The sequence below is a fragment of the Sapajus apella genome, unplaced genomic scaffold, assembly GCF_009761245.1.
Source record: "Sapajus apella isolate SASKATOON/1434 unplaced genomic scaffold, GSC_monkey_1.0 scaffold46, whole genome shotgun sequence".
NCBI lineage: Eukaryota > Metazoa > Chordata > Mammalia > Primates > Cebidae > Sapajus > Sapajus apella.
This window is the reverse complement of record NW_022436986.1, coordinates 11,731,463-11,871,478: the sequence shown is the minus strand read 5'-3', so window position 1 is coordinate 11,871,478 and position 140,016 is coordinate 11,731,463. Positions and strand designations below refer to the sequence as shown.

At 38.5% G+C, this 140,016-nt stretch overlaps 3 protein-coding genes and 1 long non-coding RNA gene across 24 annotated transcripts in view; 1 reads left to right on the top strand and 3 right to left on the bottom strand.

Moving 5' to 3' along the window:
- Positions 1-26,039: 26,039 nt before the first annotated feature.
- TAL2 (TAL bHLH transcription factor 2) lies at positions 26,040-33,617 on the bottom strand. The gene is made up of 2 exons (XM_032240273.1): positions 33,391-33,617; positions 26,040-26,882 (listed from the first exon to the last, which is right to left on the bottom strand). Exon 2 carries the CDS (start codon positions 26,870-26,872, stop codon positions 26,546-26,548), a length of 327 nt encoding a protein of 108 aa, XP_032096164.1. The 5' UTR covers positions 26,873-26,882; positions 33,391-33,617; the 3' UTR covers positions 26,040-26,545.
- Positions 26,802-121,481, bottom strand: FKTN (fukutin). 12 transcript variants are annotated; one of them, XR_004257492.1, is made up of 12 exons: positions 121,149-121,394; positions 116,886-117,078; positions 97,002-97,061; positions 91,706-91,909; positions 88,858-89,135; positions 86,177-86,309; positions 78,679-78,808; positions 75,959-76,092; positions 74,267-74,394; positions 54,499-54,596; positions 44,128-44,204; positions 34,010-34,081 (listed from the first exon to the last, which is right to left on the bottom strand). XR_004257492.1 is itself a non-coding variant. In XM_032240267.1 (11 exons), the coding sequence occupies exons 2-11, from the start codon at positions 116,988-116,990 to the stop codon at positions 26,869-26,871; spliced, it is 1,284 nt and encodes a 427-aa protein (XP_032096158.1). In that variant the 5' UTR covers positions 116,991-117,078; positions 121,149-121,394; the 3' UTR covers positions 26,802-26,868. The 12 variants fall into 12 exon arrangements, 11 of the variants coding, with proteins under 11 accessions (XP_032096158.1, XP_032096156.1, XP_032096159.1 ...); XM_032240267.1 differs by lacking the exons at positions 34,010-34,081; positions 44,128-44,204 and adding an exon at positions 26,802-26,882; XM_032240265.1 differs by lacking the exon at positions 44,128-44,204 and having other exon boundaries at positions 33,729-34,081.
- Positions 34,080-35,051, top strand: LOC116524808. Its single transcript, XR_004257493.1, has 2 exons — positions 34,080-34,174; positions 34,491-35,051. It is a non-coding gene; the product is annotated as an uncharacterized LOC116524808 (long non-coding RNA).
- Positions 121,482-128,199: 6,718 nt separating the features above from the next.
- The window catches only part of FSD1L (fibronectin type III and SPRY domain containing 1 like), an 84,486-nt gene continuing 72,669 nt past the window's right edge, over positions 128,200-140,016 (bottom strand). For all 10 annotated transcript variants that reach the window (XM_032240253.1, XM_032240254.1, XM_032240258.1 and 7 more), the window contains 2 exons: positions 139,186-139,274; positions 128,200-133,613 (listed from right to left, as the gene is read on the bottom strand). In XM_032240253.1, the coding sequence (XP_032096144.1) occupies positions 133,488-133,613; positions 139,186-139,274 (215 nt within the window). In that variant the 3' untranslated portion in view covers positions 128,200-133,487. The remainder of the gene's footprint in view (positions 133,614-139,185; positions 139,275-140,016) is intronic.

The following is a 140,016-nucleotide window of genomic DNA, read 5'->3' as shown; positions in this document are numbered from 1 at the left end:
ATATTCTATATAGCAATTAGAGTGAATAAAATAATGCTACCTGCATCAAAATCAATAAATCTGACATACATGGTGTTAAAAGAAGCCAGGCCCTAAAAAATACATTCTGCATGATTCCATTTATATAGAGTTCAAAAATGGCAAAACTAATTTATGAAATTAGAAGTCCAGATCATGTTTGCTGTTGGAGGCTGGAGTGGGGTTCTGGAGTTTGTGTTCCGTTTTATGACCTTGGGGTATTCACTTTGTGAAAATTCATAGAGCTGCAATTTTATGCTTTGTGTACTTTTCTGTATGTCTTTCATACTTCAGAAATTTTCAATAGGCCTGGTGCGGTAGCTCATGCCTGTAATCCAAGCACTCTGAGAGGCAGATGCAGGCAGATCACATGAGGCCAGGAGTTTGAGACCAGCCTTGGCCATATAGCAAAGCCCTGTTTCTACTAAAAATATAAAAAATTAGCTGGGTGTGGTAGCACACGCCTATAATCCCAGCTACTACTCGGGAGGCTGAGGTGAGACAATCATCTGAGCCCAGAAGGTTGATGCTGCAGTGAGCCAAAATCGTGCCAATGCACTCCAGCTTGGGTGACAGAGTGAAACCATCTAAAAAAATATATAATTCAATAAAGTGGGTAAAAGGACATCTTCTAACAAACTTACAAGACAAGACTTAGTAAGCAGTCTGGCTCTGCTTAGGCTTTCTGTCTCTGCAGACAGGCCTGGGAGTAGCATGGGGAACTAAGGGATAACAGCCTATCCTATCTTATCCTAACTCGATTAAGTGTTTGTAATGCAGTCAGAGGCATTGCTGTGTTATCAGCTCAGTCAGAGGTTCCATCTGGAACCCTGAGACCTAACAGCTAAATTGTATATAATTTCTTTAATTCCATGCTGCCCTCAAGTCTGTTTCTCAAATAATTACTTCCATAGCAGATGAAGTTAGTAACTCCAGGTTAATCACGCAAGATCATCTTTAGGTGCCAGTAATCTAAGGCCTTAAAAATGATCTGCTTTTCATGTCATTTACATCTTTATTTTTTTTAATTTCTTATTTTATTTTACTTTTTTTACATTCAGGGGCAGAGCTGCTTAAAAAGCAGATGGGGTAGCAGATTCCAAGTCTATGGGGCTCAGTTACAGGCCTCTGCTTACTACAAGGGCCCTCCTCTCGTTCCTGAAGGGGAAGTAATTTCACCTAAGTAGGGCAAAGATTCTTGGCTTGTGTTATTGCTTGAACAAACATGTAATTTGGGCTCCAGACACATGCAAACTTTATGAGGCTCTTGGAGGTGCCTGGCCAGGAGCTAATATTATATAATATGTGTCATCCCCCCAGAATTCAGAGCTCAGTGACGAGGGCACCTGAAATCAGGCTCGAAATTCATTCAGTGGCTATTTTCTACTGGCTGGTAGATCATGAGAGTCAGTGAGGATAGAGATGAGAACACATCAATTCCCCTAAAGACTGCCATTCAGAGAAAGCGGAATGGTGAATGGTTCAATAGTTATTTGAAAAACTGACTACCACTATCACCACCTACATTGGACTCTTAGGAGATATTTATAATGAAATTCCCAAAGGCCAGTCATGCATCTAATCAACTTTAGGTCCAGATAAAGAACATCTCCAGGCTTTCAGGAAGGTTTGCTTTAATAGCACAGAAACAAATGAACAAAGATTGTACGGCATAATAAGTGCTATAACAGCAGGAAACTTGAGGTATTGAGACAGCTCTTGGAGGTTGAGCTTCTAACTCAAACTAGAGAGGTTAGGAAAGTCTGGGAACTAGCTGACTGTCAAATGTTCTAGAATCATAACCCCATTTTGTATACCACAGTGTTTTGTCTGCCATCCCTGAATTTAAAGCAAGGAATTTCTTTCAGAAGGGTCCTAGCCTATCACATGGAAGCAAATTAGGCCACTAAATAGCAGAAATTCTCCCAGACTGGGAGTCACAGTGTGCCCAGTTCAGAAGTTGACTAGGACTTTGGTCTTCAAGTTTGGGGTCCAAGGAAACCCCTGAAGCTTTGCTGAAAATCACTGACATGAGGCAGATTAATCAGAGAAAAATGTGTGCAAATGTATTTAACATGTATACACAATACCTTCAAAATGAATACCCAAAGATGAATGGGAAATTGTCTATTTTTACGCTTAGGTTAATAAAGTACGGCCAGCCATGTAGAAATATGATTGAACAAAAGGTGTAAAATCTAATGCTAACAATGTGAGTGGGGAAAGGCGTGTGTCTGTAAATTTCTCTTGGCCTCTCTGAGAATCTATTTCTTCCTTCTGGGAATGGGTCAGGACCCTCTTTGGAATGGGATTTTAGGATCTACAGTCAAACAAGGTAGGTCAGATAATTGCTTTATGACCAATTTTTACACAGTAAGGCAGAAGGCAAGTTAGAGTAATATTTTTAGGTTTTATGGCTAACTTTGGGGAAAAACGGTTCTGGTTACTACTAATTTAATCCATCTTGGGTAAGAGGGAGTCTATTTGGTCGGTGCAAAAGTAATTGTCGTTTTTGTCATTACTTCTTTTTTTTGTTTGAGACAAGAGTTTCACTCTTGTTACCCAGGCTGGAGTACAATGGCATGATCTCAGCTCACTGCAACCTCTGCCTCCCGGGTTCAAGTGATTCTCCTGCCTCAGCCTGCCGAGTAGCTGGGATTACAGGCATGCGCCACCATTCCCAACTAATTTTGTATTTTTAGTAGAGACGGGGTTTCTCCATGTTGGTCAGGCTGGTCTCGAACTCCTGACCTCAGGTGATCCACCCCCCTCGGCCTCCCAGAGTGCTGGGATTACAGGCATGAGCCACTGCATCTGGCACCATTACTTTTAACAGCTTCTATGGCTAGCCTCAGGGGAGAATGGGATGAAGAGACATGAAAGCAGGAAAAGGTCAAAGAAAAACTTTTGCTCTTAAGGCTGATTCTGAGGCCTTCATTTTGGGGTATTGTTTTCTGAGCCCCAACATCCACAATAGCTGTCTCCTAGAAGCCCAAGTCCAAGTCCATGAACCAATGCAAAAATTTTTGCATTAAGTGGAAGAACAGGTGTCAGGCAGGCAAGGTGGCCACCACATGATGGACTATTCCACAGAGCAATCTCCTTCTCTTGTTTCTGTGTATAAAACTAACACAAAAGCATGGGCTCAAGCACCCCAAATACTCCCTTCCCCAGCATCATATTAGGAATCTCTGAGGCCCACTGTTATATTCATTGGGATTTCAGTCCCTGATCCAAGTTTGGGATCCAAGGAGAACATAGCTGGCCATACTTTATTGAACTGAAGCATAAAAATAGACAATTTCCCCTTTATCTTTGGATCATTTCGAAGGCTCTTGTATATACATGTTAAATACATTTGTACACATTTTTCTGCTGTTAGTTAAACTGCCTCATGCCAGTGATTTTCAGCAAAGCTTCAGGGGTTCTCCTTGGATCCCAAACTTGGATCAGGGGTCCAAGTTTGGGATATGTATCTACCAAAGACTAAGCTCTGAAAGCAGGTAACCTTGGATATTCTTCAGAATGATGAAGAAAGAGGTCAAGGACTCCTGGCATCAGGGCAATTGCAGTGTTTCGTGGGTGGGGATTGGGAGCTGGGGAAATGGTCAATGAGTGAAACTGAAAAGTTGCTCCCCAATTCTGCAATACCTCAAACACACGGCATCTTTCCACGGCCACCTTCCTGCAAAGTCCAAAGACCAACCGCTACTTTGACTTGACACCTAGTACAAAATTGGGGAAAAGAATGCCATAGTGAGAACACACCAGTCCAGAGAGCTGTGTTGTCATGGATAACGAAGGACAGTCACAGAGATGATATGCCCTGTCTTTATAAGAAGCCCCAATAAACCAAATCTCTGGATCTGATAACTGTCTGGTCTTTTCTGTTTAACTTTCTCTGGCTTTAATCCCAGAGGTAATCATGGACTTTGATTCTGATGTTGCATTTGCACACGGGAATTTCCATTGTGCTACCCTAGAAACTGATCCCAGGCAAAACACTTAAGGCTATTTGGACTTGGTTTTTGGCATCCTGCCTATTCTAACCTGACATATAACTCCTTTCCATTCTTTGTTTTGTCTGTATTACACTAACAGTAGCAGCAGCTCTTAGAGACTGTGCTCTACTGTACAACTGGGGTTTGGAGGACAGTTCACATATATTCTACATCAGGGATCAGCTAGACTCTGCCTATGGGAATCCTGGAAACTAAACAGTACAAAAGGGAAAAAACGGTCAGAATACATTCAGTAATAAATTTTCTAGCATCATAATAATATTTATTATTAGGTCTCACACAATACAAACATTTTCTATTCATCAGGGATTTATTTTTAATGTTAGCCAGATTTTTTAAAATAAAAAACTCTATCACTACAGTTTTCACAAACAAATCATCTTATTCACAGAGCAATGTCTATGATAATTAAGTTGAATGTGGTCAAGGTGGTAAATCATCTACACTGCAGCCACATCCACCCTAACCCTTAGTCCTTAGTTCATCATGATAATTTGACAAAAGAATGTGGATGGATAAAAATCCAATAGGGCAGCATTACATCAGCAAAAGAAAGCTGCCAGGCATGGTAGCTCATGCCTATAATACCAGCACTTTGGGAGGCTGAGGTGGGCAGATCACAAGGTCAGGAGATAGAGACCATCCTGGCTAACATGGTGAAACCCCATCTCTACTAAAATTACAAAAAATTAACCAAGTGTGGTGGCATGCAGCTGTAGTCCCAGCTGCTCAGGAGGCTGAGGCAGTAGAATCACTTGAACCCTGGAGAAGGAGGTTGCAGTGAGCTGAGATTGTGCCACTGCACTCCAGCCTGGGCAACAGAATGAGACTCCATGTTAACAATGACAACAGAAAGCCATCCACAGCAAAATTAACACCAAGGTTAAGGTGTTTAAAAATTCATTATTGTTTAGATTGTTAGTAGTAAAAAAGTCTGAAATTGATCTGTAATAATCAACCAGCTAAGAAAATTGATTTAAAACTATTAATGGAAACTTTCCAGACAAAAAGCTATCCCAAGGCAATTGTGAGTTGAATAAGGATATTTTAGTGATAAGAAATTATTTATTTAAATTTGTCTGAAATCTTCCATCTCCAACTCTCTGCTCTTCCACTCCTCATCCCAAACCAGCATCTGAGGCATGAGAATTCATAAGGATGTTCTTTTGATTTAAAAGGGAGTGGGGTGAGGACTTCCACCAACATGGCCGAATAGGAACAGCTCTGGAGCACAGTTCCCAGTGAGAGCAAAGCAGAAGGCAAGTGATCTCTGCATTTCCAACCAAGCTACCAGGTTCAACTCAATGGGACTGGTTGGACAGTGGGTGTAGCCCAAGGAGTGCAAACTGAGACAGGGTGGGGTGCTGCCTCACCCAGGAAGTACAATGGGCCAGAGGACCCCCGTTCCTACCAATTGGAGGCCATCAGGGACATTTTCCGGACACTCAGGCAGTCGGGCTCAGATACTGCGCTTCTCCCATGGTCTTTACAGCCCACAGACCAGGAGATTCCCACCAGGGCCAACAAGCACTGATTTCCAGCACAAACCTGGGCTGCTGCTTTAGCCAGCACCACAGGTTTCTGGCACAAAACTTGACAGCCCTATTAGCAGACACCTAGAACACCTGTGAGACAGAGGCACCCATTCCCCTGGAAAAAAGGGAGCTGAAAGCAGGGAACCAAGTGATCTGGCTTGGTGGGTCCCACTCCCACAAAGACCAGTAAACTGAAACCCACTGGCTTGAGATTTTTGCAGCCAGCACAGCAGTTTGAGCTCAACCAGGGACAGTCAAACTCAGTGTGGAGGAGGGCTTCTGCCATTACCAAGGCAGTCCGCCATTACCAAGGCAGTCCACCATTACCAAGGCAGTTCTAACCTTGCCTGTGTAAACAAAATTGCAAGGAAGTTTACACAGCAGCTGAGCGGAGCCCACGGCAGCTCAGCAACACTTCTGCAGGCAGACTGTGACTAGACTCCCTCCTTGCTAGGCAGGGCATCTCTGAAAAAAGGCAATAGCACATCAGGGACTTATAAATAAAGCCCCACCTTTCCAGGACAGAGCACCTGGGAAAGGGGCAGTTGTGAGTTCTGCTGTAGCAGACTTAAATGTCCCTGCCCAGTAGTGCTGAAGGGAGCAACGGAGCCCCCAGCACAGCATTTGAGCTCTGATAAGGAACAGACTGCCTCCTCAAGTGGCTCCCTCATCCCCATCTATCTAAAGAGATACCTCATACAGGAGAACTCTGGCTGACATCTGGTGGTACCCTTCTGGGACGAAGCTACCAGAGGAAGGAACAGGCAGCAATCCTTGCTGTTCTGCAGCCCCTGTGGGTGATTCCCAGGCAAGCAGGGTCTGGAGTGGACCTCCAGCAGTCCTGCAGCTGAGGGGCCTGACTGTTAGAAGAAAAACTAAAAAACATAAAAAATATCTTCAACATCAATGGAAAGGATGTCCACTCAGAGAGCCCATCTGAAAGTCACCAACGTCAAAGACCAAAGGTAGATAAATCCATGAAGATGGGAAGACATCGGCACAAAAAGGCTGAAATCACCAAAAACCAGAGCACCTCTCCTCCTCCAAGGGATCACAACTCCTTACCAACAAGGGAGCAAAACTGGATGGAGAATCAGTTTGACAAATTGACAGAAGCAGGCTTCAGAAGGTGGGTAATAGCAAACCTCTCTGAGCTAAAGGAACATGTTCTAACCCAATGCAAAGAAACTAAAAACCTTGACAAATGGTTAGATGAAATACTGAGTAGAATAACCAGCTTAGAGAAGAACATAAATGACTTGATGGAGCTGAAAAACACAGCATGAGAACTTCATGAAGCATACACAAGTTTCAATAGCCAAATCAACCAAGCAGAAGAAAGGATATCAGAGATTGAAGACCAATTCAATGAAATAAAACAAGAAGGCAAGATTAGGGAAAAAGGAGTAAAAAGAAATGAACAAAGCCTCCAAGAAATATGGGATTATGTGAAAAGACCTAATCTACATTTGATAGATGTACCTGAATGTGATGGGGAGAATGAAACCAAGCTGGAAAACACTCTTCAGGTTATTATCCAGGAGAACTTCCCCAACCTAGCAGGGCAGGCCAACATTCAAATCCAGGAAATACAGAGAAAACCACAAAGACATTCCTCAAGAAGAACAATTGAAGGCACATAATCATCAGATTCACCATGGTTGAAATGAATTAAAAAATGCTAAGGGCAGCCAGAGAGAAAGGTCGGGTTACCCACAAAGGGAAGCCCATCAGACTCACAGCAGATCTCTTAGCAGAAACCCTACAAACCAGAAGACAGTGGGGGCCAATATTCAACATCCTTAAAGAAAAGAACTTTCAGCCCAGAATTTCATATCCAGCTAAACTAAGCTTCATAAGTGAAGGAGAAATAAAATCCTTTATGGACAAGTAATTGCTGAGAAAGTTCGTCACCACCAGGCCTGCCTTACAAGAGCTATTAAAGGAAGCATTAAACAAAGAAGGAACAACCAGTACCAGCCACTGCAAAAACGTACCAAATGAAAAGACCATTGACACGATGAAGAAACTGCATCAACTAATTGGCAAAATAACCAGTCAGTATCAAAATGGCAGTATCAAATTCAAACATAATATTAACCTTAAATGTAAACAGACTAAATGCCCCAATCGAAAGACACAGACTGACAAATTGGATAAAGAGTAAAAACCCATCAGTGTGCTATGTTCAGGAGACCCATCTTATGTGCAAAGACACACATAAACTCGAAATAAAGGAATGGAGAAAGATTTACCAAGTAAATGGAGAGCAAAAAATAGAAAAGCAAGGGTTGCAATCCTAGTCTCTGATAAAATGGACTTTAAACCAACAAAGACCAAAAGAGACAAAGAAAGGTATTACATAATGATAAAGGGATCAATGCAACAAGAAGTGCTAACAATCCTAAATATATATGTACCCAATACAGGAGCACCAAGATACATAAAGCAAGTTCTCAATGACCTATAAAGAGACTTAGACTCCTATACAATAATAGCGTGAGACTTTAACACTCCACTGCCAATATTAGACAGATCAACAAGACAGAAAGTTAACAAGGATATACAGGACTTGAACTCAAATCTGGACCAAGTGGACCTAATAGACATAGACATAACTCTCCATCCAAATCCACAGAATATACATTCTTCTCAGCACCACATCACACTTACTGTAAAATTGACCACATAATTGGAAGTAAATCACTCCTCAACAAATGTAAAAGAACGGAAATCATAACAGTCTCTCAGACCACAGTGCAATCAAATTAGAACTCAGGATTACGAAACTTGCTCAAAACTGCACAACTACATGGAAACTGAACAACCTGCTCCTGAATGACTACTGGATGAATAATGAAATGAAGGCAGCAATAAAGATGTTATTAGAAACTAATGAGAACAAAGACACAACATACCAAAATCTCTGGGAAGCATTTAAAGCAGTGTCTAGAGGGAAATTTATAGCACTAAATGCCCACATGAGAAGCAAGGAAAGATATAAAATTGACACCATATCATCACAATTAAAAGAGCTGGAGGAGCAAGATAAAACAAATTCAAAAGCCAGCAGAAGACAAGAAATAACCAAGATCAGAGCAAAACTGAAGGAGATAGAAGCACAAAAAAACCTTCAAAAAATCAATGAATCCAGGAGCTGGTTTTTTGAAAAGATCAACAAAATAGATAGACCAGTAGCCAGACTAATAAAAAAGAAAAGAGAGAAGAATTGAACAGATGCAATAAAAAATGATAAAGGGGATATCACCATTGATTCCACAGAAATACAAACTACCATCAGAGATTACTAAAAACACCTCTATGCACATAAACCAGTAAAACTGGAAGAAATGGATAAATTCCTGGACACTTACACCCTCCCAAGACTAAACCAGGAAGAAGTTGAATCCCTGAATAGACCAATAACAAGGTCAGAAGTTGAGGCAGCATTAACAGGCTACAAGCCAAAAAAAGTCCAGGTCCAGATGAGTTGACAGCCGAATTCCACCAGACATACAAAGAAGAGCTGGTACCATTCCTTCTGAAACTATTACGAGCAATACAAAAAGAGGGAATCCTCCTGAACTCATTTTATGAGACCAACATCATCTCAATACCAAAACCTGGTGGAGACACAACTAAAAAAGAAAATTTCAGGCCAATATCCATGATGAACATCAGCGCAAAAATCTACCATTGACCTTCTTCACAGAACTGGAAAAAAACACCTTAAACTTCATATGGAACCAAAAAAGAGCCCACATAGCCAAGACAATCCCAAGCAAAAAGAACAAAGCTGGAGGCATCACGTTGCCTGACTTCAAACTTTACTACAAGGCTACAGTAATCAAAACAGCATGATACTGGTACCAAAACAGAGATATAGACCACAGAACAGAACAGAGGCCTTGGAAGTAACGCCACACATCTACAGCCATCTGATCTTTGACAAACCTGACCAAAACAAGCAATGGGGAAAGGATTCCTTGTTTAATAAATAGTGTTGGAAAAACTGGATAACCATGTGCAGAAAGCTGAAACTGGATCCCTTCTTTACACCTTATACAAAAATTAACTCAAGATGAATTAAAGATTTAAACATAAAACTTAACACCATAAAAACCCCGGAAGAAAACATAGGCAATACCATTCAGGACATAGGCATGGGCAAGGACTTCATGACTAAAACACAAAAAGCATTGGCAACAAAAGCCAAAATAGACAAATGGGACCTAATTAAAGTCCATAGCTTCTGCACAGCAAAAGAAACAATCATTAGAGTGGATCAGCAACCAACAGAATGGGAAAAAATTTTGCAAGCTACCCATCTGACAAAGGGCTAATATCCAGAATCTACAAAGAACTAAACAAATTTATAAGAAATGAACAACTCCATCGAAAAATGGGCAAAGGATATGAACAGACATTTTTCAAAAGAAGACATTTATGTGGCCAAGAAACATATGAAAATATGTTCATCATCACTGGTTATTAGAGAAATGCAAATCAAAACCACATTGAGATACTATCTCACACCAGTTAGAATGGCAATCATTAAAAACTCTGGAGACAACAGATGCTGGAGAGGATGTGGAGAAATAGGAACACTTTTACACTGTTGGTGGGAGTGTAAATTAGTTCAACCATTGTGAAAGACAGTGTGGCAATTCCTCAAGGATCCATAAATAAAAATACAATTTGACCCAGCAATCCCATTACTGGGTATATACCCAAAGGATTATAAATCATTCTATTTTAAAGAAACATGCACATATATGTTCATCGTGGCAGTGTTTACAATAGCAAAGACCTGGAACCAACCCAAATGCCCATCAATGATAGACTAGATAAAGAAAATGTGGCACATACACACCATGGAATACTATGCAGCCATAAAAAAGAATAAGTTCATGTCCTTTGCAGGGACATGGATGAAGCTGGAAACTACCATTCTCAGCAAACTGACACAAGAACAGAAAACCAAACACCGCATGTTCTCACTCATAAGTGGGTGTTGAACAATGAGAACACATGTACACAGGGAGGGGAACACCACACATGGGTCTGTTGGGGGGTGGGGACCTATGGGAGGGATAGCAGAGGGTGGGGAGATTGGGGAGGGATAACATTAGGAGAAATACCTAATGTAGGTGACGGGAGGGATGGATGCAGCAAATCACCACGGCATGTGTATACCTATGTAACAGTCCTGCACAATCTGCACATGTACCCCAAAATTTAAAGTATGATAAAATAAAAAAGGGAGAGGGGGCAGGAATGAAAGTGAAGATTAAATAAGCCCTCTTTTTCTTTTGTTGATGGAAAGTAATCATTGCTGCATGTTGCTGTTTAAGCTATTTCAGAGGTGATGGGAAAGAAGGTGTGGCAAAATGAGCATCTGACTGAGAAAGCCTCAGTCATTCATTAATTTCAGAGTAGTAAGTCTTTTCAGCGCTGTAAATGGACTGTGAATTACAGGAGTCTCTCAGATCAGAAGCAGGAACTCAGTGAGAGATCCAGAGGGAATGAGTCCTCTGGAATATGAGAAAGGTGTGTTCCACTGCAAGCTGTGACAGAGGCAGCTGTGTGGCAGATAATCTCCAGGAAAGATGTCTCCAGATACTTGGGCTTCACCATCCAAGGGTATAGCCTGCTTAGAAACTAGTTAGCAAAAGTGCTGAGTGCCAACCAGGCAGGACGTCAAGAACCAGATGGGGAGGAGGGTCAGTTCTCCAGTTTCACAATGCATGAAGGCTTTCTAAAGGCTATTAGTGTAAAATTTTTGTTTTGTGTACAGTCCTACTCATATGCATGAGAACTGACTTTGAGGGGACCTCATAAGGTCCCCTCCAGCCTTATGTGAGGTAGCATGCTAACAGGACAGGGCACTTTCTGTTGGAAAGCTTTGGAATCAGAAGTCCAATTAGTAACTGGAGGATTTCTCTTGGAGGAACCACTTAATATCCCCAAGTCTCAGTTTAAGACTTCAAAATGGGGTTGAAAATACAAGTTTTATTTATCCCATAGTCTGTTATGAAATTACACTATCTACTTACATTATAAATTTTGATAAAATATAAAGCTTTGTTTGAACATACATTATCTTTAAAAACTGTGATGCTGGATGAGGTGGCTCATACTGTAATCTCAGCATTTTGAGAGGCCAAGGTGTGAGGCTCCCTTGAGCCCAGAAGTTTGAGACCAGCCTGGGCAACACAGCAAGACTCTGTCTCTACAAAAAATAAAAGTAAGTTAGCTGGACAAGGTGGCACACGTTTATAGTCCCAGCTATTTGGGAGCCTGAGGCAGGAGGATTTCTTGAGCCCAGGAATTTGAGGCTGCAGTGACCCATGATTGTGCCACTGCACTCCAGCCTGGGTGGCGGAGTGAGACCTTGTCTCCAAAAAAAAAAAAACTAAACTAAAAATAATACCAAAACCATCTGTGGAAGATTGTGGAAAATGACTAGCAGAGTCATCCAACATGAGGCAGAGAGAAGACAGGAATTGCAATCACCCCATTCAGGTGTTTTCTCATTTCTGTACCTAGAATATCTTTCCTTATCAGAGTATAAATTCTGAAGGGCAAGAACAAAGTCTTAACTCTGTGCATCCCGGAGTACCACATGTAGCCCTTAATAGGTAGGAGATGCCCGTAAATATTTGTTGAATTGTACCAGCGGACTTCAGCTTCCAAATTTATGAATTGATTAGCCAAAAGGGTGAAAGTGAGTAAACTGGGAAGAGGAAGAAGAGGAGCCTTGCTTTTTCACAGGGAGAAACAGCCTTGTCACTGTGGTCTTTATTGTGCCTTCACTGTGCTGCCTTTTCTGTTCTGAACATAGACCGCTCCTGGGCACTCTAAATTGTCAAGAGCTCTGTAGGCTTCCCAGAGGAGCAGCTTTGTGTGGCTAAACACAGGACATACATTCTCTTTGCACTTTTTGGGGGGTGGGTTTACTGACAAAGTCATTGTCCCTCTCTTCCTGGCCTTAGCCCTCTGCAGATCTAGTTATGCTGTTTAGGTTCATGAAGTACAAATTAGCATAATCCGATTAGATTAGCTTCTGAGGGGCGTCTTTGGTCTGAAAAACAGAGAAAAGAAAAAAGTGTCTCACAAAGAGGGGAGCCTGGAGGATGGAAAGCGAGGGGGGATGCAATTGCTCCTGTGCTGCTGGCCTGAAAGCTTGCACCTGCACAAGCCCTCTTGTAAATAAGGACTCTTAGATGGTATTAAACAGGGGACTGAGGAGTCCGGGGGAGCTCAGGGAGGTAAGCATGGGGAAGAGAAAGGCAAGACAGCAGCTCTGCATCCTATTAATTGATTTATCTGGATTGGCAAAGCCGGGGTTGCTGACAGAAAAGAATGTCTGTTTGATTCCTACTCAGCATTGAGAGTGGGTCAGCCCCATAATCTGGTCTTTCGAGATAACGTTTTAGAATCTCTGCAAGAGACTGATAAGGAGTTTACTTGCAGGGAACAATGTCCATTGGATGTTTGATTTCAGTACTTTCTGAATTGGACTTCTGTCTCTTTCCTTTATTTCTGGAAAGGAAAAAGCCAGGCGATGGTAGTTGTTTTAGGCCTTTGGGTAATGTGTGCTTAAAAGCATAAAAGAAAAACCCAACAATCCACTTGTTAGAATAGGTGACACAGGAACATTTTTGACGGGGTTTACCTTTCTCTGCTATGGACAGTTTATGGGTTTGGTTGAAGTTTTCATGATAAGAAAGGGGCTGTATTTGTGAAGTTAATGTTGCAAGTAATTTCTTTTACCATTCTTAGTTGAAAAAAGACTTTTTCCCCCAACACCCCCAATCCATTCCCAAAATATTAAGGAGCCCTGAGACAAAGAAGTCCTTGCACTTTCTGGGGACTGAGCATGTTTCCATGATTCTCAGGGAACATAAAATATATTTAACTCTGGGAACTGAAAGGAAGCCATAGGTTATGCCTGATCTGTGACATGATTTACCTCTAAGGTCAGGAGCAGAAGAAAAGGAATCACCTCCAGCTAGAGAAGGATTGTTTCTGTTGAGAGAGATCTTCCTAAGTCATTCAATGTAATTTAAATGCTGAGAGCAACAGACATCCCCATCACTTCTTTTGGATAATTTTTTCTTTACCAAAGAATTCTTCAGAATAGAAAACTCAGATCACCAACCAAATTGGTCTATGCATTTTTTTCTCTTTCTTTCATTTTTATTTTATTTTATTTTATTTTGAGACAGAGTCTCACTCTATTGTCCAGGCTTGGTGCAGTGGCGTGATCTCCGCTCACTACAGACTCCTCCTCCCGGGGTCAAACGATTCTCACACCTCAGCCTCCCGAGTAGCTGGGATTGCAAGCACCCATGCCTGGCTAATTTTTGTATTTTTAGTAGAAACATGGTTTCACCATCTCGGCCAGGCTGGTCGTGAACTCCTGACCTCATGATCCACCTTCCTCAGCCTCCCAAAGTGCTGGAATTACAGGTGTGAGCCACCATGCCCTGCACATTTTTTTTTCTTTATTTCAATCATTGCCTGCCTGCAGTGAGCATATCTTTCACAAGAAATTTCTTTCTTAGAGACAAAAGAACATAGTAAAAGAAATTTGGCCTTTGCTGAAGGCAGACATGGGCTCAGAGCCTACCTTGCTGTTGGCTGCGTGATCTGAAGTTTGTCTCTTAAACTCTTTTAAGCCATAATTTTCCAAACTGTAAGCTGGAGCAAATGCCTCCATTAAATGGTTGTGAGAAGGATTAAAGGTAACTTTTATAAACTACCTATAATAGGCATGCAATGAATATAAAACACTTCCTTGAAATATTTATATTTTGACAACTTCCCCGAGTAAAACTTGCCATACTCAGATACATATATGTTGTACGTACAGATAGGTGTATCCTGATACCCAAGCACAGTACAAGGTGTTTTCTAGTCCCAAGGGCTGTCTTTGCTCTGTTTCCCCTGCTGTTTTACCAGTTCATCCATTCTTCTCAACTTCTGTGATGGGACATCTTTATTCCTGGAGCTTAGGACCACAGAGCCTCTTAGAGAGGGATGAAAGAGATACCGCAAGGTTGTTTTCAGAAGCTCTGGAGCCCAGGGAAGAAACTTAGTCTGGGAAGGCAGGTAGGAAAATTATTTCTATCTGCTAGAAGTCAAAGTGAGCATTCAAAACACCTCAAGTGTGAGATGGGGATCTGGAGACCTCATGTCCAGAGGGAAGGGTAAGAAGCAGCTCAGGGGAAGGCCTGGGAAGCTCACGGGCTCTGACAGCCCCTCTTTCTCTCTCAGGCTGCAGGTGGACATGTGGTGTTTCATGCATCCTCTTACAGAGACAGAGTAGTGAAATGGCAATGGCATAAAAGCAGGTGGGCAGGGTATCCTTAGTCAGACAAGGCGCTCTGCAGATATACATTATTTTTGTACTTCCCCATATAGATTTTAGTAAAGGTTCATTGTGGAAACATTTGACTTTTTCAGAAATATTTTATTATCATGGTTATGAGGAACATAATTTGACTTCATATGAAAATAAAATTATACCGTGGCCAAGTAAGATTCATCCAAACAACACAAGAAAATATATTAGTATTATATATCATTTCCATCTCAATAGCTATCAGAAGGTCTTTCATTAAAATTTATTACCCATCAGGTAGAATGACCTTCAGCAAAAAAGAAAAAAATTATTATCTGGTTCTTTGTCGGGGGAAAGGGTAGTGAAGACGCTCTGCCTGCTCTGTGCCCCAAGAGACTGACCTATACACATCTCAAGCTTCCATCACGCTGGCCTCTCTGCCCTCTGGTTGGGTTCTGGCTGGTTTTGGCCAGTGGGAGGCAGTGGCAGAACAGCAGGTGGGAGGAGAAAAACAGGTGGAGGTATTTATCCCCCTCCCCATATCTACAACCATAGCTGCCATCAGACAGCCCCTCCCTCTTCCATGGCCATGCCTATTCTGGGTTCCAGTTACACTGGGGACTAGCAGTGGGCAACAGGAGTCTTGGGCCTCTCCTTTACCCAGCCATCTCACTAGGGGGTCCCACTTGTCAAGCAGTTGTCAACTGAAACTTTATTTTTTTGTTGTTTCCTTGCTCTTTTGGATTTTCTTTTTGTTCCAATCCAGGGGTATGTGTCAGCTTAGCTCAGCCAGCTAAGAGTCAGTGTACAAGGTACTAATCTATCAAGACCCAGTGGATCCAGGGTCCTTTCTCTTCCTTGTTTCAGAGTTCCAGGGAGCACGTTTTTGAAACTCCTTTTTTAGAGCCAAATTTAGAATGTGGTGAGGGAGCAATTTTTTTCCATTGGAATTTACTTTAAGTATATAATTTTATGTTCTTAAGAAGTCTTTATTAAAAGAGGGAGAATATTCAGTATTCCCTGGCCCCCCATTTCTTGCATCTGAAGTCTCAAAGATAGGACCTCACAGCAAGATTTTAAACTGAAACCAGAAAGACAAAAACTCAGAGAAAAGGAAGCCTTTTTAAGTACAACTCAAAATCCAGAACCATCAAATAGATTAATTGTACTACATTAAAATAAAATTTGAATATATGGCACATACCATAAACAAAGTCATAAGAAACAAATGAAATATTGGGGGGAAATATTTGTAGCCCAAATCACAGAAAAGGAGTTGATCTCCTTCATATATAAAGAGCTTTTAGAAATCAGTAGATAAAAAGGGCAAAGGACATTTAAGAGAGTCCACAGAAACAGAAATACAAACAACTCACAAACATGTTAAATCAAGTTTAGCATCATGCTGCCTCCTTACACATTTTAAGTTCAGCCTAAAAGTTCCTCTGTACATTGTCAACCATAACAAGTAAACCCACCATAGCCTACACTTGTGCCAATCACCGAGTTTTGGCCAATTAAATGTAGCCAACTGTTCAAACCATGTTCAGATAAAGCAGATGCCCACCTGTAACCAAGCCAGCTGTTTTTGTACCTCACTTCCCTTTTGTGTATGTCACTTTCCTTTTCCTGTCCATAAATCTTTCACCACATGGCTGTGCTGGAACCTCAGAGCCTACTCTGGCTGGAAAGGCTGCCTGATTTGCAAATTGTTCATTGTTGAATTAAGCTCCTTTAAATTTAATTTTGCTAAAGTGTTTCTTTTATCACGTACGATGTCAGCCTCACTCATAATAAGAAAAAGACAAACTAAAACCACATTGAGATAACATTTTCACCTATCAGATTGGCAAGTATCCCAGCAGTTGTCAACATAACCTGAAGATGAATTTGTGCAGAAACAAGAACACCCATACGTTGCTGTTAAGATTGAATTCATTCTACAGGTGTACCTGCACACTTGGGAAATCATATGTTAAAGGTTATTCACTGCAGCATCATTAGTATCAGCAAAAGACTGGAAACAACACAAATGGACATGTTTTAATACATGCAGATATTAAAAGGAATGAGAAAGTTCTCTATGATTTGGGAAGATCTCTAGGTTATAATGTTACCAGAAAACAGCAGGCCAGGCATGGTGGCTCAGCACTTTGGGAGGCCTAGGTAGGCGGATCACCTGAGTCCAGGAGTTTAAGACCAGCCTGGCCAATGTGGTGAAACGCTGTCTCTACTAAAAATGCAAAAATTAGCTGGGTATGGCGGTGCACACCTGTAATCCCAGCTACTTTGGAGGCTGAGGCAGGAGAATCACTTGAACTTGGGAGGCGGAGATCACAGGGAGCCAAGATCGTACCACTGCACTGTAGCCTGGTCAACAGAGCAAGACTCTGTCTCAAAAAAAAAAAAAAAAACCAAGATGGTGTAAAAAAGAAGAGAACATGAGAGAATATATAGTTGTACAGATGCTCTTCAATTTAGGATTACATTATAATAAACCCACTGTAAACTGAAAATATTCTAAATTGAAAATGCATTTAATGAGCTTAACCTACCAAACATTATAACTTAGCCTAGCCCGCCTAAAACATACTCAGGATACTTACAATAGTTTTGGGCAAAAATCATCTAACACAAAGCCTACTTTATAATAAAGTGTTGACTATTTATTGAATACTGTAATGAAAGTACATGTAATTTACTATGTAATTTACTGAATACTGTACTGAAAGTGAAAAACAGAATGGTTGTCTGAGTCCTCAAAGTACTGTTTCTACTGGATGCATTGCACTTTCTCACCATCTTAAAGTTGAAAAATCCTAATTCAAACCATCGAAAATTGGGAACCATTTGTATTTGCATAAAGAACTACTGAAAGATAATTAAACTCTGAAAAGGGATGGGAGATAGAGTTGATAGATACAGAGTGGAAACAAGACTTTTCAATATTTGTCTTTTTGTATAATTTTGATTCTTATACCATATAAGTAAATTATCTACTCCAAAACATTTTCCAAAAGAAAAAATACTCCTGCTACTAATCCCACTTTTACCTTTTTTCCCCTTAAAAATAGCTTTAGAAAATAACTTTTCAATAACCATTTGTTGGGCATATTACCATTTTTATCATCTCAATTGTATCTTAAACAATATTACTTCTAAAATATTAAAATTATAGATTTTAAAACACTATCAACTTATAAAAGATGGCAGTTGAATTGAGGCCATTTTAATTTAATACAATTATAACCCACATATGACAAGATGTAGAGCTTTTTAAATTTTTACACATTTGGCTTATCTACTTAAACCTGATCACATCACACTTATTTTTTTAAACAGGAGTACTTAGGGGGAAAATTATGTTTACACCTTGAAAATTTGATGTCTTTAAAGTTTTGCTTAAAAAGACCTCGTTTCATACCTAATGCAGATGATGGTTTGATGGGTGCAGCAAACCACCGTGACATGTGTATACCTATGTAACAAACCTGCACTTTCTGCACATGTATACCAGAACTTGAAGTATAATAATAAAAAAGACCCCATTTCAAGTATAAATGTGACTTAATTCCAGAAACAAATTTTTACGCCTGAGTATTTCACAATATATTTGCCTAGATTAGGGCTCCCAGGTTAAAAAGTGATTTTTAGAGACTTCCTGTTGCGGTTTGGTAAACACTATGTCTGCTCATTTGTATACTTGACTGTTTTGTCCTCGGTTGCCCTCTCTCCTCCTCTTTTTAAAATCTGCTCATCCGGGAAGAATTAGAGCATTTTTGGCTCTCCTCTCACATACTGCTTAAAAACTGAGCATGGATCCAGTATTTGCAGGGAAGGCCACTGATCCTCAGGCTAGCGGGAGCTGAAAAGGGGATGTCTTTAAGGTAATATTCCATCCGTAATATTACCAGACCAGGTGACGAGATTGGGAACATCCCCAGAACACCTGGGTTACAGCCCTTGCTCCAGGCTCCTCCTCCCTGCGGGATTTAGCTCGTTATGTAGATCTTTTATGCTCTCCACCTCTTTGGCTAGAATGTTAAAGAGAGCCCAAGACCCTGGGTCTGAGGCCACCTGAACCTCATCTCTTACCTTCTTTAGTCATTCACTAGTCCACACTGAAAGGAGGAAAGGGAATGCTGGTAGATTTCACTGATATGACATTTCCTACTTTCTCTTACAGACCAAACAATCTCATGTAACAGACTATCTAGTCCTTCCCAGGCATTTTTCAGTCACCATTGTCTTATTATCAACATCTCTTTCAAAATCCATACTCTGTGCAGCACCTATATGTGGTGTGAGGGGCACAATTGTACCATCTCAGGTGTACTGTAGTCCGCGGAAAGAGAACAGGTGCACGCACACAAACATACGTGTATACACACACACGCCATAAAGTAAACTGAAGTCTTGATTTAGTGAAAGATTCAAAACACATGATTAAGTGGTCTGGCTACTGGCGCAGATGCAAGGAATCTCAGCACAACATTCCACTTCCTCCGAAGTGGGAAGAGGATCTCAGTAGCTATGAGACTATGTGTAAGACAGAGTCTTGCTGAATTTAAGAGGCCATTCTATGCTGTCTTCCGGTCTTTTTAAACCAGGTACTTTTATATCACTAGTTGAAAAGAACTGATGCAAAAAGTCTAAAAATATGTGAAGAGAGCAAGAATGCAATTCCATGCCTAGTGATCAAAAACACTTTGTTTCCTTAAACCCTCCTTCCTCCCCAACTCTAGAGGAGCTACAAGCGAAAGGGGGACAGCAGAAGATGTGGAGGAGTGGACCTCCCACCCTGGGAGTGTGTACCTTCCCTGCACACACACACTGCAGACAGGTCAAGCTTGAGCCAGGGTGGAGTTGGAGGTAGGAAGGAGGTGAGATGGACTTTCACATTGGCCCAAACTAGCCCAACATGTCATGACTGGATGGGAAAGGAAGATTAGGCATCACAAAAGGCAGTGACTGGAAAACAACAAACCCATGTTGGCATGTCACCACATCCAGACCATGGAACTAACGAGTTGTACCTGCAGGTATCACATTCAAGCCTGCCGCAGTATGACAGCCTTCTCATGGTGTATCATCGTGGTATTAACTCCAGCCTGCTGCTTCCAAACAGGAAGCTTTTTTTTTTTTCAAGGGTTGTGTTGGCCGGGCGCGGTGGTGGCTCACGCCTGTAATCCCAGCACTTTGGGAGGCTGAGGCAGGTGGATCATGAGGTCAAGAGATCAAGACCATCCTGGTCAACATGGTGAAATCCCGTCTCTACTAAAAATACAAAAAATCAGCTCGGCATGGTGGCGCGTGCCTGTAATCCCAGCTACTCAGCAGGCTGAGGCAGGAGAATTGCCTGAACCCAGGAAGCGGAGGTTGCAGTGAGCCGAGATCGCGCCATTGCACTCCAGCCTGGGTAACAAGAGCGAAACTCTGTCTCAGAAAAAAAAAAAAAAAAAAAAAAAAGGTTGTGTTTGTGTACCCAATATTGTTATTGGATAATATACCTAGTCCATGAGGTTCCATTAGGTGGTTAGGATAAAAAAGAATTAAGAATTCTGATGTTTTAAAAAAGCTGTCTGTGAAAAGCAACCCTGGCTTTACAGAATGCAGTGATTTTGAGTAAAATCCTCTGAGGGTCAAATTCTGGCTCTGCAGTGGAAATTTGAGCAAGTTAGATAACCTTCTACACTTCAGTTTCTTTATCTGAAAAATGGGAACAGTGATATTAATACAATATATTCATGTAATTAATATAATATAGCTCATATTATATTAACAATATAATATTGTTACACAGATTAAATGAGCTGATACACAGGAAGCTCTTGGCATAGTGCTGGCATGCAGAAAGCACTCACCCAGCTGGGTGTGGTGGCTCTTGTCTATAATCCCAACACTTTGGGAGGCAAAGGCAGGAGAATCACTTGAGGCCAGGAGTTCAAGACCAGCCTGGGCAACATAGTGAGACCCTGTTTCCAAGAACAAATAATAAGTGAAAACAAAATAAAAAGGAAGCATTCAGCCAATCTTGACTTTACCTCTTAATACTGTAATTTTATGAAAGTTGTAAATAATTGTGAAATAGATACTTACGTACCTAATTCTTTGACCATAATTCAATTATTTCTTTTTGATAGGTTCCTAGAAGGATAATGACTTAGGTTCAAATGTATGAACATATTGACTACATTCTGTTTTTAAAGTTTACTAATAAAGACAATTGAATAGCTTGCTTCATTGGACTATCAGGGAATTCTTGGCTCTGCAAATTAAATTCTTAGAATAAATGCTAGCTGGTAGATTACAAACCTAAGGTTTATCTAAAAATCTAGTGCTCTTCAAAATCTCTTTGTGATAAGCCATTAGCAATAAAGAGAAGATAAAATGGAGCGTTTCTCTTTTTACAGTAAACTCTAACAGACGCAGAAGTGCAAGTGTGGTTCAGGAGACCTTGCCCCGCTTTCTGTAACCCCTCAACTGCATTCATTCCTTGGCATTCCCTTCCTAACACCTGCCCTTTAAATCCTTCACTTTGCACTGTCATTGGACTTTTAGATTCCCTCCTTATCTCTGACCTTTTTATTTAAGGATGTGACTTTTGATTAACCTTTGCCCTGTGGGTCAGCAGTTAAGCTGTGCATTCTCCCAGCCCTTTCATCTTTTGCCTTTTTAGGAACAAAGCCAGTCGTGCATAATGTACACTTATTTTGGCCATCTCAAGCCATTCTTAGGTGATGAAACCTCCTAAGGCAGGTGCTGCCAGGGGTATCCTTGAATAGGAATTATGAGAAAAACTTTTAAGAAGAGCATTAGACTTTGGGTTTCTCAGAAAAGTTCAGCCTGTTCAAGTTTCATTTCAATGTCATCTTTTAGAGTTAAAAAGCTAAAAGAGTACTCTTAACGGAGTCAGTTGTCATATAAATTTTCACATTTTAAAAGTGAGGGGTCAGTTGCAGTGCTGCTGCAGGGATTAAATATTAGAAACTCTTCCTGGACTCAAGCAGATTTTAGCTTTTTAGGGGAAACAGAATACACATAGATGTCTATAACATAAGGTAGAAGAAATAAGGATCGTAAAGCACATAAGGGGATTCTAAGAAAGGAGAGATTAGATTAAGTACTAGAAATCTAGGGGATGGTGTTTAAGATCAGCCATGGGCTGGCACAGTGGCTCATGCCTGTAATCCCAGCACTTTGGGAGGCTGAAGCAGGAAGATCACTTGAGCCCAGGAGGTTGAGATCAGCCTGGGAAAGATGGCAAGACCCTGTCTCTACAAAAAAATAAAATAAAAAATAAAAATAAATAGCCAAGTGTGGTGACATGCACTTATAGTCCCAGCTGCTCAGAAGGCTGAGGCAGGAGGCTCCCTTGAGCCCAGGAGTTTGCGGCTGCAGTGATGGTGCCACTGAACTCCAACCAGAGGAAAAAGGATCAGCCATGTGGAATCTGACTAGATGGAGGGGTGAGTAGAACAAGTGAGAACGGGAGCATTCATGCAAGCATTTGGCATCACAGGAGTCAAGTCAGAAGCAGCAAAGAGCGGGCATGTTTGCGGATCTTTAAGTAGTTTCACTGGCATGTACAATACATATAGTCATTGTGGAGGGTGAAGGGAAGGAAACACTGGCCCCGGGCTGCAGAGGGCCAGGTTTGCTAGGGTAGACAATCGGGTGGACAAGATACTGAAGGTTTTGTAGCAGAGAAGTGATCACGGCTGTAGTACAGCTGTGATTTGAGAAGGCCCATTAGGGAGCTGTGAGAAAAGTGACATGAAGAGGAAGAAGATTGATTTCAGGTGACACTGGTTTTTTTCAGGGGAGCTGGTGCGGGGTGGGAGGCACGTGTCCAAGCCAGGACAGCGGTTGTGAAGATGAGAGAAGGGGTGAATGTGCTTAGTAAATTTATGAAATTTTTCTTTAAATGAAAATAACAATTTCTTTTCTTAAATAATTTATTTGCAATAAATTAACAGTTAAATAACAAATTAAAATCAATGGTTAAAAACTCACAAAACATCAACAAAGTCTTTGGTTGATATATCTAATCATGTTTTACAAAGCACAATAATTGAATTTCAGTAAGAAGACATATGAAGAAGATTATTGAATGCTATAGAAAAGGGGCAAGCATAATGATAAGGTGCTTTTTCATTTTCAATCCTTGGTAGCTGAACAGGGCTATAGAAAGTCTAAACAATGTCTGTAGGCCTGGATCTGGGTCCTGGGTTTCCACTAACTGCACATGTGGCCTCTGGAAAGTCACTTCAAAACACTCTAGAACCATTTTCTCCTCTGTAAAATAAGGGGCTGGCATTATTCCACAGCCCATCAAATAATCTATATGAATCAATGGACCTGTTTATACCTGGTTTCTAGAAGTTTCTAGTGGGATCCATAGCAGACCAAACATTTCTTTTTTTTTTTTTCTTGAGACAGAGTCTTGCTCTCTGCTGGGCTGCAACTGCCACTTCCTGGGTTCAAGTGATTCTTCCTCCTCAGCCTTCTGAGTAGATGGGATTACAGGCGCCCGCTACCACACCCAGCTAATTTTTTTTGGAGTTGGGGTTTCAACATGTTGGCCAGGCTGGTCTCAAACTCCTGGCCTCAGATGATCTGCCTGCCTTGGCCTCCCAAAGTGCTGGGATTACAGGTGTGAGCCACCATGCCTGCCCGTAAACAATTTTTTTTCAGTTACAGAGTAGCATAGGTTATATAATCTGTTGAAACTATTCTGTTGGGCTCAAATGATCTATAAACAGATGTACCATCCACTGAACTACAATGTTTTTGAATCATAAATTCTTGCTGCTGCCATCACCAAGCCTTAATTAAGTACAGGACATCAGAGAAGACTCTAGAATGATTTTTGAGTTAGCTTCCAGTCTCCAGTTACCTTGTGGAGGTTTTGGTCCACATTTGACTATATTTCCTTTTTGACAGTCACCTTCTTTTTTTCTCTTTCCTTCTTTGTTTTCTTTGAGATAGGTATCATTATGTTGCTCAGGCTGGCCTCAAACTCCTAATATCAAGCAGTCCCCCTGCCTCAGCCTCCCGAGTAGCAGGGACTGCAGGCACATGCCAGCACACCTGGCTTAACAGTCACTTTAACCAAACATGACTTGCTGTACAAAAATGCAAGCAGGAAAAGAAATCATTTCGGAGGTGAATTATACAGATTAATGATTTAAATGTTGATTCATTTAGTATAGGATTTTTTGCAACATTTCTTTAAATAATTTCCCCCTCATATAGTTTAATGAGAACTCAGTCTCCTCATGACTTTTCAGGAGCACTCTGTTAATTTCAGTGGAAAGGCCTTCTTAGTCCAAGATCACGGCCCCCTTTGACACAGATCACGACCCCAGCAGCAGAAAAGTGGACTCATCCTGGGAAGAATGGCGAAATCCTATATTTCGGCAATGAGATGCTCTTGCTTTCCTTAGCAATATGTTAAAACAAAGCTAACATAAAAATACCGTAAAAAGTGTTATTTTTATTTAATTTCAGATGTGAGAGTAAGTAATGTTAATTGATAACTGTCATCAAAACTTTGAATTGTACTATCACCCAGTAATTTGGGGGTGAGCTTGTGTCCACATAAGATAGTAAGGAGAAAAAAAAAAAGCACATTCAGGGAAACCATTTTGGTCTCTTTGCTTATGTGTTTCCCTGGACCATTCGGGGTTGGTGGGGAAGTTTTCCAAATGCAGTTTAAATAAAGGGTCTAAAAGGAAAACTTACTGGTTCAAATAAATGCATTGCATTACAAGTACGAAAGCTGTATAGAGTTTAATGACATAATGACCTTTCTGTTTCAGGGGAATTAGATTGTAAGAGTTTCATCCAGTTTTCTTCCGATCACCAGACCAGGGAGGCTCATTTCAACTTTTCACAAGTAAAATACCTTCTTTCTGAGTGGCAGGAAATTTAAATTCCTCCATTGTGTATACACTGGAAATCCCTAATCTCAAATCCATCCATTTTCTACCTATGGTTCAGAAGGTTTTAAAACCAATGTACTGTCAAGAACTTTGGAGAAATAAAATGTCCCAGACATAATCAAATGACATTATTTGTATTCCAGGTTTTACTATGGGATTTATCTTTGACTCCAAGTATCATCAGGGTGGCGTATGGTGACGGATTCTGCCAGATCTGTGCCATTTCATTAACTTGTTGGGTACAGCCCTCCAAGCCTAAGACTAAGCTAATGCTCCATAGCAAAGAAGACAAATTACAAACTCCTTAGTTCATTAGAGTCTGGTATTACATTTCTATTGTTTACTCTAAATGTTTTGTTTAAACTAAGCTCTCTGCTAAATGAGTCGTTAAACGGTAATGTTTGGATTTTCATAATTATAATTGAATTTTACAGGTCTTAAATCAGCAGGAGTTCAGGCTGAGTGAAAAGTTTTAATGCATGACATGTGAAACCAAGGCTTTAGCTAACTTATTTCAGCTAACTGTTTTTCATAAGAAAACTATGAACTCTAACACATAAATTGTCCAGTTCTTTCCTCTCACAGATATAATTCACTATTTGGCTTTAGTAATCACTTATGTACAAATGGCTCAGCACAAGTAGCACCTCACATTTCCACACAGTTAAAAGGATACAGAACTTTTTCACATATATCTGCTGCATTCCTGTAATCCCCACCCCTTAGCTGGGGGCGGGGGGGTGTCTTTTCTCCACAGCTTTTTCCCAAAAGTCTCCCAGGTTGGTTTCTGCAGGGGTTATCTTTCTATTCATCAATCTTAAGATTGATTTTGTTCACTCTTGATCAAATACATCTCATTTTTCAAAACCAACTTTAAAATCTGTTCTGAGGGAAGCATATGCTACTCATCCATCTGCAGCCCATTATTAGAAAACTTTTTCTTTTTTTTTTTTTAGAGGGAATCTCACTCCATTGCTCAGGCTGGAGTTCAGTGGTATGATCTTGGCTCACTGCAACCTCCCCCTCCCAGGTTCAAGTGATTCTTGTGCCTCAACCTCCCGAGTAGCTGGGATTACAGGTGCGCACTACCACACCTGGCTCGTTTATATATTTTTAGTAGAGATGGGGGTTTCACTATGTTGGTCAGGCTGGTCTCGAACTCCTGACCTCAAGTGATCTGCCCACCTCAGCCTCCCAAAGTGCTGGGATTATAGGCATAAGCCACTGCGCCCAGCCCATCAATCTTAAGATTTTGTTCACATCTCATTTTTCAAAACAAACTTTATGTTCTGAAGGAAGCATATTGTACTTATTCATCTGAGATCCCTTATGAGAAAACTTTTTTCTTATAACTGAAGACATAAACAGTGATTTTCAACCCTTTTTTTTTTTCTTACTTAGAATTTTTTATCCAAAAGTCTTATGCAGAACCTGGATTTAAAATAGGCAGAGGTAGGCTGCTTTACCTGACATCCCTGGCAGGTGGCAGCCCACCAGTGACTTTCCTCATGGCTCCTTTCAGCTCCCTGTAGCTGTCTCTGTGCCACCTCCCAGGAAGCTTAAATTCATGCTTCACGAGTTATCATCAAGTCAACTCTGGACCGTGCAAAAGTCTGTCCACAGCCAGTGATTTCTGAGCAAGCGCTGCCCAGGGAGATGACAGCCAGGGCCACACTAAGGAATGTGGTGGCTTGGGCCAGGTGAAGGAACCTTGTAGTTCTCAAGCAGAGTCCTGTCCTCCAGGCCGGGCAGAGGGGGTCCTTGAGGGAAGAGCCCCAGAAAGTTTCCCTGAGCAGCCATTCCTGTTTGTTGCAGGCTTTGCTCCCCCAAGACCTTGACCAAGAAGTTGATATACCTCATTGCCAGGCGAAGCGTTTCATTTTTGCTCAGCTTTTTGTCTGGAGGGTGAGTGGGGATGAGCTTCCTCAGCTTGGCAAAGGCGCTGTTGACATTCTGCTGCCTCCACCGCTCCCTGGTATTTGTGAAGATCTTCCTGGTCATGTTTGAGTTCCTGAGATGGAAAGAAAAAGGGCCCTCAGGGCCAATATCTTATAAGAGGCCTGATTGGGATCACGTGTCCTGCCAAGAACCTGAGATGTTAGATTTTCTCGACTCAGAGCTTAGGAGATTCATTTCCTCAATTTCAGGTTTTTTGACAAGAGAAGAAACTGTCGTAGAGAGGGGAAGGTAAGAACAACACCCTTCAGCCTTTCTCCCTGGCTATTTTGAAGCCTCCAACTGAAAGACTGCTTTGTCCCAATACTCCTATTTCTTCCTTTATAACCAAGCCTTTCTAATTATTCGGAATCAGGTACAATATTGATTGAGTTTATGTGTGAATACAATATATGTTTGGCCAATAGAAAGTTTTTTTTTTTTCTTTTTTGAGATGGAGTCTCACTCTGTCACCCAGGCTGGAGTGCCATGGCACAATCTCAGCTCACTGCAACATCCAGCTCCTGGATTCAAGCAATTCTCCTGCCTCAGCCTCCAGAGTAGCTGTGACTATAGGTGCCTGCCGCTATCTTTGGCTAATTTTTGTGTTTTTAGTAGAGATGGAGTTTCACCATGTTAGCCAGGCTGATCTTGAAGTCCTGATCTCAGGTCATCTGCCCGCCTTGGCTTCCCAAAGTGCTGGGATTGTAGGCATGAGTCACTGCACCCAGCCACCAACAGAAAGTTGAGTATGAATCAACACTGTATTCTCAGAATGAAGCAAAAAAACAAAACGATTCTAGGTTTCATTAATAAAATAAAATTTGGAATGGAGAAGATAATACAGCTCTCTTGTTAGCTGGCAGACCCCACCCAGTGGATTCAGCCCCTCTCTGTAAGAACAGAAATATCCAGACTGGACTATATTTAGGGGAGGAGGAACAGAGTGATGAAGGGTCTTGAAACCGTGTTGTTGGGGTATTTAGTCTCACAAAAATGAAAAGACAAGTCGCAGGTGGGAGTGGTCTTTTGGCGTGGATTCCATAGTAGATACTTGGGCCTCTTCGGGGCTGCACTGGATGACCTTTCCAAGTCTAGAAGAGTGGTTTATCATCATATACTGCCAAGTATTATGCAGCCAGTTTTCACTCTTAGAGGCATGGACCCCTTTTTTTCAGGTGGCTTGGATTAACATGTGTTATAGGAACACTTGGGATGCACTGGCAAACAAGCCAAAGGCCAGCCTCAGGCAGGTTGGTATTTTGGCTTACTGCTATTGGTCTGCTGCCTGCTCCACGCTCAGCTCCCCGGGCACTGAGCCCTTTCTAGTTCTCTAAAGAGTCATGAATATTCTCAACTCTACCCTTTTGCACATTGTCGTTTTCTGTTTTGCATTTCCTCCCCACTCTCTACTTACCTATTTCTTTAAAGAGCAGTCAGATCTTAACTTTCCACCAAGCCCTGACTCTACAGGAGTCTTCAGAGAATTCAGCCATCAGTGGAGCCATATGCATGGTGGTCAAGAGCACAGGCTCCAAGGCCAGAACCCTGGTTTGGCTGTTGGTTCTACTCCCCCCAGCTGTGTGACCTTCAGCAATCTACTTAACCTCTCTGTGTTTCAATGCCTCATAAGTAATGATCAGTTCAGGGGTACTGCATCATCGTGAGGACACATAAAATGATGCACATAAAGCACCTTAGCTCAGTGACTGGCGCATAGTGAAGGCTCAATAAATATTTAATGATTGGCCTGGCTCTATGGCTCACACCTGTAATCCCAGCACTTTGGGAGGCCAGGGTGGGCAGGGCATGAGATGAGGAAATCGAGACCATCCTGGCCAACATGGTGAAATCCCGTCTCTATTAAAAATACAAAAATTAGCCGAGCATGGTGGTGCATGCCTGTAGTAAGAGCCAATCAGGATGCTGAGACAGGAGAATTGCTTGAACCCAGGAGGTGGAGGTTGCAGTAAGTCAAGATCACTCCACTGCACTCCAGCCTGGGTGATAGAGTGAGACTCTGTCTCAACTACAGCAACAAAAAATTAATAATTATTATCTCTACAAATAAAACAGAGAAAAGTAAACATTGTAATTTATCATTTTCTTCCTAATGAAGAAGTTATCATGCAGTAGAGAAGGTCTGAGCTTTGTTTATGTGCTCTTTTGATTCACTTTACAGGAACATATGGGTGTGTGTGTGTGTGTGTGTGTGTGTGTGTTTGTATGCAGAGCATAAACCTGGAAGGATTCAGGACAAACTGTCAACAGTGGTTCCCTGGGGGAGGACAGTAGATTGGGAGAAGAGAAAAAAGGGAGAGAGACTTGTGGTGTTTTATTCTGTATGCCTTAGTATTGTTTTATATATATACACACACACACACACACACATACATATATATGTAAATATATGTATATATATGTATTTTTTTTTGAGACAGCATCTCACTCTGTTGCCCAGGCTGCAGTGCAGTGGCACGTTCTTAGCTCACTGCAACCTCCGCCTCCCAGGTTCAAGCGATCCTCCTGCCACAGCCTCCCGAGTAGCTGGGACTACAGGTGCGTGCCACCATGCCCAGCTAATTTTTTTGTACTTTTAGTAGAGACGGGGTTTCACCATGTTGGCCATGTTGGTCTCGGTTTCCTGATCTCGTGCCCTGCCCACCCTGGCCTCCCAAAGTGCTGGGATTACAGATGTGAGCCACCACTCCCAGCTGTTTTATATTTTTATAAGAAATTATTCATATATTATTTGCTTCATAATAGAAAAAAAAATGTTTTAAATGCCATGGGCTTTAGAGCAGAAACACCCAGCTTTGACTCTCTACTCTCAATTTCCTAGTTATCAGCTGACTCCTCGAAGCCTCGGTTTTCCTCTCTGGAGGGAGATACAGCCATCTGCAGGACTTTCCCGAGGATTACATGAAATGCATTATAAAGTGTCTGGCACGTGGGTGCTAAATAAATGCAGCAATTTCTTCTCTATACACATGGAAAGCATCATTGTTGCAAAGAAAAGCATTTTTCTTTCTCTCTGTGCTTTTTTAAAAAAACTATTTTTGGTAGAGAGAGGGTCTCACTGTGTTGCCCAGGCTGACTTGGAACTCCTGGCCTCAAGCAATCCTCCTGCCTCAGCCTCCCAAAGTGCTGGGATTACAGGCCGACCACAACACCAATTGCATTTTTCAATCATCTCTGTGCCCCCGGGACATTTCCCCATCCCAGCTCCTTTCCTGTTGCCTCTCCTGCTTGTGTCTGAGTTGCAGAGTCCAGTGCTATGCTGCGAATTCACAGTGAACTGGAAGAACTGCAGCCCAAGGTCACTGCATGGCTTCCGGCTCCCTCCACTGTCTACTTGGACCCACATCCTCTCTCTGTGGAGACATTCCTAGTTGGACCCACGGACCAATTACAATACTATGCACTCCAAGCTTTGGGACCAACATTTACTGAACCAGGTATAATGCTTGCTGGCAAGTGCTGAGAGGCTGGCTGATTGTTTTGACGTGTGAGGGAAGCACTGGGACTACAGGAGTGGAGCAGCAGCAGCTAACCAGGAACTCTAGCAGGCTCCCAGGCAGGCCAGGTCCCCTTCCAAAACTGAAAGGGGTGGGCCAGGTGATTCCCAAGGCCTCTTTCTACTCAGAAATGTCACAATGCCTCGCCCACTGCCTTTTTTTTTTTGAGACAGATCTTTGCTGCTGTCACCCAGGCTGGAGTGCAGTGGCCAATCTTACAATCTTGGCTCAATGCAACCTCTGCCTCCCAGGTTCAAGCAATTTTCCTGCCTCAGCCTCCCAGGTAGCTGAGATTACAGGCACCTGCCACCATGTACAGCTAATTTTTGTATTTTCAGTAGAGACAGTTTTTCACTATGTTGGCCAGGCTGGTCTCAAACTCCTGATCTCAGGTGATCACCTGCCTCAGCCTCCCAAAGTGCTGGGATTACAGGCATGAGCCATCATGCCCAGCCCCATTGCCTTTTATCTAACCTAAGTCATTTCTGAATAACCTGACCTCTCATATTACTAGGAAAACATGAATGTTGTCAGAACTATACCCAAGTATACCTAAAATGTAAAAGTTTGAACCTGAATCAAGGGGATTTTAAGGTAGAAAACTATCCAGTTTTGTTCACAGGGACATTGGCCAGGATTGTAGGAGCAAAGTTACATTCACACTTCTCTTATCAAAAGAGGGTCTAGTTCATTCACTAAGCCAACCGTAGTCCCATGGGGGGTCTTTTTCAAGCTGGGAGGAAAAAAGATTAGGCAGGATAAACTAACTGCAGTATTCTTTTCTAAGAGGGCTCTATCCTATTGTATTAGAAACAGACAGAAGAAAACAGAGAAGACTGGCTTCTAAAATGTAGTCTGCCATCCTAGGAGGTGCTTAATCATTCCTTGTTGATTTATCCTCAAGTGTGTTCCTCTCCTTCTCCACAGGGGAAACAGAAATCAGTGATTTAACAAGCTGGAAAAGCTCAAAGTAGAGGTCACTGGAAAATCAGTGCAGTACTTATTAAATCAAAGGAAAATTGCATTTAGTGTTTTTCCAGTTGCAAGGACTGATTGCTGCTAATCGTGATTTCAGAGTAACGTAAGAGCTAAAAAAAAAAAAATACACTAAATGCCACAAAATCAGAGAACATCTGATAGATGCCAAAACAGAGGCAAAGCATTTAGGCCACACAGGGAATCAGCGGTACAGCCTGTGTCCCAGAACTGGATATTCATGCATTTACATCACTATTGAGGACTCCTGCTGGGTCAGGGTTCATAACCTTTTTTGTACCATGGACCCTTTTAGCAGTCTGGGGAAGCCTAGGAACAGATTCCTTTTCAGAACAATGATTTTAAATACATAAAGTAAAAAGGCTTTGGATCCCATCTCACAATAATTATTTTAAGTCCATAAATTAAAATATATAGACACAGAAAATAACCAATTATTTTTAGTAGTTGTTAAAATAACTTAAAATACAATATAGCAATACATGTGCTTCATTTTTAACCCATTAAATAACTAGACATTACGATAATCTCTAAAAAGTGAATGTAGGTGTTGTTTTCAAAAGATCTGCAACATCTGTGACATGAAATGCATGTATTTATGATTTCTACTGGTGACAAATTCACTGCCATGGCTAATACTACTATAATTTATTAACCATATTCATAAATAAAGGAAATGCTATATTTCAATGAAAGGTTAGTGGAAGTAAAGATGTAATTTTTCTCCAGCCAAATTCATAGAACCCCTGAATTCCATCTACATATCCCTGGGTGGATGGGGGTTGTGCGCCCAGGTTAAGAATGCCTAGGTTGGAGGAAAGTCAGGTAGAAACACCAGGAACATGGATATGCATAAATTCTGTTTATATTGTTGCTACTGAAGGTAACACATTAGCAGAGAAAAGGAGGACACAGTCCCCTAAGAAGGTGACCAATGCCCCTAACAAGAGCTGCTACTTTTTGTGCCAGGGGTTCCTGGACACGAAAAGGGGCGTCGGCAGGGAGCGGGGTGGGGCGGGGCTGGGTTGGGGCTGTCCCAGACATTCGCTCACATACAGTTCTTTCTACATTCTGCTTTAAAAGTCTCTTCCTGGCATTTGGTCCTGTGCATTTGTCTCTTCCTTCACCTTGCTCTTGAAAGTAAGTGAAAATACTCAACAGGAAGGGTGGTTTATGTAGTTAGATCGGGGAGCAGTGCTTCACCTCCAACACTAGGCACAGCTTGCCTTTTGAAGTTATTATAGACATAACACAAGTTCATTTAAGAATAAAAATATCAAGCATACACATGTGCCTGAAGTAGAGCAGAAAAGGCTCCCTACCTCTCTAGCTACTCAAGTCTCACTCCCCAGGTGCAGCCAGTTTGGTGTATTACACCCCAACCTTTAAAATCACCATATGTATTATGCAAGTTACTTTTCTCACTTACACAACTGTGCGTGTTGATATATTAAATCAGCACACAGTATGAATACTGCTCTTTGGCGCGGTTCACGGTAGCCTCACACTGGGGGAACCACCTGTTCTAAGACGCACGCAACACCTGCACCTCGCGGCCTGGACGCACGTGGAATACCCCGTCCAACCGGCCCAACCTTCTTCCCTTGCCAGCTGCACTTCTAGGCCCTTTTCTTTTGGTTTTTACGTTTGCTCCCCCTGGCAACTCATCGCCTTGCCTACTAAGTATTTCGGGAGTCCGGGAAAGCATCTCGTGGCTGAAGTTTCGAATCTGCCAGGTGTCCGGGAGGGGCTCCGAGACGCGCGAGCTCCTTGAAGGGCTCTGGGAGATGCGCTGCCGGGAGCGGCACAGGAGGTTCCCGGCATCACGCTTGAAAGCGACGCGGCCCCGCCAACACGCTAGGAAGTCGGCCTGGCACCCCCGGGGCCGAGCCACCACCCCTGCCCCGCGGAAAGTCCCCGGGTCTTCCCACCGAATTGGCTCGGTGGCTGCTACCAAGTCTCCGCCGCTCCCCTGCCCTCCCGGGTGAGTGTGAGTGTGGCTCAGCGAGAGACCCGCAGGCCCACGAGCCCGGCCCTGGTGGCGCCCACGTCCCCCCGGAGTCCACGCACCTCCTCGCCAAGAGCCCGCGCCGTCGCCGTCACCCTCGCCGGCCGTGTGCGCCCTCGCCTGGACACCGCGCCGCCGCCTTTATAGGACACCGCCTTTTGTCTCGCGAGCTCTGGGGGCCCCTTCCCGACGGGGACTCCCACCGGTTCCTCCCCATTCCCCGCGCCCTGGCTTCCCGGATCAGCCCGCTCTTGTGTTCCAGAAAGGGAGCAAGGGAGGAAAGAGAGCCCCGTCTTGTGTGAGACTTGGGGGCGGTAAGGGGGTCCTGCCACACACCTGGGCTAGGGGAGCCGCTTACCCACCTCCTTCTCCAACACATTCAAACCTGGGAAAGTCGGTATCCACTGTTAATTCATCAGTTGTTTATTAAGCCTCAGTGAACCTCCAACTGGAGTTCAGGAACCACTTGCTTCAGAGTCACAGGTGGGGAAGGAGGATCCCATCACCCACAAGCCAGACCCACGAAACCAGGAGTTTTTTGGGGGTAGGGGTGTGGTCCAAAATCTGTATTTTTAAAACCTAAGTATTTCAGGAGATTAAGATGCACAGCAGAATTTAAGTCACTGTACTGGGCAAGGTTCCGAATTTAGCCATCTGTTTCCACAGTGCCCAGTGAGGGAGGGGCCTCCTAATGGGTCCTCCTGCTTCTGCACTTGCCTCCTTGTCTGTTCTCCAACATCATCCAGAATGATGCTATGAAAACACAAGTCAGATTCTGGTCACTTCTCCGCTCAAAACCCCATAGTGGCTCTCCATTTCACTGGGTTAAGCTGAAGTCCTTGTAAGGTGCCCGGACAGCCGGGCGCGGTGGCTCAAGCCTGTAATCCCAGCACTTTGGGAGGCCGAGGCGGGTGGATCGCGAGGTCAAGAGATCGAGACCATCCTGGTCAACACGGTGAAACCCCGTCTCTACTAAAAATACAAAAAATTAGCTGGGCATGGTCGCGCGTGCCTGTAATCCCAGCTACTCAGGAGGCTGAGGCAGGAGAATTGCCTGAACCCAGGAGGCGGAGGTTGCGGTGAGCTGAGATGGCGCTATTGCACTCCAGCCTGGGTAACAAGAGCGAAACTCCGTCCAAAAAAAAAAAAAAAAAAAAAAAAGGATCCCGGACATACCTTTTACCCCTCTGCCTGTCTCTTCTCCCTGGGGCTCACTCAGTTCTAGCCACTCTGGTCTTTGTTGTTTCAGGAATACACCAGACACTCTCCTTCCTCCAGGCCTTTTGGCTGACTGTTTCCTCTGCCTTAAACACCTCCCTCAGATAGCCACGATTCCCTCCCTAACCTCCTTTCATTCATTCAACACATTATTATTGAGCCTATCATGAGCTAAGCCCTGTTCTAGTTGCTGGAGGCACAACTTCAAACAAAGCAGATACAAGTCTTTGCTCTCAAGGAGCTGACATCTTTAGGTCTTCACTCAAATATCACCTTCTCAGTGAAGTCTCTAACCACAATATCTAAAATTGCACCGTCTGTCTGATATGCTAGCAAGCCTGTAACCCTACCTACTCCAGAAGCTGAGGCAAGAGGATAGCCAGAGGCCAGGAGTCTGAGGCTGTAGTGCACTATAAATAGCACCTGTAAATAGCCACAACACTCCAGCAGTCAACATAGTGAGACCCTATCTCATAAAAAAAAAAAAAAAAGAAAAATTAATTTACACACACACAGCATCTTCATCCTTGTTTGCTTTATTCTTAACACTCCTCCCCACTTAGTAATATTTACTTATCTTCTCTGCCTCTTCCCCACCCCGTCTACTCCCAGTGAATAGGTGTTCATCAAATGTTGATTAATGAATGAATAAGTAATGAATTCCTAGGTACCACCGTCTCTGAAAGATCTGGTATAGGATCTGGCACGATAAATTCACAAATGCATTAAACCTTAGCGGATAAGAGCAAAGCGCTCCAGAGTTACATTACCCAAGTGGAAATGCCTTGTCTATTCACTTATGTGATCCTAGGCAAATTATAGAATGTATGCTTGCCTTAGTTTCTTTATCTGTAAAATGGGGACAAAGACAGAATTGTGAGCATTAAATGAGAAAAAAGAAGGTAAGGCATTTAGCAGTATGCCTAGCACAGTCGGTATATTGTATATTTTATTGTGGTCCATTGTATTATTGTTAATAACTATTGGCTCCCTTCCCTGGGAGAGGATTATATAGCCCCATTCACTGCCATGTGATTGACAGCCCCTCCCTGTAAGTGGCGGGACTATACCTCCCTGCCCTATTGCCAGGCTTGACCATACGACTTGCATCAGCCAGCAGAATGTGAGCAGCCCTAATGTTGCTCATGATGAAGCTTTACGAGGGGCTGCTGGACCTGGCATGGTAGTAATCCCAGCACTTTGGGAGGCTGAGGCGGGCAGATCACTTGAGACCAGGAGTTCAAGACCAGCCTGGCCAACATGGTGAAACCCCATCTCTACTAAAAATATAAAAAATTAGCCAGGCATGGTGGTGCATCACTATAATTCCAGCCACTCGGGAGGCTGAGGCAGGAGAATCGCTTGAACTTGGGTGGCAGGGGTTGCAGTGAGCCAATATCATGCAACTGCATTCCAGCCTGGGGACAAAGCAAGATGCTGATTGGGATTGCTGGATAGGCTCAGCCACGACAAAGTTATATTTGGGGTTGCCTGTGCAGCCTGGACGCCACGGAGCAAACCCACAACCATCTATAGCCCTCATATAACATGAGTGAGAAATCAATCTTTACTGTCTTAAGTCACTGAGACTTTGGGGTTGTTTGTCACACCACCACCCACCTTACCCACCTCCAAAACAAACTAACAATACAGTTTTATTATAAATTAAAATGTGTTGGATAAATTGCTGCGTTATGGTGGTAGGCGGGGAGTGCGGTAGGATGGGAGGTGGGCCCGAAGGTGAGGAAAGCTCTGTATCTGTTTTCAAGGTACTAACTGTATTCGAAGGGAGAAGACATGACAATGTGACTAATATAAGATAGACAGTCCGGCATGCGAGAGTGTGAAATTAGAGTTAGGGATAGAGCGGTAGATTCTAGCTGGATCACAGGTTGCCCATGGGAAGGATGGCATTTAAACTAGGCCTTGGAGCAAGGGTGGCTCTGACATTTGTGGGGTCCATGACAAGGGTACAAATGGAGACTCCATCCCCACCCACATTCTTTTCCCACCTGCTAGCTCTGTCCTTTTCTGTGAAGGGCCTTGTTGTGAATATGATGTGAACTAGCCCACATGGGCCTCAGGAATAGCCCTATCTAGGCCCTGGAAATGGGCTCACAGCCATTTGAGCAGAAATTCAGGGGTCCCAGATACCCAGAATATGTTCCAGAAGGTAGGACATGGGGGTTGGGGGTTGGGTGAGCACTGGAGGAGGGCCAGAACAGGGCCATCTAAAGCACAGTGTCCAGGGCAGGGGCTCTGACTGCCTGGGTGGCTGGTGGAAGGGTAGTAAAGGCTGGGTAGGAATTATAATACTAGTGTAGGAGTGGAGGAGGGCAGCCCAGGCAAACACAACCGTGTGCTTTGAACATGGGAACAGTATGTTTAGTTACAGGTCACAGGACTCATTCTGGTGGCAGTATAGAGGATGGATTGGAGGGTGGATTAGAGAAAATTAGTTGGTCAAAAGCGATCTTTAGAAACATAACCTAAAGCCAGACATGGTGGCTCATGCCTGTAATCCCAGCACTTTGGGAGTCCAAGGCAGGTGGCTCCCCTGAGGTCAGGGGTTTGGGACCAGCCTGACCAACATGGTAAAAACCCATCTCTACTAAAAATACAAAAATTAGCCAGGTGTGGTGGTGCATACCTGCAATCCCAGCTACTTGGGAGGCTGAGGCATGAGAATTGTTTTGCTTGAGGCAGAGGTTGCAGTGAGCCAAGATCACGCCACTGCACTCCAACCCGGGCGACAGAGTTGAGACTCCATCTCGAAAAACAAACAACAAAAACCTAATGTTTGCAGTCATTTTCCCCGATTTGCTCCTCTTTCTGCTCCTCTGTTCTACCTATATGGCAATTCTGATACAGCAAATGTTACATTTTAAAGCAATAACCAGTATTAATCTTCACCTTAGCCAAAAACTGTAAGGTAATATTTTTTTCAATGGCATATTTTACAGCTGAGAAAAAGAACTGTGGTAATAGTGCAGCAAGATTGGAAATGTGTGATGCTAAATGAAACAATAAGCTGTCAAATAGGATCTGTGTGCAAATGGTCAAGGACTGAGAGAAAGGACAGGGGCTGCAGAGAAAGGAGCATGATTGTGTTGACATACTGGGACCAGGATTGATGTTTTTTTCCTTTCAAAATGTTCTTAAATGCTATTGTTGGTTTTATACTTTTAGAAGCTGGGGAACAATCTTTGGGGCATCATTCCACTAGCAGTGATCCTTCAGAGTGATGAGTCCTCTCCCATACCAGTGTCCCAATGTAGAGAATTTGGGGGCTAGGACCTGCAGGGGAAGGGGTTGAAGTAGGAATTTACATAAGCCGATTATTGGGGGATTAGGTTTGGGCAGCTAAACGCCTCTGTGTGCTTGAGCTAAAACCCTTACTATTCATGGCTCTCACCGCCCCCTGGAGAGACTGCACCTGCGAGCTCCTGGGGAGGAAACAGAGGGCTGGGGAGGGAAGGGCAGGTCACTAGGAGAGCTTGGGCACTGTCAGGCTTTCTGGTTCTCCTGGTTTAATTGATATGTCTGGATTAGCCTGTGAATCTTTGCCTTCTAGTCCTATATACAGGGGTTGTCAGTTTCAGGAAAGACCAAACCTTGAATTTTTGTTATTTATTTAATTTATTCATAAAAGTAGAGACGGGATCTCACCATCTTACCCAAGCTGATCTTGAACTCTTGGACTCAAACAATCCTCTGGACTTGGCTTCCCAAAGTGTTGGGATTACAGGAGTCAGCCACAGCCATGGCCCAAACTTGGAACTTCTGGAAGGGATTTCTGCCATCCTAAGTGGGTGTGGGCCAAGACTGTTTTGGCTGGAGGTCAAGCATCAGCCTTTGCCACTCTTAAAACTCTCTTCTTCCCTCCTCCATTCTTGACCCTTTACCAATCTCCAATTCTATGTATTGAGGCCCCTATTCATCCATCATCTCTCCATTTATCCAGTCATTTATTCATCTCTTCTTTCATCCACCTATTGTGCATGCATCCATTAATTTATTAAACAGATGAATTAGCTGGTTCTTGATATTTAATACAATTTACTAGTAAATCCTTCTAGGTAGGTTTTGTTCCTTCATGTGTTCTGTCTCAAATTAATTTTGGCACGTTGACATATAATTTTGGACATTTTCTGATTCATTAGAAGAGTGTTATATTCAGTTATTCAGTTACTTTCTAAAATCTCTGTATTTGTTTTATACCTTCTCATGCCTCATGTTATGTGTTTATGACTTCTCTTTCTCTCTTCTTGATCCTTGTTGCAAAAGTCTGTCCATTTTATTGCTCTTAAAAATAACTGGCTCTGGGATTTGCTTATCATTTTTATGATTTTCAAATACACTTTCTACCAAATCTTTATTAAATCTGTTCTTTTTATTTATGTTTATCTCCTCTCCACCCTACCACTCTTGGAATGAATGCTTATTTATTTTTACTCTTTCTTGTTTAGTAAGAAAAGCATTCCAGGATGTGAACTTTCTTCTGATATACCTTTGGGGATATCCCGTTTTCATTTGCAGTATCATTGTCCTTGGTTTCTAATGTCTGTTGCTTATTTTTCTTTTTGAAAGTGTTTTTAAATTTTCTTGTGTTTTTTGGCAACCATTTGCAATTAGTTTCTAATTTTGTTGCATTATAGTGAAAGATATGCCCTGTATGTTTTTTGCTTGGGTATATTTATTGAGCATTTCTTTCCTCTTTGGTAAAACATACATTCAAATTTTATAAATGTTTCATAGGTACTAGAAAAGGAGATATATTCTCTGTTTGAATGGCAAAATGTCCTTTTACACATCCATTAAATAAATTTATATTCTTGGAAGTTTTGATCTACTTGATCTATTCAAGAGAGCACTGTGTGAAAATCTCCCTTTACTATTTTGTGTCTGTTCTTTTTGTTTTTCCAGGAGTGTTTGCTTTAGATCTTTACATCTTTTGATGCATTGCTTTTAAAGCATAAAGACCCATGGAAGTTTTTTTATTGACTTAGAGGATTGTAGCCTATATCAGTATAGAATGTCTTGCTTTTTATCATGAATTTCATTTTGTTTATTATATTAATATTACAACCCCTTTTGAATTTGCATTTTCCAAGTTAAACTGTGTCCACTCTTTACACTTAATTTGTGGGTGTGTGGGAGTGACTCTTGGTTGTAAGAAACTCTTTTTGATACATTTCAATTCTTTTAACTCTTTTTTTCTTTAAAGGAGGCCCTACCTCCATGTTGAATTCTTCAAAACAAATCTCATTCTAGTTTACTTGCTACATTATAAACTTCATGAGGACAAAGACTTAGTTTCCTTAATCACTAGACCCCAGGAATTGTGCTCACTTGTGCATAAAAGCTGCTTGATCAGACATTTGTTGAATGAATGCAAGAAAGCTCTTATTTCTTCAGACAGCTGCCTCCAGCCTGCCCTGCTTTCTATCAGCAGACACATAGCTTGCTCTGTGAGGTAATGTTACCAAGGCCATAGAAGGATTATTATTATTATTTTTTGGTTGTTTTTTAAGAAGGAGAGAATATCTTGTCTGCTACATGGAGAGAACAAGAGAAGAGGTGCAGTGGGGGGCCTGGTTAGGATGCTATGAAAGCAATGCAGCTTGATTTGAGGAGGGGGTTGACATTAAGCATCGACTCTGGGCCAGGGACTGAATCCTCTGCCCCAATTATTCAACCTTAAGTTCTAGGTGTCATGCTAGGCATTTCACCCAGGTTTTCTTATTCAATATGAAAAATTATAAATATTAAAGTTACATAACAAGTTATCCTAAACAAAAAAATTTCTCCCAAAGAAGTCAAATAGTAAAACGTACACTTAAAGAAACAAGCATATAGCTGGCTCAGTTTTACTAGTGGTTTTTAGACACACATCTTTTCAGAGCCTGCAGAAGCTGCAAATTCTCACAGATGTTCAAACTACTCCATTCACAGGCCCACAGAGCAACTCAGTGAAAAGCTCACATCCTCCCAGGCTCTTCCTGCCTCCCTCATTCCAACCTCCCTCAAATAAGATAATTATCAAGCAAGTAGCAGCAGGTGAGAGAAAGCAGGTGACACAGGAAACCAGGGCACTTGGAAGGGAGAAATGCACTGATATGGCCAGCATCTCTGCCTGAGCAGTGGGCAATGCACCAGAGGGGTAAGAGCTTTTGTCTTCTCTCATAAGTAAAGGGAGATTTGGTTGTTTTGTGCCATTTTTGGTGACAAAAATGGTTCTTTTCTTAGTCATGACAGAGAAGGAGAGATGCTAGACTCTGGACCAGAGTCTCTGATATACACTGGTTTTATGGCCTTAGACAGGTAGTGGTATCCTGCTGAGCCTGTTTCCTATAACATGGGAATGATAAATACTTATTGATTGGCTATGGATTAAGATAGGATATTGGAAAATGCCAAATAGCAGGCAGTTTCGTGTGTCAGCTAAGAGAGACCTTTGCCTTGGCTCTGGAGGCTGACTGGCTGGTGTTGGCATCCTTGCTTTGATACTATCATAGTTGTCATCCTAAGCAAGTTAACTTATCCCAGACTCAATCTTCTCAGCTATAACTTAGAAATATCATCTCATGGGTTATTGTGAAGATTCAGTGAGCTAATGTATGAAAAGTTAGTGCTTTGGAGTAAATACTGAAAAATAGTGCTAATAGTCATCTAATGGAACCATAGTTACTCAATACACAGTTTTCATTTTATTTTTACTACCAAAAAACTCTATCTGAAAGCTAGACGGCAAATCTAAACACATGCCCCTAACTTCTGCCAGAGGGCACTTTCAGTTTTTTTCTTTCACAGGCGGAATCCAGCATTCTGGCTCCCACCTCTCTCCTTCAAATTACTTGGTTTCTGTGCTGCTCAAAAGTTTTTATTTTTATTTTTCTAATATTTGAAACAAAGCCCAGGGCTGGATGAAAGAGAAGCCAGAGGAAAAAGAAAAACTTCTCTTGAGCATCAGGCCTTTCTCTCACATTTAACTTCCACTCTTCAGCACCCCAGACCCAGGACCCCTTGGTAACACCCACACACCCACATTTCATCTCCAAGACACCTGGTGTTAAAGCCATGAGGGTATTTCTGTCCAGAGCAAATGTTGACTATTGCAGCATAAAGCAGTGGACACAACTACTTCAAGTGAGCCTCCCTTAGTTACCAATTAGAGGGACACAGAGCCCTCGGTGTGCCCAGCTGTCCACCTCTCAAGACCAGGCTGGCTTGGCCTTGACTCCATAGATCTGGGGCTGTGAGTGCTTCTATTTTCAGCCAATAAACCCAAGCACAGTGGGGAAACCAAGGAGAGGTTTTGGGGTGGGCAGGACCAGGTACTGAAGAAAAGAAAGGGCTGGTGTAATTCCCCTTTCCTTCTTTATTCTCTGGTCTTTGTGTAAGGGACATGACTCATCAATGGGTCCATTAGATGAGGATTTAGATGTTCTGTGGGCAGCAGATAAGGGTGCAGCCTACTTGCAGAAAGTAAATTCATTGAATACTCCTCATAAAGTCAATACTGTCAGGCTTATCAGCTGTCCTCATTTCCCACTCAGCTCCCTGGGGACCAGACTTGAAATAAAAGGCCACAGCTCTGGGCGCTGAGATTGAAGGTGCAGGATGGAGCTGGGGAGGGGCCTCTGCCCTCTAGGCTGCTTTTCAGGCAAGTAGGGGAAATCTGCCAGGTCAAGCTGCCCAGAGCCCTCAGCTTCTCAGACTGACAAATCCCAAACCAAATACACACACCCGAAGGATGAGGGAGGCATCCCCTTACTCCTGAAATCCAGCAGATGTTTCCAGGAGGCCCCACTGTGCTTAGGAAAATTAGAGGCTGTCACCTCAAATGCAACCAATAAGAAAACACACAGAGGAAACCTTAATTTCCCACTACTGTAGTTACCTTTGCTTTTCATAACAGATACTTCTCACTACCCAAGAGCACATGCATCTTTTTAGCTGGCGGGGATATGGTTTATTTGCACATTGCCTGAACTAAACAGGTTACCAGCTGGGGTTTCAGACCTGTTTCTGAGACTCACACTGTAGCTGATGCAGACTGGTTTAACAACATACAAGCTGTGCCTGGCTCCCCTCCCACTCACCGTCCCTATGGTCTCTGCAGGGATTATAGGCTTGCCCAGGCCTCATCAGCCAGAGCTCTCCTACCCAGGCAGCAGAATCTGTCTGGATGGAAATGAGGAACAGTGAAGACAAGATGGCCTCATTTAGTATGGCCCAGAAAGCCACTGGAGTCCCAAGCCTTCTCGTACAGGTAGAGGTAGGGTAGAAGGTCAGTTGTTAGCACAAACTACCCTCCTCCTACAATCAGAGCAACTGCTTTTTACCCTTTGGAGCCCACAGTCTCCAAAGGTGAACAGTCAATAGGGCAATGAGGACTAAGTTAAGACCCCGAATTTAAAATCGCCACTAAGCTTATCTCCTTTCCTGGCTTCTGTTCTCCCTAGCTTCCAGTTATGCCGGGGCATCACCATGTGAAAAGTCTATCCTGTCCTAGTTTCTAACTGAAGTGACAGGGGTAGAAATGGCTCCAGCCTCGTTCCCACATCTCTCACATTGCCTGTATTGTGATGCCCAGCCCTAGCACTGACCATTGGTCTCCACTCCTCCGCTGTGTTCCAAAAATTGCCTTCATGTCTTCCCCACAGTCTAGAATCTCACTGGCTCTCCGGCATCAATTCATCAAACTGAGCTTTTGTCTCGGCTCTCAAAGGCCTATTGTAATTCCCTGGAACTCTCTGGGTAAGACCATGCCTTGTCCTATCGTACTTCCTTTCTTTGGCTTGCAATGCTGCTCTTGAGCTCTACTTTCCAGACCATCTCCGAAGTGTGCTCTGCTCACTTGGCCTCAAGCACTTCCTGATCCTGGGCTCCTTGTGCCCATGTGTAGTGCTGACTGAGAATTCCTAAGAGTGACCTTAATCCACCTAGGGGCCTGTGCCCACCTGACTAAGTTTCTATCCTCTGTCCCTGCAACTATTGGGATTCTAGGGTCTCTAGTCTCAGTGAATTTGGATTCTCCTAAATCCCTGATTCGTCCTTGAAGGGGTTTCCTGGATGTTCATTGAACCTCAGCCCTTAGGACAGTGCCAGTGAGCAGTAACCAGGCCAGAAGCGTTTATTGAAGGTATGATGCTCCTAGTCAGAACTTTTCTCTACTCTCTCACATCCAAACTTTGCAGCAGAATATTCATTCCCTGCAGTCTGTTCCTTGCTCGCTTTTCCAGTCATGTTTTTCACTATTTAGCCATATGGCAGATGGTCTTATTCACTGACCCATAAAGCCTATTCTGTGAATTTACTGACTCCTGTTATTCAGAAATGTTTTCTTTCTTCATTTATTCAAATTTTCTGTTCTTCAAGACCTAAGACTCAGCTGACCCTCAATACCCAGTCCCTGTCCTCCTTCCTGGAGCTTTTTCTAGGCTGAGGTGCTCAGTTGGCCATCTACAAAGTCTAGGACTTTGTCTCCTTGCCTAAGCCTAGTCTTTGAGACTCAATTCCATTAAGTGTTATGTTTTAACCCCACAAACTTTCTCCCCAAAGAATAGGCTTTGTACCTGTGCTCTTGAGGCCAGGGTTGCTTCTTATCACCAACGCTCAGGATAGAGCCTCTAGCCAGGAGGGATCTGAAATACTAATCTTATGGAAAAATTGTTATATGGGATTATCAGGAAAATACAAGTTGATAGGATTTATGCCAAAGGCAGATGTAAAGCCACATGAACATAATATTAACAACAGCTATCATTCACTGAGCATCTACTATGTACTGAGCAATTTGCCAGACACTGCAGATTTCTTTATAATTCTTTTAATAGCCTTTAAAGGTAGGTATTAATTTAGCCCTATTAGTTGAAAAACAATTCAGAACTCAGAAGTTAAAAAGCTAGACCAAGATCACAAAACTAGGAAGTGGGGGACTCTGGATTCCAGTCTACAAATCCAAAACCCTTGCTGATCCCATAAAACCCTCTAGATCTGCATTGTCCAATATGCTAGCTACTAGTTTTAAGTCAATTAAAATGAAACATTTCGTTATTCAGTTACACTTGCCACATTTCAAATACTCAATAGTTACATGTGGCTAGTGGCTACAGAGAGATCGTTTGCAGCATCACAGAATGCTCTAGATAATTCTGTGGTCTCCCACTAAGACATGGGAGAAAAGATGGCTCCTAACAAATTACAAGTGGGATGATAAGACATAATCCTAAAAGGAGAGCTTTTCCCTTGTTTATGAGGTCACATGCCAGAAATTTTTTTTTTTCTGCTAAGCGGGATCTGGCTGGATTAGAGGGTTGCCCAGTTTAGGCTCCAAAACAAACTCTTCCACATTCCCATTATGAGATTTTCATTTCCTAAGACATCTGAAAGACATTTGGTGGTATAAATTTTCAGAACATTGGCCACTCAATTACCTTCCCTGCAAAATTCACTAGAAAATATCCTCCAAATTACTGATATTAACAGAAGAAAAAATTTGAATTTAGAAGTTTTAGGTTTTAAAAGCCTTACTGATAGAGTTGCAGAGAACTAGGAAAAATAGCAGTAGTTGCTAAAGGGCTTTACTGATAAATCTAATTAAAGAAAAGTCAAAGAACACGAATTAATAAAGAGAAAATAAATTATAAAAAGAGGGTTACTAAAATTACAGAGTAAATCAATAAAGAATTGGAGGAAAGGCAAAAACAAAAACCTAAAAACCTGTCTGCCAAAAACTGAGACAAGATTATTCCTTTTTATTATGAAGACTGTCACCTATTATGAATGTTCATAAAATGTTTAAGGACACTCTTTAGTAAAATTGAAGTAAAAACAATGGTGCACAGTATACATTCAAAAAGAAAATCATGAAAGAAGCAAATAGCAGATTTGGTGTTATTATTTTTAATTTTAGCCATTCTAATAGGTATGCAATGATATCTCATGTGGTCATAATTTGCATTTCCCTGGCTAATGATGATGAACTTCTTTTTCATGTGCTTATTAGCCATCTGTATATCCTCTTCAATGAAATGTCTGTTTATGTCTTTGCCCATTTTCTAATTGAATTTTTCAAAAAACTGCTTAATGTTCAGGTTCTTTATGTATTCCAGGTACTACTCCTTTGTCAGATATGCAGTTTGCAAGTATTTTCTCCTAGTCTGTAGCTTGATTTTTCAGCCCCCACATGTGGGCTTTTGCAGAGCAGCATTTTTTCATTTTGTTGAAGTCCAATTTATCCATTTTTCTTTTATAGATTGTGCTTTTGGTGTTAAGTCAAAAAAACAGTGCTTTGCATAAGACTAGATCATAAAGATTTTCTTCCTCTTTTTTCCCCAAAAGGGTTACAGTTTTATATTTTACATTTAAGCGTGTGATCTATTTTAAGTACATTTTTGTACAAGGTGTGAGGTTCATTCAAATTGAGTTTGTCTTTTGCCTATGAATGTCCAATTGCTCTAGCAACATTTGTTGAAAAGTCTATCTTGGCTGGGTGTGGTGGCTCATGCCTCCAATCTCAGCACTTTGGGAGGCCAAGGTGGAGGATAGCCTGGGGCCGGGAGTTTGAGACCAGCTTAGGCAACATAATGAGAGTCCATGTCAAAAACAACAAAAAAACACTAGCTGGTTGTGATGGCATATAGCTGTAGTCCTAGCTACTTGGGAGGCTGAAGCAGGAGGACTCATTGAGCCCAAAGAGCTCAAGTTTACAGTGAACTATGATTGTGCCACTGCACTCGAACCTGGGTGACACAGTGAGATCCTGTCTGTAGAAGAAAAAAAAAAGACGTCTTTCCTCCGCTGAATTGCTTTTGTACTTTTGTAAAAAATCAGTTGGACATATTCATATGAGTCACTCTCTGGTTTGTTTCAGGGATTGTTTACCAATACCATACTGTCTTACCACATTAGATTGCTAGGGCTGCCATAACAAAGTACCACAGCTGAGTGGTTTCAACAATAGAAATCCATTTTCTCACAGTTCAGGAAACTAGAAGTCCAAGACTAAGGTGTTGGCAGGCCTGGTTTCTTCTCAGGGATCCTCTCCTCGGCTTGTAGGTGGCCATCTTCTCTCTATGTCTCTACATGGTCCTCCTTCTGTGCCTCTCCCTGTCCTAAGCTCTTCTAAGGACACTTGTCACCAGTGAATTGGGAATCACCCATATGACCTCATTTTACCTTAATTAGCTGTTTAAAAGCTCTATCTCCAAACACAGTTACATTCTGAGATACTGGGGGTCAGGACTTAAACATATGAATTTTGAGAGATATAACGGAACACAATTCAGCCCATAACAATTACTATAGCTATACAGTAAACCTTAATATTGGGTAGAGTGATCCTTCTTACTTTCAGTATAAGCTGGTTTCAAGTAATAATTAAAAAAAAAATTTTTTTCAGATCAACAATCAACAAGAATTGACAGAGTAAGTAGCCACTGGATTTCAAAAAACAAGGATTTAAGATCTGTGTTACCTCTGAGTTGCAGCTTCCTCACCTGCAAAACAAGGCATAATAACATCTACCTTGTAAGATCAGATGTGGTACCAATTGAAGTGCAAGAATGAACTTAGGTCTTCTGATGCCAAATCTTTGTTACTTTTTCCTTGTAAAGATTACTTGAGATAGTCTAGAGAAATAAAGTTACCACATACATTTTAAAATAAATTTGTCTATGTTTACTAAAAACCTTGCTGAGATTTTGACAGGAACTGCATTAAACCTATTGATCAAACCGAGGAGAACTGACATCTTTATTGTGTTGCTTTCCAATCCATGAACATGGTATTCATCTCCATTTATTTAGGTCTTTGACTTCATCAGCATTTTTAACATACAAATCTTGTATACAATTTGTTAATTTTATTCCTAAGTACTTCATTTTCTTTGGGGTGACTTTAAATAGTACTATGTTTTTGTTTTCACGTTTGCCATTTGAATATAGAAATGCAATTGCTTTGGGGGAACTGGTCTTGATCTTGTATACTGTGATTGTGCTAAACTCACTTATTAGCTCGAGGTGTTTGCTTGTTTTAAAATAAATTCCTTGGTATTATCTATGTAAACAATCATGTCATCTGCAAATAAAAAGTTTTTAAAAATTTCTTTCTTTCCAGTCTGCATGTCTTTATTTATTTATTTATTTATTTATTTATTTTTGCCTTATTGCAGTGACTAGCACTTCTAGTATGAGGCTGAATAAGAGTGGTGAAAGCAGACATACTCGCCTTATTCCTAATCTTAGAGAAAAAACATTCAGTTTTTTTGCTATTAAGAAAGACGTATAGGCTTTTAAAAAATGTTCTTCATCAAGTTGAGGTAATTCTATTTTTAACTCACTGAGTTTTTCTCATGAATGAGGGTTAGATTTTGTCAGACTCCTTTTGTGTCTATTTATATGATTTTCTTTACTTTGTTGATATGGTGCATTACACTGACTGTTTTAAGACTGAACTAGCCATGTACACCTGAAACAAACCTTACTGTTTATGACACTGTTGGATTCAGAGCAAACTAGAACTTTTTACTCCATGTCACATGGTTTTTCCACTCCACCACAGTTACTTTTAGCAATTTTGACATCAGCTCAACTCCTATAAAAGACCTTTCTAGTTCTTTCTCCCTGAAATATGTTATAATTCCCCATGGTGGCTGTTTCCTCTTACTTCAACAAGCTAATAAACCTAACTTTGTCTGATTACAGGTGTGTTTCTGGTGGTTTTTGGCTGGCAGGTTTTATCTCTGAGAACTTGGATACCAGGCATATGTGTACAGACTACTAGGGTCCCCAGAGTTGAATTTTAGAAATACTGTACTGGTGAAAAGATTACTATTTTACCAGATTATTTATGACTGTTAGTGTCTGTTATTTTTAAGGCAAGTCTCAAAAAATAAATACAAAATATCTCAAGAGATTAGAAAAATTTTATCATCATCCCAAACTGGATTATATATTGAAATTCTGACAAAAATAATATTATTTCAGATATTTTTAAGTAGTACCACAAACTATCTGTACCTGAATATAAAACCAAATAGTAAACTGGCAAGTACACACTGAATATATTCATCTTTAAAATATCACTTTGTTTAGAAATTCATACATATGTTTTTGTAGTTATGAAGTGGAAGACACACAAATATCTACATAAGATTTTCATTTAGCAAACATATGAACTATTCCCTATGCTTTCAATGAATCATCAGAAGGCTAAAAATCCTGTTAATTTTTTCAAAGGTGCACGAAATAATATTTCATTTCCAATAGCAAAATATAGTACTTCTAATTTTCCTTATACTCTCTTTCAACCCTACTGTGAGAACTGCTTATAATTATATGGCAGCTTGTTAATGGGTCCCTACATAATCTCTGTATGAGGTTGGGTTAGGAGGTGCCAAGGGGCATTCTAGGGTAGAAGTTATGACAGTACAAAAGCAGAGATTTCTCTTTCTCCCCTTCCTTCCTTCCTTCCTTCCTTCCATCAGTCCTTCCCTCCCTCCCTCCATCCCTCCCTCCTTTCTCTCTCCCCCCTCTCCTTTCTCTCTCTCCCTCTCTCCCTCCATCCCTCCCTCCTTTCTCCTTCTCCCTCCCCCCTTTCTTTCTCTTTCTCTCTCCCTCCCTCCTCTCTCTCTCTCTTTCAACAGACTCTCACTCTGTTGCACACAATCTTGCATCACTTCAGATTCTGCCTCCTGGGTTCACATGATTTTCCTGCCTCAGCCTCTGGAGTAGCTGGGGCTACAGGTGCCAGCCACCACCCTTGCCTAGTTTTGGTATTTTTAGTAGAGACGGGTTTCACCATGTTGGCCAGGCTGGTCTTGAACTCCTTGCCTCAAGTGATCTGCCCACCTTGGCCTCCCAAACTGCTGGTATTACAGGCATGAGTGACCGCACCTGACAGAAGCAGGGATTTCTTATTAGAAAATTTATACTTGCCACTTTAAGCACAGGACCTGTACAAAAGGTATCACCATTGAATTAGTCTTTTTCACTTATAAACTATAATTAGGATTTCAGTCTGATGTGAAGCAGCTTAAAATGGCATCACACCACCCTGGGGATCCTTGCCTAGTTGAGACAGAAAGACAAGTTTGGGGGCAGAAAGTAGAAATGAGTATTTTCAATTCTCCTTTATTAACAATGACACAGGCATTCATCAGCTAAGACAATTAAATAAAGCTAAGTATTCCAGATTTCTTTCTTCTCCAAATCATGGCTTATATCTAATTTCACTAACAAGGAGGTAATGATTTGCATCTAAGAAAGGCTAGAATATTGAAAAAGAAGTCCAGGGGAGAGCAGGCACCAAACCTAGGGAAGTACAGTGAACTGCCTGGGACCAGCAAACTAGGTAGCAATGGGATAATATTGAGACAACTGCTTAATCAAAAAAATGAAAATACAAGTTCTATTGAGAGGAGGCAAACTGGTAATGTCTCTGAATTCATAAACCATACAATTTAATTTGTAATGACTTGACAGAATTTTCTTTTCTTAAGCAAATTCAGTCATGCAACCTCCTGAGTGAAGCAATGTGTTCTGACCCACGGTTTCTATAATTCCATTTGAAGATTAGAAAAGAAACATGGAACTAGAAAATTGCACATTTCTTGAGTACTTACTTAATCCTAGGCCTGAGGCTAAGAACTGTATACTTCATTTAATCCCCCTAAAAACCCTTAGAAGTATGTATCATTTCCCAATTCACTAGGGTGGAAGTAGGGACTGAAAGGGCCCCCACCATAAATCCCACATGATTAAGCTGAAATTCAAATTCAGGCCTAACTCAAAAGCTTGTGGTCTTTTTATGCCAACATATTGTCATCCCTAAGTGAGATGTCAGAGGGGATCTAGCCCAGGTCTTAATGATAGTGGAAGACAAGGAGAAAAGAGGAATAGTTGCTGGGATTTTTCTTGAGAAATTTTCTTGACTGGTCGGTAACTGAAGTTTTTCCATGCCTTAAAACTGTTACAACTAATAACTACATGTTAGAAGGTGGGAATGTGGGACCATTTCTCTGACTGGGTTTTGAGGGAATATTTCTCCTAAGGATTTATAGCATTTAAGATTTAAAAAACGGTTCACTTTCCAGAAAGTGAAACTAGGGGTAAACTTAGAAAAACGTGTAGACATAAGTTTGAGTGAAATTTTAGACTGGAGTGTGGAAGCTCATTCCAAATGTGTTTTCCAGATTTAGCTCTGGTACCCAATGTACAAATTCGTGCTTACCTATGTAATATCTTGCCTATCTATGTGCCATTTGAAGTACTATAGTCGTGTAAGAACAAAAACAATGGTTTGAGATCACAAATTTAAAAAGGAATGAGTACAATCTATTCTTTACTACTTGCATTTATCAGAGAGTATCGATATAAATAATTAAAAGTAGTTTAAATACTAAAAACTAGATACTCTAGTCACCTTTCCAGCCAAGTAGATTAAAAAAATCCTGAAAACTGCAAAGTACTCCAGTTACATCTATTATTTTTGTGTGTCTGAATGAGACCACTACTACCAGGTAAAGGTCCCTTAGGAAAGAAAGGGTCTCATGAAAGGTCACTTTAAAGGGGAAATACTCTTCACATACAGGCATTTAGCAGATTGGTGCTGAGGGTTCCCCTGGGAAGTAGAATGGTGAAGTAGCAATGGGATGCATCTTGAGCTTAGAGAATTGGGTACCAAAGGCTGATGTCTCCAGAAGTGAACTATTTCATTGCCTGGAGAGAAGGCATTTTCCAGATAAAGGTATGAAGGCCGCCCAAGAATTTTGAACGAGAAAATACTTCTCCTTGACCTCTCTGTCATCTTAGGTTTTCAATCTGAACAAAGAGATACTAAGTGGCAGAAATACCCTGAAATTTAGACTCACTGAAGCACCGGATGACTTCTCTGTTAAGCATCTCAAGCACTGTTAAAGATACTGTGTTGTGATGCAAAACAGATATTTGACTAGAAGTCATGGCAGTCTTGGGTTTTAGCCTCAGCTGTTCTTGTTCAGGTCATTCTATTCTGTGTTTATTTAGCTTATTCATTTATATATTTAATCCCTCTTATAAAATAAGTGAGTTTAAAATGAGTATTACATTACGGTCTCTTTTAGCTTTTAAGATTCAAAAGCAGAATGACTTTCACTTAAGTTTTAACTTGCTTTGTGGGGATACTGGCAAACATTCTGTCACCTAGTAGTCACATTGCAGGTTTTGCAGCTAGGGAATCAAGGAAATCAGCTGTCTCACAGAGCAGCTACTCTTAAGGATGCTCAGTTTTGGGAACTATGGTTTTATTCCAGGGGCCAGATATCAGCAGCTGCAGCAGAGGAGAGAAGGACTAGTGCTCCCTGCTTAGAGATGGACTGGGTGGCTACCTGGTTGCCCTGGTTGTCAATTAAGAGGAATCTTACCTCTCAGGATGTCTCTGGAGACATCCATGGGTGCCTAACTACCAACAAGTTGCCAGCTTCCCCAGGTAAACTAAACCTGAAAGTGGTCAGATTAGGAGGTACTGATGATGGATATACCTAACCCAAGGTCTCTGGACACTCCACAGAATCCAACTGTTAAAAAGCATAAGATAAAGTATAGTGAATCAGAATCAGAGGGAAGCCTGGCCTTCAGATTCTAGGGGAAGGCTTCTGTTCCCCCAAGTTAGGGTAGAACCCATGAGCTGAAGCCTGTGAAACCAGAAGACAAGAAAAGTATTTTAGCAGCCAGTAGTCTCTGTAGGGAAGAATATAGAACCTGTGTCAATGGGGCCAACCTGTCTTGGATTTCAGACACTCTTAAGATTTTGTACTCCAGGAACTTTAGATAAAAGGTTAATCTGAACAGGAATGGGTAAACTCTCCTGGCAAAGAATGAGAGTGAGTCCCAATTTGAAATGGGCAGAAATGTGGAGTGTTATGTATTTCTAGATAATGAGCACGAGCAAATGGTCTCCTCAAGTCAGGTGGATTTTGCCCAAAAATGCTATTATTTGTTATATTATTTTTGAACATGAAAATGAACTTAGGGCTGTAGAATTTGGGAATGCACTCTATGGGCCGATTTTCTAGAAAAGAGAAAACTGATTATGATGATACGCCATTTTGGGACAAGTTTGCTGATAATCTTAAAGGTCCACAGAAACCTGCTCATGTTATTTATGAAAGACCCAGTAATTCTGCAATGAGAATGCAACTTAAGACAGGAAGACTGTTGGCTGTCATTTATCAAAGAAGGTTTGTATGTTGCTTTAAAAACTTGGAATGGGGTGGTTGTAGGTTACTTTCCCTAATTGGTTTTCGAGAAAGTCTATCAGCCCATTCCCTCAGACGTTCGGGTTTCCATTTGTGAGACTCCTATTGTGCTCTGGTTTTAGAGGAAAATATGCCAAGCTCCCGAAAGTAGTCCTAAATAGCACAGAGAAGATATAAGATTCAGCTTCCTTTCCCAAAGAGAAAAACAGCAGTGCTTATTATGCCTGCATTTTCCTTTACCTTGCACTTGGAATATATCCTTCGAGTGACTGGTGAGGAGATGGGGGAAACAGCCATCCCAGCTGACTCAGACATCTTGAGGGGAAAAGGAAACTGAAGGGTTCCAGAATGTGTGGTACTTGATAAAGCAGAAGGCTGAGTTCTTGCCCCATAAACAATGAACAGACTGAAAAACTAGGGATGGACACAAACTTTACAAACTCTATGATCTGTGGTAGAGTGAATAGTTGCCAAGTCCACCATTTAGCATCCATTTTGGAGATCCGATATATTAGAAGAGGAGAAGAAACAGGTAGGTTTACATGCCATTTGAATTGGTATATAGACCATAAATCAAAGATATAAAGCTGTGATAAATGAAGATAAGAGTACATTTTAAAAATCAGAATACATTAAAATTTTTATTAATATATTAGTGTCATTAAAATTGGGAGTGCAAGGATTATACATTCAGAAAATATAAAATGTACAAGAATTTCTCATATTTGTATCTAAGAGAATGACTGAGAATAAAAGTGAGTTTTGTGAAATCATGGACTCTCAAAATCATGTCTAGTAGAATGGTCTCACTTGAATGATTTGTCAACAAGTGCCATCAGAGGTCAGTGAAAAATTTCTCACAATGGATGGAAATTTAAGCATTACACAAGCACAGAGTTTCTTCTCACTTCAAATATGAAAACAGTATGTATACAGAAATTTACTTATCTTGACAAATAAGGTCTGATATAAATAAGCTCTCATCTTCCCTAAAACAATGATGCCTTATGCTCTAATTCAATTCCACATAAGATTAGTTGAAAAATAAACCTGATGTCATCTTTTCTTGATGCCACCCAAAGTCTGATCACTTGAATATTAACTCAAACTCCACAATCTTAAAAGTAGCACTAACATATCAGCTTAAATGCCCAGAACAGGAATGGGTTATTCTTTTTAACTAGCATAACCTTCCTTAGCTTTGCCTGGTGAGCTCATCTTCCAATTCAAGCGTTACTTAACATTTTAAAAACCTTTACAGAACTTGAACTCTTCAAAGGGTGGGGGAGGGTTCCCTCAAAGGAAAATCGAGTTGTTTACCAAAGGGAGGAATAAAAGAGGCAGGTATTTGTCTCATTAATCTAGGCTTCTCCACTGTAACCTAGCATTGTATGTGGCACATGAAAATTCCTCAGTAAGTGCTAAATGAAGAATTAAATCAGATGGCTCTGGAGTGACGAAACTTTGTGTCTTCAAACTTATCACTTTTTTTCTTTGGTTCCCACTAATGTTTGACAAATAGGCATGTATCTTTTTAAACAGTTATCTACCTTTTTTTCCAAGAAAGGAATTCTCCCATTCGACCTAGTATCTCAATATAACTGGATAACCTCATCCCACTCAGAAATAGGCCAGATTCCATTGGGTTGCACATTGGGAGGAGAGCGCTTCCAGTCCCATGTCTTTACAGGAATCTTCCAGGTCTTACCATAGTTGGCTTCAATGTATTCGAGGGTTTCACAGGGCACATGAACCTTCATGTCTACAAACTCAGTCCAGCAAAGTGTAAACTTGGGAAACAGGTATCTGCAGCAAAACAGAGGGATTAGACTTCAACAGTGGAAGGTCTGGCTAAGGAATCCAGCTGCTAATGCATTATTGGCTGAAGGATAGTACTCTCCCATAAAACAGCTTTGGAAATAGAGTGGATATTTAATTGTTTTTGACTGTCCAGAACCCCTTTCCTCTTCTAATGTTAACAGTGCCCCAATTTTCCTTCCCTGTTGCAAGTCCACAAGATTGACGAGAGGCTGACCCGATCCCTAAGCTCCAGAGATGGGTAAAAAAGACCCAGGCCAGTAAGTTCGTGACTGAGGCAGCAGCCTTGGGCTTTCTGTTGGAACTATCAAGGAAAGAAGTGTCAAAACAAAAAGCTGTCAAAAGATAGATGAAAATGACCATTTTCTTTTCTTTTACAATCTGGATTTCCCAAGAATACAGAGTAAGCAGGACTCCAAGTTGTATTTCCAGGCTTTTCCTTTGGTTCCATAGCTTATGTGATCCTACCTATGGTTTCTGCCTTTCATCTCAAATGCTAAAGAACGTCTTTAAACCAGCCCAAGAAATACGAGTTACAATGATTTTAACTATATCTATTGTAGAACTAAGTCAATTAGTAAGTAAGTTTCAGAAATTAAACCAGGCTGGGCATGGTGGCTCCCAGCACTTTGGGAGGCTGCGGCGGGTAGATCACTTGAGGCCAGAAGTTTGAGACCAGCCCACCCAACATGATGAAATCCCATCTCTTCTAAAAATAAAAAGAAATTAGCCAGGTGTGGTGGTGTACTCCTGTCATCTCAGCTACTCAGGAGGCTGAGGCAGGAGAATCACTTGAACCCGGAGGGGTAGGTTGCAGTGAGCTGAGATCACACCACCGCACCCCAGCTTGGGTGACACAGTGAGACCCTGTCTCAAAAAAATATATATAAAACAAACAAAAATTAACAAAACATGTTTCTTAAAGGTACTTTGGATCAAGTAAAGTAAATTCTGTATACTATAAAAGAAAGCTAAAACTAGCAGGTCTGTTTAAGTTACATTATAGCTCTACTGTATATTCTGCATTTTTTTTTCTGAGAAATGTTTCAACGTGGGAAGAACTTTCAGTAATGAGGTTTGAAGGGGCAATAGCAGAGATTATAGAAATTTAAAATATCAGAGGATTAAAGAAAGAACAGGGAAAAGCCAGGTTTTAAAATGTAATCATATTGTGGAAATGGGATCTAACTGGGATGTTCTCCAAGAAAAGGTCAGTTCTCATATATTCTGCCTTTGAATATCGTATTTTACCACCAAATGAACATAAAGCCATACATAAAAAGGAGAGGCTGAACAAATTCTAAAGAGAGCAACAACTCCCTTCTACTCAAACCCAGTTAATGGACAATCCCAGCTGGCTACTGTGAAAAGGCAGTCACAGAAAATCTCGTAGCTGAGAAATAAGATACAGCTTAGCCCCACCATCTGCTGGTCCCAATTTTACTTTGCACACTCATGTTCACGGAATTGCTTATTTTGTCATTACACATAACGATCCATCACCAGCCTCCACCCTCTCTAATCAGATGCTGGTTAGCAGAATGTCCACCTGTCTTATCCTATCAAGTTGACACACTGAAGTTGAATTGAGGCAGAAATCATGGTCTATCCTGTAACACAGGCCAGGAAACTTCTCTAAGAATTATCCTTTGTGGTCTCATCCGCTGAAAGAGGGAAAAATAATAATAGATACAGGATAGATACGGTGAAAGAGAATACTACAAATTTTACAAAAGCAATGTTTTGAACAATGAAGGATTTATGAGCAAAGCCAAAACATTTTAAATATATAAACAATGTGAAAATAATTCAAAGTCAATTTAACTCAAATGTTGATTTTTGTACTTAAACAGAAACCTCTCTGAACCCTTTATGGTTTTCTTTTCCCCAATTATTTTTCAATCCATTCAGCAAAAAGAAAATCCCAGCGTCCTAGGAGAAGAGGAAAAATAAACAAACAATAAAATGTAAAAACTAATTATAAAATAGCATTGTGGAGAGGAAGTGAAGGGGGGGTGAATGACACAGAACAGCACATGCCATGTACCCTGTCCAGGCAACCAGTAAATAATGACTAAGACTAAAATACACCATGGGTCTGCAATGCTATCTTGACTTTTAAAGCTAAGGTTAAGTTTAGCTGAGCAGTTTGTACTTTAAGGCCCTGGGATTGGATCCAACATGTGAACAGGTGTAAATTCAGACTAAGGCAACTCTAAATCAGACTACAAGTTTAAGAGATCTTATGACCACAAAAAAATCCTGCCATCCGTTTTATATTTCATGTCACTTTTACTTCATGTTATCTTTACATAAAACAGTAGTTAAACAGTTGGAATAGACCATTTTTTTCCCTCACAGATATCTTTAAAATCCACAGAACTACTTGGTGGTAGTTGGATAATTTCATCAGTTTACATACAATCATTTTAAGTACAATTTATGAACATAACTGCTAAATTAAAAGGAGGTTCTTCCACCATCCTAGAATAACAATGTTTTATTATTACTAGGTTCAGAGAGAGAGACAACATCAACTATAACTGAACCTGACTTTTTTAAACTTAAGTTCTACATTAACTCCAGAGTTGGAGCAGTAGAGCCATTTCTTGACAAGAATTTCCTGCAAAACATAAATGGTTTATTCTCACTACCAATTTTTTCCTCTTCTTTTAACTTTTAATTTCTTCTTCTCATGTTATTCCAGTGCCTAAACCCTCTAGCATATTGTTTAATGGAAGCAGGGCTAGCACGCATTCCTAAGTTTTTTCTGATTTTAACGGAAAGGCTTCTAAAGTTTTATCATTAAACATGATTGCTCACTCTAGTTTTTTTTTACATTCTCTTCATTAGATTAAAGAAATTTCAGATTCCTTTTTTATTTTTTTGAGACAGAGTCTCACTTTGTTGTCAGACTGGAGTGCAGGCTGGAGTACAGTGGTGCAGCCTCTGCTCATTGCAACCTCCATCTTCCAGTCTCCTGCCTCAGCCTCCGGAGCAGCTGGGATTATAGGCGCACACTACCATACCTGGCTAGTTTTTCTATTTTTAGTAGAGACATGGTATCACCATGTTGGCCAGGGTGGTCTTGACCTCCTGATCTCAAGTGAACCACCCACTTCTGCCTCCCTAAATGTTGAGATTACTGATGTGAGCCACCATGCCCAGCCCAGAGTCCTTTTAATCCAAATTTGCTGAGAGGTCTCTTTTTGACTAATTATAAAATTTATCAAAAAATTTTAATCTCATCTATTAAAACAATCATAGTGTTTTTGTTCCTTTAATCTTTTAATCCTTTAATATGGAACCCCTTTAATCCTTTAGTAATTATATTAGTATAATATAGAGAATTATGCTAATATGTACCCACTACAAAATTCTATTCATTTAGTATTTTTTCACTGTATTCACTGAGACAGTAATTTCCCTTACAATTTTTTTTTTTTTGGTATTGTCCATGTCCACTTTTTCTATCACTCTCATAAAATAGTTACTTAGTTTTATATTTTTTTATCACCTGAAATAAGCTGTATAATATAGGGATAATCTGTTCTGTGAAGGCACAATAAAACTTTGCAGTAAACTTTCCAGGTTTTAGTACTCTCTGGTAGGGAAAAGAAGGAGAAAGGAGGATTTCTGATTACTAATTCAATTTCTTGAATGAATGTAGGTTATCTAGATCTTTTTGAGTTGATTTTTCTGGAAAATTTTATCATTTTCACATTTTAATTATCACATTTATTGACCTAGTTATCTACCTCATTTTTTTTTGAGTCAGTGTAACACAGCTGAGTATAAACTAAAGCCAGCCATCCCAGATTTTTATTTTTTCTTAATCAATCTTGCTATTTTACTAGTCTTTAATTTTTTTTAAGCCAGAATTTGATTTTTTGGTCTTTGATAATGTTTATTTTCCATTTCATTAATTTCTTTTCTTGACTTCCTTCCTTCACTTTCCTTGACTCTGTTGTTCTTTTATTTCAGCTGAATGCTTGTTTTTAAATCTACTTTTTCATACTTAATGTTTTTAATGCTTATATACTTATTTCTACCCCTATAATGTTTTGTTTTTTATATTTGAGACAGAGTTTCCCTCTGTTGCCCAGGCTGGAGTGCAATGGTGCCATCTTGGCTCACTGCAACTACTGCCTCCCGGGCTCAAGCAATTCTCATGCCTCAGCCTCCTGAGTAGCTAGGATTATAAACATGTGCCACCATGCCCAGTTAATGTTTGCATGTTTAGTAGAGACAGGGTTTTGCAATGTTAGCTAGGCTGGTCTTGAACTCCTGGCCTTGTGATTCGCCCACCTCAGCCTCCCAAAGTGCTGGGAGTACAGGTGTGAGCCACAGTGCCTGGCTCCAGCCTATAATTTTTAACATGTAGTACATTCATCATCTTTAAGTCTTAAATATGCTATAATTTCTATTATGACTTCCTTTTTAATTCATGAGTTATTAAAGAGGATGTTTTTAAGTTTTCACTCATTTTAAAGATGTCTTAATTGCCAATTTCTAATTTAATTCCATTGTGGTCATAAATGCTATCTACTGAAATAACCATGTAGTTTTTTTTCTTCTTTAATCCATTAATATGGAGAACTATACACAAACAAGAAATTTTTATTAAGGGTTTGAAACTTCTTAAAATTGCCTTTGTGGTATAGTATATGATCAACTTTTGTAAATTTTCTGTTTATAGCTGACAAGAAAGTATATTCACCATTTATTGGGTAAAGACTTTATATGTATAAAGTCAAATAGATCAAGTCTGTTAATTTTGTTCAAATCTTCAATATCTTTACTAATTTCTTCTTTTTTAAACAAGCAGTTTTATTTTGAGATAGGGTTTGCTCTGTCACCCAGGGTGAAGTACAGTGTCCGATCACAGTTCATTATGACTTCAAGCTCCTAGGCCCAAGTGAACTTCCAACTTCTGCATCCTGAGTAGCTGGGACTACAGGTACCTGCCACAATGCCCAGCTAATTTTTAAAAAATGTTTTCTATAGACATGAGGTCTCACTATGTTGCCCAGGCTGCTCTCAAACTTCTGGCTTCAAGTGACCCTCCCACCTCAGCTTCCCAAAGCGCTAGTATGACAGGCATGAGCCACTGTGCCTGGTCTTCAGCAATTTAAAAAATAAAAGCATATAAGAATCTCCCACCACAATTGTAGGCATGTTAAATATTCATTAGAATTTCATCAGTTTTTGATTTATATTTTTCACCATATTGTTAGTCATGTAAGCTCATGAATATCATTTATTCTCGGTAGACTGTTTCTTTGAGAGATTCTGTAATGAGCCTTCTAATCCTTTAATGTTTCCCCTCTAAAATTCTCTTCTGTCTGATACTAATAGTATAATGCCAGTTTTCTTTGGTTAATTACATTGGGTTACAGCTTTTCATCCCTATAACTTTCAACCTTTCTATGTGATTTTGCTTGGATGTGCCTCTTGCAAGCATTATACACCTAAATTTTGCTTCCTCATTTGATAACCTTTGTCTTTTTATAGTTAGTTCAATTCGTTTATGTATTTTTTATATTTATTGTGATAAACTGTGTGTTGAACTTATTTTGAACTCTAGAGTCAGCCTGCCTGGGCTCAAGTACTGGCTTCACCAATTATTAGTTGTATGACCTCATCAATCTTTTTTGAGCCTTAATTTCATCACTTATAAAATGAGGATAATAATAGTAACTACACCTTAGAGAGACGTTAGTACAGAATGAATAAATGTAAAGTGCTCAGAACAGTGTCTAAGACATAGGAAGTACTGTTAACAGTGTTGACTATTGTCAACATAGTATGATTAATTTCAAGTTTTCGATTTACCATTCTTTTTCTTTGACCCACTCCTCCACATCTGAAACTTTCACTTGGATTGATAAAGGTTTATATATTCCCTTTCATTCTGTTTGGAAGTTTTAGATAATATTGCTATCCTAGTTACTGTTTATTTTAAAACATATTACTTCACTATAACATTCTCTATTAAAAAGTAAATTTATGCAGAATCTTTACCCTCTTTCTAAACATGAAACTTAGTATACTTTACTCCTTGAACACTGATATATCACCTTTTCCTCAACTTATGTCAAGAGTTTTTTGACCTTTCTGTCTTTCTAATTTGTAATTTTTGTAGGTACATAGTGAGTGTATATATTTACAGAATATATGAGATGTTTTGATACAGGCATGCAATACATAATAATCACATCATGGAGAATGGGGCAGCCATCCTCTCAAGCATTTATGCTTTGTGTTACAATCAATTATACTCGTTATTTTAACATGTATAATTAAGTTACAACTAGAGTCACCCTTTTGTGCTATCAAATAGCCTTATTTGTTCTTTATAACTATATTTTTTGCACGCATTAACCATCCCCACCTTCCCCCCATGCCCCTTCTCAGCCTCTGATAATCATCCTTGTATTCATTTTTTTTTTTTTTGACAGAGTCTCGCTCTGTTGTTCAGGCATGTAGTGGTGCGATCTTGGCTCACTGCAACCTCTGCCTCCTGGGTTCAAGTGATTCTCATGCCTCAGCCTCCCAAGTAGCTGGGATTACAGGCACGTGCCACCATGCCTGGCTAATTGTTGTACTTTTAGTAGAAATGGGGTTTCACAATGTTGGCCAGGCTGGTCTTCAACTCCTGGTCTCAAGTGATCCGACCACCTCAGCCTTCCAAAGTGCTGGGATTACAGGTATGGGCCACTGCACCCAGCCTCATCCTTCTACTCTCTATATGCCTGAGTTCAATTGCTTTTAGATCCCACATATAAATGAGAATATGTGATGTTTGTCTTTCTGTGCCTGGCTTCCTTTCTCATTTTAATACATTAGTTGCCATTTTTTTTTACATGCAATGGTTAACAAATTTACTGACCTTTTAATTCATTTTTCTGTTCACCGTCATTTCATATATATTGTCTTCCTTCTGGGTTCTTTCACATGTCTCTTTCACATATCCACAAGTGTGGATCTGTGAGGCATAAACTTTTAGTCTTTCTATATATGTAAATGTTTTACTTTGATGTCATTCTTGAATGTTAGTTTTAACTGTATATAACATTCTAAGTTCACAAATATTTCTCCTCAGCTTTTGCGAGATGTTACTACATTACCTCTGACCTCTATTGTTGCTAAGGTATACTTGCTACTCCTTTGTAAGCAACCCATTTTCTCTGGTATCCTATAACATTTTTTGGTTTTGATATTGGTTTCCTTAAGAAGTATCTTGGATTTATTATTTATCCTGCTTGTCTGTCTTTAATTTGTAAATTGTCTTGAAATATTGCTTTTCATCATTTACTCTATTTTCTTTTAGCTCAGCTCTATCTTTTAGATATATTCATCAGTGTTTTGTGTTTGGAGCAAAGGAAACGTGGCAAAGTGAAAAATGACTGTGTCACATTAATTTTAAGTCATCATCACCAACACTGCCCTTAAATAGTCATGTAAGAATTAGACTCAGCTCTTGAAAACCAAGGTTACAGTGTGCTGCCTAGTATTTTCTTTAACCACCTCTTTTACTAAATCTTGCACAATCCCACCATAGATAACAGAAGCAAAAGGAGTGATAAAGGAATTGCTAACATACTTTTCAGAGCCTACGCTGGGTTACAGTCTCTCTCAGATCCCATTCTCCATGTCCATCCTAAACTTTTAACGTATTATATATGGGGGGTGAGGAATATACATGTTTTATAAAGTAAAATTTTACCTCTTAAACCTCATATTCCTACCGACTTCAACAGTACATGAGTGATTCCATTTATCCTACTATTAACTTTCCTATGCAATCCCCATAAGACCACTGTGACAAAACTAGTACTTATCTATACCATAGGAAAAACAAGAAAAAAATTTATTCTATCAAGGATAAGGAGTAGACAAATTAAACCCTATAAGGACTGACATAATTTAATACCTGAGTGCATATACATAATGACTACATTAAGAACTATCAATTTAAAACAAGTACAAAAGTTTTCCTCAGTGTCAGAGGACAAAGCCGTGGAATATAACTATATAACTTCCAAAAACTCTATAGCTCTAGATAACTGCATAACTTCCAAAAACTAGATCTACAGCTCTTCATTGACCAGTTAGATTCCGGTTGTGCTTGCTTTCCTTCAGACAGTTTTTACAGGACTTCTCCTTGCATATAATAGATAATTTTTAAAAGAATTAAAATTATAATTTCAATTTTCATACTCAATACAAAAGGCTTTTAAACTATTATCAGATTACCCAATTTGTTTAATCATATGTGAAAGTGTCAAAGTTTATTATTGCAATTAGGTCTGCCCTGATCAAATTCATTGCTTTTGGTCCCACATATCCCTCTGTTTCAACCTGTGATCTCAGACCCTTTTCTCTTAGCATCAGTTTTCTAAGTCACAAACCGTTTGTTATCTTTTTAATCTTTTTTAAGTTTAGTGTTTAATTTTTTTTTGTAGACATGGGGTCTCCCTACGTTGCCCAGGCTTGTCTTGAACTCCTGGGCTCAACTGATCCTCTCACCTTGTCTTCCCCAAATGCTACAATTACAGACACGGGTTACTGTGCCAGGTCTTAACCTTTTAAGGTAACTTCTTTTGAGGTATAACTAAGGTATAATGAAATGCATCCATTTTAAGTGATAAGTTTTGACAAACGTATATACCTGTGTAACCACCACAATAATCAAGATATAGAACATTTCTACCAACTCCCTGTCTAAAGTTCCCTGTGCTCCTTGGCAGTCAAGCAATTAACCCACCCTGGCCCTAGGCAACCACTAATCTTATTACACTCTTGAATGGTTTTTCCTGTGCAATTTCAAATAAAAGCAAATACATAGTATATACTTGTCCTATCTGACTTCTTTCACTTAACATAATGTTTTAGAAATTCATCCATGTTATTGCATTTATCAGTAGTTCATTGCTATTCATTGCTCAGTAGTAGTCCACTGTTTGAATTTATCATAATTTTATAACTAGTCACCAGAAGATGGGCATTTGGGTTGCTTCCATTTCTTGCTGGTATGAGTAAGACTACTACAAACATTTGTGTACAAGTCTTTACTGAAAATATGTTTTTATTTATCTTAGAATACCATCTTATAGAATTATGTTCAACAAAATATACGGCAGTTTGTTTTTGTTTTTTGTTTTTTTTATTGTACTTTAGGTTCTGGGGTACATGTGCAGATCATGTAGGATTGTTGCATAGGTACACACATGGCAATGTGGTTTGCTGCCTCCATCCCCCCGTCACCTACATCTGGCATTTCTCCCCATGTTATCCCTCCCCAACCTCCCCACCCATCCCTGCTGCCCTCCCCTGGCCACCCCCCAACAGACCCCTGTGATGTTCCCCCTCCCTGTGTCCATGTGTTCTCACTGTTCAACACCTGCCTATGAGTGAGAACATGCTGTGTTTGATTTTCTGTTCTTGTGTCAGTTTGCTGAGAATGATGGTTTCCAGATTCATCCATGTCTGTACAAAGGACATGAACTCATCATTTTTTATGGCTGCATAGTATTCCATTATGTATATATGCCACATCTTCCTTGTCCAGTGTATTGTCGATGGGCATTTGGGTTGGTTCCAGGTCTTTGCTATTGTAAACAGTGCCACTATGAACATACGTGTGCATGAGTCTTTATAATAGAACGATTTATAATCCTTTGGGTATATACCCAGTAATGGGATTGCTGGGTCAAATGGAATTTCTATTTCTAGGTCCTTGAGGAAATGCCACACTGTCTTCCACAATGGTTGAACTAGTTTACACTCCCACCAACAGTGTAAAAGTGTTCCTATTTCTCAACATCCTCTTCAGCATCTGTTGTCTCCAGATTTTTTAATGATCGCCATTCTAACTGGCATGAGGTGGCAGTCTTGAAAAATATAATTTACTTCACATAAATGAAAGATTTGCTGTTTATTCATCTGGAGGCAATCTTCTCTTAAAGAAATAAACAAAGCTTGCTATATAAATAACTGCCATGTCTACATATTGTATAAGTATACAATTACCATATAACATGCATAACTTCCAAAAGTAGTTCTTTCAAAGTTCTTCTCTCCATTTCTCAATTTTGCACCTGCTACTTACTAGAGGTTTGGCGGTATAATTAAGGAGACCTAAGACATAATCTGTATGTTGTAAAATATAAAGGCATAAATGGAGCAGAAAATATGAGATCATTTTTAGAAAAGTCAATGTTTTAAATACACTCATTTAAAAAAATTATTCAAATTTGCCTTTAGCTTCACAGCTGTAAGTACTAAAAAGACAAATGTGTTTCTTGCAGTTATAACTATAGGAGCACAGTATCAATCTGTGAAGCTGAGAGAGACGATCAGTGAGGATTCAACAACTACCTTTAATCTTTAACTTGTTGTGAAGCAGAACGATTGAAAACTACTAGGCTAACTTAATTATAGCTTTAATTCTCCAAAGGCGTTAGGTTGGATAAAGGCATCAACCTAATGTCACCCTATCATCTTAACAAAACAGTGTATACTACACTTAAGAGGATCTGACTTAGTTTCATATAGGACTCAGGTCTCACTTAGTCTCAGGCCAAACATGTAACATGTACCAGGCCTGATTTTACCTATCATGTAGAAAGGACAGACAAATCAGCAAAAGTACTCCAAAAAAGTATGAGAGAGGTAAAGAAAAAGAAAATCCATAGTAATGCAGAGGAAGAGAAGATTATTTCCAGATAGAGGTACCAAGAAGCAAGTAAAAAGAGAGAGGAACTCAAGGCCCTTGAATGAGCAGAACTGGGACATACAATGATGTATGATAATCTAGCATTACAGTGACAAGCTTAAAATCTTGGACTAAAATCAAATTTCAAAAGGTAGTGTGTCTAAATGCAATGTGGTAACCTAGATTAGATCTCAGAACAGAAAAAGTACATTAGTAGAAAACTAGTGAATCCAAATAAAGTATAGAGTGTAAACTTGATCTTTATTTCATATTACATACAGAACAATAAAGTTTTTAGAAGGTAGTATAGGAGGAAAAGCTTCATTACCTTGAGATAGGGAAAGAAATAAACTGAACTACATTAAAATTAATAACTTTTTATTGACCAAAAATCACTATTAAGAGAGTAAAGACGGACTGGTCAGGGCGGCTCAACCCTGTAATCCAAGCTCTTTAGGAGGCCGAGGCAGGCAGATCACTTGAGGTCAGGAGCTCAAGACCAGCCTGGGCAACATGGTGAAACCCCATCTCTACTAAAAATACAAAAATAGTTGGGTGTAATGGAGTGTGCCTGTAATTCCAGCTACTTAGGAGACTGAGGCATGAGAACTGCTTGAACTTGGGAGGTGGGGGTTGCAGTGAGCCGAGATCGTACCACTGCACTCCAAAACAAACAGAAAGAGTAAAGAAGAAAGGCACAGATTGGGAAATGACATTTTCAAGTACGAAAAAGACAGACAACTCAAATTAAAAACAAAACTGACAAGACACTCAGCAGATAACTCACAAAAGAGGATATCCAAATTGTCAACAAACATGAATTTGCCTTCATTGAGTCAGGGAAATGGAAATCTCAACTACAATTTGGTAATACTATACACCTAGCAAAATGGTTAAAAATTAAGAAGTCTGACAATGCCAAGTGTTAGTAAGAATGTGGGGCAATGGAAAGTTCTATAACTTACTGGAACATAACTTGGAATAACAAACTTTGGAAAACTATTTGTAAATAATACACCAAAACTAAACATATGAATACCCTATGACCAAGCAATCTCACACTTTATGTGTAAACCCAACAGAAAAACATTGCTGTGCTTTGAATGTTTACATCTCCTCAAAATTCACATGCTGAAATCCTAATCTCCAAGGTGACAGTGTAAGAGGTAAGACCTTTGGGAGGTGATTAGGTCATGAGAGTGGAACGCTTTCTAATGGAACCTTTATAAAAGAGGCCCAAGGGAACTTGCCTGCTCCTTCCACCATATGAGGAGAGGTCAGCAGTCTGCAACCACTAGGAGGGCCTTCACCAGAACCAGATCATGCTGGTACCTTTATCTCGGACTTCCCATCATCCAGAACCCAGAGAAATAAATTTCTGTTGTTTATGAGCACCCAGCTTATGGTATTTTGTCACAGCAGCCTGAGCAAACTAAGATAAGCATGTACCAGGGCACTGAAAGACATGCACAGAAATGTTCACTACAGCATCATCTATAATAGCCCCAAATTCAAAACAACCCAAATTTCCAACTAATATTTGGGTTAGTGGACTTAATAAATATTTGTGACATATTCATACAATTAACTACTACACAGCAAATAAAATGACTGAATAGCTACAACATGCAAAAATATAAATGGTTCTCACAAATACAATGTTGAATGAAAGGAAGCCAGCAACATATCATCCAGTTTACATAAAATTAAAAAAACAAAACGCCGGGCGCGGTGGCTCAAGCCTGTAATCCCAGCACTTTGGGAGGCCGAGGTGGGTGGATCACAAGGTCAAGAGATCGAGACCATCCTGGTCAACATAGTGAAACCCCGTCTCTACTAAAAATACAAAACATTAGCTGGGCATGGTGGTGCATGCCTGTAATCCCAGCTACTCAGGAGGCTGAGGCAGGAGAATTGCCCGAACCCAGGAGGCGGAGGTTGCGGTGAGCCGAGATCGCGCCATTGCACTCCAGCCTGGGTAACAAGAGCGAAACTCTGTCTCAAAAAAAAAAAAAAACAAAACAACAGGTAAAACTAAACTGTAATATCAGAAGTTAGCATAGCTGTTACCTTGTGGGAAACAGGAGCTGTGATCATGAGGGAAAATAACGTGGGTTTCTGGGGTGCTGACAAGTACCTATTTTTTTTACTGGCGTGTTGGTTACATATTTGTTCATTCAATAATTCTTGGAGTTATACATTTGCTTTGTGTACTTTTAACATAATAATCCACACTATTTCCTAATTTTTCTCTAGCCCTAAGATTATAAAGTTATATGTTATTTTGGACACTTAGTTTTCTTGGACTCCCCTTGTTCATAACCAAGCATGGTGCTAAGTCCTTTTGCCACTTCTTTGAGTCACCTCCTGTTTAGCATAGGTCCTCAACCACCCGAGTCTTGCTCACTATACCAGCTTTCCATGCCTACACACACTAGCAAGAACAATATTCCTCAACAGGACTCATGTCTTATTACATTCTCCACCAAAGCCTTATGAGAGACATTCTTTATTACATCCAATCAAAAACCCCACCAAACAAGACCTTCTGCCAATTAACCGGTTTACCAACATTACCCATATCATCTCTACATGGCCATAAGTTTCCTTTTCTAGAGGCAACCAAATCTAATTTAATGGCAATTCCCCATTCAACAACAGTCATTCAAATTGTGCTGGCTCAACCCTCACTTTCAGAGAAAACTTCTGTAGAATCAGTACTCTTTACACGTTTTATTCCTACAAACTGTATCTCTCTGCAGTTATATGTAATACAAGTTTATATTCATTTTTGTAACATTTGGTAGGCTTTAATCCATTACTATGTGATTTTTTTTCTAATTGCTACCTAGCAATGAATCTTCCTAATCAGATTTCTATGCTCTGCCTGCCTAATTTAGAATTAACAGTTGAAACTGGACCCCTACCTGTCACCTTACACTAAAATTAACGCCAGATGGATTAAAGATTTAAACATAAAACCTAACACCATAAAAACACTAGAAAAAAATGTAGGCAAAACCATCCAGGACATAGGCATAGGCAAGGACTTCATGACTAAAACACCAAAAGCAACGGCAATAAAAGCCAAGATAGACAAATGGGATCTAATTAAAATTCAGAGCTCTGTACAGCAAAAGAAACCATCATTAGAGTGAACCGGCAACCAACAGAATGGGAAAAAATTTTTGCAATCTAGGCATCTGACAAAGGGCTAACATCCAGAATCTACAAAGTACTAAAACAGATATACAAGAAAAAAACAAACAAACCCATTCAAAAGTGGGTGAAGGATATGAACAGACACCTACAAAAGAAGACATATATGAAGCCAACAAACATATGAAAAAATGCTCATCATCACGGGTCATTAGAGAAATGCAAATCAAAACCACACTGAGATACCACCTCATGCCAGTTAGAATGGAGATCATTAAAAACTCTGGAGACAACAGATGCTGGAGAGGATGTGGAGAAATAGGAACACTTTTACACTGTTGGTGGGAGTGTAAACTAGTTCAACCATTGTGGAAGACAGTGTGGCGATTTCTCGAGGATCTGGAAATAGAAATTCCATTTGACCCAGCAATCCCATTACTGGGTATATACCCAAAGAACTATAAATCGTTCTACTATAAAGACACATGCACATGTATGTTCACTGCAGCCCTGTATACAATAGCAAAGACTTGGAACCAACCCAAATGCCCATCAGTGATAGACTGGACAAAGAAAATGTGGCACATATAAATCACGGAATACTACACAGCCATAAAAAACAATGAGTTCGTGTCCTTTGTAGGGACTTGGATAAATCTGGAAACCATCATTCTCAGCAAACTGGCACAAGAACAGAAAGCCAAACACTGCATGTTCTCACTCATAGGTGGGTGTTGAACAATGAGAATGTGTGGGCTCAGGGAGAGGAGCATCAAACACTGGGGGCAGTTGGCGGGGTAGGGGAGAGACAGCAGGGGGTGGGGAGGGATAACATGGGGAGAAATGCCAGATATAGTATGTACCTAAAATAAAATAAAAAATAAAAAAATAAAAGAATTAACAAACAACTGTGAATCTATTATGTGCCAAGTACTGAATCAGGTAACTACAAATTATTTAATCTAAGCATTATACTCTGTGAAGTACACAGTGTTATTCCCATTTTACAGAGGAGAAATCTGAAGCTCAGTAGGTTATATGATACAAAAAAACAGAACTCAGATTTGAATCCAAGTCTTCTAATTCCTGGGCTCACTCACCTAAAATCACACTTGTATAAAGCTTTGATATAAAAGTCTCTACATAATAAGTGTCTAGCAAACACCTATAACAAAACATTCAAAATGCACTGTAATATTTTAAAGCTGGATTTTGAAAGGGAGACTGGGGATGGCAGGGAGGTAGCTAGATATGTATTAAAAGCCAGTTGATGTTTGGAATAGTTAACAGAAAAGTAATACTTTTTTTCTCTTTTCTTTTTTTTGGTTTTGTTCTGTCACATAGGCTGGAGTGCAGTGGTACAAGTGTGGCTCACTGCAGCCTAGATCTCCAGGGCTCAGGTGATCCTCCCACCTCAGCCTCCCATGTAGTTGGGACCACAGGCACATGCCACCACGCCTGGGTAATTTTCTAAAAAAATTTATATAAAGCCAGGGTCTCATTTTTGCCTAGGCTGGTCTCGAACTCCTGGGCTCAAGCAGTTCTCTCACCTTGGCCTCCCAAAGTGCTGGGACTAAAGGCATAAGCCACTGCTCCTGGCCAGAAAGGTAGTAATTGATGGCCTGGTTTTATGATAGAAGATACCTTGGAATAACGAAAAGAAAGTGAAAAAAAAAAGTTACTCAAAGAAACTATCAGGGGAGTCATGAATGACTGAATACAATGCAAAATTCAGTATGATTTAGCAAACTAAGCACACCCATTTATGTTGGTGACTGTATACAAATTTGTATAACTTTTTAGGAATGCAATCTGGCAATACGTATCAAAACTCTTTAAAAGGCTTATACTGTTTGACTTACTAATTCTACCTTTGGGTATCTATTAAAGAAAACAACCCCCTAATAAAGTTTTTACTTTATGAATACAGGTGCCCACAGAATTTTTTAAATTAAAAAATAGAAATAAACTAATTAGAAAAATAGTTAAATAAACCTATTTTTAGGCCTTTTTCCACATTTCTCCTAAGTCTACCTAACAAATTACTTTTAAGCCACACTTCTTTGCCATTGTTTCTAGATATGGCTGATTTGGTACCTAACTACAGATTATACATATTTGATTACAGTACTGCTATCAGAGTACTTTAACATGTTTCACGGTCTAGATCATGAGATCCTTAAGAGCTGAAACTAAGTTACAGTCATATCAATATCCTTAGCCCACAGCAGTTAGTAAATACATTTTACAGAAATGAATGATAAATTACATAAAATCCACACTTGGACAAGACTGTGGTCCACAGAGGATGAATCCGAATTTTCTGAAGATCTATCCAATAAGCAGAAACCAACTATCAGAAGGTACAGGGAACCCGCTACTAGCCCAAGGAGTAGATTTCCTATTAGAGGATACAGCAATAGCTGTATTAGCCTGATAATGTTTTCATGGAGGGGTTATTAACAACATGGTAGAGATCATGATGACACTAACATAGTATACTGGTAAGAACATGGGCTCTGAAGTGATACAGGCCTGGGTCTGACTCAGGTTTGTCTTAATTTGTTTGTCCATAAAATACAGTTGATCATGATAAAATCTCCTTTATAAACTTATTGTGAGGATTAAATAAGATAACACATATAAAAGCTTGGGATGGTGCTTGGCTTATAGTAAATATTCAATAAAGTTAACTATTATTATTACCTTTCAAGCTTCTGGCCTCTGCCCTTACCAGGTGATTCAAAATGGGAAGGAGAGAAACAAACCAAATAAATCTAGACAGCATCTTTAGGAAATGTGAAGTTGAGGAATAAAAACTTCACATTCTATAGACAGAGTTGTTATATTAGCCACTTTTACTACTGGCAGATTTGGATGCTGGAGAAAAACATAATAAAGAATCCAGTCAACATTTTTAAATGGAATTTGGATTTCGGGTAAAAGAAAGGTGTCCTAGAAAGAAGCAAAAGACTGAGAACTAAAGATGGAATGAGTAGCATGAGACGGGGGAAGAAAATGCCTGCCTAGAAAATTACTAATCTAATTTATCACTGTGCTGAAGGTACCATACCTTATGCCAATGCAGCATGGTAATGCTAATAACAGTAACGGTTATAATAATACAGTACTGACAGTAGCTACTAATTACACAATACTCACAATGTGCTAGGTACCGTTCCAAATGCATTATACATACTAATTCACTTAACTTGAGGGTCAAACAGGTCTGACATTAAATCTTGGTCTTGCCATCAATAGCCAAAAGCCTCAAGCAAGTTACTTCACTCTGAGCTTTCGTTTCCTAATGTCTAACTGGAGGTGAGAATACCGAACCCACAGGGATAGTATGAAGATTAACCAGATTATATATATGAACTAGCTATCATAGTGGCTAACAGCTAGCAGATATCCTGGTAGCTATATCTTTATGATTACTGTTAATATGTTATTAAATCTTAGGACCAAAGAGATCATTCGGTAGGCCTGCAGAGTAGTTTATAAAGAAAATCTTTTTTCTTCCTTCTTGAGTTCCTCGTTTTAAAAATCATAAGCATGCTGCATTGTTAAGCTTTTCTCAGAATGAACTGTATATAAAATAAGAAATAGATTATTAGAAAGATAAAAAAAAAACCTTTAGGGAAGGGGAGATGATACATTACACTGACTAGTTTCAATAGTAATTCTAACATGCTCATGCTCCCAACTATATTTGGTGTCTGGTAGATTTAGTTACTGATTACAAGTAACTGATTAGTTACTGATTAGTGGCAAATATTAAGCAGGTTTACCTCTCTTTATAGAGAGCGCACATTTAAAAAATAAACCCATATTCTCAAACCATGTGGTTGAGAATATAAATTGGGGAAATCTCTTGGGAGGGCAATTTGGCAATATCTATCAAAATTGAAATATGCTTATATTCCCTTTAACCCCAAAATTTGAGTCTAATACTTTATCCTACAGAGTGTTTCACACATGTGCATAAAGACATGTGGCCAGAGATATAGTCATTGCAGAACTGAGGGTCACAGCAAACTACCGGAAACAGCTTAAATATTCATCAATAGGGAATTGGTTGAATAAATTATGGTATTGCCATACAATGAAATAAAGTGCAGCTATTTCTATATATACTCATTTGGAACATTTTCCAAAATATGTAGATATGTGAGGAAAAGAACATACAGTGTGTAATATACTATAAAACTATTTGTGTAAAGGGGGAGAGATGAATGTAGATACTATAGGATACAAGCATACGTCTGTCTCTGAAAGGATACATAAGAAATGAGTAATCATGGTTATTTCTGGAAACAACACCTAGAAACAGGAAAATAAGGGCAGAGGATGGAGAAAGGTTTTTTCCACACATATCCTTTATATTCTTTGAATTGTTTAACTATGTAATATATAATCTATTCAAAAATTAAAAATCCATTAAAAAGACCCTTCAGCTAGCTTAAACATTTTGTTTTTCTTCATCCACAAGGAATAGTAACATTAAAAATACTACATTTTCTTAAAGTAAATAGTGCTGCAAAGAATAAAAATGGCATATGGCTGGGGGAATCTTCCAAAGAAACTACTCTACTCAGCCATCTCCTGTTCTTTTCTCTGCCTTTTAAGGTCACAGTAACACCATAGAAAATCTGGGACTCACACCATCTGTCCAGACAGTTCTATCACTGCTCATTTCTCTTGTTAAATAATCAGAATACTTCACACTTCCCAAACACTGCTACTATAAAGAGCTGTTAAGGCAGAATGAAAGAAGCTTTTTCTATCCAGATATGTAGTAGTTGGAAATGAACAGTTCTTTTGAGATTTGCAGGTTTCGGATCACGTCAGTGAGAGAAAAAATTCAAGCCCTAGAAAGAAATTAAATAACAGGATTCTAATACTTGGCTCTAAAAATTATCTTTCTTAGAAAAAAGGTAACACTCTCATAGAAGTTCTCTAAGACTAGATAAGAATAGATGTAAACAGTTTAATACTGAGATAACTATACAGGTCTCTAATCTATAAATTTCTCATGAGACTAAGAAGAGAAATAGTTTTCTTTACTACTAGTACTACTACAGTAGTAGTAATAATAGCAGCTAATAATTACTTAGCACCCAGGACATCCTGACACTACTCAAAGCTCTTTTTGTGTATTAATTTTTAATCCTTAAAACCACTCTATGTGGCAATTTTTAGTATAACTGCCATTTTACAGCTGAGGAAACTTAGGCAGAGAGGTTAAATAACTTGCCCAAGGTAACACAGCTGGTAAAATAAAGAGCTGGTATTCAACAGCAAGCACACTGGCTTCAGAATATCTACCTCTGAAGGTTGTTGTGAGGAGTAGATGGGTTAATACATGTAAAATGTTCAGAATATGTAAAATGACACACAGACTTTATCTATTACTCAATGTAATAGATAAAGTGATTACTGTTCAAAAAAGCTGAAGGCCACAAGTTAGGGTGGAGCTAAGGTTTCCCAGGTCAGTCTGACTCAAAACCCAAGCTCTTTAGGTTCCCATTCTTTCTCTCAGAACTGAGAATAGACCAGCTGCATCATCAGCTTGAACTGACAAACCCAGAGACAATTCCTCTTCACAAACTGTCCTTATAGATATTCTCACTTCACAGACATAAACAGACTCTATGGATAAGTTAAGAAAGTGTTAGCTAATAATGGAGTCTTGAAAGTGGTCTTTGGTTTTCTTTTCATTTTCTACCTCCTGAAATTCTTTCTGCAGTGCCTTTATAAGTACTTATTTGATTCATACTTGAATTTTTTTCCCGTTTTGGCCTGAGTGCCTCCATTCCACATGTGGTCAGTTTCTTCATAGAAGAAAAAAATGTCAAGTTTTACATCATCCTTTCCCTGGAAGGATAGTTCCAAGCTGTCTTCTACCTATGGGAAAGATGAAAACCTTCACACACTGAAACAAAGGAAATACATTTTTAAAAACTTTTTTTTTAAAATAAAGAAACAGATTCTTATGTTTTACATACACAGAGTATTCATTCTAAGATGTACTTTTTTTTTCAAGTTAAAGCACCTCTTAAATTGGGATGCATCAGTAACATATCATTTAATTTCTTAACTGCATCTAAAATAATGTTGTTTCTTACAATTGATGATAACTCAGAGTAAACCACTTATGGTAATTATCACTGCAGAAAAAAAAAAAAAGAAATATCCTATTTCAGAGCAGCTTTCCGACTAAAGAAGGAAAAGAACCAAAGAAATATTATTTCCTTTAATAACCAAATAAAACTATCAGGAAACAAGTCTCTCATAACAATCAATAAATAAGTACTTAAGTAAGGAGTTATTTCTCATAGCCACATAAATAGTTTAGATCATTATATTACACACACGAAAAAAAGAAAAAATAAAAGTTAAGGTAAAAAGAAATAAAGAATTCTGGGAACATTTCCCTAAAGAAAACTTATCATACAAATAATTACATTCCCATTGGACTTGGTATATCTGTCTGCCACAGCACTAATCACAGAATAATTATTTATGCAGTCTTTCCCCCTCACAATTAGACAGTGAGCTTCTCAAGGGTAAGAACTATCATTTATTCATCTTTGTGTCACAGGTGCAAAGGACAGTGCCAGACTTATAATGAATGTTTGGTAAATGTTTGCTGAATAACTAGAGCTCTATTACTTGACTTTGACCTCAGTAAAATATTTTATTTATATTTTTTAGTAAAATAGAATAATTATGATGGAAGAAATAATTTTCTAGTGACTAAACATATTTTTACTTGCTTACTGGAGGATAACACCTTTCTGGGGAGAAGCAAATTAAGAACAAAATGATTGCAAGAGATCATGGGCTTAGGGTATAGGAATCAAACTGTCTAGAGGGAGGTTTCATTTAGACTACAATGACTTATCCCTGGTTAACCTCTGAGCAAACTACCATAACCTAGGACATGTAAGATAAACAAGAAATTGAAGTACTTATTTGAAAGGATTCAAATAATTTCTACCCCTTAGCAATCAATGGAATATTTTATGTTGATAATGACATCTGTAAAATTAACTCATGAGAAACAATGTAACTTCAGGTAGGGTGGGTGGGATTCTTATTTATTATATTAATTGTAAGAATATCATATATATTGATTTTATATTACATTGTTGCCTAATATAATAGCAATAAATTCACCTATAAGAGTTCAAGATCCTTCTTTCCTCATTATTATTAGTTGGTGCAAAAGTAATGGCAAAAACCGCAATTACTTTTGCACTAACCCAATAGAAAGCCAGATTTTCTTGCTTTTCCCTAGATAGTGCAGTAAATACAAGTGGTAATAGGCTTCTGCTGAACTCATCCTAGTCAGTACTGAGTGATAAAACTATGTATGCAGCATTCTTAACCATGTCTGAGTTGTTTAATTTAAGCTTTACAATTGAGATATGTTACTTATGAAATGAAGCCACCTTTTGTTACTGACCTTCCCAAATTTGTGTTTGAGTGGAAGTCCTGCATCCTGAAATGCTAAAATAATATCAGATTTGTAATCTTGTATAAAAATTCCTAGGTCGACATCTTTGCTATAAGGAATAATGTTGCATTGTCGATACCATCCTAAAAAGAAGATTAAATTTTTTTAACAAAATTTAGGTTTGGAAAAAAATAGTTATTATAACAAACGATATTTGTAACAATCTTTTTTTTTTTTTCTTTTTTTAAAGAGACAGAGTCTCACTATATTGCCCAGGCTGGACACAAACTCCTGGCTCAAGTGATCTCCTTGCCTTGGCCTCTCAAGTGGCTGGGAGTACAAAATGGATTTTATTTCATAGGATTAGACTTAAGGTGCTTTACCAAAATTATTTTTAAAAATTAAATCTCAAACTAAATGACTTTGTTGGAGTAGACACCTGAGCCTTCCTTTTTTTTTTTTTTCCCCATTTATTTATTTTATTGCATTTTAGGTTTTGGGGTACATGTATCTATTTTCAATGTCTGAGCACTCTCAGCTTTCTCAAAAACCTTCATGATATATTTTAGTTTCTCAATAAACCATTAGCTTTAATAATAAGTTGCGGGTGTGAATGTTTAATCATTAATCTCTAGTGGTAGAGGGGGCTGTTAAGATATGCAAAAAATATTTTTGCATATCTTTTGCTTAATCAATATATTTTTCTTGAGCAATCATTTGTAGAACCTAGCAGCTCTCAACAGTGACTACCTAATGAGTCATATGAAACAGAAAAGCAGTAACAGCTTCAATTTTCAACACACTGCCAAATGATATTTCTAGTGTCTACCATGTATGTGCTCTCAGTTAGTTGCTATAGCATTGTTTTAAAGAAATAAAACATATAGCTTAATATTATTAAGGACTCCTGGGTCTCTCCTATGATCTTCCTAATCATTCCATTTCAATTATTTCAAAAGTAAATACATGACTACGATTATCCTTATAGACATTGGTATTGGTTAATATTGTTTGGAATTATAAAATAATTCTATTAAAGAATTATAAACCATTAAAAATAGGTTTCTTAAATATCATCTAATACAACTCCCTCATAAATGCCCTTAAGTCAAAAAAACCATGGAACTAAAAACTCAAAACAAACCATGTCAAATGCCTAAGAAGTACCTTTGATGATACACATTATAAAACAATCTTGTTTCTAAAAATTAAACCTTAAAGCAAATATCACATGATGTGAGAGATGTACTTTTTTATTTTTTATTTTTTTGGCTTATTCTTCCTCCTTGGAGGAAGAACAGTGTAAATTTTCAACAAAGGCTAATAGATAGGATAAGCATATATCCCAGTTTATGCCTGAACATAATTATTAATGGTGCTTCCTTTCACTCTTAAGTCTCTTGAAGTGAACAATAAATTAGATAGCAACCCTATTAAGGCAGGAGTTGAATTAACTTTTGTACGAATATGGTTATAATAAAGAAAAAGCAAATACAGCTATAATTATCATGATAATCAAAAGATAACAAATAAAAACAAAACAAAATTTAAGATTATAAATAATTCTAAATTCCAAAGAAGTTTAATTTAACAGACAGTGGACAGAGACGCAAAAATCACTCACAGGTCTTAATAGCAACCTGTTTAAGGACTATATAAAAGTCTGTATGTCCATGTCAGATGGGACCATGATGTCCAATTAGTGATACTAACAATGACCTAGGAAAGGTTGATGGAAGACCTTATGACATTCCCTTCAATGTTCCTTTCATTAGAAACATTTAGTGCAATGCAAGCTGTTTGTATGGCACATAAGTAAAGAAACGAGGGTTTTTAATAATCATTTTTAAAAGGCAATAACAATCTTTGGGATGAAATAATAAAATGCTAATTTAAGGCTTATCCGAGAATCAACCTTAGTAGTCCCCACTTATCCATGGTTTTGCTTTTAGGAGTTTCAGTTACCCATAGTCAACCACAGTCTGAATATATTAAATGGTAAATTCCAGAAATAAACAACTCAGAAATGTTACATCAAATCTTTCAGGACTCAGCCCTAGCCTCTGTGAAATGTTCCTTGATTTGCCCAGAAGTTTTCAATAGCCGTCTAACACTACATTGTAATGTTACATCCTTCATCTCCCTTCATCTCAACATGCAGGCATTTTATCATCTCACACCATCTTAAGAAAAACAACACTGAGTACAGTAAAATACTCTGAGAGACAGAGAGATCACACACAACTGTTATTATAGTATTGTTAAAACTGTTCCATTTTATTTTATTATATTTATTGTTGTTTATCTCTTACTGTGCCTAATTTATAAATTAAATGTCATCATAGGTATGTACGTATAAGGAAAAAGCTGTGTATATAGGGTTCAGTACTATCAGAGATTTCAGGCATCCACTGGGGGTCTTGGAATTTATCACCCATGGATAAGGGGGCACTATTGTATAGTCTACGTGTTCTGATACAAATTTTATATATATTATTTATAATTTTTAGTAAACACAAACATGGCCTTTCTAACATTCCTTTTTATATTTCTCAAATTAATTTCTTTAAAGAAATCAATAGATCCTCCTTGCTGCATGCACTCATGTTTATTCTGTCTATAAATATGACACTTCAAATATCACTGCTATTTTGTCATCTCAAGCAGTAATTCCTAAAGACAGAGGACAAAATGACAAAAAGACAAATGGAAAGTCATAAGAATTTTACCTAGGCAAGTCCCACTGCTCAGCCAGAATGGTACTCCCAATTTGTTTAATGTTTTCGCTGCTAGCTGTAGTAATTCCTTTGCACTCTTCCGAAAGGCCATGGCTTCCACAGTGTTATCATCAAGGTACTGCTACAGATATAATAAAGTCAGCTATTACAGCCATTTCTAAATTGTTAGGAAACTTTCTGTGGCATCTGAATTAAATTTGAAAATTAACCCCAGGCTGGGCACAGTGGCTCACACCTTTAATCCCAGAACTTTGGGAGGCCAAGGCAGGTAGATCACTTGGGGTCAGGAGTTCAAGACTAGCCCTGCCCAGATGGCAAAACCCCATCTCTAGTAAAAATATAAAAATTAGCTGAGAGTGGTGGCCTACACCTGTAATCCCAGCTACTCGAGAAACTGAGGCAAGAGAATCGCTTGCAGGGCGGTGGAGGTTGCAATGAGCCAAGATCACGCCACTACACTCCAGCCTGGGCAACAGAATGAGACTGTCTCAAAAAAAAAAAAAAAAGAAAAGAAAAAGAAAAAAAAAGAAAAAAGAAAAGAGAAGACAGGAGAAGAAAAAGAAAAAAAAAAAGAAAAAAAGAAAACCCCATATCATCTTTTTTCTATTATAAAAATCCCATGTTAAAGTTACTTGTTTGTCCCGCACTAAAATGAGCATGTAAGAGTAGATTCTAGGAGAGAGAAATTAAAAGGGAAAGAATAGAACCAGGATTTCCAAAGGATGAGACATCCTTTTATCAGCTCCCTCCTCTACATCACAATTTAGTAGCTGGATAGTCAGGATAAAATAAGGCTAATTATGAGAGCTACAAACATAGCTGGAACAAAATGAATTTAATAATGTTTTCACCATTCAGTGATTCTATTAGTCTTTAGAGACTGTGTAGTAGGGTAGAAAGAGCCTGAGATTTTGAATCAGATGATCAAATCTAGTACACTTCTTTTTAGCTGTGACCATAGGCATAATCATATCAGAAGAATATAAGCTCTACGAGGAAAGTGAATTCATTTTATTATTATGTCTCCAGTGGGTAGAATAGTACCTGAGTATTTGCTGAATGGATGAGAGAATGTAAGAACAAACAAATCTCTCTTATATCTAATTTTCTCATTTGTAGTTTAAGGATCATTATTATACTTTGCAGGATTGCTGTGAAGATTGAAGGAGAAAAAATGTCTTGCAAATTATAAGGTCATAAAATATTATATCATTTATTCATCTTGGTTTTCTGATTCTCTTCATTTTTAGAGTATTCTAGAGCTGAGGAAAGCACTGTAAATTCTACAGTGATGCTTCACTACTTATGGGACGAAATTTAAACTTCTTGTCCTAGTGGACAAAAACACTGTGTTCTGGTCCCTGACAACTGGGGTCCAGCCTCATTTGCACAATCCTCACACTTCGTATCATAACTTTTAAATCCCCAAATATATCACAATAACTTGTAACTCCTCAAATATACCACAACTTTTCAAGCCTCCGTACTTCATATATGCTGTTTCCTTTGTCTGATATGCCCCTGACTAATAAAATCTTTCAGGTCTCAGCTCCAACCTCTGAGAAACATTCCTTGTTTTTCCCAGGAAGACATATGTATTTATTCTTCCAGTTCTTATCCAGGAAGTGTTTCTTTTCAGCCTTTATAGAACAAAGAATCATGTTTGGTTCTAGACATACAATGACAAATGAAATATCTTTTTCCTTAATAAGCTTATAATAGTTACTACTTGTAAATACCTTTACTATAATTCATATCATATTTAATCCTAATCATCAATTTATTTATATTCCCTCCAACAGACTGTAAAGATGGTTCTCTGAGGGCAAATACACATCTCTTCATCACTGTATCTACAGGTGTAGAAAGGTACCTGGCACACAATATCTGAAAAACACATACTGATGAATGGGCAAATGAATATATGATTGACCAAGCCCCTCCCATGCCTGCAACATTCTAAAATATCCTGTGATTCTTTTACAATACAGCAGACAAGAATATAGATCCCAGATGGACTATACAGATCTTAAGCAAAAAGTACCCTACCTTCAGGAAGAAGAGTTTCTTGCAGATAAGTCACTGTCTACAGAATATACAAATTACACAGGATCCCTTCTTTAATTTGAACACAACCCTTTTCTCAAAGCCACAAGTGCTCTTACAACATATGACTGGAATGAGAGACATCTTCTAATGCTTGTTATAGTGGCAAAAGCCTGGAGTTAAGAGGTAGAGATCTAGGACTCGGTCCATGCTCTACCAATAATCACAGTGTAACTGACATCTTGAAACATCAATTTTCTTATCTGTTAAGAGAATCCTTGCCTTATTACACAGAGTGACTGAAAGGATTAAATAGCAGATATAAAAATTTTGTGCTCTATGAAAACATCAGGTCTGACAGTTACCTCTTGCTGGTACTGTCCCCATATTGACATTCTCCCACCCCGATATACCTTTCCTAACATGACACTGTAACACTCTCAGAAATTCCATCTTTTCTTTCTTTCTTTTTTTTTTTTTTTTTTTTTTTTTGTGCCCAGGCTGGAGAGCAGCAGTGGTGTGATTTTGGCCTACTACAACCTCCACCTCCTGCGTTCAAGTGATTCTTCTGCCTCAGCCTCCGAAGTAGCTGGGATTACAGGTGCATGCCACCATTTCCAGCTACTTTATGTATTTTTTGTAGGGACAGGGTTTTGCCATGTTGCCCAGGCTGGTCTTAAACTTCTGAGCTCAGGCAATCCACCCGCCTCGGCCTCCCAAAGTGCTAGGATTACAGGCATGAGGCACCACACCTGGCTAGAAATTCCATTTCTTAGAACTGATCCTAGTATGTGTTAAAATGCATACGTGCATACACCTATATACCTTAAACATCTATTACAAACTTTAAATATAGTATACATACTTTTTTTTCATTTAAAAATAGCTTGTACAAGATGAACTAAAGACTTAAATGTAAAACCCAAAACTACAAAAACTCTGGAAGACAACTCAGGCAATACCATTCAGGACATAGGCACAGGCAAAAATTTCATGAAGGTGCCAAAAGAAATTGCAACAAAAGCAAAAACTGACAAATGGGATCTAATTAAACTAAAGAGCTCTGCATAGCAAAAGAACTATCAACAGAGTAAACAGGTAACTAAGGAATGGGAGACAATTTTTGCAAACTATGGTTTGCAAAGCATAGATATTAGGTCTAATATCCAGCATCTATAAGGAACTTAAATTTACAAGAAAAAGCAAACAACCCCATTAAAAAGTGGGCAACGGACATGAACAGACACTTTTCAAAAGGCATACATGTGGCTAACAATCATATGAAAAAAAGTTCAACATCACTGATCATTAGAGAAATGCAATCAAAACCACAATGAGATACTACCTAATATCAGTCAGAATGGCTACTACAAAAAATAAAAATAAAAAATAAAAAACCCCAGATACTGTTGAGATTGTGGAGAAAAAGAAACGCTTATACATGGTTGGTGGGAGTATAAATTAGTTCAAGCACTGTGGAAGACAGTGTGGTGATTCTTCAGTGGCCTAAAGACAGAAATACCATTTGACCTAGCAATTCCATTATCAGGTATATGCTGAAAGGAATATAAATCATTCTTTCCATTATAAAGACACATGCATGTGTGTGTTCCCTGCAGCACTATTTATAATACCAAAGATATGGAATCAACCTAAATGCCCACCAATGATAGACTGGATAAAGAAAATGTAGTATATAAACACAGTAGAATACTATGCAGTCAAAAAAAAGAACAAGATCATGTTCTTTGCAGGGACACAGATGGAGCTGAGGCCATTATCCTTAGCAAACTAACACAGGAACAGAAAACCAAATACTGCATGTTCTCACTGACAAGTAGGAGCTAAATGATGAGAACACATGGTGGACACATAGAGGGGAACAACACACAGTGAGTCCTTTTGGATGGTGGAAGGAGAGAAAGGATCAGGAAAAATAACAGGTACTAGGCTTAATACTACAACACAAGTTTACCTATGTAACAAACTTGCACCTGCACCCCTGCACTTAAAAGTTAAAAATAAATAAGTAATTATATAAAAATAAATTCCAAGTACAAATCTTAGATATACTATTCCTCTAAAAAAGGCTAAATTAATATTCTAATTTAAATATCATGTTTATTTAATTTCTCCTGTTCAGCCAATGAATGAGGACACAAAGCCCAAGAAGAATCTTGGAATCCAAAACCACAAATTTTATATCAAATAATAGGATGACAGAAGGTACCAACTTTTATTGTAGCTGAGGAAACTAAGGCTCAGAAAATTGCCCAAAATCTTAGAGCAAATTAGCAGAAGTAAAACGAGAACGTTGCTATCTAGATATTCCTGGGCCAGATGTACAGGTATTCCAACTTTCCTTTTGGTTTTTCACTGATATTCAACAGGCTGGAGCTCATTAATTACCTTGTGATGGTTTTTGCTGAAACAAAATCAAATTCAGGAATATGTATATTACTCTAGCTTTGAACTTCATAGTAGATTGAGAAAATAATTAAAAGTAAATAATGTTTCCTTCCCTTCCTGAACTATTCGATACTAAAACCAGTAGATCAGGCAGAGCAAGAAAGGTATTTGTGCAAAGGGATTGCCTGGTATGGGGTGTCAGAGCCTGGCCACGTAACAAGGGGATCCACATGACGAGGATGGGGGGTGTCCAGGGTGAGGAGTCAGAGCCCAGGCAGGGTGAGGAGAGCCTCCCTGCAGAAGAGCAGCCAGGTATGGGAAGTCACAGCCTGAACAGGGTAAGAAGAGTTTCTCCACCTGGGTGCAACCCAGCAGGGGACAGCAATGCCCTGGTAGGGTGAGAAGAACAACCACGTGGTGGGGGTAGGGAGGGGAGGACACGTTACATACAGAGAGACTGAACAAATAAGCAAACACTAAGGACAGTGGGACTCAAGTTTCTCATTATTTGAGAAGGGAGTCACAAATATGGAAATGAACTCTATGGTGTTTAATTGGAACTTATAACTTGACTGGAGATATCAATGTGAATTTACAGGTTTCAATAGATAGATACAGAAATACACACAAACATACACACCCTATCCCTGCTCACTGAGAGAAACTGTCTGCGGCAAAACCCAAATGGCAATGGGTATTCCTGGCATCCAGGTTTGGCTTCTAAACAGGACTTAAAGAAATGCCTGACTCCAGGGTAAAGGTAGGAAAATTACAAGATGAACCCAGAATAACTTACAGTGTCAAAAAGTAATAAAGTGTCCAAAAAATAACTGAGACAAGCCAAAAAGACACAGAAAACATTGTGAAGGAGTTTCTACTGGCCAAATATGGAACAATCTGAAGATCAAACTACATAATGAAAATAATGAACTATAACCCATTGGGTAAAATAGGAAACCATGAATGCATACTGATATGAACAAATAAACTGAAAATGTAATGAGAAAAACAGTATTTACGTAGTTTTAAAGTAACTTCTTGCCAGATGCTTATTATTACGAAGGGAAAAACAGAAACTTCATAGTGGTGAAGATATGAAACTTCACAGAGAGCATTTTAATCAGGTGAACAATGTGAACATCAGTAATAATAGAACAAAGCAAAATTATGCTGTGCCCAATGAGATGTAATGAGAACAGGGCACCACTTCTAACCTTCTAAAGAAGTATAACCTGAATCTAACACGAGGAACCCCCAGACAAACCCCAAATGAGGGACGCTGCACAAAACATCTGGCGTGTAATCTTCAAAAGTATTAAAGTCATGAAAGTAATAAAAGAACTGAGAAACTGTCCCAGACTGAAGAAGACTAAAGAGACAGGAAAATTAAGACAACATGTGATTCTGAATTGAATCCTTTTATTACCAAGGTTATTACTGGGACAACTGACTAAACTTGAACAGGGATTAAATAGTAAAAATGTAAATTTTAATTTCCTAACTTTAATATTAGGACACGTAGAGAATGTTCCTTTTTTAAAAATACTAAATTTTTTGAAGTTGTAGGGCATCTGGTCAACATGTTACTCCCAAGTGGTTCAGGAAAAAAAGGTATTGGTAGTGTACTTCCAGGTTTTATATATTTAAAATTGTTTTTAAAAAATTATTTTTTTTAAAAAAAGGAGACTGCTTTATGAGGTCTATTAGATTAATTCATTGCTTTACATCAAGCATTATATTTAAGACTGTTTGGCGCCATCAAGTGTTCAAATACATGTACGTTCACTTTAATTTGAAAACTGACCCTATTGGATCTTTTCTTTGTACGGTAGATACTGGGCCAACACAGGCAAATAAAAAAAAGAACATGCCTGTTATCAAGAAGTTCATAAAATCTGGTAAGAGGAAAAGACAGATATTCACTGTGAATATTTCATAATTATGAATTATTCATAATTCACTGTGATAATTGCATAACCGAGATGACAACAAGAACAAACTCCCTTAGGACAGGAAGAGTGGTCAAGTTTAAGCACAAAACCATCTCTTCTACATCTTGTTACTATGTGGTAGGGATATGTCAGGCAGCACTTTTCTACTAAAGTAGGCCCATCCACACATGTGGTTTTCCAGCTTTTTATTCATGAGGCTGGCTGCATAAATTTCCCAGCTCCACAATGACTTAAGGAAATAGGGCTAGGAAGGCCACTTGGGCTGTCAGGCCTCAGCTTTAGGTGCCACTACAGTATATTAGAAAAACCTGACTTGTAGGTCTTGGGCGCTTGACAGTAACATACTTCATTGTGTTTCTTCCCTCGTGGATATAGCTTTTCTTGGCAGGGAATCTCAGAAAATAAAGAGCAAGTGAAAGAATTAGCGTACCAAAACCACACTGTAAATTTGCCTGTTTTCACTATATCTCTGTTTCATGTCATCCCTTAGAGCTGAATTTTCATGCCTTTCAAAATCATCTTTATATTCCCAGGGCCAGAAGCCTGGGAATATTTAGCTCTCACTAAATGTGTATTGAATTGAAAGCTGCAGCAGGAGAATAAAGTTTTAAAAGCACTTAGTCTTTGTGTAGCATTTATCTTCGAAAACCTTCATAAATGCAAAAAAAACCATATTCAATGCCAACTGTGAAACAAATCATATTTTTATGAAGTCTTTTCTAAATCTACATGATCCATCTTCTACAGTGGCTTTATCCTACGTGGATTGAGAATACCCCGTCTTTCACAAAGTTAATGGGCTATCTTAACTAAAGGCAGAAGCCAGTGCTAAATTTATTAAAGTTATTCAAATAAAACAATAAATAAATATCAATTCACTTAGAAAATAGTTTTTTAAGGTTAATTTTTAATCTACTTTTTAAAAAAACTGAAAGAAAACAAGCCAGAAGAAAACAGACACATCAAAAAAGGATGTCTACTTTTCTATTTTCGTTAAGTCCCTTCAGCTTACCATCCTCAAATATTAAAAATAATCCCAACATTTTCTTTAATTTACAAGTACACATTTGGTTGTCTCTAACCTGGAAGAATGCTCGAGCTTCTTTATACCGACACTCAATAAACCTAGAGTGTGGTATTTCTTCTACAAAGTGCATTGGATCCTTTGGAATGAGAACTTCCAGTCCATCAACAGTAACCTGCTGTAACTCTGGCCTGAAAACAAAAGTTAAGATTTATTAATGGGGGGTCGGGAGAAAGAGGAGGGAGAGCATTAGGACAAATACGTAATGCATGCAGAGCTTAATATCTAGATGACCGGTTGATAGGTGCAGCAAACCACCATGGCACATGTATACCTATGTAACAAACCTGCACGTTCAGCACATGTATCCTAGAACTTAAAGTAAAATAAAATAATAACAATAATATAAAATTTATTAAAAGGATTTAACCCAGAATACTGGCAACGTCTTAAAAATATCAAACATTAGCAAAATACCTAAACATCAAGCATATTTTCATCAATTACTTCAGCTATCAATTAGCAACTTTAATAAGACCTTGAAAAAGCTAACATCAAACATCAGTTGAGTTTTAATTATTTTGGTTAATGTATTTATATATTTATATATTTGTACTTGTTCATACACACTTTGGCATTTTAAGCAGAAAGAAAAGTTATGTGACAAAATTTTTAATTATCAGTTTACTTTTAGAGAAGCAAATGTTTTTAACCTTAAGTCACACAAGTTAAATACAATGGCCCGAGAGTCTCATTAACAGGTAAAATGCTAATCTGCAAATCTATCTTATGTATTTTGGATCCCATACTCTAAAAATATTATTTGAGAGTTTTACATTCCTATTCGTATAAAATTTTACAATGCAGAGACAGTTTTTATCTTTGTCACACATTTATGTTTAATAAGTAACTGACAATTTTGAACTTTACTGAGTTATAAAACTTTGAAATAAATTCACAAAGCTTTAAAAAACTAAAAGATAATGTCTCCCTAAGGAAGGTTATTTGAAATACAGAATGAGAAAAAAAAAATGCAAAAAAGTGGCAAGAGAACAGTGAGTATTAAGATTTTGACTAAGGCCAGGAATGGTGGCTCATGCCTGTAATTCCAGCAGTTTTGGAAACCAAGGTGAGTTGATCATGAGGTCAGGAGTTCAAGAACAGCCTAGCCAACATAGTGAAACCCTGTCTCTACTAAAAAAAAAAAAAAAAAAAAAAAAAAAAAAGATTTTTGACTAAAATAAGAGGAGCCAATAATAAAAACAAAAACAAAGTATTTTTCTCCATTTCTACTCATTTTTTTGGTCATTTTATTTTGAAAATATGGCTTGGTTCAGAAAAGTTTTGAATTTTCATACACAAAAAATACAGAAGACTTCAGTTTTGAATACCTTTTTCAGTCGTTCTCAAATATGTGACTTTAAGTACTACTAAGAAGGCAATCTCACGATTCTAGATAGAAAAAGAGAGAGAAAACATGTATGTGTGTGTGTGTGTGTGTGTATAAAGAAGGCAACAATAAACATACTCTTACACTTCTCAAGTTTAACAGATAAGCATTGTCTCACTGGAAGTTGCTGAGAAGGAGTTTTTAAGGTGAAAATCCTTACAAATATTTACTGCTACCTTTACATCAAGATTCTGCTATTCAAAACAGATTGTAACATCGTTATTACTGATTTCAAAATGAGAATAAAAAGGACAATTCTAGGTTAGAAACTTCATACTCCAAGTGTAACTTCAAGAATGTTTTTAATCCTTTAATTGTTACTATTACAAACTATAGTTAATCAAATTTTACTTAAGTTTCTTCAAATAACTGTTTCTCACAAGAAGCATTTATTTTTATTATTGCGATAGCCAAAGATAAATTTTTGCACACAGTTTAAAAAAATATACAGGAAAGTGCATATAACACAAAGGCACAAAATAATGAATTATTAAGTAAACACCAAAGTCTCCACCACAGAAATGAAATTCTGCCAGCTTCCCTGTAGTTTTCTGTCCCGACTTCTCTATCCAGTCTTTTCTGGTACCTCTTCCTTAGTCTTCTTGATACTTTTACTATAAAGGTATACATAACATAATTTAGCCTGTGTTTGAACTTTTTATAAAAGTAATCATAGTATTTACATTCTTTTGTGCCTTGTGTCACTCAGCATTGTAGGATTCATCCACAATGTGCACAGACTTCTACTTTATTTTTCTCTGCTGTGTAATGCTTTACTATATGAATATCAAAAATTATTTATTCTTTTATAGTTTTTCTTTGTTTTGTTTTTGAGACAGAGTCTTGCTCTATTGCCCAGGCTGGAGTGTTAGTGTCACAATCTTGGCTCACTGCAATGGTCACCCCTCCCGGGCTCAAGTGCTTCTCCTGCCTCAGCCTCCCCAGTAGCTGGGATTACAGGCACCCACCACAATGCACAGCTAATTTTTGTATTTTTTGTAGAGATGCAGTTTCACCATGTTGGCCAGGCTGGTCTCGAACGCCTGACCTCACCTGCCTTGGCCTCCCAAAGGGCTGGGATTACAGGCATGAGGCACCGCGCCCAGTCAATCCTTTTATTGTAGAAGGACATCTGGGTTGCTTCTAATTTGGAGGCATTAACAACAATGTTATTATAAACACTTAGATAAGTTATATATTAGATTTCAATAATCAAACATAAAAACACTGCAAGAATTCATGACTGAACAACACTGATTTCGCACTTCACTTTTTGACTCTGAACTTACCTGTCAAAAGCTCCTGGATAACGGCCAAACCGTAACTTTCGGAAGGGAACAAACTTCCTGTCAAGGTGTTCTTTGAGTCTCAAGTGGCCATGCCAGAGGTAGTTGCCACTCCTCTCATGAAAGACTACCAAGTGGATCGCATGAGTGGCCAATTTGCAGATATAGTGCAGGGGGATTTCAGTTCCAGAAAGTGAGTCTATCCCATCTAGCCGGGGATCTTTGCTCTCAATCTTTATGCATTGAAATCCCATATTCTCAGCTATCCGAAACCAGCCTTCCTAGAACCAAAGAAGCATCAAACATCAAGAAACAACATTTAAACATTGAATATTTAGAGCCAAATACTAGTAGCAAAACTAAAGTAATTCTTACATTGAACTAAGCCATATTTTTGTGCAAATCTGCTCTGTAACAATATTTTTAAATGAGGGTGATGGACAGAAGGTAGTGGTGGGAGAATAAAGGAAAGTAGCAAAAATACAAAGTATGTAGCAGGAAAGATATAGCCAAAGACTCTTTTTATGGGCTGGGCACCATGGCTCACTCCTGTAATCCCAGCACTTTGGGAGGCTGAGGCAGGCAGATCACTTGGGCTCAGGAGTTTGAGACCAGCCTGGGCAACACGGTGAAACTCCATCTCTACAAAAAATACAAAAAAAAATTAGCCGAGTGTGGTGGCGTGTTCCTGTAGTCCCAGCTAATTGTGGGTCTGAGTCGGGAGGATCGCTTAAACCTGAGAGGTCAAGGCTGCAGTGAGTCAAGATCGCACACTGCACTCAAGCCTGGGTGACAAAGTGAGACCCTGTCTCAAAAAAAAAAAAAAAAAAAAAAAAGTCTCTTTATGAAAATTAAGGCAAATCCCTTCCTTGGAATGAGAATGCTCATGTTAGTGTTTCTTGGGTAGTTTCTATAAAGTAAATGTTGATTTAAGAACAGCACTTAAAATTAAACTTGGAACTCTTAATTTAACTTTTATAACCTTTATCTTCAAAAGTCCTTCAAAAAAGTAGTTCTTTCATCTCATAATTTATATCCCAACACCTTAAAATACTACCATAATAGAACATCTTCATAATGCAAATCATTAGAAAGTAAACAAACATAACATAAAAAAAGGTTCATTTTCCAACATCATTTGTTTCATTATCAAGTGTAATATTCCCTTTTTCCCTTTTCTTTCTTGGTACACCTAAGAAGTAGAAAGCACTGATTGAGCATGGGGTTAGCCAATTCAGGGAAAGACTACTGAATAGAATAAAAGAAAGGCATTATCAGCTGATAAATCAGGAAATATTTAAAAGGTTAGCCAGATCTTGAGAAGAACGTGACCTTGGGTTACAGGAGGAAAGAATGACAGATAAAATAGGCAGAATTATGATATGGTTTGCTCTCTTATAACCATCAACAAGAGAAGTAAAAAAGAAAATAGTTGTTCTGATCAATTGATATAAAGGCCTAGGTCAAGGTTGTGCTGCAAAAGTCCACTCCCAGTTTGCCTTGGCAGAGGTTTGCTCATTTTATAGTAATGGCATTAATAAAGAAAAATCACATGCAAATGGAGCCTTTCATTATTAGATCTAACAATCTAATTAGCTCTATACTGGGGGACGTTGTCAGGAGGACTATTCAAGGGCTCTTGAATCTCCTGAATAGTAGGATGTCATATGTATAAAAGGATAAACTTGAACCCATGTGCTGATTCTGGGCATGACTGAGCTTTTGCTTCTTCCTCTGACTATGGTAGTATCAGTTTTGCCAATTGTGGCATATTCCCCTTCTTCTAAAATAATAGTTCTCAAGGCAAGTGGGACTGTACCCAACAGACATTTTAGAAATTTGTGGGGATATTTTTGGTATATCATATTAATAAACTGGCATTTAGAGTCCTAGGCCCAGAACACTAGACATACTACAATCCAAAATATGAAAATCTATCCTGTGTACTAAATTTCAAGTGTCCTGTCAGATAATCACGTAGTGAAAAACTTGTTTATAATTGTCTGAGCCTTTATTTCTCAGGAATACAATAGTCATGTCAATGGAGAGACAATTTTACTTTTTTTTTGTTGGAAACTTGCTAACTACTTTGGAAAATCATATTACCAACAATAATACCATTCATAGTATAAATTTATATTTGTAGCTACTACATTCTGTGATCCTATTTCTAAACACAAGCATCTGAATTACCTTATTATGTCTTCCAGTATAGTCATGCTGGAGCATCTGCACACTGAAATACACATCATTTCCTTTTATTTCTACATTATATTATAGTTAAGACATTACATTGATTTGGGGAATTATGTATATAGGAAGGTTATAATTTCTATGAACTTCATTTGGGGAAAATAAAGGGACAGTATAAAATATTCTTTGTAAAAATTATTTATAAGCCTTGTAGGCTTTTTCTATGAGATATCAAACAGTTCAACAGAAATGACCTAAAAATACTGATACTGAGGAGTCTTCCCAGGCAAAAAAGCAGCATCCTTCCTCTCGTCTTCCTGCTGTGAACATGGATGTGATATATGGAGTTATGACAGCTATACTGTGATAATGAGGGAAATGAGTAAAGAATTTCAGAGATATAAGTTCTGACATCAGTGGCTAGCTAAACTAATATCAATAGCCATTAACCTTTTAATCTCTCATTATATAAGAAAAATAAATCCCCTATTTGCCTTAGTGATTAACTGTATTGTTTTTTAAAGCTGAAAATATTCCTGATACAATTTATGAAGTGTTTTAAGAAAATTTGTTAATGTTTTACATTTTAAACTAGCCTAATCCCATATTATTTTGTAAAAAAGAGACATATTCCATTATCTGAAAGCAAATCACTTACCTCATTCTTCCTTAGGTGATACTGCAGTGCAAATGTGGTAAAGTCTCTTGGAACACAGAAAAATTTGCATTCTGAAGTGGAGCCATAAGAAGTATTTTTGACTTGTTCAAAGTTCTTGTCAATCAATTCCAACATCAAAGGATCAATAAGAAACACTGGTACATTTTGGTTGGATGTTAGCATAATAAATTTTTTAACTGCACGCTGTTTGAGAGAAAAAGAATTCTCATAATTCCAGTAAACCAACACAATAGCCTATTTTATTACATTTTTATTCATTCATTGTATAAGAATGCATAGAGTGTTTACCCAATAGATACATGCTTATCATTGTGCTAAAAAATATAAACAATTAAATAACACATATGGTCTCTGCTCTCAATAAGCAGTGTTCTAAGAAAGATGAATACTTTCAACATAAGGTGAAATATGCCATAATAAAAACATATACAACATGTGGGCTGGGTGCAGTGGCTCACACCTGTAATCCCAGCACTTTGGGAGCCTGGGGTGGGTAGACCATGAGGTCAAGCAATCAAGACCATCCTGACTATCATGGTGAAATCCCATCTCTACTAAAAATACAAAAATTAGCTGGGTGTGGTGGCGCACGCCTGTAGTCCCAGCTACTTGGGAGGCTGAGGCAGGAGAATAGCTTGAACCTAGGAGGTAGAGGTTGCAGTGAGCTGAGATTGTGTCCCTGCACTCCAGCCTGGTGACAGAGTGAGACTTCATCTCAAAAAAAACAAAAACAAACCAAAACAAAAATATATATACAACATATTATAAAAGTACAGACCAGAAAGCTACAAATTTACTGTACATCAAAAGGATAAGAAATTTCAGAGGAAGTGGTATCTGACATGAAAATGTGGGGCCTTACAAAATTATTCTCTTAGTATCAGCAAAATCTTTTCAAGCAAAATTCAGAGAACTATCTGTCAGCTTTTAAAAATCAGTATTGTTAATCTTTCAAAAACAAAAATCAGTTGTTTGTACCATTTTTCTTTATATCTGTAATGCTACTTAATAATCCTTCTAAGCAAAAGACTCAGACCAAAATACACTGCCTGCTTGATGACTGCCATATATAATGTGCTCTTCTAATACTGCAATATTTCAAAATATAAATCTGCTAGATAGTAAGTCGGGTCCCCTACTGAAAGAAAAAATTTCAAAAGCAGAATGAAAGCAGACTAAATCACACTTAGGAGTAAGTAATACCTAAGAGCCGCAAAGATAAACAGAGTATCTGGCATACACTACTGCCTAAAAGCCTGCTTCAATGAAAGCAAGGCTTAATTTAAAGAAACTTCTGCTAATCAAAAAGGTGTGTCATGAAATTAAGAATAAATTCTTATTCAGAAAATCTGAAGGAACTCATAAAAATATATACAAGATAAATAAATAGATAAAATATTAAGAATTTTAAAGATAAAGGATGAGATAAAGCTAGGAATCAGTCTCATTATTTGTTTATAGTATAGAATATTACGCAAATGCCAGGAATGCAATAATTGCTGCCTTATAGGGTTTTATTAATTCAGTGTGAGAAACAGCTAAGTAAAATGTCTGAATAAACAATGTTACACCAAAAATTCAACTTAGATGACACAGACAAATTTCTTTAAAAATGAACTTAACAAAGCTATCACAAGATGAAACATAAAATTTGAATTGCCCTGTACCTATTAAAGAAACTGAATTTGTTAGAAAAAAAAAAAAAAAAACTGCCCTCAAAATAGCAAGGAAAAACTTCAGACTTAAGATAGTTCACTGGTAAATTCTATCAAAGAATAATACCAATTCTACAAAAACTTTCTTAGAAAATGGAGCAGGAGAAAATACTTCCTATCTGATTTTATGAGGCCAGTGCAATACTTAATAGCAAAACTTCTCACGCCTGAAATCCTAGCACTTTGGGAGGCCAACGCGGGTGGATCACCTGGGGTCAGGAGTCGACACCAGTCTGACCAACATGGTGAAACCCCATCTCTACTAAAAATACAGAAATTAACCGGGTGTGGTGGCATGCACCTGTAATCGCAGCAACTTGGGAAACTGAGGCAGGAGAATCACTTGAACCCAGGAGGTGAACGTTGCAGTGAGCCGAGACTGCACCATTGCACTCCAGCCTGGGCAACAGAGACTCCACCTGAAAGAAAATAAAAATAAAAAAACCTGACAAAGACATTACCAAAAAAAAGTATAGACCACCATCCCTCATGAACACAGATGCAAAAATACTTAATAAAAAATAAGAAAATCAATTCCAATAACTAAAAAAAAAGATTAAAAAAGGAAAGTAAATATCATGACCAAGTAGTATTTATCCTAGAAATGAAAAGTTACTTTAACATTTAAAAAATCAACCAATAGGGCCGGGCGCGGTGGCTCACGCCTGTAATCCCAGTACTTCGGGAGGCCGAGGCGGGTGGATCACAAGGTCAAGAGATCGAGACCATCCTGGTCAACATGGTGAAACCCTGTCTCTACTCAAAATACAAAAATCAGCTGGGCGTGGTGGCGCGTGCCTGTAATCCCAGCGACTCAGGAGGCTGGGGCAGGAGAATTGCCTGAACCCAGGAGGCGGAGGTTGCGGTGAGCCGAGATCGCGCCATTGCACTCCAGCCTGGATAACAAGAGCGAAACTCCGTCTCAAAAAAAAAAAATAAAAAAATAATAAAAAAATAAAATAAAAATCAACCAATAAAATTTGACAAATCAACAGAATAAAGAGGAAAAACTATTATAATTTCAATACATAAAAAGCATTTGACAAAATTCAATATCTATTCATGATTTAAAACTTTCAGCAAATCAGGAATAAAATACTTCCTCAACTTGATAAAGGGCATGAACAAAAAAATCTATTACTGAGTTGAGTGAGAGTTCTTCATCTATCTTTGATACCATTCCTTTGTGAGATACATGTTTTACAAACATTTTCTACTCTGTGACATCCTTATTCATTTTCTTAATGGTGTTTTTTGATGAGTAGAAGTTTAAAATTTTAATAGTCCAATTTAGTTATTTTTTTGTCTTTTAGGGTTATTGCTTTCTGTGCTTTATATTAGGGGAAAAAAACAAGAAAGTAATGGTTTTGGAAGAAAGATGAGATAACAGAACTACTATATAAAAGTTGTTTAAATGTTGAATGGATCTCAGCTTGGTGTTAAATACAAATATGATGAACACACAGCTTCATTATCATTATTAATATAAATACAGAGTACGTCAGAGTCAAGGAAAGATTCTATAACTCACTTTCTAAACATATCCTCCAAGTTGTTATCAATACAATCGTTAATGCTCCTGGAAAACATGTCCAATTGATTCTAAATCCAATTAATTCTAAATCACTATTATCATCTGATCTTCAGTAATTCATTTTGTTTATAAGAATGAAAAACACCTTGTTGAAAAGAGGTTAGGCTGAGACCATAATAGTGTATTCATCTGTCTCTGTATTAAAATTTTATTAAAACCTAATAAAATTAGGCAGGACTTGTTCTTAGTAAAAGCCTAGTTCTTAATTATGATCATTTTCTTTTCTAAGTGCTCCCAAGTCATCTGTTTAATAACTCATTAAACATTGATCCCTAGAATTTTACCAGGGCTCAATATCACACTTATTGATGAGACTTCACCTTTTATTCCTTCTAAAAGTTTAGAATGAGAGTACGTTAGTACTCCTCCCTTCCTGTGATTTTGCAAATATAGTGATTCAGTGACCACATTTACAATACTTTTTAGTCCCCTCAATGTAAAAGAGTATAAAGAGAACTCACTGAATGTGGTAAGCTGCCCTTCAACTTTTTGCTTGTGTACCGTGCAAGTAAAGACTTTGAAAAAAATCCATTATTTTCTCCTACCTCAAGGATCATCTCTTGAATGAAAAGGATAGGGTCAAGCTACCTTTTCCTATTATTTTAAGCTTTACATTATTCATAAATTCCATTTTAAAATGTATCAGTGAATCTGTACCTACTCTAACTGCTCTATTTATGAAAAGGTTTGGGAATGTTGTCAGGATGTTGTTGGTTACAACTGATAAAGGAAAATCTTTTATCCCACTGAAGCTATCACAACTTTAAATTTTTTTCTGAAATTGCTCTTCAGTGTACAGATGAAGACTCCTAATAAATGGCAAACCTGAAAAATTTATGTTTCTCTAAGTATCATCACATCTGATAATGTTAAAATTTATGATAGATCACCCCTGTTGCCTTTGGCTGTTAAATACTGAATTTTGAATCTCGGCAAATTATTTTAACCACAGGATGATAAATCTGGTCCAAGTATTATGTGTATGTGTTTCCTAAGGGCGGGATGGAGGTAGAGAAGGGCTACAGAGAAGCATACAAAATACCCTTTTTTAATTTAATCTAAAATCTTTATAACTGACTGGGTAGTATAAATTCCAAGTATATCATACTTACCTTTATTTTCAGAATATCCTAAATTTACAGAGTAAAACAATTGCTATTTTTAACAAATTAGATTTTACACTGATACTTATAGAGTGCTGAGGAGACTGGCAACAGGATATCCCAGACTTACTTTTTAAACAGCAGTTCAAATCTGCTTGGTGTTAGCAATGACCTAAAAAGACCACTGCTTGTGATCTTTTTTCAGTGATCTGAAAAGCCACTTCTAATTTAAAGCCTTCCACATCTCTGGTTATAGAGAAGCCAAAGGCTGAAGTATATCAAGAAATATCTGGTCATTCCCATAATGTATACTAACAGAATAAAAGTTGTTTTTTATTTCTTTCTAACCTTAATTTTAAAACATAGGAAAATATATTTAATCAATGTACAGGTTCTGAAATTTGTAAAACAAGGATATATTGTATATATTGCTGGTTTCCCCTCATCTTATAAAGAAACTATGTTGAATAGATTTTTATTCCTGATCATTACTTTTCCCTTACTTGAATAAATCTGATTCACATATTCATTTATTTAGGGAAACACCATAGCTCAGTGAATGAGGGTTTTAGAGGCAGACAGAATCTGGTCTTAATAAATTATTGGCCAACTAACCTTAATCTCTCTAAGTGAACTGAGAGTAACAATATTTACTCACTTCTTTAAAGTTTCCTTAAGGACTAAGTAAGATATTGCATATAAACCACTTAGTAAAAGGCCTGTTCCTTACCTGCTACTACTAACCGGCCACCCACCACCCAAGGTAGCTATTACTATTGCCATCATTCAACAAATAATTATGGAGTAAATGAATGAACTAAATGAACATTATAATTGAGAAATTTCTTATTTATTCTACATACCCACTGTATGCTATCAAATCCAATTCGGCTTCCTTTGGATTTTGACAAACCAGCTGCATTCTAGGAAGATAACAGAAGAACTATTTAGTAAATTCAAAGCCCAGCATGCAACATTACATTTCAGTTAGGCATGAGATTCAAAATATAATTAGCTCATAATCATTAAAAAGCATTATCCAAGTATCTATTTTTCATGAGCTAAGAATTCTACATTTTTATGATATAAAAATCCAAGATGGAAAACATGGATAGATTTGTAGTAAGTTAATTAAGTCATTAAATAATAAGGTAGACATGGCCAACATCTCTGAAACAATTAATTTCCATCAATGTATGGCAAACTCTTTGGAATTAGGGTTTGTCTTTTTAGGTCTTTATCTCTAATCTCCACATATCTCCATATATAAAATTAGTGTTTGTAGATCTTAGCAAAGTGAGAAAGTATAATAATATTTATTGAGGAGCTCCTGCCAGGTACTGTGTCTGACACTTCCATATATGAATTATGTATTCTCACTGACCCCTCACAACAATTCTGCAAGGTAAACATTAATTGCTTTGCAGATACCACCAGTATGCACGCTTTACCTAACATATATCATAATTTTGAATTTTGAGGTTTTTGTAAAAAACATTTCAGGTCTAGAGCATCAGAAGAAAGAAAATTATTATGAGTTTTCATCTGATAAGCCCCAAAATACTTTGAAGTAACAGGAGAAAGAACATGAGACAAAAGGAAGAATGTTGCAAGCTTAAAGAAGATCCAAATAAGTTTCATATGCCTTGTGTGCATACTTTATCTATAAGCTATAGATGGGAGGATGCTGAAGAACAATTAGAGTAGCCTCACCTTAAAAATGAAATGTGGTCCAAGTTCCTAAACTCGTTTCCCCACTAAACCTCACATTCAAGGGTAAAGACCAAGTCCAATCCATCTTTGTATCACCAGTAGTACCTAGGATAGTGCATGGTGATTTGTATAGCTTAGTAAAGGTTTGTTAATCGGAAGGAGAAAGGAAGGCATGGAGAGATGAATATACTAAGTAATTAAGGCAGAGCCAGATTTGGTCTCTCCTCACAAGCTCTGCAACTTAGCCAATTACATTTTAATACTGAGGGAAGTTTGAGAAAAAAACAACTGTAATCTTCAAACTTGAAAAGAGACTGCAAACATTGTAACACAGCTACTTGTTCACCTTAGTCCAACATCAGATTAGACTAAATTTCTGAGCTGTTTAATTTGCTGAGTTTGAGATAAGCAAATTTCTAGTGAACTAACATGTTACTTTTATAACAGCTTTATTAAGATATAATTCACATACCATAAAATCTGCCTTTCTAAAGTGATTTTTAGTATGTTTAGAGTTGTGCAACTATTACCACTGTCTAATTCCAGAATATTGTAATCACTCCAAAAAGAAACCATGTTCCTATCAACTGTCACTCCCTTTTACTCCTCCACTCAGCTGCAATCAGAGCATTAATTATCTTCCCTGTGGATTTGCCCATTAAGGACACTACATAAAAACGGAATCATATATGTGGCCTTTTACATCTGGTTTTTCACTGAGCATGATGTTTTCAAAGTTCATTCATGTTGTGGCATATAACAGTACTTCACTTCTTTATATGGCTAATATTCCATTGTATATTCATTCATTAGTTGATGAACAGTTAGGTTTTTCCAGGTTTTGGCTATTATGAAAAATATAATCACAAATATTCATGTTTTATAATCACTCTCTTGTATACACTGACAACTTACCTCTGACTTCATTTCACTTGCTCAGCAAAAGCCCAACTTTCTACTTATTTGGCACCTGCAATTGTGCAACTAATGTGGCTGCTAACTGGTATTACTTTATTATTATCATTATTACTATTATTATTGAGACAGGGGCCTCTGTCACCCAGGCTGGAGTGAAGCGGCATGATCATGGCTCACTGCAGCCTCAAACTACCAGGCTCAAGTGATCCTGATACATAAGACTTCCTAGCAGCTGAAACTATAGGCATGCACTGACACAGCTGGCTAATTTTTGTATTTTTCATAAAGACAGGATCTCACCATATTGCCTAGGCTGGTCTCAAACTCCTGGGCTCAAGCAATCCACTTGCTTCTACCTCCCAAAGTGCTGGGATTCCAGGTGTGAGACATCACAACTGGCTAATGTCACTTTGAATTCGTGACTACTAATCTCAAATGGGGCTTTAATTCCACCCAGAAATCAGACTACATTCCCCTTGTGTATTACCTGTCTCATTCTCCTAGATGACTTTTTTCTCTTCTTGTCTCTAACATCCCTATCTTATCTTTCAACTTATGGCATTGCTTGCTATTTCACTGAGAAAAAAGAAATAAGAAAATAATTTTCAAAAGCCCCCACCACATCTTCCCACCTGCTATACAAGAATTATATCCATATAATACACCTTCCCTTCTGTCATAACAGATGAATTGTCTATGTTCCTATCTAATGCCAGCCTCTCCACTTATGCACTAAATCCCATCCCCCTTGACTGGACAAAGACATTGCTCCAGCAATTTTTCTTTCTCTGATGGATCATTCCCATCAGTATACAAACATGATTATTATTTATTCCATCTTAAAACACATAATTAAAACAGAAAACAAAAACTTCTTAACTCCTCTTTTCCCAAAGAACAACTTTCTGTCCCCTACTTTACAGCAAAACTCCTAATGGGTTGTCTCTTCTCATTGCCTCCAATTCCTCTCCTCCCATAAATTCACTTCAGCTTAAATTCACTCTGCTGAGCATTATCAAGATCACCAATGACCTGTACACTGCTCAATCCAATAGTCAATTATTAGCACTTATCTTATTTCATCTACCAAGAATTGCTGACAACTTCTGTCTCACTGAAACACTTCATTCACTTAGCTCTCTGTATCACATTTCTGGTTTTTCTCTATTTCTCTCTTCCAACTTCTCCGATGTGTTGGAGGGTCCCAAAGCTCAGATGTTGAGACTTTCTCTCTCCCTCTTTAAAAACCTATATTCCCTTCCTTGGTATCTCATCTAGTCATATGGCTTAAAATACCATCTATGTGTTTCCAATACTCAATTGATACTCCCAACCCATTCCACCCAGACTTATATACCCAATTGTCTATTCACCTTCTTCATTTGAATGTCAAACAGGCAACTCAATCCTTTGGATCTATGCCCCACCATATCTCACATTACATTGTAATATCCATTGTTGGAGGTGGTGCCTGGTGGGAGGTGACTGGATCATATAAAACAGTTTCTCATGACAGGTTTAGCACTATGCCTTCGGTGCTGTTCTTGTGATAATGAATAAGTGAGTTATCCCAAGATCTAGCTCTTTAAAAGACTGTAGCACCTCTTCCCTCTCTCTCTTCTTCCTGCTCCAGCCATATGAAGTGCTGGCTCCATCTTCAACTTCTGCCATGATTCTAAGTTTCCCGAGGCCTCCACAGAAGTCAAGCAGATGCCAGTAACATGCTTCCTATACAGCCTGCGGAACCGTGAGCCAATTAAACTGCTTTTCTTTGTAAATTACCCAGTCTCAGGCATTTCTTTATAGCAATGGGAAAACAGGCTAACAGAAAATTGCCACCAGGAGAGCAGTACTGCTGTAAGGTATCTGAAAATGTGGAAGTAACTTTGGAACTGGGTAATAGGCAGCAGGAGAGTTTGGAGGTCTCAGAAGACAGAAAGAAGAGGGAAAATTTGAAACTTCCTAGAGACTTGTTGAATCTTGTTAAATGTTTGTGACCAAAATGCTTATAGTGATATGGACAATGATGTCCAGGCTGAGGAGGTCTCAGATAGAAATCAGGAACTTAATGGGAGGTGAAGCAAAGGTCACTTTTGTTATGCCTTAGCAAAGAACCTGGCTACATTGTCCCTGGCCTTAGAGATCTGCGGAACTCTGACCTCGAGAGTTATAATTTAGGGTACCTGAAGAAGAAATTTCTTTTCTTTTCTTTTTTTTTTTTTTTTTGAGACAGCATTTTGCTCTTGCTGCCCAGGCTGGAATGCAATGGCACAATCTCAGCTCACTGCAACATTCCCCTTCCAGTTTCAAGCAATTCTCCTGCCTCAGCCTCCCAAGTACATGGGATTATAGGCACCCACCACTACACCCAGCTAATTTTTGTATTTTTGTTTCACCTTGTTGGCTAAGCTGGTCTCAAATGCCTGACCTCGTGAACCACCTGCCTTGGCCTCCCAAAGTGCTGGGATTACAGGTGTAAGCCACAGCAATTGACTGGGAAGAAGAAATTACTATGCAGCAAAGAGTTCAAGATCTGGCCTGGCTGCTTCTAACAACCTATGCTCATACATGTGAGCAAAGACATGACATAAAATTGGAACTTATATTTAATAGGGATGCAGAGCATACAAGTTTGAAAAATTTGCAGCCTGGCCATGTGATAGAAAGGAAAAGTCCACTTTCAGGGGAGGAATTCAAGTGGGCTGCAGAAATTTGCATTGGCAAAGACAATGTGAAGGCATTTTAAAGACCTTTAAGGCAGCCCCTCCCATCACAAGCCTGGAGGCCTAGGAGGGAAGAATAGTTTGTGGGCCAGGTCCAGTGCCTGTCACCCTGAGTAGCCTCAGGACACTGCTCCCTGTATTCCAGCTGCTCTAGCTCCAGCCATGGGTCAAAGGGGAAGAGGGGGTGAAAGATTCTTTGCTAAGGCATGACGAAAATGACCTTTGCTTCACCTCCCTTTGCTTCAGAGGGTGCAAGCTGTAAGCAGGTGTACACAGTGTAAGAGCTGAGGCTTAAGAGCCTCTGTCTGGATTTCAGAGGAGGTATGGAAAAGCCTGGATGTCTAGGCAGAAGCCTGCTGCTGACAGAGCCCTCATGGAGAACCTCTACTAGAACAGCGTGGAAGGGAAATACAGGGTTGAAGCCCCCACAGTGAGTCCCCACTGGGGCAATGCCTAGTGGAGCTGTGAGAAGAGGGCCACAGTCCTCCAGACCCCAGAGTGATAGATCCACCAGTGACTTGCATGGTGTACCAGGAAAAGCTGCAGGCACTCAATGCCAGCCCATGAGAGCAGTTGTAGGGGCTGAACCCTGCAAAGCCACAGGGTCCAAGCTGCCCAAGGCCTTGGAAGCCCACCCCTCACACACGTGTTCCCTGATATGAGATACAGAGTCAAAGAGATTATTTTGGGTCTTTACGACTTAATGAATAACCTACTGGGTTTTGAACTTGCATGGGGCCTGTAGCCCCTTTCTTTTGGCAAATTTCTCCCTTTTGGAACAGGAGTATTTACCCAATGATGGTACCCCCATTGAATCTTGGGAGTAACTAACTTGTTTTTGGTTTTACAGGCTCATAGGTGGAAGGGACTTGCCTTGTCTCAGATGAGACTTTGAACTTTTGAGTTAATGTTGGAATAAGTTAAGACTTTGGAGGACTGTTGGAAAGGCATGATTGTACTTTGCAATGTGAGAGGATCATGAGATTTGAAGGGCCAGGGGCAGAATAATATGGTTTAGATCTGTGTCCCCACCAAACCTCATGTCAAATTGTAATCCCCAGTGTTGGAAATGGGGCCTGGTGGGAGGTAACTGGATTGTGGGGGCAGTTTCTCCTGAATGGTTTAGCACCATCCTCTTGGTGCTATTCTTGTGATAGGGAGTGAGTGAGTTCTCCTACGATCTGGTTGTTTAAAAGTGTGTAGCATCTCCCCATTCTCTTTTCCTCCTGCTCTGGCCATGTGAGGTACTGGTTCCGCCTTCACCTGCTGTCATGATTGTAAGTTTCCTGAGGCCTCCCCAGAAGCTGAACAGATGCCAGCATCATGCTTCCTGTACAGCCTGCAGAACCATGAGCCAATTAAACCTCTTTTTTTTATAAATTACCCTACCTCAGGTATTTTATAGCAATGCAAAAACAGATGAATACAGCACCTTAAACTTAACATGTACAAAAAAAGAAACCTGATTTTCACCATTCCTCAAACTTGCTCTTCCCAGTCTTATCCATCTCAATAAACAGCAATTTTGCCATTCCAATTACTTAGGACAAAAATACTAGAGTTATCCCTGACTCTCTTATGTCACTCTAATACCCTATATCTAACCCATCAACAAATCCTGAAAATTCTACTTTCCATTTCTCACCAACTCTATCATCAACTCTCTTGTCCAAATCGTTATCACCTCTTGTATAAATTACTACAATAGCCTTCTAATTGGTCTCTCTGTATATTAATCCATTTTCCTGCTGCTGTCAGATCATGTAACATAGCTCAAAACCTTCCCATGTTTCCCATCTCACTCAGGATAAAAGTCAAAGTCCTTATAATGGTTTACAAGACCCTACATAATAGGAAACTCTGACCTTACCTATTATTCTCTCCATCACTCATTCATCTACAGCCACACTGATCTCTATGCTGTTCTCAAAATGGCTAGACATATTCCTGCCTTAGGGCTTTTGTACTTTCTTTGTTTTCTACCTAGTACGCTTCTACTCTAGACATCAAAATACTCATTCTCTTTGAACAGTCTGTGTCTTCTCTTTGTAATGACCTTTCCATCCTTCTTTACCTGAAGAGCTCCTACTCATCCTACAAGACCAACTCAAATTATTATTTCAGGCATGAAATATTCAATAACAGCCTTCCCAAGTATGTTATTCAGCAGTCCCTCTTCCCTATAATCTTTGTACTTACCTAAGCTTGAAGGGTCAAGGTTAGGAATATTGGATATTCCAGTTTTATGGGGCCTGAAGGTTATACCATTTTGTTAGTGCCCCCCCCGACACACACTTTTTTTTTGAGATGGAGTCTCACTCTGTCACCCAGGCTGGAGTACAGAGCTGTGATTCGACTCACTGCAAACTCTGCCTCCCAGGTTCAAGCCGTTCTCCTGCCTCAGCTTCCTGAATAGCTGGGATTACAGGCATGTGCCACCATATTCAGCTAATTTTTGTATTTTTGGTAGAGATGGGGTTTCACCATGTTGGCCAGGCTGGTCTTGAACTCCTGACCTTAGGTGGTCTGCCCACCTCCGCCTCCCAAGGTGCTAGGATTACAGGCATGAGCCACCGTGCCCAGCCATTGGCCCTTCTTAAGAAATAATGTGGGCCGGGCGCGGTGGCTCAAGCCTGTAATCCCAGCACTTTGGGAGGCCGAGGCGGGTGGATCACGAGTCAAGAGATCGAGACCATCCTGGTCAACATGGTAAAACCCCGTCTCTACTAAAAAAAATACAAAAAATTAGCTGGGCATGGTGGTGCGTGCCTGTAATCCCAGCTACTCAGGAGGCTGAGGCAGGAGAATTGCCTGAACCCAGGAGGCGGAGGTTGCGGTGAGCCGAGATCGCGCCATTGCACTCCAGCCTGGGTAACATGAGTGAAACTCTGTCTCAAAAAAAAAAAAAAAAAAAAAAGAAATAATGTAAAAATATATTTTGCAAATGTTACAAAAGTAAATAGCTTTGTAAATATATTCCTCAGGCCCTTAAAAGGTCCCTGGAAGTGAGGGGCCCTGAAGTTTAAATTTCATTATCTTAATGTTTAATCCATCTCAGGAGAACAAGAGTTAATGGCACTTGGTGGCAGTATAGTGGCTGCAACTATAGCTACAGAGAAGGAATACAGTCACTGTCAAGCAAAGACCCTAAAAGTAGAGAACCAAAAGGATAAGTAATCTGACCTTTCTTCCCAGTTTCAAATCCCCACCTGTATCCCATTAGCTGAACCCAACTGGAAACCAAAGGGCAAGAGAGCTTAGCTAATATAATCCATAAAGGTCAGCCTCCCCAAGCACAGAGTATGCTAAAGAGAGAATCTGGAGAGCAAACAGAGCATATCCAGCATGCTATGCTAAGAAGTTTGCTTCTTATTCCATAGGTATACTATGCACAGAATAAACTGGGTCAGATCTGCATCTAAGAAAAATATATCTGACAACAGTACAGAAGAAAGATTACAAAGGCTAGATACTGGGGAACAGAAAAGTTATGAAGTGTGCTTTGAAAAAAGAAGTAGCATATATTGTTGTGGTTTGTTTATGTGTCTCTTTATGTTTCTCACCCTCTCTCCCCTTCACCCCCAAATTTCCCAATTTGTGAGTTTTCAGACAGCAAGGATTGAACTTCATTCATCATTTTGTTTCACAGCCTATTACTGTGCTTGGCACATAGTAAGCTTTCAACAAATACTTGACAAATGAATGGTAGAATGTTCTGAAAGAAATGCCATATAGTTAAAGTCAATAGGTTAAAAAAAAAAAAGGCCTGAAGATATTCTGACACACTGCCTATGGGATATTAGGAGTAGAAATTTAGGGGAAATGAATAATTGAGTAAACAAATAGAATCAGATGCCAACAACAACTGGTAGAAAAAGTCTGGTAGCAACTGAACTCTAGGGATAACTGGGTCAAATAAAGATATATTATCAAAGAAAAAGCATCCAGAAAATAGAAGGTGAAAATTTAAGAGAAAGCCCTACCATTTTTGAAAGGCAGTATCCAACCATGTTTCTTACAGAAATCCCTAAAGCAAATTCTTAATTCAGTATGATCATTAATCATGCTCATATAGTATCAAACAGTAGTACTTTTAGAAAAAATTAAGTCTTAAAGAACTAATCTTTTTCAATTGCTTATAAACTTGCAAATCTAAGGATCAGAAACACTGACCAGTGCAAATTCCACAGCCCTCCAGGTAGCCTTCCACTTCTGCCTCTCTGTATTTCTCCTTTCAGTAGAAGCATTCCTCTTATATTTACTACCAAGCTACTGAAGTTCTTAGATTTATTAGTGAATCACTCATTAATGTGACTTGAAATGGTAGAAAAGCTGTGATTCTTAATAATCAAAACTAGCCAGAAAACCTACACAGCCTAACGTTTGAGAATAAATAAAAAGAGTAAAAAAATACCCTTCAATTCTAACGAAAGAAATCATATCACATTTTTCCTGGATAATAGCAGGAGTGAGAGAGGATGGTGGAAAAAATGGGGCAGTAGTATTTATTAAAGTTTACCATATTAGATCAAGCTATCAAATATAATATTCTTCCTCCAGAAATGACCTATATCTTATCCTTCCGAGCAAAATGGAAGGAGCCCAAAAGTCAAAAAAGATAAAGGGAAAAGCATATTTCTTGCATAATTTTAGCAAATAACTGACCAACTAAAAATGTTCAAAAGCCTTTGTTGCACATGATTTAAATGGCTACAAGACTAATTTCCATTTCTAATAATGGCATATAAAATTGTTCACTGTGAATGGCTACCGTCAAACTTGAAATCCAAAGTCCCCTTTCAACTCCCTCCACCCTCCTTCTAACCAAACATACATAGGCTACTAAATATAATGCAAAATAAGACATCTTAGCACCCGATTCTGTAAGTGGGCTCCTAGATTACACACACAGCTGATTACTGCAGGCACTGGTGCTGCTTATTGGACTAAGTCAAGAACAATAAAAAGGCTTGAATCAGTCAGTGCCGAATACAAACATAGTTCATTGGCTTTGTCTTCCCTCCACATAGGCATCAATATTTTACAATTTTCTGTTGTGCTACAGCATTCCTTAAAGCCATCTCATTTCATATCTTATCACTCTTATTTCTTTTGAACAAATTTATATTTACATATTGGAGTAGCTGTATGAATAAATACAAGTTTTAGGAATTGATTGACAATCTTGAACTTAAGAAACCCAACATACCTCAACCCCAGTTAACTTGGTTTATGAAAAAGTCAAAAATATAAGCTTATAGGGACATTATAAGAATTTAATACAATTTTATTTATCAAACTGCAATGTGAACCTTAAAAGTACTAGAAAATGTAAGTTACTAATAGTTATCTACCACGTAGCAGACAGTAAGTCAGATATATCATATATATTACGTCAACCAGCAATGTTGCTATTAGACCCATTTAAAGAAACTGGGGCTCAAAGAAGTTAAGTGACTTGCTGAAAGCTAAACAATTGCATGAGGATTTGAATTCAGGACTATGTAGCCCCCAAATTCAAAAATTATTGCCTCTGCCATGTCTATCAAATTATGTGTTTCTTGAGTAGGTCCAGTGTTCTATTTATCTCTGTATTCCTAAGTAAACTGTGTAAGATGAGTGATCAATAAATACAGATTAAATGAGCACACACAATTATGATCATACTATCTTGTTCGGTGCAAAAAAAAAAAAAAAAAAAAACAGTGAACAATGAAAATTCTCTTCGGGGTCCTAGAAACATGTCCTTTTCATTTTGGTGTGAGCTGCAAGCCAATTACTTGAAAGCTGAAGCCCACAAACAGTGCTCACAAGGCCACCACACCAAAGGAGTTTGTATTTCAAAGACCTGAAGGGTTGTTTTAGAATCTGAGGAGTCAACTCTACCCATCTATGAAATTGTAGCAGACCCAGTAAATATACTAATTATTTATCTTCAATGCTAACATGATAAACTGGATTACTTAAATCCCATTTGGGGCATCAAAGAAAGCTAGGCTTGTCTAACCAGCTAGGACCAAGAGAAATTCTGTGGTAAGGCCCTAAAAATGGTCAGAAGTAAGACTCCTTAAACTCCAAAGTAGCAAATACCCCTTCTACCCTAACCAATGACAGATCGTAGAGTATTCTTTCCTAAAAAGCCTGAAAAGTTTTGCAGTCTTTCTTACCATAGTGCTGCAGGAATTTCCTGCTACTAAATTTGGGTTGGGATCAAAGATAAAATCAATTTTTCATCCCTATCTCTAACACATAATCTCAAGTGTCTCTCAAAATCACCTTGAAGTTCAAGAATGACTTAGAATCTTGGTTTTTATGTTGATGACGCTAACCTGTAACTGTACACTGATCAAGACTATGATTTTGTACTCTTTGGCTACCAAATCAAACATTTAATTGAACTAGAAATAATTTTTACATGACTTTATTTATCTAAGAATATCCTACAAAATACTACTCATTGAACAAAAGAGTAATGCAATTTAGATACATTCAGTAAACAAAGTTAACAATAGTTCAGGTTCTCTTCCTATGTCAGAAGAAAATACATTAGAAAACTGAGGATGCATCTATACTTAATTAAAGTTTGAGTTAAAAAATGCTGTGTATAACTGAGATCTAGAAATTTAACAAAACTCCAAAACCTTAAAAATTTTCCACAGCGACATTGAAGAAAATTTAAAAGTTGGTATTTTAGCATCTAATTAGTCTATCCTTACTATTTTTATTTTATATACATATACATTTTTGTTTATTTTTTGAGACAGGGTCTCCCTCCCTTGCCCACGCTGGAGCGCAGATGTTAGCTCACTATAACCTCAAACTCCTGGGCTCAAAGGGATTCTCCCACCTCAGTCTCCCAAGCAGCTAGGACTACAGGCATGTACCACCACACCCAACTAATTTTCTTATTTTTAGCAGAGACGAGATATCACTATGTTGCCCAGGCTGGTCTCAAATTCCTGGGCTCAAGCAATCCTCTCGCCTCAGCATCCCAAAGTGCTAGGATTACGGGCAGGCACCTTGGTCTCCTCACTATTTTTAAATAAAGCATTTTTTTTTCCCTACTGGCATAGAGAAACTACTTGTATTCTTTCAGACAGCATCCTGTTTTCTTACACTAGAACATACAGGAAGCATCTATACTTCCATCAGCATCTGTCCCAAATTAAATTATAAATACTAGGCAGGAAAAACTACCTCATTCATTGTTTCTATTGCCTTGGGAAAATATTCTTCAAATTGTGACTTTTAAATAACAGTTTCTGAATTCATGAGCAAATTTTAAAATTCCATTTAAAAAGATACAATTACTGGGCTAGAAATGGTTTAATATAATTTCCATATATTAAAAAAAAATTTTCTTTGAGACACAGTCTCCCTGTGTCGTCCAGGCTGGAGTATAGTGGTGCAATCACAGCTCACTGCAGCCTCAACCTCCCAGGCTCAAGTTATCTTCTCACCTCAGCCTCTTGAATAGCTGGAACTATAAGCACATGCCACTATGCTTGGCTAATTTTTGTATTTTTTGTAGAAATGAGGTTTCGCCATGTTGCCCAGGCTGGCTCAAACTCTTGGGCTCAAGAGATCTGCACACCTCAGCCTCCCCAAATTCTGGGATTACAGGTGTGAGTCACTGTATCCATTCCATATAGTTCAATAAAATAAAAATTGAACTATATTGTGTTATATTTTAGAACTGTGGTATTTTAGAACTTAGATATAATGTCTACCTATTATCAAAAGTAAACATAAAAAACAAGAATCTGGTAGGAATAACAAACCTTACAAAATTAACAGTATATAAAGGTTACTTGAACTTTAATTACATATTACTTATATTCAAAAGATTATATTTTTTTTAATGAATAAGGCCCTAATACTAATGTAGCTTATATGGTATGGACACAATACAACAAATACTATTTTTCATTATAAAATTTAAAAATAATAATAGCCAATTTTCACTGGTCTCTTTCTGTATAACGTGCATTGTTCCAAATGTTTTATGTATATCAATTCATTTAAGCTTTACAAGTCTACAAGGTGGTATTGTTATTGCCGCCATTTTGTAGATAAAGAAACAAAAGCATTTAGAAGTCAAGTAATTAACTCAAGATCCCACAGCTAATAAACAGTATAGATGAGGTTTAATTCCAAACTGATGTTCATGCTCTCAACAACTATGTTACATTGCCACCAAGGAAAAGGGTCAAGACAGCAGTTCTTTATTATAATTTAATATATAATTAAGATGGGATTTTTAAATCAATGGATAATTCAATAAGGGATATTGGGACAACTGGTTAACTATTGGGAAAAATGTAAGTTAGATATCTAATTCATACCTCATACTAAAATAAATTCAATTTAGTGAAAACATTTAAACATTAAATAGACAAAATTACAGTTAAATATTCCCATAATCTTGGGCTAATTATAACATAAAAATCAGATGCCCTAAGGAAAAAAGATCTTGACATCTGTCTACTTAGAAATTAAGTACTAATTTATTGAGGGAGTACACCATGAATATAAAGTTAAAAGGCAAATTACATGTCAGGAAAAATATTTGAAATATGATAAATATTTAATATCCTTCAAACTATAAAGAACAGCTACAGAAAAAGACAACATCATCAGGAACATATGTGAAAGATACAAATAAGAAGAAATAAGAATACAAATAAAAAGTACCAATACACATACGGAAAGATGTTTAACCCCACTAGTGATCAAAGAAATGACCTCTAATGGAGTTGAATAGCTTTCAATTTCCGAATATTACGAACACTAAAAATTAATGAATGAGGTTTTGGGGTAGACTCCTCAGGTTCACATTCCATCTTCCCCACTTAATAACTGTGACATTAGGAAAATTACTAAATCTCTCCAAACCTCAGTGTTTTTGCTAGAAAAATGGGGAGAACTGGATTTACTCAACTTGTTGTAAGAATTAAATGTGTGTATGTAAAGTGCTTAGCAAAGTGTCTACTCAATCAAGCACATTAAAAAATGTTAGCTGCTATGGCAGACACTATAGGTAAGCTGACCTGACACCCATTCTGAAACCCATTCCCTTTTGCAATCTCTATTATAGAGGCTGGAAAAGCTAAATGACGGTAGTAAAACCTTACTTCCCCAGATTCTCTTATACTTGGGAATCTGCTGGCCACTGTCACAAAAGTGGAAGCCTGGTAGATCACTCTATTACTTCTTCTAGTAATATGCTAGTACAATTCTCGATTACTTCTTCTAGCCTTGTTGGAGCACAAGGAAATACCAAGATTATTTTAGAGGTTCTGCACTTACAGATATGGACAAACAACCCTCTCTTTGTTTAACCTACTATTAGCCAGCCATCTCTAACTGAAACACATGCCATTATTATTGTTATTCCTATTTATGAAAAGTTATGAGAAATCAGGCATACTGCTTGTCCTTAGGAAAGATAACTTTGCAATACATAACAAAAATCTAAAATGTGCATATTAGATCTAGAATTTCAACTCTAGGGCTTTACCCTAAGAAAATAATCAGGGAAGGGTTGAAGATGTCACAGAAAGACATTCATTGGATAAACAGCCAAGATCACAGGTAGAATCAGTATAGCCCCTTATTTTTAAAATTATATAGCACGGAAAAAACGGAGCTAGGGACATTAAAGGTCAGCTTGGCACATTAGACATTGGGTGGTTTGGATAGGTAAATTATTATTATTATTATTTTTTGAGACGGAGTTTTGCTCTTGTTACCCAGGCTGGAGTGCAATGGCGCGATCTCGGCTCACCGCAACCTCCGCCTCCTGGGTTCAGGCAATTCTCCTGCCTCAGCCTCCTGAGAAGCAGGGATTACAGGCACGTGCCACCATGCCCAGCTAATTTTTTGTATTTTTAGTAGAGACGGGGTTTCACCATGTCGACCAGGATGGTCTCGATCTCTTGACCTCGCGATCCACCCGCCTCGGCCTCCCAAAGTGCTGGGATTACAGGCGTGAGCCACCGCGCCCGGCCCTGGATAGGTAAATTATTTAACGTCTCAAGAGTTTTGGTTTTCCAGGCCAGTTGTGGTGGCTCACACCTATATTCCCAGCACTTTGGGAGCCTAAGGTGACAGAACTGCCTGAGGCCAGGAGTTTAAGACCAGCCTGGGCAACATAGCAAGACTCTGTCTCTACAAAAATTTTTTTTAATTAGTCAGGAGTGATGGCATGTGCCTGTAGTCCTCCTAACTACTCAGGAGGTTGAGGCAGGAGTACTACTTGAGTCCCAGAGTTCAAGGTTACAGTGAGCTATGATTATGCCACTGTACTTCAGCCTGGGTGAGAGCGAGATCCTCTCTTAAAAAAAGAAGAGTTTCACTTTTCTCATCTATAAAAATTAGGTCTAATAACCCCATGTAACAATGCTGCATAATAAACTTCCCCCAGTCTTATGGCTTATAAGCACTTATTTCCCCCTTCACAAATCTGTGAGTCAGCTGGGCAGCCATGCATTGGTCTGCTCAATACATTTTTCTCCTCTCCTATAGGTCAGGGGAGCATAAAAACTTAAGTCAAATCAAAACAGCCTGTTTGAAGCTTCTTCATGTGTCTGTTAACATTCTACTGTTTAAGCCCAACATATGCAGGGGAGCAAAGTGATTAATTCTGATGAATAGTTCTAACTAAGAAATGCGGAAAAAAAACATGAAAAAAAAATCTTTTTTTTCCATGATTGTTTCCATGATTGTTTTTAGTATTAAACTGAGCATGGAAAGCATCTACTACAATTCTCAATAATTATTATAATAAACCCCAGAGAGATTTCACAGTGTAACAACACTGTCTCAACTTTGGAATTCCTTATCTGGTATATTCCACAAAATCTTTAGAAGCTATTGATTTCCACATCATTGTCTCTTCTTTATTCCTATAGATACAGATGACTTCTGCCAAGATGCCAAATAGAAACAGCTCCGAGGCGCAGCTCCCAGCCAGAGAGGCGCAGAAGGTGAGTGATCTCTGCATCTCCAACTGAGGTACCAGGTTCATTTCAACGGCAATGGTTGAACAGTGGGTATAGTCCAAAGAGGGCGAACCAAGGCAGGGCAGGTGCTGCCCCACCTGGCAAGTGCAATGGACTGTATGATCTGGGACTTCTCCCTTCCCCTTCCCCCCGCCGCCACACTAGTTCAGATACCACACTTCTCCCAAGCCCTCTGCAACCCACAGCCCAGGAGATCCCTGCCAAAAAGCACTGCGAGTTACCAGCACAAATCTGAGCAGCAGCTCTGGCGGGCACCACAGGTTGTCAGCACAAATCTGGATGGGAGATCTGACTAGCACCTAGAGCACCTGCTGGACAAAGCTACTCACCCCCCAAAAAGAGGGAGAGCTGAAAGCAGGAAGACAGGTGATACAGCTTGGCAGATCCAACCCCTACAAAGCCAAGAAAACTGAAGTCCTCTCACTTGGGAGTTTTGCAGCCAGCACATCAGTTTGAGCTCAACCAGGGACGATCAAGCTCGGCAGGAGAAAGGGAGTCCACCATTGTGAAGGTGGGGCTAATCGCACCTGAGTAAACAAAAGCAGCCAGGCTGAGGCCGAGGCAGCCCGGCAGCGCTTCAACAGGCAAACAAGAGACAGACTACATCCTCAAGCAGCTCCCTCACACCTGTAGAACCAAAAAAACACCTCATACAGGAGAGCTCAGGCTACACTAGGTGGGTACCCTTCTGGGACGAAGCTACCAGAGGAAAGATCAGTCAACAATCCTCACTGCTCCATAGCTCCCATGGGTGATTCCCAGACAACCAAGGCCTGGAGTGGACCTCAAGCAGTCCTAGAGCAGAGGGGCCTGTTAGAAGGAAAACTAAAAAACAAAAAGAAATAGCCTCAATGGCAACATAACATATCTACAACCATCCGATCTTTGACAAACCTGACAAAAACAAGCAATGGGGAAAGGATTCCCTGTTTAATAAATAGTGTTGGGAAAACTGGCTAGCCATGTGCAGAAAGCAGAAACTGGACCCCTTCCTGACACCTTACACTAAAATTAACTCCAGATGGATTAAAGATTTAAACATAAGACCTAACACCATAAAAACCCTAGAAGAAAATCTAGGCAAAACCATTCAGGACATAGGCGTAGGCGAGGACTTCATGACCAACACACCAAAAGCATTGGCAACAAAAGCCAAAATAGACAAATGGGACCTAATCAAACTCCACAGCTTCTGCACAGCAAAAGAAACAGTCATTAGAGTGAATCGGCAACCAACAGAATGGGAAAAAATTTTTGCAGTCTACCCATCTGACAAAGGGCTAATATCCAGAATTTACAAAGAACTAAAACAGATTTACAAGAAAAAAACAAACAAACCCATTCAAAAGTGGGTGAAGGATATGAACAGACACTTTACAAAAGAAGACATACATGAGGCCAACAAACATATGAAAAAATGCTCATCATTACGGGTCATTAGAGAAATGCAAATCAAAACTACAATGAGATACCATATCACACCAGTTAGAATGGTGATCATTAAAAACTCTGGAGACAACAGATGCTGGAAAGGATGTGGAGAAATAGGAACACTTTTACACTGTTGGTGGAGGTGTAAATTAGTTCAACCATTGTGGAAGACAGTGTGGCGATTCCTCAAGGACCTAGAAATAGAAATTCCATTTGACCCAGCAATCCCATTACTGGGTATATATCCAAAGGATTATAAATTGTTCTACTATTAGGACACATGCACACGAATGTTCACTGCAGCACTGTTTACCATAGCAAAGACCTGGAACCAACCCAAATGCCCATCGATAATAGACTGGACAGGGAAAATGTGGCACATATACACCATGGAATATTATGCAGCCATCAAAAACAATAAGTTCATGTCCTTTGTAGGGACATGGATGAAACTGGAAACCATCATTCTCAGCAAACTGACACAACAGCAGAAAATCAAACACCGCATGTTCTCACTCATAGGCAGGTGTTGAACAATGAGAACACATGGACACAGGGAGGGGAGCACTACACACTGGGGTCTGCTGGGGGGAAATAGGGGAGGGACAGTGGGGGGTGAGGAGTTGGGGAGAGATAGCATGGAGAGAAATGCCAGATACAGGTGAAGGGGAGGAAGGCAGCAAATCACACTGCCACGTGTGTACCTACGCAACAATCCTGCATGTTCTTCACATGTACCCCAAAACCTAGAATGCAATAAAAAAAAATTGAAAAAAAATAAAAAAGAAGTAGCCTCAACATCAACAGAAAGGACATCCACTCAGAGACCCCATCTGAAATCACCAACTTCAAAGGTAGATAAATCCATGAAGATGGGAAGAAACCAGCGTAAAAAGGATGAAATCATCAAAGACCAGAACACCTCTCCTCCTCCAAGGGATCCCAACTCCTCACCAGCAAGGGAACAAAACAGGATGGAGAATGAGTTTGACGAATTGACAGAAGGAGGCTTCAGAAGGTGGGTAATAAACTTCTCTGAGCTAAAGGAACATGTTCTAACCCAATGAAAAGAAACTAAAAACTGTGAAAAAAGGTTAGACAAAATGCTAAATAGAATAACCAGCTTAGAGAAGAACATAAACAACTTGATGGAGCTGAAAAACACAGCACAATAACTTCGCAAAGCATACACAAGTTTCAATAGCCGAATCAATCAAGCAGAAGAAAGGATATCAGAGATTGAAGATCAACTCAATGAAATAAAACAAGAAGGCAAAATTAGAGAAAAAAGAGTGAAAACAAATGAACAAAGCCTCTAAGAAATATGGGACTATGTGAAAAGACCTAATCTGCGCTTGATCAATGTGCCTGAATGTGATGGAGAGAATGTATCCAAGCTGGAAAATGCTCTTCAGGATATTATCCAGGAGAACTTCCCCAACCTAGCAAGGCAGGCCAACATTCAAATCGAGGAAATACAGAGAATATCACAAAGATACTCCTCAAGAAGAGCAACCCCAAGGCACATAATCATCAGATTCACCAGGGTTGAAATGAAGGAAAAAATGCTAAGGGCAGCCAGAGAGAAAGGTCGGGTCACCTATAAAGGGAAGCCCATTAGACTCACAGTGGATCTCTCAGCAGAAACCCTACAAGCCAGAAGAGAGCGGGGGCCAATATTCAACATCCTTAAAGAAAAGAACTTTCAACCCGAATTTCATATCCAGCCAAACTAAGTTTCATAAGTGAAGGAGAAATAAAATCCTTCACTTGGACAAGCAGTTGCTGAGAGATTTTGTTGCTACCATACTAGCCTTATAAGAGCTCCTGAAGGAAACACTAAACACGGAAAGAAACAACCAGTACCAGCCACTGCAAAAACATACCAAATGGTAAAGACCAACGACACAATTAAGAAACAGCATCAACTAACAGGCAAAACAACCAGCCAGTAACAAAATGGCAGGATCAAATTCACACATAACAATATTACCGTTAAATGTAAATGGCCTAAATGCCCCAATCAAAAGACACAGACTGCCAAACCGGATAAAAAGTCAAGACCCAACAGTGTGCTGTATCCAGGAGACCCAACCCAGGTACAAAGACACACATAGACCGCAAATAAAGGGATGGAAGATTTACCAAGCAAATGAAGAGCAAAAAACAGCAGGAGTTACAATCCTAATCTCTGATAAAACAGACTTTAAACCAACAAAGATCAAAAGAGACAAAGAAGGGCATTACATAATGATAAGAGGATCAATGCAACAAGAAGAGCTAACTATCCTGAATACATATGTACCCAATACAGGAGCACCCAGATATATAAAGCAAGTTCTTAATGACCTACAAAGAGACTTAGACTCCCGCACAAAAATAGCGGGAGACTTTAACACTCTACTGTCAATATTAGACAAATCAACACAAAGAAAATGGCACACATATACACCATGGAATACTACGCAGCCATAAAAAACAATGAGTTCATGGCCTTTGTAATGACATGGATGAATCTGGAAACCATCATACTCAGCAAACTGACACAAGAACAGAAAATCACTCACAGGCAGGTGTTGAACAATGAGAACACATGGACACAGGGAGGGGAGCATCACACACAGGGGTATGTTGGAGGGGCAGGGGACTAGGGGAGGGACAGCAGGGGACAGGGAGTTTGGAGGGGGATAACACTGAGAGATATGGCTGATGTAGGTGAGGAGGGGATGGAGACAGCAAACCACCATGGCATGTGTGTACCTATGCAACAATCCTGCCAGATCTGCACATGTATCCCAGAACTTAAAGCATAATAAAAAAAAAAAGATCCAAAAATTTAAATAATCATGATTAATTTTATGTATTGCAAAGAGAAATGTGATAGGAAAATATACAGCTAAAATGAATTCTAATGATAAGAAAGGAAGAATAAAATTACCTTTGCTGATAAATAGTGCTTGTAGTAGTACAACTGAAACAGCAGAAATGCAGAACTTGTCAGTATTAAAAGGGCCAAAACCACGTTCTTATTGATTCTACTCATTAGTCTGTGGTGCACACTTGGTTGTCTTTTGAAAGTAACTCAGTCGTTTTCATCGTTTTGGATTTGGAAAGGAAGATAATTTTGTTTTCTGTGAACAAAAGGAATATTTCTAAAGAGACAAAAACCTCTTTAATTTCTCACCTCTAATAACCAACAACAGAACAAAGAAAAAATTAAATTTCTACACGCATTCTTTGATCTGATCATTTTCTAGGCTAAAGAAACAATCAAATATGGGATCAATGATGAAAGGACAAAAATGTTTATCATGGCTTTTTTTTTTATAACTGCAAATAACTGAAAACATAAATAGATATTTATAAAAACTGACCAACAAAGCTTAAGAGGTGCTTTTCTCCTCCAGTTTCTGATTCAGGAAATCTGGTATGAGACCTCTGAATTTGCATTTCTGACAAGTTCCCAAATGATGCTGATGCTGCTGACAATGCTGAGAACCACTTCCAAAGAAGAAACTGAGAACGTTTTTTTGTCAAGGAACATGGCTTGTAAGGCAGCTCTTTGATGCTTTTTGACTTTGTGTGTGATCTAGGATGTGGTCAGTTTTTCTTAATCCGCCATGCATGTTTTCAGTTTTTTCAACTGTAAATAATGCCACAATAAATATTTTGTTCTTTTACCTTATGTCTCATCTCTGATTATTTCTTTAGGGTAAGAAATTTAATACAGTTCTACTTCTTCCTAACTTGTCTCCACTGTTTGATTTTGGTTAAATACCTTTAGTTCTTCAAGTGCTTATATTTATTCCTTCAATTCTTCAAATATACTAATACCTACTACTCTTGATATCTTTATATGTCTTTTGTTCTCCAGCCATAAAATAAGAAGAAATCAACAAATATGCCCTGAACTGCAAAAAATAGGGGACTGAGTAGCAAATTGGCAGGCATGAAGAGAAAACGCCTCTAGAAATGTATTCAGAGATAAGACAAAAAAATAAACATTTTTCAGCTGTTCTCAAAAGCCAAAAATACCCCAGTAGCAATAGCTACCATCAAAATGTCCCTAAATACTGTTGGTCTTTCTCATTGTCCATTTATTTTCCTTTCACTTCTAACTTCTCACAACTGTCAGCAGCTTGGAAGTAAGCATTAGACTGAAAGGGGTTAAGATGTCTCTTTATATGCTTACCATTCATGCACTTCTTCATCCTTTGCAATATAACCTCTACCTAAACATGCTGACACTTGAAGATAAAAAGCTAATGAAATTTAGCCTCTCCAGTAGATGTTCCAGAAAAATCATGAATACATAGTGACTCCCTTCTGAATGGCGATGGTGTAAGAGGGTTTTGAAAAGAGACTGGCTGAAATGAAAGCTCTAGATAAGATAGGTTAGCAAGAAGGGATGTGAAGACAGGAAGGATTGTCTTTGGGTTGGTAAGAGTCTAAGTGGTTTTGTTTTCCTTATTGTGTATGCTATGTGAACATCAATTGATTTTGTAATAAGAAAAAACTACTAAGTCTTTTTAAACTTTAAAAATTCTTCTCTCATCCTAAATGAAATGATAAATATTCATTTACTAGAGCCCAAATGCATTATAAGGTTGAATTATGCTAATGTCTCCCCATTTCTGGAGTAACAAAAGCTTTTTTTTTTTATTAAGAAATGGGGTCTTGCTCTGTCACCCAGGCTGGAGTGCAGTGTCACAATCATAGCTCCCTGCTGCCTCAAACTGCTAGTCACAAGCAATGCTTCCACCTCAGCCTCTTGAGCACCTGGGATTATAGGAATGAGACACTATGTCTGGCTCCCAAGTTATTTTTAAGTGGCTTCCTCAAGAATTCAAGTACTTAATTGCTTGGTTGCAGATGCTTGGGTATTAATCTTAATAAAACCATACAACAAATAGAGTCAAACACAGGGCTTAGAGTATATCATGTACTTAGTGCAACACTGAAATTGTGAATGTATGTACCCATGTAAAATCTGGATGAATGTTCCCAAAAATATTAATAATGGTTATCTTTGGGTGGGGAGAATTAGGAGTGATTTTTACATGGTTCTTTATACTTTTTTATATTGTTCCAATATTTTTATAGGCATATATTATTTTCATAAGGAGTAATTATTTTATCTTAAGAGAAAGAGATAATGGGTGGTGGTAGTGGCTTAATAATTGCCATATGTGCTAAACAGGATCTAGATTCTTGTCACTTAAAAGTATGGTCCCAAGAACATCAGCATCACATTGGAGCTTGCTAGAAATATAGAATTTTCAGGCCCCATTTACTGATTCATAATCTTCATTTTAATAAAATCCTCAGATGATTCATATGTACATTAAAATTTGAAAAGCTCTGATCTAGATGCTAAGGGTTTTACGTGCAGAGAAGATAAGAACAATGTCTACCTTGTTCATCGTTATATCCCTAGCACCAGCAGTGCTTGAGACATATTTGTTGAATAAATAACTATGTAAATAATATCACTTCTGGGTAGACAATTAGAAAGGCAATAGAGATTTTATCTATTTGAATTATTTATTTTCTGCCAGTATTCCCTGAAGTAGGTGCTTATCATTTGCTGCAAATGCTGTTAAATTAGTTTAATAATAACGGTGGGCCCCTGAGAACCTACAATTATATGTAACTTTTTTTGTAAAAGGACTCCTTGCTCTTAGCTCTGAGATCCACATGCCTCCTTCAATAATTTCTCTAACCTTCTATCTATGGGTATAGCCTATAGTTATTCTCTCTACAATCTCTCCCTCAAAACAAATCCATTCTCAACATTTTAACTACCACCTGTGAGAGAAAACACTATTTAAATTACAGTCTATGCACTCAATCCGCCTTTTTCAACAATATTTCCTGTACCTCACCTCAAATTTAACATATTCAAAATTAACAATTTTTTTTTTTTTTTGAGATAGAGTTTCCCTCTTGTCCAGGCTGGAGTGCAGTGGTCTGATCTTGGCTTACTGTAACCTCTGCCTCCTGAGTTCAAGCAATTCTCCTGCCTCAGCCTCCTGAGTAGCTGGGATTACATGCACCCGCCACCAAATCAGGCTAATTTTCTGTATTTTTAGTAGAGATAGGGTTTCACAATGTTGGCCAGGCTGGTCTCGAACTCCTGACCTCAGGTGACCACCCACCTCAGGTGACCACCCACCTCAGCCTCCCAAAGTGCTGGGATTACAGGCATGAGCTACCGCATCCGGCCCAAAATTAACAATTTTATTCTCTGTCAGCTATCTTCCTCTCCCCCTCCAGAAGAAAGTGGCTCGCTCTGCGTCCTCGAAGTCTCTAGTTTTACAGGCTTTAGACAAGAGAGAGCAGCTGACCCAACATCATCTTACAGAGAACAGGCTCTAGAATTAAATGACAGCCAAAAGGCTAGTTATTGGCAAGATCAGCACTCTACAATCTAAATTACGTTATTCCCAATACACTACTGCATGCTGGAATTCAATAGAATTCCCATTTTTGCCAACAGCACTTAAACTTACTTTTTAGAAACCCAGGTTAAAAATATTATCACCTAGATCCATGAACTCAAAATCCTGTGTATTGTTCTTTGGGCATTTCCCCGGTTCCTTTTTTCCTCCTTGTCAGAACACCCTGCATTTCTTTCCACTTGGGGTTCTTTCATTATTCAATGCCAGCCTTCCCAAATCTTCTACCCTCACAAAACATATGTGCACAAACAGAATATAACATTCCTGCCTTTGATATCTCTGTCCATGGCCCAACAGAGATGGTTTCCAATCACCCAAACCCTATTCATCCTCAGAGTCTAGCTCAAACACAGCCTTTTCTACTTGAGCTTCCATCTGCCCAATTTCTAAGGTACTGCTCTATTATTCACTTTGATATTAGTTCATAGATTGATTTTTACTCACTGGAAACGTGCTATCTTCAAAAGCATAAAGAATCTGATATCATCTAGGTCCTTGTTTGTTTGTTTGTTTTTTTAACATCTGAGAAAACTGAATCCAAGAGAAAGGGGGGTTACCTCATGCTAATTTAGAAATTAGAAATTTCAGGCCGGGAGCGTTGGCTCACGCCTGTAATCCCAGCACTTTGGGAAGCCGAAGCGGGTGGATCACCTGAGGTCAGGAGTCACTAGGGCAACCCTGCTACTACAAGAGTCTGATCGCCCTCCAAACTTTCACCTGTCCCAGAAGGAAGATTTTACCTGATGACACGCCCAGACGTGTGGGAAGGACTGGCCAAGTGGAAGTCTACCACGCGATGCTCGTGGACTGACTGAGGAGTACTCAGCCCGGAGCGCGCTCAGCCTGTGGCCGGCCTCCCCGCCAAGGGGTAGGCAGGTGCCCAGAATACTGGAGGATGCCCGGTAAGGGCACCCGAGCCACCAGCGGCACCTGTTTGAAGGCGCCCACCTATCTCTAGCTACGGAGCTGAGACTCCCGTACCTTACCTCACTCAACAGTAGCGGCAACCACTCCGCTTTACGGCGTTCACAGCAATCGCCGCAAAAGCGGCCGTCAAGTGCTGAGCCTCGGAGGCTTGCTGGGTTCCGGCCGTGAAGTTCCCACCGTCCAGTTCCCTCCTCGGCTTGTCTGTGGCTCGTGTCGCATCCTCACCGCCAGAAGTTTACTGAGCCCTGGCGATTCCTCGCTTTTAGAATCTAGCCACTTTGCCAAAGCCCTCTTTTTTTTTTTGAGACGAAGTTTCGCTCTTGTTACCCAGGCTGGAGTGCAATGGCGCGATCTCGGCTCACCGCAACCTCCGCCTCCTGGGTTCAGGCAATTCTCCTGCCTCAGCCTCCTGAGTAGCTGGGATTACAGGCACGCGCCACCATGCCCAGCTAATTTTTTGTAGTTTTAGTAGAGACGGGGTTTCACCATGTTGACCAGGATGGTCTCGATCTCTTGACCTCGTGATCCACCCGCGTCGGCCTCCCAAAGTGCTGGGATTACACAAAGCCCTCTTATCTCTTGTCTAATTAACAACTACAGCAGCACACTCAGGCAATCTCAGATTTTAAGAAAAGTTAAACGTTTTCGGCAGCGGACGATGAACTGGAGGCAGCAGCTGAGCTGTTTTCCAAAGCGTATGAGTTCAGATAAGGCAGAATGCTCATTAAATGTGAGCTGCTGATACACGAATGATTTTTTAGTGCGTGTGCTTCGCTGAGAGGGATTCAGCGTAACTCCCTGAATGTTGGTTTGGATACAATTAGTAGAGATAGGGGATAGAGTGGAAAATAGCAGCTGCGTTCACTACTGCTCATAAAGCTGAGGTGCCTTTATGACATCCAAGATCCAGTGGCCTGTTGCCCTCCAGTTTCGGGCTGGATACAATTTTGGACCTAATTCTTTAACTTTTTTCTTTTTTTTTTTTTTTTTTTTTTGTAGAGACGTTGGGGGCTAGCAGAGGGGGGAGCAGGGGTCCTCACCATGTTGTCCAGGCTGGTCTCGAACTCCTGGCCTCAGGCGATCCTCCCGCCTTGGTTAACTTTTAACGGTGTAATCCAAAAGATTGTTGTTAAGCCTCAGTTATTAATCTTGTTATAAATTTTTGAAAACCATAAAGCATTACACCAGTTACTGTAATAATTTATTTCTACAAAACGGAAAATACTCCCGTCATGTATTTGTTTTCTAAGCTTTGTTTTTTAAAAATTCTATCAATACAGAAAGAAAAGGAAGTCTTCCTCATTTCCTAGAGGTTATCACTTTTACCAACGTTTTATTTTACCTTATCAAATAATTCCTTCGTACATACAAGCTTACTGTAGAAGTCCTCCTATCCAACACACTCAGAACTGGTACTCGGTAGGTTAATTTTTTTTTTTAAAGTAGGTTACATCAAGAGGAAAGAAGTTATCAAAGCTTAATGGTATTAACAGGGGTGCTAATGTGATGAAACATGGGAAAACTTGAGCATCACATACCTGCTATTGATTGAAACACATAAAATATAAAAATTCTGGAGTTTCTAATAACTCCTTAAAAAATAAAATTCAGTCGTGATTGAAGGTTGCCAGGTTAAAGATTAAATATTCTGAAACCTGACCAAGGGAAAACATCAGGCATTTATCCTGCCTTTCTTGTATGAACTGAATTTCAGTGTAACCAAAATACTTATAAGAATTCCAGCTAATGGGCCGGGCGCGGTGGCTCAAGCCTGTAATCCCAGCACCTTGGGAGCCCGAGGCAGGTGGATCACAAGGTCAAGAGATCGAGACCATCCTGGTCAACATGGTGAAACCCCGTCTCTACTAAAACTACAAAAAAATTAGCTGGGCATGGTGGCGCGTGTCTGTAGTCCCAGCTACTCAGGAGGCTGAGGCAGGAGAATTGCCTGAACTCAGGAGGCGGAGGTTGCGGTGAGCCGAGATCGTGCCATTGCACTCCAGCCTGGGTAACAAGAGCGAAACTCTGTCTCAAAAAAAAAAAAAAAAAAAAAAAAAAGGAATTCCAGCTAATAAATGGAGAATGATAAAACAATCATGATTTTGCAACTTCTAATGAAATAATAGAAAGGGCAACATCAATAGATGCTAAAATTAAGGTGAAAGGTTGATGGGGTACTTCATAATAGACTGGCACCACCTGAACCCATTGATGAATCTTAATCTCACTAAGTTTGGGACAAGCATATATTATGTGCTTCCTGATGCGATGGAAAGTATGCAGCCACACCTGTGAAGGATTCTTGCCTAAAAATTGAACCTGCATTTACTCAAACTCTAGATCTAACACAGGATATAGAGAAGCAACCAATTAAATTCAGAAAACAGGACGTTCTACAAGACAAATGCCTCAGTTTTTTAATCAATGGCATTTAAAAGCAGAAGAGGGAACTACAAAAAAATCAAATATTTAAGAGGTGTAATGAAGTACAATGTGTGGGCCCTGTCTGCATCCTGATTTGAACAAGCTAACCGTAAAAAGATGTTTTTGAGACAACTGAAATTTTAGTATTGACTGATCCATTAGATAACAGTACAGAATTACTGTTAATTTTGCTAAGAATGTTAACAGAATGTGGCTGTTTTTAAACAGCCATCATTGATGCATATAGCTTACTTACAGGTGACATTTTAAAACAAAATAGATGGCACAAACATGGCAAAATGTTAACAATTGACAACCTAGGTGATGAGCACAAAGCACTGGCTTTCTACTTTTCTGTGTACTTGGAAATTAAAAGTAACAGGAAAAGGGAAAAATTATCAGGTTCTTAGAAGTAAATACTTTTCAAGTGTATAACAAATCTAGTTCTGAATAAATCTTTTTAAAAGGTAGTTTCAGTACAGGGTTACAATGGCCAATCTTCTGACTTGAACTAAGTTCATTTTAAGTATGGACCAACTGATTGGAGTATCTCACTTTTTCTTACAAAACCACAGACATAATGCATCATCCATCATTTCTTGTTTCTGTTTATGTAAAATGGATGAGGAATTTAAAGATACAAGTGAAGGAAGATGTATATGGAGTCCTGGAATTTTTAAACAAAAATCTTCCCCATCACTCAATTACTTTGGCCACAACTTGTCAGCAATTTTTTAAACACTTCATCTATAATGGTTCCCCCACTTTCCTCATAAGTAACTTTTCATACTCGTTTCATATTTATATATTTACATTATATAATTGATTTACATACTTACATAATTACAACCGTGACTGCCACCTGCATAAGCAGGTTTGGGAACAAACATAACTGAAGGTAAATATACAACTCAACTAGTGGCAGTGCTACTTCTCAAGCATACTGAGGTCAAATGTTAGCCCTCAGCTCATGGCAGACGTCAGTCAGTATGCTTTAATCTAGTTAGCAAATTCAGTTGAAAGAGGGGGTGTGATGCATCAAACAGCTTCCCTTATAAGTAAATATTCATGTTCTATAAACCACTCAGCTCTGCACACATCCAAGCACCCTGGCCCACTCCTAACATGTGTAGGGTCTAGGGCAAGAAGACAAATGGAAGCCAACCCTGACATATTTTCAGTGTCTAAACAGCTGAGTGTTAACCAACAAATAAAATGTTATACTCTTATACTTCAACAGGTATTTATTCTCAGGGAACAGAAATCTAGATTCAAATATGCAATTCTTTAAATGTATTCCAGAAAGTGACAGTAGGTTGGCCTGCCCTTCCCTGAGCCCCTGGATCTCTTTTTACTTCTAGCTTCAGCCTGCCACAAGGGGCCTGTCATGCATGCATGTGGACAACTCAGTCTGCACAAAAAGCTTCATCTGCGCTTCCCACAAACTGCCAGCCATAGGGGTATAGGCATCTGTAGTAGTCTTTTTGTCAGGATGGACTTGGACAAGAGACCTGCACGCATGCTGGAGGCAAGCTTCAGGCTGACTGGGCAAGAAATTCTGGGGTTCTAGCTATCTGGTATCAGTATAGAAGTCAGCGAAGGAACATGCATTCCAAGTAGATGTAATCTCTTGGCTCAATTTTTCATCCCATGAAGAAAGGCACAGCAAGAGTATGGGGATCAGATTAGTTAGCCTCCCTTAGGTAGGTAACAAGGGAAGGGTTCCAGAGAACCCTTGGCCCATGGGTCAGTGCCCCATCCCCACATAACATAAAAAGCAGCCTGGGAAAAAACTCAAGCTGCAAGCACCAACTAGGGAACTAGCACAGGGTGTTGTGCCTGGAGACATGCCCATGGCTGCACAGATAGAAAAACCTACAGCCCATTTGGATAAAAACTTGCACAACCCTCCAGCTCACTCAGATAAGGGAACAAGGCCTGGCATAGAAATGACTTTGTCCTTTGTATAGTCCGCAGGTTCCCAGAGTTTCTTTTCCTTTTGTAGGCATGGGCACAGTTGGATCCAGTAGGTTCCAGTGGGTACTCTACTTTCCTTTATTAGGACTCTAAGTCTGGATTCTATGCATCATCACCTCAACCCCTGATTGGTCCCGGGCCAACCTTTCACTTCAGCTTCTGATAGGTCCTGGGCCAGGCTACGTCGCATCTATGAATCATCATTTCATCTCCTGACTGGTCCCAGGCCAAGCTGAGTCACACGTTCATCAAGACAGCCCACAGACTAAGTATATTCTTTAGTCTGCGGGCTGTCCCCTTCCGTCCATAAAAACCCTGGACTCCAGCCTCATGGTGGGTACTCCTGTTCAGGACCCCTTCTCTGCTGGCAGAGAGCTTTTGTTTTTCACTTACTAAACTTTTGTTCTAACCTCACCTTTATGTCCACACTCCATAATCATCTTGGAGGTAGGACAAGAACTCAGGGTGTTAACTCAGACAATGAAAGACTGTTTCAATAACTTAGTATAGAAGTGGGTAAAGGAATATGCATTCCAAGTAGGTATAATCTCTTGGCTTAGTTTTTCACCCCATGAAGAGAGGCACAGCAAGTGTGTGGGGATCAGGTCAGGGTCCCCTCTTACCCAAGTATAAATGCATGCACACACTCATGGTATCATGCTCTATACATTGCTCGATGACTTTCTCTGTTTAATCATATCACAGTTAAATACACTTCCATTAACAGCATGTCCTTTAACAGCTGTGTAAGAGCACATGGAAATACCACAGTCTAACCATCTGCTGTTGTGCTGACCTTGTGCAAAAACAAACAAAAAATACAAGTACCATGCACTGTAAGTGTAAAATGGGGTTTAATAAGGAAAAGTTTGGGCAGAAAAGCAGAGTGCACATAATAGCCTGAGCTCTTATGCCACAGAAATCCCAGCCAGGCACAATTGGCTGGTATACCAAGGAAAAGGCTCTAGTTAAGTAAGTCAACTGTCATAATGGTCTACTAGTTAAGTAAGCCAACTGTCATAATGGTCTATATAACATTTATTGGGGGAGGGGAATGTGCAGAATATATAATATCTAGACCACTACTTAATAATTTGTTGCTACAGCAAGTTAGAAAAAGGAAGCCTTCAAAATTCTGTTATCACATTCTTTTGTTGAGGCAACTTAGGCCTTTTTAACCAGTTCTTTGCCTTGCTACCAAAAAAGGAAAAGGAATTTACCTCCAAGTCCATCCAAATGTGTATGTCTTCAATTAATAATTAGGTTGCTACTATTTGCTATGGTAATGCTGCAATGAATATTGGCTTTTTTGTGAGTATATATGTAAAGAGAAATACTTAGAAATTAAGGAGTATGTGCATTTTAAAATCTTGGTATTGCTAAAATTGTTCTCCAGAAATGCAACCATTCACTTTCCATCTTCTATAGTGGTTTCTCAATCTTTGTTCATTCTTCTTCCTGTGACTCAAGACTATCCAGTCTCCTTTCATTCTTCTTATATAACTTCTTAGTTACAGGAGCTTCAGTCTCACTGATTTTTTTTTCTTCTAAACTGTTTTCAAGTTAGAAAAGGAATTTTAAAAAGGTTTAGTTTCTGATTCTCTTAGTTACCATTTACCAAAATGTAACCCAACATGTGGCAAGATCCAAAGAAACCAAATTCATAAGTTATATTATAGTTACTTATATAGCATGTTGCATTTTGCATCTGTAGGTACACTGTTCAAAACAGTAGCTATTAGCAATATGCAACTCATTATGTTTAAATTAATTAAAGTTAAGAATTCATTTGCTTAGTGCACTAACCATATTTAAAGTGCTCAGTAGCCACCTACGGCTAGTCACTATTGTATTGGACTGCACAAATAACTTTTCATAATTGCATAAAATTCTGTTGAACAGCAGTGCTCTAAAATCTTAAGCATTTTAGGCAAAGAAACTGTGACTTTTTTTATATCCTCATCCCCAACAGCATATTGTATTTATACTTAAAGTTAATAAAAGCAAGCAATGAAGCAAAAGAAAGCAGGAAAAATGTTTTTACATTTTTAATGAGATATTCCAGGTGCTTCTGTAAAATCTTAACTGGGACATTCTACACAGAACATAAAATCATTTCAAAATACAAGTTACTCCACTTTGAATATCCTATTTTTAAATTTAAAAAAACATTTAAAAAAGGCTTTGTCTTGTTTCTAAGGAAAATGAGGCAATGTGCTTATTAAAATACTATTGTGCAGCACTGAGTACATCATAAGTAGTTCATTAAAGGTCTTCATCGATAACATAAAGGCTAAACCTGAGGAATTAGAATTTTTATTATCACAACTGCATAGCAAAACCATGTCCAGATAATAGACATACTAAATCTGTAGATTCAGATAACCTGTAAACCATTTAATCCAATTTAAAGCAAAACTAATATGTCAGGAGAGATACCAAGAGATATCCAGGTTAACTAACAAGGTTTTGAAATGCTTCATCTTTTTTTATTAAATAACAATGCAACGAAGTTGTCAAATGTTCCGTGGTTACATTTTATATCATTTATCCAGTGACAACAAACTGCCCAGCCATCTGGTTGTTTGGAAAGAATTGTTTAGACCAAATTCACTCTTTGCATGTGGCACTGAGCAGCCCTAACTTCAAAGTGCAAATGCCTGCAAGGAAATGTAGCTTAATCCATTTGTTTATTTATGCCACTATTCTACACTGACACACCAATGCTGTGAGAAAGCTTTTATAGCTCTAGCGAAATAAGCTTGAGAAAATACAGAAAGTCCACAAATCATGCATAAACTAAATGAATATTAACGAGCATTTTAATTGGGGTTTATTTTTTAAGTCATGTTTGAAATCACTGGTGATACCACGTTAAGCACATGCTTTATCAAACTAAATGCAATCTAGAATTATCCAAACACTTAAATATCCATTATTATTCAAAAAGAACACTTTACATTTACATAGCACTTTACTGCTGCTGAAGCAATTTCACATACTCCATTTCATTTTATTCCTCACAACAGCCCTGTGAGGTAGGCTGTACAACTTATAATTATTTTATAAATAAGGCAATAGAGGCCCAAAGATGATAAACGATTTATGTAGAGGTCACAGATCTAGTATATGGTAGAGCTAAGGTGATTAATTTTAAATACTGCAATAAAGAAGCCAATATCCTTTTTATATCGCATCCAGGAATTTTTAAGACTTGTGGATTTTAATATAAATTATTTCAAAACTTTAGCTATTATCTGTCTTATAGTATGAATTAGTTATAAATTTGATTTTAAAGAGTCTCCCTTAATAGGTAAAATAGACTCAGTGCTTTGGTACCTTAGATATATAGGAAATGTTAAAAATCATGCATTCTCATGGCCCTTATGTTCTCCAAAAAGTTCCAATACTGACAAAAATGTGTTTTACCACTTACTATTTGAATTATTTTAACACTAGCAAAACTTAATAAGCTCCAGGCCAAAGCAAACACATTCACCTGCCTTCTGCCTTACATACTGTGAAATCCTCTACATGTCCATTCCCATGGACCAGCTTACACTGAATGGGTACCACTAAGAAAAGGTATCAGTTTAAACTCACTTAGCTTAAATGATTATGAATCAGAAGTCAGTATCCTATATTCACTCAGAAATAATATTCTTTTATTTAATAATTGAGTCATCTGCATAGAAAAGTGTACTGGCAAATTCTGGTATTTATTTATAAGTGAATACTAACTTTGATATGGCATGTCCAACAGTATCTTTTCAATGAAGACAACATACACCAAATGTAATCAATTTAAACTCCAACTAATTAAAAATGCTTAAACTGTTTAGGTTAATCAAATACTCCAGGTAACAAAGCTATTATATGTGACATATCAGGATCACAAATAACTGAAGAATGTGCATACTGTAAGATACACATAAAACTAAACTATACTGAATGTGAGGTAATCTTGCCATGATAATTCAGGAAACATTCATGATCTCTTATAATACTCCAATACCAACAGTATGAAATGTATATTTTGGTTAAAAATAACAACTTTATGATTATCTGTATACTGAGTAAATTTATGTTGACCATACACTTCACTAAAAGAATATATCTAAAGTAAACACAAAATCAAAGAAGAAACTTTTTCAGACTCATTACATGTGACTATATAAAAGTGAACCATTTATATGCAGTTAATTTGATTTTTTTTCTAGCAAACTGTAAGACATTTTAAACTTCTGACTTATTAGCAAAATATTTTTAAGATGCAGACTCTGTCACACTACTCAAAAAGCTGCAAAACTATATGCACAGTACATCAAACTTCATTCGTTTTGGTTAATGTGCATACAAAGTAATCATCACATCTTTACTGCCATATCACAAACTCTCAAATATTTGTTGTATGAATTAGCCAATGAATGGAGGCTGATCTTTTAAAAAGAAATCACATTTTAAAAAATAATTATTTTAAAATATAATTAATTTCTTAAGCCTGGAATCACATATTTTATAGTAAGAAGTCTACCTTTCCTCTTTAAATAAACACTCTTTGAAATAATCATTTTCCATATACTTTTCCAATTGTTTTCATAAGAAAAAATAAAATTACTTAAACAATTATAATTTTATGGACAAAGTATATAGAGAAAAATTAATCATTCTAGTCATGAAATAGCATATCTTAGCCTAATTAAAAGATTCCATTACATTTACTTTTATTATTTATACCATCAAGGATCAGTCACAAAAATTTCAAATTATACATGATATTATTCATGCTTTAATTTCATAAATAAGTAAATAACAGCAAACCAATATGTCTCTTTTCATAAAATTACTGTTTGTGGAACAGAGTAAATAGGCCAATTCTAGCTGTACAGCAGTAGTTCATGATTTGTCAAGATGATACAGATGCCATCAATGCAACCCATGTATAGACAGGCATGTACTTAATACTTACAATTAGTTTACCTTATACCTGGGACATTCAAATAATTGCTGTATATTAAATTTCTCTATGCCTTAGTTATTAATGCTTGGTATCTACATATTTACCAAAATTTAAAGATAAAATGTGACATGGTCAGCCATGAGAGTCAAAATGCATTGTCAAAAAACTTTTTTCTATAGTTAAGGCAGCTCCTTCATTTCTACATCCAGTTTAATAAAACTGGTTTGGAATTCAGTTGCTAAAAGAGAAATGCCACACTAAATCCATGTTTTTTATAGTCAACCTCTCAAGCATTTCTTTTATAGAAAGCAATCATGTTTGTCCTGTGGAAACAAAAACTAAATAAGCAACAAAAGATGTCTGAAAGGGTTTAATATTTTCTACAATGTATTAAACTGAGCATGAGCTCAATATTTTTAAATTCAAATGTCAATGAGAATATTATATACTATGGTTAATAGTTACCTTATTTTAAGATTATTTAAAGTCACTATGTTTGATTATTTTTTAGTTTGGAATGAGGATGACAAACTTTTTTCAGTTTAACTTAACAACAAATAAGCTAAAAACATCTTAAACCAAAAAACCTCACACATCTTGTTCTTTAATTTTAGAGACCTTTAAGAAGGACAGTAAGAAGAAATCCTCAGATTCTTATTTTGAAGTTAATAACTGCATAATTTAATATCAAGTAATACATGTGATGAGAATTTGGACTCTGGATTTACTGAACTTATACAATTACTACAAAGACTCTTAGAAATGAAACCTCTCCACTGGAGAGGTTTTCCAAATGAATATTAGAAAATTTTAAGCGAAGAGTTTCAAAGGATGACATGAGCACAAGAATCAAGTATACTCCTCCAGCCCGCTTCATATATGCTTTTCCCCATGCCCCTGCAGCAGAGGGCCCTCACTACTTTAACATAATGCTCTGTAGCTTAAACATCAGTTGACACTGCATGGGTCAGGGACCAAGAGTATGCTTAGAGGAAAAAGGCACTGAATTAATGAGAAGAAACAATTATATAAGACAGTAGTAAAAAATTTTATACAAGAGCATCTGGCCTTTTCTGTATCATATTTGCTAAAATTCACTTAAAGCAACTCAACTACTAAAAATTTCTGCTTTCAGGTTTGAGTCTATGAAGTGCATTATAAATTTCCATTTACTTAAGATACTGGAATAGCCCCTCTATAGGAAACAGAACATCTGAAAATTTCTTTCAAACTCTCTATGAGGAACAAAAACCAAAATTATATTTCCTTGGAGAATCAAAAGAATATCTATTGGCATACTTCATTCTCTGCCTTGCAGTCTTTAAAATTACCAACATGTCATTAGATAATAGTGCAGATATTAATGTCCTCTGGAAAAACAATACTCCAAATAAAACTCCTCATTTACATTTGTTTTATCAAGGGAACAAAACATCCTATCAGTAAGCAGTAAATTTTTAGAGATTCAGAATGAGCTATTATTAATACTATTACACAGGTCTTTATGTAGAAAGCAACTCAAATGTAGGCAGTAATGGTCAATCCCTGGAGGAAGGTTATCATAGCACAATATATTTAAAATGAGAATGAAAAAAAGACAAATGAAAAGTTTCAAAAATTAAGAAAAACAAATTCAGACCTCTTAAAAATGCACAAGGAATCATTAAATACTGTCATTTTAACTTTTAGTTTAGCTCAAAGGATGTGAGTTACAAATTACAGTTGACTTTTTAAGAATAGTTATGCTCTGCTTAATAACCATGGGTTTTACCCCAAGTTTGGGAAAGACATCTATGTTAATTTTTGGAATAAGTAACATTTCTTTAAAAAAAAAACGTAGCAAAGGACGGACAGAAAACTAACCTCTGAATGAATGGCTGCTTGAAAAACCTGTGTGCCAATTAAGTCAAAGATATGCAGATTTTTTTCAAAACAATTGCTTAAAGCATTCCATACGTTATTCAAAAAATATATACATTGAGTATTAGGTATCTCCATTTATAACCTATCCTTCTTAGATAAAAATTGAGTAGTATGTTTTTCAATCCTCTATGTAACTTTAATAAACTGTCATTCCTATTAGAGATGTTAAACATCAGCATAATTATTATCAGTTAGTGCCACATTCAAGTGGGAATGTTACCAAGCTACTAAAGGTAAGATTAAACTGTTGTGTCTAGAAACTTCTTATCACAATATTTTGGAAAAAAGAAAATGATATACAATCTAGTGAATAAACAAAAGAGGATAATTTTGTAAAACTTATTTTAAAAACAGGAAAAATAAACCATTTGAAAACCTTATCGTTCCCAACATATGATTTCAATTTTTAGAAAACCTTAGAGGACTATGTATTTTTAAAGCTTCTGTGTAAGAACTAAATAATAAGTAGTAATGGGATTTTTAAAATAGACAAAGTACAGAAGAAAGAAGGCAAGATACAAAAGCTTTTCTCCCCAGGACTTAGGGTTGCCATATGTAATTAAACATATTAGAACAGTCAAAGTAATCCAAGAAATAAAAAAATGACTTTTTATGATAATTAAACACTGCCTTTCCCTCCATTTACTCTTCAATCATCAGTTTCTTGCTTGGTATCTGCTTGCTTCTATGATACTGCACAGTAGGTTCCTGCAAATGCTTCATACTTGGTGTTTAATGATAACAAATTCCAGGCCTCAAAGCACAACACAGCAAACCTGATTTCACTACTCACAAATTCCTGTGATTAGTAACTGCACAGAAAAGGCCACGCAATCAAGAGGGAGGGTAAACGTATTCTGATTAGACATTATTGAGTAACAACATTGTTCAGGCTGCTAGCTGAACCAGTCATTCCATTTTCACTTTTCTGAAGTGTTCTCACAGCACTTGGAACCTGCATCCCAGTACTCAAAGAAAGTCCACCACACCATACCTAAGAAAAGACAAAAAACCTGTCAGATTTCAAATCAAATTAGAACTTCAGTGATTTTAAAATTTCCATTTGTGGCAAAATGCCACATATATGAGCATCCATCATTCTCAAACAGGTAACCATCATATTTGAGCTGAGGGGAAATGGAAAAACTAACTCAGAATTATTTAAGAACCAGAGGCCAGAGGACGTCTTGCTGGTAGCAGAACCAACTGAAGCTGTACCCAAGAGAGGAACTCAGGGCTACAGAAATTGAGAAACTTAATTGGATTAATCTAGGGAAAAGATATTACCTATCATTACTGATGCTAACCTTCACAACCAAGGGAAGCATACAAAGCACCAAGTTACTTCCCAATTATGGTTTTGGTTTTGATAATGAGATATGGCTTGAGACTATCAAAATCTAACACCCTTCTGTTAACAGTAAAATCTACTGTTTTCTTCCCTACCTTGTTAACAACAAGAACTCTTTTATAATTCTTTAAGAGGGACTCCTGACAAAAATGCAAATCACAATATCCAGATGTACTTCCCATGTTCTATTACGCATCAAAAATGTGAATGACTTTGTGGAAGATAAAACTGCGTTGCTTGTGAACAGAGCAGCTATGATTCAATAAAGTGAGAAATAAGATTTGGAACACAGTCAAAACAATTAAAATATGAACATATGGATCACTGACACTACATCAACTACCCTGTATGTAATACTAGCAGACACAAGCTTAAAGCAAGGGAATTGTTTTTTTATTTTTTTTATTTTTATTTATTTATTTTTTGGGGGACGGAGTTTCGCTTGTTACCCAGGCTGGAGTGCAATGGCGCGATCTCGGCTCACCACAACCTCCGCCTCCTGGGTTCAGGCAATTCTCCTGCCTCAGCCTCCTGAGTAGCTGGGATTACAGGCACGCGCCACCATGCCCAGCTACTTTTTTGTATTTTTAGTAGAGATGGCGTTTCACCATGTTGACCAGGATGGTCTCGATCTCTTGACCTCGTGATCCACCCGCCTCGGCCTCCCAAAGTGCTGAGATTACAGGCGTGAGCCACCGCGCCCGGCCGGGAAATGTTTTTTTAAAGTATCCTTACCTTCAATTATATCCTTAAGTGTTCAGTATCTACTAAGTAACTAGATTACTGTACCAAAGAATCTACTGAACTGTGAAATTTGTAACTATATAATCAACACTCTAAATTTTCAAAACTAGCAGGCTCAGTAATGGTAAACTCCCAAAATACAAAAGCAACTTTCTGATTATAAAACTACTATATCATTTTTTGGAAATTATTTAAATGGTTTAGAAAAATATTTACTCAAAATCTAGCATGATCAATGCAAAGGGAAATCAATGGAAGAAAGTCAGTCTTTTCAATAAATGGTGCTGAAACAATTGGACAGACACACAAAAATGAACTTCAAGCCATACCTTATACCTTACACAAAAATTAACTCAAAATAATCACGAACCTAAATGTAAAACCTACAACTGTCAAACTTCAAGAAGAAAACATAAACCCTTTGTGACTCTGAGTTGGGCAAAGTGTTACCCATAAAAGGGAAAAAAAGATTACTAAATTGGACTTCATATTGAAATGAAAAACTTCTTTTTGAAACATTCAGAAAATGAAAATGCAAACCATAAACCAGGAGAAAATATTTGCAAGGCATATATCTGATAAAGGATTCACATCCAAACTGTATAAATAACTCTTAAAAATAGGAAAACAAGGCCAGGTACAGTGCCTCATGCCTGTAATCTGAGTACTTTGCGGTGCCAAGGCTGGCGGATCATTTGAGTCTCGGACTTCGAGACCAGCCTGGGCAACATGGCAAAACTCCAGCTGTACAAAAAAAAAACTTTTAAATAGCAGGTGTAGTCCCAACTATTCAAGAGGCTGAGGTGGGAGGAACACCTGAGCCCAGGCAGTTGTGGCTGCAGTGGGCTATGATCGCACCACTGTACTCTAGCCTGGGTGACAGAGCAAGACTGTCTTAAAAATAAAGTAGAATAAAAAATAAGAAAACAAATAAGTCCGAAAAAGTAAGCAACGAATTTTAACCGCTACTTCAAAGAAATTATATGAATGGCAAATAAGCACATGAAACGTCATTTGTCATTAGGAAAGTACAAATAAAAACACAATGACATACCACTATACACCTATTAAAATGGCTTAACAACAACAAAGAACCTGTTAATACCAAATAATAGCAAGGATATGACCAACTCTCATATCATTGATAGGAAGGCCAAAAATGGTATAGCCACTTTGGAAAACATTTTGGTAGTTCCCTATGACATTAAACGTAGACTTTCGATGTGGTACAGCAACCCTATTACTACTGTTAGGTATTTATCCAAGGGAAAATCCCATATGTAAACGTTTATAGTGATTTTATTCATAACTGCTCCAAACTAGGAAAAACCCAAGTGTCTTTCAACTGAAGAATGAATGAACTGTGTTATATACATATATGAAATACTCAGCAATGAAAAAGAGAATAGTGACACCACAACAAAATGGATGAATTTCGAATGCATTATGCTACAGAATTGAAAGGCTACATACCATAAAATTCTGTTTATATGATGTTCTGGAAAAGGCAAAACTATAGGGCCTATGAACTGGTTACTGATAGCTAGAGCTCGTTGTGTGGAGGGTCCACTATAAAGGAACACAAAGGAATTTTCTAGGGTGATAGAAATGCTCTATCTTCATTATGGTGGTTTTACAACTTTAGGCATTTGCTAAAAAACACAGAATTGCATCATACTATATAATTCAGTAAAACTGACTTAAAATTAATCTTGTACACAAAGCATTTAATGGGCATTAACGTGGTTAATAAAAAAAAAGACTTCAATGAAAGAAAAAAATTTTTAACAAGTTTAAAATAATTTCTTGCAGAATCTTATGACATTTACTAATATAATTAGAGTATTATTTGGAATGAAAAACAAAAACTAAGTATATATACATGAGATAGATTCAAATTAAAAATTAAACCTACTCTTTGTAAAAGCACATCTAAGACTTGGAAAACATTTTTCTGCATTCCACATGGTAAACAATTTGTCCTTGATGGACCAGTTTGGAAAAATATCCAAAAATGCATAATATAGCAGAGGCTTATATAAAGTCAAAAAAAAAAAAAGGAAAAAGAAACAACCCTTCCAATATCTTTGTTTCCATGAGCAATAATTTTAGTCACTAATCACTTACCTTTAATGTAAAAGTAAAAGTAGATGTCCTGGTTATTAGTATTGTTTTAAACTTAAGAGTTTAAGGTATCTAGAATAAATAATTATTATGGATAATGAGATTTTTAAAGCACTGTATTTTAAACCCACTCAAACTCTGAAAACTTCCTCCTTATAGTTGAGAAATTACAATTAGGGATGATGATAGAAGAACATACATGCAAAATATTCTAAGTTTGCATTTAAAATACACCATCTTGGTTTACAGAGGTAGCCTCCAAATTTAAGAAAAGTTCTAGCCAAAGTAACAGAAACTTTAACTGGATCCCAGAACTCCCCACAGGAGCCTAGCCTATGAAGAAATGCAGAGGGCTACCAGTTGGAAAAAAACAGTAACATTTGCTTAAAAAAATAAATTCAAAGTCATGTTTCATTTTGTGCAGAGAAACATGATTTTTTTTTATCAGCCTGAAATTGAGTAGACCTGCAATCACATAGGATGTAATTACTGTGTGGTGTGCATACATATATTCAGCATAGCACACTAAGACAGTCATCTAATATTGTACAAAGATGACAATGCACAATGATCTTGTCAATATGGAATTCCTAGGGAATTCAAGAATGTACCTAGATCCTTACTTCATACCAAACACATCAATTCTACATTGTACTTGCATTGTAAATGCAGTCTATATCTAAATATGCAACATATACCTTTTAGAAGACAAGAATATTTTCATGACTTAGGGAGTGCATACTGATTTCTTTTTTTTTTTTTTTTTTTTTGAGACGGAGGTGCGCTCTTGTTGCCCAGGCTGGAGTGCAATGGCGCGATCTCGGCTCACCGCAACCTCCGCCTCCTGGGTTCAGGCAATTCTCCTGCCTCAGCCTCCCGAGTAGCTGGGATTACAGGCATGCGCCACCATGCCCAGCTTGATTTCTTAAACAATACAAAAGTGCTAGCTGTAAATGAAAAAATTGATAAACTCAACAAAATTAACTTTTGTTTATCAAACAATACCAACAAGAGAAAAGGAAAGCCAGAGTGAAGAAGGTCCTACAAATTAATCCATAATAGGAAGACAACCTAATAGAAATACAAGCAAAAGATCTGAATAGCCAGTTCACAAAAAAATATTCCCAAATAGTCAACAAACATGTAAAAAGGTGCTCAACAGCACTAATACTCAGGGAAATGCAAATTCAAACCACAATGTAATATATTATCCACTAGAAGGACAAAAAAAATTTTTAAAGGTATTACCAAGCGTTGACAAGGATTTGAAGAAACTCAAATTCTCACATACTGCTAGTTGTAAATTAGCATAACCAACCACTTTGGAAAACTGGCAGTACTATTACAGTTGATTACACATGTACCATACGTCTAGCAACCCCAATCACAGGTATATACTCAATGGAAATATACACATACATTTATCAAAAGACATGAACAAAAATATTCACAGCAGTTCTATTTGTATAAACCCACAAATGGAAACCACCCACATATCCAACTAAATTACAATGTATAAATTGTGATACAGTCACAGAACGGGAAACTATACAGCTATAATTCATGAGAATGAATGAACAAAATAACCACATAGAATATGGATAAATCCCACAAACAATGTTGAGTCAGAAAGATACTGTATGATTCTCTTTATATAAAACTAAAAATGAAGTAAAGTAAATTTTTTTTTTTTTTTTTGAGCCAGAGTCTCACTCTGTCACCAGGTTGGAGTGCAATGGCATGATACTTTCAGCTCACTGCAACCTCCACCTCCCAGGTTCAAGCGATTCTCCTGCCTCAGCTTCCTGAGTAGCTGGGATTACAGGCACACACCACCACGCCCAGCTAGTTTTTGTATTTTTAGTAGAGACAGGGTTTTACCATGTTGGCCAGGATGATCTCGATCTCCTGACCTTGTGATCAGCCCACCGTGGCCTCCCAAAGTGCTAGGATTACAGGTATGAGCCACTGCACCCGGCCAAATTTGGGGTATTAAAAGTCAATACAGTCTTAACGCTGGAGAAGGGCCATCAGGGACTGGAAATGGACACTAGAGAGGGCTTCTGAGGTTTCGTAATGTTCTAGGTGCTGGTTACATACTTGAGTGCAATCCTATAAAAACTCATCAAACTACATATTTATGATTTGTGTACTTCATGTATTAACTTCAATAAAATATACCAAAAATATATAAAAATCACAGATTTGGCAGGGGTGAATTGGGGAAAGGGAGAAGAATATGAAGAAAAAATAAAATATTTTCCTCCAAATATACAGTACAGAATATTCTCCTTACAGTCACCAAGCCAAGTAAATTAGGTATATATAAGATATAAAACATACTAACCATGAAACCAGGTAATAGTGGCTGAGTAAATTTTGTCTTAAAGGAATATAGCAACTGTTTCGAGTTTGCATCATAGAATGAAAGTTGACCTAAAAAAGAAAGAAAAAAGCCTAATTTATTAAAGAAAAATTATAACATTTAATTCTAATGTATAATCATGCAAAAAAGTAATAATATATGTTGGCATTAATTTCTGTTATAAACTATGAGAACTGGATTAATTATTCTCACATGAAAATCAGAAGGACACATGCTTAAGTTTTCAAAGCCCAATCCAATTTTCTTTCCCTGGTTTTCAAGACCTCCATAATATCTCTATAATCTGTCACTATTCTACTATTTAACGCAAACTATTTCTTTATCATTATTTAACAATGGCTTCCTAAGTCCAGTATAAACCAAGACCATTTCTTCCTCCTTATTTTTTCTATAACTAGCCTCTCACCCAAATCCTAATTACCAATTAAGGTTTACTCGATTAAACCTTGTCTTCTATCTATCTGAAGCCATACTCATACTCCAGTTTCTGAAATCACAGTATAACTATCATTGCTTCAATTTTGTTAAGTTTTTTTTTTTTTTTTCAATAGAGGCAGGGTATTGCTATTTTGTATAAGCTGGTCTTGAACTCCTGAGCTTAAGCAATCCTCTCTCTACCTCAGACTCCCAAAGTGGTAGGATTACAAGCATGAGCCACCATGCTTGACCTGCTTTGTTAATTTTTAAAATCACCTCACAGTGTATCTTTCAATAGGGTCGTGCCCTAAAAAAAAGCTGTCTGGCCTCTTAAACTGTCAAAACTAATGGCATCCTTACAACTGTTATCACTTC

Excerpts from the sequence above, each read along its gene's own strand:
- TAL2 (XM_032240273.1), bottom strand. The coding sequence starts at position 26,872 with ATGACCAGGAAGATCTTCACAAATACCAGGGAGCGGTGGAGGCAGCAG.
- FKTN (XM_032240262.1), bottom strand. The coding sequence starts at position 116,990 with ATGAGTAGAATCAATAAGAACGTGGTTTTGGCCCTTTTAATACTGACA. Across the intron at positions 89,136-91,705 it reads ATCACCTAAGGAAGAATGAG|GAAGGCTGGTTTCGGATAGC; the intron begins GTAAGTGATTTG and ends CTTTGGTTCTAG. Across the intron at positions 54,597-74,266 it reads AAAACGGGAAAAAAATTCAA|ATACCTGTTTCCCAAGTTTA; the intron begins GTATGAATCAAA and ends GTTTTGCTGCAG.